Below are 144,179 nucleotides of genomic sequence, written 5' to 3'. Positions count from 1 at the left end.
AGTCATGATGCAACGTAAATGTGTGAAAATTAATCATATGTTGGGTGTCAGGTCTCTCACTGATGAGTATACTTCTTAATAATTGTTAAAGGGTCATATGAGGTCAGTCTGTTCAATTCAATCATGATTCAGCAGAAGTACGCGATTGCTAGCATCAGAGCTAGCTTAGCATGAGCAAAGGGTCAGCAGTTTGGAGCTGTTTCAAAGCCTAATTGTGGTCTAGTAAGTTGATGTGCCTGACAAGCAACAAATCTTTTAGCATCACCTTCACATGTCCCTCGGAGGCTTTAAAATGATGTAACAGTGGCTACTTCCATCTTTTATATACAGTTTATGGTTATTGTTGTTTTTTAGGTAATTATGTGTCAGTACACAAGCTAATAGTACAAAGAAACATAAATGATAACTAATGATTTGTAAAAAAAAATATCGATAATAATATTGATTAGTGATAGTGGTAGTTATAAAGTGTTACTTTTTCTTAATCCATGTGAAACTATTCGGACTGATCCAGAGCAAAATGTTAAAACAACAACAACAAAAGCAAAATGTGAAATGAACATCACTCTTTGCCTGTTACACAGTATTACTGGGAGTGATTTGGTCCTTGCTGTTGGAGCTTCCAAAGCTCACACCACAAAGCACCCCAGGCTACGTATACACCAAGCCGAGCACAGAAAATGGTACAATCTCCACTGAAGCCCTGCATTTCCTTTTAGTGAGCCAAGGAAATAGGAGAGAAGTTTCACAAAGCCATGTCATTGTTCAGTAAAAAAAACAATCTATCGTTTCTGGTCTTAGAAAAAAAAAGTTTATAGAAACAGCATCAGTTTTCTGGACTTTTTTTCTTGGAGGGGGAGGTTACACACGGTGTACAACATACACCGGGAAAGGTATTGGTTTTGAAAGGGAACGCACGCACGAGGAGACTTTAATTTATTTTTCGCTCAGAGCGCGTGATGTGCTTTTGATTGACCATCAGTCTGGACGATTACTGCCAATTCACGATCAGGGTAAATTGATGTCTACTTGCAGGGCAAAATGCTGCGTTTGTTTTGTTTTTGTTGCTGCACAGACAGCCTGGATGTATGTTCATCTCAGAGCAGTGAGGGTGACTTTAACGGCTTACCAGAGGGAGGGAATAAATGAGAAAATGTGATGGAATTAAAAGAGAGGAAAGGCCAGAGATGTGGCAGAGGCCGAGAAATGCAGGGAAGTCTTTGAATAGCAAAAAATAAATAAATAAATAACTGTACGGCAGAGTAAATATATAAAAGCTTTCCTCTGAGGCACTTCATGCAATCGTTCCTGTCATATTCTGCAAAGCTTCCTCGCCTGTCACAAAAACAAGGTTAGCTGTTTTCCAGACTTAGCCCCACACACCCCACCACACCCCACCCTTTTCTGTGACAGATACAGAATGTTTTATTGAAACCTGACTGTTTGGAAAATGTCACGCCTCGCTGCAAAAAAGAGGAACTAAAGATAGATGAAAAAATAACACCGGGGGCTGACAAGCCATGAGTGATGTGACGTTCCAGCAACAGGTTCCCACAGAAATGACCCGCGCTCATGTGACCGATCAGTCACCTCAATATTTTATACGATGAATGCACCGTGCTGAATTTCCCGGCGAGGTCTTGTCGGGTTTAGATCCAATCTGCCTGTGTGTTTATAGAAGAAAGCACCCAAGTTCCACAGAAGTCTAGTAATGATGTCAGGGAGAGCCAGGATCTTATAGCAGATAGGGAGAATGGTAGATGAAAAAGTGCAAAAGTCTCATTTGTCAAACGTCTTGTTTGCAGAGGCTTCTGGATTTGCTTGTTTTTTATAGCAGCAGCTGCTCACACACCAATTCTACAGGAAGTTAATGCTCTCAATATATAAATTAGAATTCTGCGAGCGCTTCGGATTGACCCAGTTAGGCACCAGAGTATGGATTCGACACCTGATGTCCCACTTTTCGAGAGTGCCAGATGTTTGGATGTTTTGCACCCAGGGGCATTTAGAGCAAGATCAAACTGAGAGGCTGTCAATTATTTGTACATAAGTCCTTTTTTCTTTTTCTTTTTTTTTGAGAAAATAATCCATCTGTCAAGAATAAAAGTTTGCTTCTGGAATATAAAATGCATTTATGTAAGAAAATATTTAACATTTCAAAGTATCTGTTTCCCCGAGGCTATAATCCTGTAATAATTGCAATCCAGACCTCCTCTGGGGCCAAGAACTGACACATGCATATGTATGTGAAGGCCTCTTTGGTGCGTACACCCACCAGACCATCCACCGACACACACTGAAGAATCTCTCTAGAGAGAAGCAGCAGAGTGCAGCCGAACGCCCACAGAGTCTGATCTAGCCGAGGCGCTGTCTATTTAGCCAGACGGAGCAGAAAGCTGAGACTTCCTCCAGCAGAGAGTCAACCTTGTTATCCAGTGGCCGAAAAAGTAAGATCCACTGCACGGCAACAGCAGCAGGCGTGTAACATTTAGTTATCCCCGAGAGAAATCTGACGCGCGCGCACACACACATACAAAGGAGGCAGCACACAGGACCTAAGCTTCATCTCATTCACTGGGTCAATATATTGGGGACGAATATAACTCAGGCAGACAGCCCAGGGAAAGCTGAGGACCAAAACGAAAAGCATGTGCCAGAGCTGGCGGTCCTGGTGCGAGGAAAAGTGGCTCAATATCCACAAATTCACACACACACACACACTGCAGCAAAGGCTCACAAGCTGTGTAGAAGAATGACAGGCATGAGAGATAGAGGGAGCATATTATGAAAGCTTTGTGGAGTAATATCAGGAAAGGGCGACCTATTCAATCACAGAGATCCAGAGGCTAAGTCTGTCATGTAATTAGATGCTCTTTCATTCCTGCTTCCCCCGGTCTCATCTTTTTTTACCCTGCTCTTGCATACTCAATGAAACGCGCTCTGTGTGCGAAGCTGCAAATAAAGCGTTGTACATTAATGAGAGTCCCCCTCACCATTTGTACGAGCATTAGGCTCAGACATTAATGGGGCCCCTCTCTTTCCTGGGTTGTGCATCGGAGGGCAGCGCCCCCCTTCTGCGTAACGTGACAGGCGTGACTGCGGAAATGTCACCCAGATCACAGAAGGGACGTGTGCAGACGTGGAGGGATGGGAAGAGATTTAGTGAAATCTGATGAGATGTTAAAGATACAGAGGGGAACGTACGGAAAGGACGGGAAAAGGCTGAGGAAGACGGGGAAAGGGCGTAAAGGGTCAGACAGTTGGATTACAAAGTGAGAGAAGGCGACGTGGAGGGGTGAGGCAGCTTTCTGTCAGGGAAGGCCAAAGGTCTGGAAGTGAGCGGGGTTGATATAATGATATGAGGAGAGGGATGGAAAAATGGCAAAGGGTGGATGCCGAACAGGAAAGGTAACACTTACTAATCCACATGCACAATAATTGCCCACGTAAGTCAATAAATTCACTGACTAATAGAAGCATGTGTCTTTATCTTATTGTGAGAAATGGTGGGGATATCGAAGCTCTGGGTGTAAAAAGGCTGACCTCCACTGGGGTGATAAAAGCTAGAAAACTGATCATTTCCCTCTGGGAAATAGCCAGCATTCTTTTACTGTAAGAGGTGAGAAAGAAACTGTGTGCTTCCCGTCTGCGTTCATGCATGGAGGCATTCACCAGCACTCTATTTCTTTGTGTGTGTGTGTCATAGGCAGCTGAGAGTGTGGCCTCTGCAGTTGTCTGATTTACCATGGCAGTCTTTTTAGGCTTCAGGGGTTGGCTCCTCCATCCTCCCTGTGTGGTCCTCCCCCACAGAAATAGACATCTATTTCCGTGAAGACGCTGAGATGATAACGTCGAGGTTCTAGGGAAATTGCTTTGGGTTATCTTTTTTTCTCATTTGTCTAAGTGCTTTCCAGCAAGAAGGGTTCCTGGAGACTAGTAAGGCTTCTTTGTGTGCCACTCGGTAAACTCAGTGGTCGAGTTTACCCTGTTGCTCAAAGATCTACTGCTACTGGACGTGTGTGAGGGGTTGTACAAGGATCTACTGGCAGTGTTGAGCATGCCTGAAAGCACAGTCAAATACTATCAGGTCTCAATCAATTTACTAAGCAAAAAGTTATTTACTCAAGACGTTACTTATTTGGTCTACTCTAATAATCAATAACTGTATGCCCCACATAGCATGTGACTCTGGCAAGAGCCCACCTGTAAGTTGGTTATCACTTACCATCAACAGCCAGCTTGACCTCAGCCTTATACGATGAGACACAGTAAAAGACTGTATTAAAAAGATGGTTGCTGGAACTATTTTTGGCAACTCATTTAATTAAAGCAGGTAGTTGTACTGCCCTCTAGTGGAAGAGAATGTAATTGTTCTGCCCGTTACTCATGCCGGTCGCTTAGAGTACTTATCAGGTGGAACCAGATAATCTTCCACAGCACACCTGATCATATTTTGGGAAACACTGTTTTAAAGGGTAGAGTGCATACTGAAGGGAGTATTAACAGGATTTAAAACAGCAAAAAAACAACAGAACCAACACAGGCATGATTACGAGTTTCTGAATGTCAGTTTGGATACATTTTTGACAAATTGCCCAGCCCTAGGTGTAACCATAATTTGACAGGAGGGTAGAGCTGGAGAGTTAACAGCTTATCAGGTAGTACTCACTAATTAGCCCATGTGGAAAGGTGCATCCCTAGCATCACTGTGATATAAAAACGTATTAAACCAATGTTAGCCTTTGCAAACAAAAAACTGGGGTAAAACAAAATAAGAATAACCTGAGAAATTAAAGAGCCAATTACTCTGAGTGACAGCTGGATTGTGTTTCATCGTGTCCAGCTTTTGATTGAACAAAAAGACACCAGCGAGAGAGACCGTTTACTGAGATTAGCAGAAAAATGACACCAACACTAAATTACCAAAGCACTTTCTGTGACGTCCACTCAGAGACTTTTTTGCCCATCTTCAGCTATAAAATCAAAATGTTTCCGGTGTGGTAGAAAAAATGTTTTTGGTCATTATAAATAATTCTTCCCTTTAAAAACATTTTTTTCCCCCATTTGGATTTTCTGTGCTTAAAGTCCAAAGGAGACGAGATATTTCTGCTCAGCCTCACATTCACTAATTCAGGTCACTGAAATGGATCTTTCTACTATGTCTGCACTGGTGGAGGCTTTGGAGCAGTTTTAAAGGAAGCTTGTCCTGTACGAGAAGATTGTGTTTCAGTGTTGCTGAGTGGAATTATTGGCCTCCTTACACTGGCTTGCAGTTTATTTCAGAATCCAGTTAAAATGTTTTTTTATATTTTTAAGTCACAATGGTTTGGCTCAAACTTACATAACTGAACTTTAGCAATCCTGCACTGCTATCAGAAAGCTGAGGTCTATGAACCAACTACTCTTGAATAGTCCTAGATCCACACGTAAAAGCAGAGGTAATACAGGGTTTTCAGTGGCGGCTCCTAATTTTTGGAATTACCTATCTCTCCATATAAGAGCCACACAGTCTCTCAATCCTTTTAAAACACTGTTAAAAACCTGCTTATTGTTGCTTCCTTTCAGTTCTACTTGCACAAACACAGTCTTGGGTATTTTTGTTGTTTTTTTTAATGATTTTAGTGTATATTTATTGCTGATTTAGTGAATGTTAGTGTAGTGTACATTTTGTACAATCTGTGCAGTACTCTGGTTAACTGAGCTTGCTTAAAATGTGCTATATGAATAAACATTGACTTGACTAGGGATGGGAATTAATAAGAATTTAGGGATTACGATTACAGTACCGATATCACTTATCGAGTCGATTTACCACTGTTGCTAAGCAGCATAACAAAGACATTACATTCGTGGAAATTAATTGCATACTTTGTGGTCAAATGTTTGTGCATGTTGGAGGTATCTCCCTTCTTTTTTGTGATCAGTGTTGGGTTGCTCAAAAAAAGTAATTATTACACATATTACCCAGAACACTTTTCTAAAGTAATGTGGTTCATTAGTTACTCCCAGGATAAAGTAATTCGTAATACTTCTCATTACATTACTTTCCTGTTTCTCTACAAAATGGCCTGAAACACATTGTCTCTAAATTACCATTTAACAATATAAACCTACAGGCTACAGTCCCACACAACAACACAAATTCTAATGAGGACAAACGCAGTGTTGCCAGCTTAGCAATTTTATCGCTATATTTAGCGAGTTTTCAGACCCCCTTAGCGACTTTTTTCCTAAAAAGCGATTAGCAACAAATCTGGCGACTTTTGCTGGTGTTATTGGAGGAACACCAGCGTGAAAGCACACGTCAAAGCTTACTCTCAACAAGCAGCGGGTGCTGCCGTGGGCACCTCGCTCATGCCAAAGCGCTCACAGGCGGTGGATAGCCCCCACACAGCAGTCGCCCCCAGCTGCTGTGAGGAGTTGTTCACCCCTACGCATCAAAACTGCAACTGAATCGCGCATAATTGAAGCTACTGCTCCCGCCCTGACTTCTTCTTTTACTGTTACTTTTTGTGGATCACAAGGTTTAGAACTACTTAAAAACACAAACACACAAAAAAGTAACTCCACCAGAGTGCCTATTTCAGGTCACTTTTGAAGATCCCAAGCCCGGACAAAGGAGGAGGGTTGGAATTGTGACATTAAAAAGCCGATAATTGCTAAAAGAAAATTAATTTGTAGTTATAAATACATTCTAAATGCATTTAGGGTGGTTTTTTTACTCAATTTATGTCTCTTCCACAATGTTATTTCTCTCTGCTAAAGGGTAGGTTACAATTACATAAGCATGAACAATTATGCAAATTAGGTGATGATGTCTTTTAGCGACTTCTAGCGACTTTTTGGACAGCCAATAGTGATTTTGCTTACTGAGGCGTTGGCAACGTATGATCTTTCTCTTGGAGTTTAGGTATGAACACAAAGTCAGTGGTTCAAAGAAAAGATAAAAACCACCTATTCAAGTTTAGGGTCTGGTTGTTGGGCTAGGGTCAGCATTCACTCAGCTTTAGCAACATTCTTGGTTCTTGGCTAGTTTGGCATTAGCATGCTAGCTGTGTAGGTGCTAATAAAAAGCTAAAGTTGTGTTAGCAGCATAGTGCAGTGGTCCTGGATCCAGTTTGGATTTTGCCATCACACTCTCGTTTTTGTGTACAATAAAATATAAATAAAATGCTCATATCTCCACTGTAGACTGTGCCGCTATTTTTGTCCTCCAGCACACAAACTGAAATTAGCTGATTGTAGCGGAAGTGCAAGTAGCGCCAATAAGCAGAATCGAGAGACAAGCTGGCTAACAATTCCAAGGAATTGGACTACTGGGAACCAGCTCTTGGCAAGAACTGCTGAAATAAGTACAACAACCCAGAGAAGAACCTTACCCAGCCGTCGCCTTAAGTAGTGGCGGGAGCAATCAAGAGCGATGAGCAGCAGGTGAGTAATCACGACAAGGTATGTAGGCCAAGGCAGGAACCCAGAACCGAATACCGCCCAGGCAGGGAGGTGTGAGGATGAGAGAGAACAAACAAAAACAAACAGTGAATCGGAGAGGACTGGAGGGCCATGACAGTGTTATCTGTAATGGATGTATACATGCTCAGCATATATTACATCTCGTTTAAACATCAACCTAATTTTTTCCTGAAAATTACTCCTGCCTGTTACATGTTTTTTTGTGCATGCACAAACAAGAACCGCTGACATGCTGAGCGATTATGTTATTCGTTAACTGCGAAGTAGCACTAGCAATTGCTCTCCATCATTTGGCTGCTAGACTCTGTCTTGCTCAAGCTAACTAGAGGTGAGACCTCTTACCTTTATCCAGGTTACAACTATTGCAGTCTGGGTCTGACAATCTCACTAATACTGCCACAGCACTGCTGGGGGAACCACAGAGGGCAAAGAAGCAGACACGCCTACGGTACATGCACACATACACATAAACAAAAGGCCTCACGGTAAAAAAACTTTATCTCAACTTCCCTTGTTAAGGATTAGTATGATTCTGTCTCTCATCCTTCTTTTCTCTCTTTCCTTTTACTCCACTCTCACAGGGGGGAGCAGCATAGCTCTGAGGCAGCCTCTGCAGATAGTAAATTTAGTTTAAGTCTCTGTGGAGAGAAGTAAGAGAATTTTTCTAATACCTTGCTACCTTTCTCTGTGCTTTAAAACATGCCGAGTCAGCAGTTTTACAAATGTGCTGGGGAAGGCCTTGACGACGCTTGCCTGGAATAAGAACACTCCAGTGTTGAGGGATAGACTCAGACCTTGAGTTTTAAAAGGCAACACTAGTACCAAAATAAAAGAACAGGTTGCCTTGGAGAACGATGATGCTTTTTTGAAAATTTACGATATTAATGGCGATTTTTTTTGCACTAAGTAGCTGATTTAAAATCTGCTCAAGGCAATAAATATTAAATCCCCAACCTGCGACTCCCAGAGAGCACATTACACATATTGAGCTTGGTTAAAAACCCACATAAATGAATTTTGTTAATTAAAATTGTATCATGGCAAGAATCGTAAGAATGTCTACAGAAGACACACCGGCTTGATTTCACTCAAAAATGTCTTTTTAATGATGCTGCAAAGGAAAAGCAGACTTCCATTTGAAAGAATACATGAAATCAATGAAGCATGGAAACAATCAGACAGAAAATAGATGGTGCCAAGTGGGAAAAGCTACTGAAGGAAAAATTGAAGAGGCACACTGAGAACATTCGAGTTCAATTGGTTCAAGAGAACACAGTGAACCACGGGATTTATCCAGTTCAGTTCAATTTGATTGAGGCAGTTTGGGACTTTGTCATTTACTTCTTTTTGTCCAGTTGTGTCTCCACTTTTATAGTTCTTTTTTACTTGTTCTGGTTATCTTTGAGAAACAAGAAAACCAATATCAAACTGTAATAGAAACTACTATTATAGCCACACAAACAAATCTTAGAAAGAAAAAATAACAGAATAAGTGTAACAGCTTTCAGCCTTTGATACTTTCTGCTGTGGAGGATCATCCATCCACCTAGACTGAGTCATACAAATGCATTAAGCTGTCTGTAAGACAGGATGACTGCAACATTAATGGGACACAATGGATAGAGACTAACGGTAAACAAAGTAAACATTGATATTTGTTGTCGTATCCCTAAAGAGAACTCTTTTTGCAGTCCGTTTGTATTAAAGCAGGGGTGGACTATTCAATTTCCCAAAGAGCAACATAAGAAACTGGGACTGTTGTGGAGGGCCGCAGCAGTAAGTTTGAAAAGAGATGTAATTAATACTGAACAGAACTGAGTTCAGCTTATTGGCACGAACCTTCACAACAGTCCCAGTTTCTCAACAACTAATACACTCAGGCATTCCCACTCTCTGGACTTTGGTTTTATTGGCGTTGCTCGAGATATACTCTCAGAAAAATTATGGTTCTTAAATGGTTCTTCAGATGTCTTCATGGTTCTTTAAAGAACCATCATACATCAAAGAAACTTTTTATTTTGTAGATGGTTCTTTAGGTATTGCAAATGGTTCTTTAAAGAATAAAAGGTTCTTCATCCTTAGCTATCTAAGTTTGATGATGTAAAATGGCATAATTATTTATTCACTATAATGAGGGTGTGAATTATACTGTGTGTTTTGTTTGTGTGCATGTGTGTGCAAAGGGGGAGGGCGGGTTACCTGGCAATTACCTTTTAAGAGCAGATGGTAGGAAACTGAATATTCAAATAAAAGTTAGAAATACTTGCTTAAAAATATACTGGTGGCAGGGGTGGGGGCCAAAGCCTAAAGACCCTACCCCCAACACCCCCAACCCCGCAAACCCATTGATCACAAATAATGTGGTAATAGAATATGGAATTTATTATTAAGACGTTTATGAATATGGTGAGTTAACAAACAGTAGACACAATGCACACATCCAAATACTGTACTTTAGTTTTAAATTTTAATAAAGTATTACTATTTTCTGCTTCAAGGCATTACTTTTGAGGTTATTATATATATTAGAAAATATAGCATAATGATAATACTAGTTATTGTAAACTTTACAAACCACCCAGCAGTATGTAAAGTCAAATTATAAAATACAAGTAAATAACAATTGTACAACAGAATGTCAATGTAATGAACACACTTATGTGTAATGAACACACTTATGTGTTCATTACCGACGCACTTACTTAGTTTTGACAAAGCACACTGCTTAGGTAAAGGATCTCAGTACTTGTTTATCACTGATTAATTTGTTGTGTTTTGAGCCAAATAAATGACAGGGAGAGAGAGAGAGTGACGTTAGAACACGTTGTAATATGGCAACCTCCCGAAAGGGGGGGGCAATCGTTGGGATGCGCATGCACAGGCAGATTGCGCGACCAGCGGGCCTTGAACTTTGTAAGGGAAAAAACAATTTCCTACAGTCTTCAGTACCTACTGGTCTTTGAAGCTCTGGATTCTGGGACTGTTGGAAAAGGTAAAACATTTTCATTAAAACCTTTTTACTCTTTTGTTTTTGTTACTCGTCATTGTAGCTTGCTGTTAATGTTGTGCTAAAAATAACGGTTAGCTATGTTAGATACGTTAGCCGTAGACGGTAACGCAATTTAGTATCGGCATACAGAACTGTTTTCCTAACAAAACCACTGTTATAATTAAGTGAAGGTGCTCCCAACTAATTTGAACCATTGGTTTCTAAAATCTGTGGTTCAGTTGCGTGCTGCGTACATAACGTAATGTCAGCTAGACCGATATTAAAATTTATAATATTGTTAAAGTCACTAAAATGGCGCCTGAAGCCTGTTGTGATGTGAGCTGTGTCTGCTCTAGAAACTCAGAAATTCAGTAGAGCTGAGCCGTACATTAAATACTCGCATCAGCCTGTACTTTGAATTCTGTAAGAGCTGTATAAAATACAGCTATGCATAAGTGTTTTGAATGAATAGAAATGTGACACATGAGAAGGTGTGTCTTTGACTGTTCCTGTATAACTTATTTTCGGACTAGTTGACAAGTTATGCTCCGGTCATTGATGTTTCCAAGATAGATGTCCTTTTGTAATATAGTTAAATTTTCTTTGTACATTTCATTTATCCACCATCATACATTAAGCCAAGAAGAGGTCATTATACTAACAAGAGGTATCAACGCTGGGCCAAAGTTCAGCACGTGGTTAAAGTTTGTAATCCAGCCAGGGTGTAAATATCACTCAGCAGCCAGAGCTGAAGCAGGTAGCATCAAAACATAAATCTACTCTTCCTGGCTTAAATCACAAGAGCACCTCTGACCGAAAAGCTGTAGATTTTTCTTGTTTGCACAAATTAATTCAGATTCACACTAATTCTTTTCACAGCTCCAACAAAATGAGGAAGAGGAGGGAGAAACACAATTAGATTGAATTACAATTGGATGGAAGTCGAGGACAAGGAGAAGGAAGCTTAGGATGAGGAGGAAGAAAAACAGCAGGAGCATCTTTAGGGATCTCTATGATGTCCTTGAGGTTTGTTTCATTAATATTGTCCCCTCACAAAGAAAGATGACTTGTTTTAGTTCACCTGTATTAAATAGTGATGCACAAAACGTTGTGGAAAACCACAGAGCAGGCACGTATAGTGCATCTGCAGGTAAATGAACATCAAATCTCTCAGACTAAAATCTGTATTATACTTTTAGTCTTAAGAACATATGTTGTATATTTATCACCCTTATGATAAAACCCATGTCAGCCATTGGTTTATGGACTTTGTATTTTGAAGCCTCAACATTTGCTTTATTGCTATTGCTATGGGGTTTTTTTGTGAGCCTTTTGGGACCATATTAGGATGAGGGATCAGAATCTGTAGCCGTGCACACTACTGTTTCATTTAACGTGTATCCATAAGATTTGTACAGCAGATCCAAGTTGTGCCTTGAAAACAGGAAAGTCTTCTGCATAGAGGAGAACTTTAATAGCAGGCTTGTACAAAGTGAAGCTTTGTGCTCACATTTGCTGCAAACACTCGTTTTAATTCTGTCACCCTGTTTTGATGCAGAATTCAGTTGAAATCAGGCAAGAACTGGACTTGTTTTTTATAATGTGTTCTTGTGAATTAACTGTGTATCGCATACATTTGATTTGACTTTCTGCGAGACAACAGTCGTCCGCTGGCCAAAAAAGTTTTCCAAATACCTCCACGTTATCAAGCCTGGATTTAGAATAGCAAAAAAATCTGCACCTCCTGCTTCACATGCAATTTGTGTTTGTGTGTTCAGAGGCAGCGGCGAGAGGGGAGACCTCGGCTCATCCAGCTGGAGCGCCTGACCAGGAGGAGTCAAACATTAACTCTGCTCTTCCAGGGCACCCTGCAGACTCGGCTGCTGCCGACAGCTAGGGAGTGCGGCCGCCACTGGGATGACGTGAACGCCAAACAGGAGTCCATCACAGGTCGACTGCAGGTATGCGAGTCAGACCTTCTGAGGAGGGTTTCACTTTTCTCTCTTCTTTATAATTGACCATTTTTTTCTCTCTCTCAGCTCCTTGTCTCAGAGTGGGAGGGATTTGAAGCACAAAGGGAGGAGCTTGTCATTTGGTTGGCTGATATGGATGTCCACCTGAGTGAGGTTGACCAGCTGACAGGAAACACCGGTGAAAAACTGAAACAACTGCAGGTGTGGGCTTGTTTTGATATGACATATATTTGATATGATACATATGTCAGAGACATTATCCTAAACTGGACTAACAAAGAACCATGAGTCCAACATTAAACTTACCTTACATAACTTAAGGCTGAAGTTCATTGATCATTTTAATCATAAACTTGTTGTTGAAATATTTTTACTGAACATGCAAACATCTGCTGATGAAAATGTCTTGATTTATTGGTCTGTTATGAAGCTATTGCTTTTTCTAATGTGTTTTTATCACTTTCTGATGTTTTATTAATTAAACAATACATGTATTTATTGTTGTGTTATCTATAGATATAGTATTTATATATATTTATTTATTTATAGTATAGTAAAAATGTTTAATTATTACTGTTTAAATGACTAATATGTGACATGTATTAGTAGTGATGTGGTGCTGAGGGTTAAAATGCCTTTTTGTCTTTTGGTATATTACGAAACGGCAATAAACCATTAATATATGTCTATGCTGTGCTCATATTTATTTTACCCTACTCAAATTCAGTTTATGATACATTTTATTTTGAAAGATTTAAAATGGTTCTTTAAAGAACCACTCAAAAAAGGTTCTTTAAAATGGTTTTTTAAAGAACCATTTGAAGGACTTTTTTAAAAATGGTTTTTCAAAGAACCATTTTAAAAAATGGTTTTAAAAAACTATTTTTTAAAATGGTTCTTCTTTTTTGGTTCTTCTTTTTTGTGGCACCAAAAAAGGTTCTTCTATGGCATCAGTCTAAAGAACCACTTTTGGTTCCAGTTGGCACTTTTATTTTTCTGAGTGTAGTGCAGAATGAATGTGGTTCTATGGGACTTTAGCCCCCAAATTTTATTGGGTATGTTTTCTTTTGTCTGGCAACAGGTTTTTGATTGTAATGAAATACCTTTTTTGTAAATATTAGGGATGTCACAGGACCATGAGCCACTTTAGGGCATCCACCTTAGTAGTCCCTTTTAGTCACCATAACCAGCTGCTTCTTATTCACAGAAGAGAGTTTCTGTTGTGATTTCACTGTATTTCCTACATGTAGTTACAATCTCACTAAACTGCAAATTAAGCTGTGTCCACAGGAAGCATTTTGGAGGGACATGCCGACCAGAGACCAAAGAAATTAATTGACGTTTGACAACTTCAAGTTCAACTATGGGTAAAAAAAAAAAAAAAAAAAACACTGGTACAGCAGGTCTCAAAATAAATCTTTCTCAGCTTCAAGACAAGTGAAGTGACTACCAATGAAAACAGATATGAAAGGGTAGTTAATACATTAGACTATTACCTGGGCAGCCAGTGCCTATCCGGTCTTTAAGTGATGACGTATGAACCCTGCTTCTGGGTTCAAACTACTTTGCGTTTACTAAGGCTTTTGTACTTTTGACATGTTTTAATGCTTTGTATCTTGTTCTATTCAATCTGAACAAGCCCCTAAAAAAAGTCAGCGATCACTGTCGGCCTTTCTCAGTTTTTATTACCACTATTCATTTTAAAGCTTAGTTTTTAAAACTTTAGGATGTCACTGCAGCCCAGCCCATGCAGCAGTATATTAATGACTAACCTCGTATTGTGGATGGATTATCTCAGTTGTTCTCCTGACTGAAGTTTGGTCCGTTTACAGCATCCTGCCATGCGATTGCATTTGTCCCTAACCATTGGGAAACCCTCACGTTAACTTTTATCAAGTGGAAAAAAGTTAGCGCTCATCCTCCAGCTTCACAGTGTTTTTAATATGCTAACCATAGCTGTGTAGCTATGGAACGCCAGGACTGACATAATGAATGAATTAAATACACCATTAAATAATTAATATAATGTGGCAATAGTTAAATAAAATTGGAAATAATTAATTAAATAACTGTTTTTGACACATTTAATTAATTATTGACAGATTTTATAATTTATTTATTTATTTCACATTTTAATTAATTATTGACACATTTAAATAATTATTTAATGACGAGTTCAATTCCACCATCAGGCCGGGGTCTTTCTGTGTGGAGTTTGCATGTTTTCCCCGTGTTTGCGTGGGTTCCCTCCGGGTACTCCGACTTCCTCCCACAGTCCAAAGACATGCAGTTAGTGGGGATAGGTTAATTGATTAATCTAAATTGCCCATAGGTGTGAATCTGTGCGTGTATGTGACTGTGAATTTTTGTCTGTGTCTCTATGTGTTAGCCCTGCGACAGACTGACAACCTGTCCAGGGTGTACCCCGCTTCTCGCCCTATGAAAGCTTGGATAGGCTCCAGCTCCTCCCGCGACCCTGGAAAGGATAAGCGGAAGCGAATGGATGGATGGATGAATGGCACACTTGACTCCTTCAGGTCTCACCATGAAATTATTTTATCTGTCAACCTCACCCATCAAACCCAGGGGGCGGGGTTAAAGCTGATCGAGTCAAAACCATTGCTTTGGCCTGGTGGCCACTGTTTTTAGAAGGCGTTTCTGCACACCAACAACCGGCATGTGGAAACTAACAGAACTGAACTTTGAAAAACCCTGCTTGTGTGTCACCAATGTAGTGGTTTAATCTTCAGATATCTGGTCGGTTTGTCAAGATACAGCCTCTTTGCAAAAGTGCTTCGATGATTTCGGAGATGTCTGCCCAGTCCAGTCTCACGGCAAAGCGTGGGATAGACCGGCTCGCCTTGCAAGCAGTCGAGCTGTTATTGCCGCTGACAAAGCGCAGGCCCCGGTACTCAGCTGCCATAACCCCCGCAGTACACTGACTTCATTTACTGAGGTTGTATTTATCAGGTTTTTATTTCCTGATGTTCGTATGTGTCATACGTGTTTCAGTCGCCAATTCTGAATTATAACTAACATTAAAAACATGTTTAAGGAGGAGAGAGAGCAAATAAATCCGATTAACATCTGATCTTTGGGTTTTTGTTCAATAATCAGCGTGACCTGTGTATATACAAAGTTTATTAAAAGAGATAACGTTGGTGTTTCCGCCATGTGGTAACTGTTAGGTTTAACTGTACAAAGGTTGTTCGACACTATGAAACACATACAGACTTCATGATGTTCGGCTAATATTTTTATTGTGAATATTAATCATGAGGGTAAACGGCCCTGTACACCACGGAGCGAGGTCAGCATATCCACGATATCTTCAGCTCTCTGAGTTAACCCAGAGTTTCCCAGCTGAAAATGTTGGCAGCATCAAACTAATCTTACGGTCATCTACGAATAATTCACGGGTCATATCTATATGATTTTACAGAAAACCATCCTTATTACTGCCAACTGTTCCAGAGACGTGAAAATCTACAGCATAAAGAACACAAAAATATAGCAGTCTAACTCAACACTGTAACAGAGATGAACGCGTCAGTTTGTTGCAGATCAAAGTGGAGTGAATGTGATTGGTTGAACAGGTGTTCGTGATTTGTGTTATCTGCATTTTCATCAGCGTAAGAGACTCAGCAGCAGATTAGAATAACAGTTATACATTTAATAAATCACCAAATTAATAAACTCAAGAAACGATCAAACCTGCTCCGACAGTTTGAGTTTGTATTCCCTCAGCTGCAGACTCGCTGCTGTTTAAATGTTTGAGAGCGAAGATTAGATATAAAGCAAACGTCAAACATAGACTCAGTCTACGTACACATTTGATATGAGGCCAGCACGTACAGTGGTTGTGTCCTGTTTTAAGATCATATATGTAAAATTGTTCTCTGACCTCCTTCAATCCAGCCACTCAGAGTCCGTGGTTACCATGGTTACTGCATAAGCATCTGTAATTTAAACAGCTGGCACTGCGGAAACCTACAGGCGACATGAGTGTTTATGTTTTTCATTGCAAAAGAACTGTCTGAATGGTTAACTGACATTAACTTGGATAAATTATAGTTAAGGAGTATCACAGGTAACGCCCACTGAGCTGTGTGACTGTTCACCACTACACTGAAATAAGTAGGCTATTACTGAAATACACGTGCTATATCATAAACTATGATATAAATGTGGAGGTGCTAATAACATGTTTAGTTTTAAAGGACACCTTCTTGCCTTTAGTCTCATTCATGAGCAGTATTACTTTTCTTCTAACATCCAGAAGTCTGCACGATGTGTTTCATAGTTTCTAACAAGCCTTTGACAGTTAAACATAACATCACCGAAAATCACACAAAAAAGAAATCACACAAGTCATATGTTAACTTTATTTAATTTTAGTTAAGTAAACTCTAAAAATTCTGCTTAGAATACAGTTGAATAACTATTAAAAACAGATGATGTAATATTTCTGTACAGGTTGCAGTCTTCATGATGAACATGCTGCTGCAAACTTTGCTCCTCTCGGTGGAAATGCGCCTTCTCTTTCCTCTTTGTATAAAAACATTTTAAAAGTCAGTTCAATCAAAAGAATTCACTGTTAAAAAATCAAAAACACACCAGATAAAGAAAAGTGAATGGTTCAGTCTAACACATGTGCCAGTGAACCATTAAACTTCAGTAAAACTATGCAGTTATGAAACGTAACTTTAACCTCAACCGATTTGCTCGGTTGTAAATAAAACAGCGAAGTAAACATGACCCGACAGACAAAACTTGAGTGAATTAAGTCCAGTGTTTAACCACTAAAACTCAGGTGAGGTTTCAAAGCTGTGTGCCGGTGATTGGACATCAGCTGCTGATAAAGTGGGTTCGCCTATAAAGTGCTCTGTAGGGAAACAAGCTCGAGCAGGTCTGCGCTCGCAAAACAAACTATATTTACTTATCTTGTGCAGAAAAATGCGCCGACATGCGTTATATCGAACACCGGCTGCCCAGTTAAAATGTGACCATCACCAGGTAACGTGGTCGTGTTTCTTGAATTAGCAGCAGGTGTTAAACAGCTGACAGGTGAGCAGGTATGCAGGTAAACTAAGGGGCCTGTTAAACTGATCGCTGGTGTCGTGAGAAAAATATCAGCTTGTTCTTTATGTTACAGAAGCACAGAGACACAAGACCAGGCGGAAAGAGACGATCGTTCGGTGAAAACGAGAATCTGCGAATGCAACATGTGGAACACGGAGAGTGGAATATGTAAACAAACCGGTTACACTCTGTCAGCTGACTGTTAGCAGAGCTAGTGACATCTCTGAAAACATCTGAGCACTTTTGCAAACATGTTCTATGTTGACAACCTGACCAGACATGTGAAGATTATGCCACTGCATTCGCGGCTAAAACACTATTAAAGGAGTTGGTGGCAGAAAAACGGGGTATTTTAAAACTTTACACCACCACCATTGCTGCCTGGGATTTGAAATGCATTCTGGGATACCTGGCTGCCCCAAGTCTACACAAGCAATCAATTATCTAGGATAGATAATTGACTTACTTGACTTACTTTGCACGGCAACCAATCAAATGTTAGAGAAGCTGCAGTGGCAGCGTTAACCCCGCCCACTTAGTTTGATGGGTGAGGCTGACAGATAAAATGATTTTAAGGTGAGACATGAAGGGGACAATAGTGCCAAAATGAATTAAATAAATACATCATTAAATAATTAATTAAAACTGTCAATAATTATTTAAATGTGTTATTAATTAATTAAATATGTAAATAATTAAATGTGTCAATAATTAATTTATTAAATGTGTTGTAAATATTTATTTAATTCATTATTTCCAATTTTATTTAATTATTGCCACATTTAATTAATTATTTAATGGTGTACTTAATTAATTCATTATGTCAGTCCTGGCGTTCCATATGTAGCTAGCCACCACGTAGCACATCATAATATACCAGCTAGCCCAACTTCAGTAACCCTACAAACGTCAGTGCTGTTTGGTTTTCTGTCTTCATTTTTGTCTGAAGACTGGATAGTGCCTGTGGTGACTAACCGTCATGTTCAAAGAGATGTGCAATTTGCAAATTGCTCACTGTGTTAACTGACTAATTGGCATACATTAATTCAGTTTAGTTTTAGTTTTTTTGTATAACACCAAATCACAACAAGAAACAGTTCAAGGCTTTTTATTTGGTAAGGTAAAGACCCTATAGTAACAGAGAGAAAACCCCAACAAGGCACTTGGTGACAGTGGGAAGAAAAATCTTTCTTTTAACAGAAGGAAGCAGAATTAGGATCAGGGAAGAGCAGCCATCTGCTCCAGCCAGTTTCTATACAAATATGGGTTGATATTTAGTGGACTGGCTCACCTAAAGTACATGGAGTCTGCACAGAATATAGATAAGATGTTACTTTCTTGTCAGTCAGGTCATTTGGATAGTGCATTAGGTTGTTAGTTTAGATTATCATAAGAATGTAAGTAGAAGGACAAATAAGATCAATGCTCAGCCTTTAAAACCAGATTTATTTTGTGGTTCTGGGAGATCTGAAAATTTGTTATTGGAGGAAATAACATATTACACTGGAAATCCTGCATTAGAAATTGGGGCCAAGATGTTTCGAAAACCTGGTCAGAAGTTTTCCAACCTTCAAATGCAATGAAAAAACGCTGAGGTATTCCTGTAAACAAAAGGAGAATAGCTTTAAGAAAAACAGACTTGCTCTTTTAAGAAAATACTTGTGGCAGGAAAAAAAATGTTCACGCAGAATGACAGTAATTGCTATTTGTTATTTTCATCTCTGCTGACAGTGAAACATGTAAACATGTCTTGTCTCTTTCCTGCAATAAGTAAAATATTGTTTTTTGAATTTCCTCTCACCAGCACTTCATAAAAAATAGACCATGTAAAATTGGCGTCTGTTGAGTTACTTCATTGTTCTGACAGTGACAGGTAGACAGGGAGTCATTTTTTTAAAGAAATGTTTGAAAGTGATTTTTTTAAAGAATGCATATTTTAAATATCCATATTCTTCTGTTGTAAATGTGTCTTTTGGCTGTCAGGAATTACTTTCATAGCTCTCTTATTTACGCTGAAATTTTAACTGACAAGCATTTTTTTTTTTCTTTTTGTTCAGCTGTGGATACATCTTGTGAAACAAAGCAGACATTATTCTGGGCATTTTTATGAAATCATATCTCATTTTCTTTCCTTTAACACACTTTGTTTGAAGTCCCTGACACCTGCAGGAGCAAATAAGTCAAAGACGGCCTTACTGATTATGTTACATTGAACTGAGATGGTTTGTGGAGGGTTTCGTTTGTTTTTTTCCTGGGGCAGATATAAAGCTTTTTTCATTTATCCCCAGTCAAGTTCAGGAGGAAAAGGACAATAGATCTTGCATTTTCTTTGTTTTTCCCTGAGTGTCCTGATAACACGCTGCACCAGTACATCCTCTTAGGTGACAGTGTTATCACTGTGTTAGCCGAAGCAATATATAGTAGCAAAGAAGAAGAAGAATAAAAAGAAGAGAAATACTTTCTTTATCCTATTGTTCTAATTAATTAATTAACCTAAAATTCATCCTAATTAATCAACAATTATTTTATTAGTGAATGTTCAGTTATTTTTATAATAGATTCATAGTCTGACTGTTGACTCTCAAATGGACTGATTAATGGTACTTTGTTTATGCACGAACATCCATCCAGCCGTTTTTGTTTTTGTTTTTGTTTTTTCAATTATTAACTTCAGTGTCGCTGGTGGACCAAGACTAACATTTCATGTAGTACCAATTTGTACCACCAGATGGTGAAGAGAGTCAATGTAACCCTCACGGGTTTTTTTTTTTATGCTCGCTGTCGCCCCCTGGTGTTGCATGCTAATTTTGTGGCTTCATTGCTTCACCTCTCAGTTTTTGTAACCTGGTGCATTACGATGCGGCCACTTTTGCTTGAAGACAAGAGTGTTTTTACCGCCATTTTAATCATCATCCACTACAGAAGCTCGGAAATATCTTTGCTTCCAGTTTTGACTTCTTCTAAATCAACGCTTATGTGGCGGTATTGTCTGAGTAGCGACACCTGACATGTGTATTTATTGTGTGAGTGTCGCCTTCTCGTGTTTTTCAGGTTTCATGTATTTAGTTCTGCATAGTTTAGGTTTTATGTTAGCTTTCGTCTTGTTAGTTTTGTTTGTCACAAGCCACACCTCGCTTTCTGTTAAGGTCAGTCCCACCTCTCGTTTGTCTGTATTTGGGTCCGCACAAAAACTATACTTGAAGTAGTAATTACAAAAAGTACCTTAAAGGATGTGGCAGCTCTCTGGTGCAGGGGTTGGCATCTTTTGCCATCTTCTGTGGTACACCCTGGAAAGTAAAGGAGCAGTAGAAAGTACCTTCCTTAAAGTGTGTCCCATCCGTCCATCGCCTTCAGCTCTCAAGTCAGGTCTTGGTGGGAAGTGGGTTAAATTTGCACTATAAAAAACATTAACAAATCCATCAGAAAACCTCTGATTCCTAAATAGAAAGTAAGTTTGTGTAAAAACTTCAAGGTAAAATCTGCCCAAATCCACCCTGTATTTCCTTGAGAAGCATCCTATCCCCAAGCTTCAAACTCTTAGATTCTGGGTCAGTCCTTGATTAATTCAGCTCCTGTGATGTTATTGCTAGTGCATTAAATACAAAGCAATATGAATTTTCTACCACTCACTTACTGAGCCTCATGGACACTGTGGTGTGTTTGAGCTGCCCAGCCAAAATGAAACATGATATTTAAAATCTTTATATAATCTAGACGAGCTTTGTGTTTCTATATAATTTAACTTTGAGGATTGTTGGTAGCATGGAGGTTGTTAGGTTGTCATATTTAGCAACCTAACTCAACTCTGGATTCAGACTCAAGACACTGTTGATGATTTTAAAAGAGTAATTAAAAGGAGCAAGTGTGAGTCTTGAGACTTTGTTGTGACAGCAGCAGCACAACAAGGCGCTTTGGAGGTTTGAGTGACTGAGTCAAGTTTCAGGTAAGTCCTTCTTTACAGGTCGAAATTCCAGAGATGAGCGGTGGAGGAGCAGAACAGAACAGGTTAATGTGGCTTGGACGAGGCTGGCAACTCCATTAGTGGACAGAGTAACAATGATATTCAATGATTAGCAGAAGGATAAGTAGCAAATAAAAAGGGCCTGATTACCACAATCGCAGCAAATACAATCTGGAGGAGATCTGCTACACCACCGAAATTCTCAGGTGTGCAAAGGACAATCCAAGCAGAGCATCTCCGCCCATAGGTGAACCCACAGAGCCCCCTACTCCAACAATAAAAGTCATCAAAGAGACTTTTTCTAAAGTGAGAGAGGAACAGAAAATAAACATAAGCCCTGGAACCTGCAAGGATCATGACATGTAAGATGCTACACTCATAGAAACTAAAGTAATTAAGTAATTAATCTAAATATACAATTAAAATCTTTGGACCCTGGCAGTAAACACACAGAAAAAAAACACTATGTACAGGGAAAACAAAAATTCAAGCTGAGAACATTGCCATGAGGAGATAGTGCTAACGCTGCACGTTTATCTACTCTACTTGAGCACTTAAAGTGCTTTATACAACATGCCTAGCTCACCCATTCACACTCATATTCATAAGAGCACTTTTGTCTATGTTTAAGTGCTTTCTTTCTAACATCCACACTCCAGTGAACACATCTGGAGCAACTCAGCGTTCAGTATCTTGCCCAAGGATACCACAGCCACCCCAAATAGGGAATTAATAAACTACTAATTTGACCATAGCTTTATAAATTATGCACATTCATTTTTTTATGTTCTTTTTTATACCGGCTGAAAATTCTTACCTAATGAAGTTGTATTTGGTCGAACAAAGACTGTGTCCTTATACTGCACCTAAAAATACACCCTAACCCTGCTCCTTGGGGACATATATGTACCTTTGTGGTGCTTGAGAAAGTTATAATGATAATAATTGTTGAGACAGGCTTTTTCTGTACTCTTATTTCAGAGACTGTGGGAATGCAAAGCAAAGAGCTTTGATTGCAGTCGATAACTGTGGTTACGGTTGGGCAGCAAAAGCTCTTAGCACTTTGCATCTAGTGTTTCAAGCCATTACAGTCTTTTTCTGTTATCATATTAAAAAAAACAGAATGCCATAATCACTGCGAGGTGATGTGTGACACTGAGTGGATAGCAAATGAAAAATGTTATATTTTCTCCATATATTAATCAGCTATGCAAGAATTAAATGTCAAAATATGTTGGTGGTACAGCATGTCAGGGTTTGGCAGGGCTATAGAATGAGGCATGAGATCTCTGGTATTTTCTGGCATTTGGTAAGATCCCCGTCCACATCCACTATCCTGCAGAGGTCGATCCGTAACCAGGCCGGCTTCGGCTAATCCCAGTGTCAGAGTGTTCCACCACTCAAACTCTTTATCTACAGGCTTTGATTACACACACTTTCCATAAGCGTGTGATGCAATCTGTGCAGTCTCATCCAGCTATAATAATTGCTGACTCCAAGGTCACAACAGTGTTGACTTCCTCACTGTTTTAATACCACACATTTCCAGCTAATTTTGCAAATAATCTCGAAAGCCACCTCCCTGCCATGTATTTCTTTTCATTATTATTAATTTGTACCATGGGATGTATGCCATTTGAATTAGTTTTGCATGATTTGACCTTGAAGACATCATCAGAGCACATGCATATACACACATGCACACATCATCATCATCTTGATCCAAGCCTCACAATGCCATATGGCTGTGAATGATCAAAGATCCTATATTTGACTTTGAGATTTCTCCAGAGGAAAGCAGCGCTGCATTTGAGAGAAATTCACATTAAAATGTCTCCAGCTGAATCTAATTGCTCCCCAGCTCCCCTCATTTCTTTAAGATGGAGCTCCTGCCATGCTGCTCTTGTGTGGGTATGTGAGTGCGGAAAAAAAAGAAAGAAGAAGATGGGGAAAGAGGAGCCCTGAGGAAAATTGGCCCTATGGTATGGCGGATATTACATCCCTTAATAAAAGGCTGATGCCAAAGGCACACAAGGACTGGGCAGAAGAAATGGAGGGAGAGGAAACAGAAGGAGAAAGAAAAAAATATCCTTCTTTTTTTTTAAGATGACCGTCTGCTATCATCTGGAAGATAGAAAAGTCTAATAAAATAATTAAATATAATCTGGTGCCAGCATCAGACACTGAACTAAAGTCTCTGATGGTGGAATGATTAATTAATTGATTACAGAGCAAACTGCTGCAAAGGAAAGTCAGTGTCTAATGAAAAGGAATGCAGTTATTTATCACACAAGGGGCATCTCAAAGATAATTTTCATCTTCAGAATCATGACAGGGACTGAGAAATGAAGATAATACATTCAGCGATGTTGCAAATTAAATAATGCCTGCACCTACTTACTGCAAACTTTGGACAAGTGGTGGGGTCCTTTATGGTGCCGTAACAAGTTTTACAAACAGGAAAGTCTGAGGCAAAATGTTTTTATGTCGGGATGTTCAATTTTATTTTTAGTTTTAGAGGAGCAAAAAAGCTCTTCGAAGCTGGTGTTACAGAAGTCAGATCAGTTTTTCGAATCAAATGTTTCGCATCTGTGTTTCACTTTAAACAATGAGACAGCGCAGGTTGTTTTATTTGTTTATTTTTTGCAGGGTTAGTTTAGCTGGAAAAGTCACAGGAGTGTTAAAAAGAAGTTGCGGTATACGATCAATGCGTGTTTGATTATCTTCTTACATTCAGTGCTCGGAATTGTCTCTAGAAGGAGTGCACAAGCAAAAACGTCTATGGCTCAATCAGTCATCAAACCGAGCAAGTCGATATTTTTAATGACTCCTGTATTACATTACTATGCAGCTACATTTAGCTCGAGATTTAGATCACTTTATGAGCAGTTTTGTCTTTAACTGAATGCTTTAAGCACTGGTCGACAGATTTTCATGTTTTTCTAGTCAAGACAACTGTAGTATTTAGCACTCTTAATGTTTCCTCTAGCACCATCAGCAGACCTGAAACTAATAATGAAACCAGCATCAGGTGTTGCCTCTTAATTAGCTGATTTGCACATTGTTAGCTCAACCACGTGGTTAATTAAGTTGCGGACTCATGTTAAACATCGCCTGGGCATGTTAGCATGCTGAAGGTAGTATTTATCTCAAAGAACCACTGTTTGCAGTGCTATGTTCACAGAGGCATTGTCAGTGAAAGTCGGTCATGTGAAGCAGTTATAGTTATTTTTTTAACTAATTACAGTGTAATTACATCTTCCATCAAATGGATGCATTGTCATAAACTTAAGAGTTAAAAATTAAAAACACGTAGGAGTGGGCTGGTTTGTGGAAGCCGCCATGTTGCCTGTCATTTTGCATATAGTGGCTGAAATGAACATCACTGCTTCACCTAATCCTGCTTTATCCATGTGGCTAGAGACTGACCACATATTTGCTACGTCAAAGGCGGAGGAGAAGAGATTTGCTGTGCCTGCATCTTTAGACTCAAGATATGAAGGATGATACCCTTGTTTTGTCATCTGAGAAGGGGTCTCCTTCACCAATGAAGTGAAAACGTGAAGGACAGGGACAATTCAACCGCATCTGGATCAAACGTAATGCTCTTCCTCCTCTCTGCAAGCCTCATCTCCTGAACTGAAGCCAGGGCTCTAACACATGAAATCATGCATAGATATAACTATTTATCACAACAACTCACCTCAGCATCTGTATTATCAGACGTAAGCTTCATCAAGTCTTATCAGACTCCATTCACAAAGTTTGACAGCCTCTTCCAGAGTAAATAGGCGTGGGCGCTTCTCACCCGGCTTATTAACAGCTGAGTTAAACAGCGGACTGACAGCGTACCCAGATAGAAAAGTGATTCCAGTCTGGAGTCACTTTGTTATCTGGGTACGCTCAGTAAAGATGAAAACCAGAGTTTTAACATAAAATATTTTATTCATATCCATTTTTTATTTCTTATTTATTGCTCTTTGTTTATATTGTTCAAATGTGTTAAAATATAATGTATACAGTTTCTTCTTTTTTTTTTTTTTAACATTAACAGTACTAAAAAAAATGTTGCCTGGCTGCAACTGCACAGTCAGAATTTAATGTTTTTGATCTCTCTTTGCTGACTAAAGCAGCCACCAAAGCTACGATTATGCACTTGAATTTGGAGGGGTAAGAAAATAGAATTCAGTTAACCACGATCAGCAATTTACTGACATCTAGTGGTGAGATTTTACACACTGTACCTTTAACTAACAGTGCAGTATGCTGGTCATCACTCACATATCTTTACAGATTCATGGAACCATACAATGCTAATAAGCACAAACCCCGTTTCATGTTGGTTTTCTGTTACAAAGCCCAACTGTTAGACAAAAATGTGCTATATGTATATAATTATGTGACAAACAGAAAGTCCAAGAGGTCTGTGTGCCATTGTTGGCAGGTATTGGTGTCTGTGCAGCATTTTTCGACAGCTTTGAAAAGACTATTAAAAAATAAGATGCACAGAGTTTCTAGATCTGAGTGAAACCAGTGCTGTGTTGCTTTAAACATGCATTCTTTTTAATGGCCATCAGGAGTGACTCTGACTACAAAAACAAGTCCAATAGTGGAAAAGTCTGCAGGAAAACAGCACTCGACTCCAGAGACTCAGTACTGGTGTCAATACTGACCTTATTAAGTGAACTGGGTAGTTGCCATGACATGATCTATTGCCATTAAGCTGACAGCTGAGTTCTCACCCAGTGTAATTTGAAATTCAGTGGTTTTGCTCCTATTTACATTCATCAACACTAGCTTGCTATCTCAGAATATACCAATACTAAGTCACAGTAAAATATCACTTTAACCTCAACCCCTGGAGACTGAAAACCTGGCCTACTGTTGTCATTTCTAGAAACTATTTAACAGTTTAAAGAGTGGACATAGTTTCTGGTTCTGAAAGTCTGTGGGGAAATGAGGCTTCCTCCAACTATGACCTCAGTGAGCACTTCCCTCTAAATTTATGCTTTCATCACTATTTTGAAGCCTTGTTTAGCATAACACGATGTTCATTTTCTAAACTTGGCACAAAATGTAATGAAATTTGTGTTTGGTCAATTATTTCTTATTTGTAACAATACTTATTGGCAGTAAATCTTATACAATTGGAAAGCCTGTTTGTTTTCTCCTAAACGGAGCCAAATTTGTAAAGAACATATATTTGTGGGTTGAACAGCAAAGCTGAGCATTCAGGCTGCTCCCATAAAGAACTTTAAAGAGCAAATCTTTGCTACCAATGCTAACGTTTACTAGTGTCTGCTCTACCTATTGAGTCTTGTTTTGGACTTTTGGTGCCATGACCGCTCTTTTGTTCACATAATGAGGCCTATTTATGATCGGTCTACTTTGTGATTGACAGGTCACTAAGGTACGAGGTGCAACGTCCCTTGGTGTTACAGTCAGATCCACACCATGTTTGCATCACCTGGCGCAATAGAATCAACACAGCAACAGCCAAAGTTGAGGCTTCAGAACAGCAGTTCACAAACCAGTGGGTCAGATCATGGTGGCTACACGGCTAACTTTCAGTCAAAATTTGCCACCTTCTTTGCAGCACCTCATTCATTTAAAAACAGCCTCTGTCTAGTTTTGTCTGTGTGCCCTCAAAACACAAGGCTGAGCTTCCTTTTTTCATGCATTCGCCCACAGTGTTTAATCATACTCAGCGATGACCTTTTATACTTTAAATACATTTATTTGTAATAACTTAAAACCCCGGGACAAATGGGACTTGGATGTGTGAAGCGATGAATCTTGTACTTAAGTTCATCTGCATTTCCACAACTCAAAAGTCTCGAAGGAAAAGCCTGCTCACACATTTCTCTGACGTTCTATAATTATTAGGTAATTAGATTTTGACAAACGATTCCAAAGATCTGAAATATGTTACAAGAATGTTTTCCCTCGCTGTAATCAAAACCTATTGTTGGGAATGTAATGAGGCAAAACTGCAGGTAACACACACACACACAGACGTGCCGCGGATAAAAGAAATAGCGCACCGATGAGGATCCTGTGTGTCGAGCCTGCCAAGTGTTCACCCATAATTAGGTGGTGATGTAGTGGCTTTTGTTCTCTCTGATTAATTATCAGCAGCTTTCAGAGTATATGGAAACAGCCAATTAACTCTATCCAGGTTTTTCATTCAATTACTCAGATGCGACATGCGAAAGGTCAGCAAAGGTTGGGTTTGGTTTGGTTGGAGTCAAAAGTAAAGAAGAAGAAAGGAACTTTTCAAGCCTCTGAAAGGGCACGGAGGCAATTTTCTAATCCACTTATCATCACTCTGTGCTGTTTTTCCCATTTTCCACTCAATCTGAGTGTTATATCAATAATAGACCGCTTGAAAAACAAGCCGAGGCAGCGCGCCGTTATGCACAGTACAGGAATACATCTAGTTAAGTGACACGCTGTCAAAGAAAATTCAGCCCTTGTTTTTTGAAGTTAACTTAAAAGCCATTTGTCCGCCTTGAACTAAATTGTATTCTGCGGCCATCAATTCCACACGTCCAGCACTTTTGAAAACAACAATTAATATTGTGGAAGAAAGCGAGAACGCCAGAGTCAAAAGACTTTTAATTTTATTCAGTTAATTTTGTGTCCTGTCAGAAACTGTTATGGCACATAAACCTCTGATTGACTGGAGGAGAGACTCCTGGGCTTCAGCTGCAGAGTTAATTAGATAGATTTACTGCAGGAAGGTGATTGTGGCAGACCGAGATGATCAGACTGCTGTCAGGGTCAGTGGTGGTGTTATTTACGGAGAAATGTGTGTGCGCTCACAAGTCTGGCGGTGTGGCCAAGTAGTGCGCCAGGCCCCCTCATTACCTCCTCTCTCCAATCACGGGGTGGATTTATGGCCGCCGCAGGGAGGCTGTGAATCCCTGTAGATAGGCACTCCGGCACATCCACGGCCATACACATCAACTTTATGGTCAGTCCTTCCCTTCCCTACTTGTAGAGCCGGCCATAGTGGGAGTTGAAATGCTCAATTAAAGCATCCAAGCAAGACTGGAGACTGAATATTTTCAGAACTGGTTGCAGTAACACTTTATAATACGACTCAGGGCGTAATTCCCCCATAATTTAATGAAATTATTTGATTTGAAATTGCAGTGTATTTATATTTACCTACAAATACTTTAAGTAGGCAGACTAGAATAAGAGGTAACAAGTCAGGTTTTTACAGGACACAATAAACAATTATACTGTAAGTAGTACTGCATAATTTCATGTTAATTTTTCAGAGTAACAAATATTTTCCAATCTTAAATTGTAAGTACAATTGAATTAGTGGACTAAGTGGATTAATTTTGCCATTTTACATCTTTATTTAATATTCATTATGTAGATGTAAATGATGGATGTTCTGTTATTCAGTTGTGCTTTTATTTTACCTGACCTGTTACCTTTTCATTCTAGTGTACCCACCTTTATGCATTTGTAGGTAACTATAATTACATTGTAATTTCAAATACAATGTAGTGAAATTCTATTTAGTTACAGCAGAATAATTAGTCCCTTAGTCGCTTTATTATAAAGCTGTTACATTTCCTGTAGAGGGTGTATGACAGGAAGGTACGTTGAAAGAGTTTGCATTTCAGGGATTATAAATTTAAAGTACTGAAAGTGTTGCATTGATGCGGTGGAATTTCCCTGGATAGTCAAAGTGTTTACAGCACCTCGCAGCAGAAGACCTAAAAATAAAGATAAGTCCTCCGATACCAATGGCAAGGTAAATAAAAGCACTTTGACTTAATAGGCCTTATTGAGCCGATTCGATTGGGCTAAAATTGGCTTGTAAGGTTTAAAGAGTAGAAAGGAAGTCCTTCCAAGCCACGTGTTCATCAATTACAGTGAGTGTACAATAATTGTGCCATATTGATCTCGTTGCTTCATCTACTCCGCTGGCATCCCTAAGTTTTGTCCTGATGCAACACTATCTCGGCCCACCCCGCCCCACCACCCGCCTCTGTCTGTGTCTCTCTCACTCACTCTTTGGCATCAAGCTTGTATTACATGCAGCCACCTCAGCCCACGCTGTGACATTGCTGCGCCATTTCACAGGATCATTTATCTCCAATGATGAGCCATCCAGCAACCAAGCGCAACACAGTGACTGGGATGCAAATGAGGAAGGATGCAGTGAGGGATTTTGGGTCCCTGAAGAACATTCGTTGGGGTGCACATTAGGGATGCAAACTAATATTTGACTGGTATTTAAGATCAGTATTAATGTCAGTAAGAACCTTATTAAGTTAACTAGGAAGGTGGAGTTGATGTGACCTATTGCCATTTAGATGAAGTTCTCAGTTCTTAGTCAGTGTCATTTGTCACTTTTTTATCAGTTACCTTCACTGACACTACATCGGTAACTTCAAAAACTGTGTGTAATTTGGAAATTATGCTCTAGTTACGTAGTGACTGCAACATAGACTGTATATTAAAGATGAACGTTGAGTCTCAAAAGTCAAGCCAATGTGGAAGTGCCTTAAACCTGTTTCTTTGTATGTTTTGCAGCCTTTTTTTTTCCCTGAGCCCATCTTCTGTGGAACTAGCTCCTAGTTTGGATTCAAGGTACAGACAATGTCCATACTTTTAGGTTTATGCTTAAAACTTTAATTTTTGACCAGGCTTATAGTTAGAGCTGAATCTGGTGACCCTGAACCCTCCCTTAGTTTCCCTCCAATAGGCAGTTTTTTCTTCACTCACCTCTTTTCACTCTCTATACACCTCTCTGCATTTAATCATTAGTTATTATTCATCTCTGGCTTTGCTCCACAGTGTGTCTCTTGTCCCGTATTCCTCCCCTCATCCCCGACTGCTCGGAGCAGGTTGGTGCCCCAACCTGATCCTGGTTCTGCCAAAGGTTCCTTCCTGTTAAAAGGACATTTTTCCTTCCCACTGTTGCCAAGTGCTTGTTCAAAGGAGGGTGCTGTGATTGTTGAGATTTTCTCTGTATTATTGTAGGGTCTTTACCTTACAATATAAAGCACTTAGAGATGACTGTTGTTGAGATTTGGCGTTACATAAATAAAACTGAATTGACTTGAATTAAACCACCACTGGCATATAATGTCCGTGTCCCTTATTATGCAATCCAGCATACAGAAACCCACAGAAAAACCTCCCCATATGATATGTTGACAGGTCTCATTGGATTGTAGCGTAAAACAATTAGATTACAGCAGCAGGACATCTCAGGTAGTGACTTAGATGCAACGTGATATCCCACCTAATCTATTTCTCTTAAATGAAAAATGCCATTGTTAGCTTCAGATGTGTCTCTGTGACTCTTTTATCCAGCGAGGTAAAAATTATATATCAGTGTTGAAATATTTCACACAAATCTCCCTCTCAGACACACTGGGAGTTATCGAATGATCCACAAGAATATTCAAAAATCATATAGTCAGCACCTTACTTATCGGCCCCGCCACCTGGTAGATGTCAGAAAGTGAGCAGAAGACAGGAGGATGGAGAGAGCGAGGGAGAGGGGCCCTTAGTCGTCAGATTAAAAAAAAGTATGGAATGGACGGCGCTGAATGGATTTTCAACACTATATTATGAAGATATATCTCCTCTTTTCCATTCAGAGCCCACATGCACTGACACACCGCTCTCTCCGCACACTATCCTCCCCACGGCGTTATCTCTCTCAGCCTTTATTACTCTCGCACAAAGCGTTCAGCATCGAGCCTTGCAGATGCTCTCTTCCGCGGGCGGCCCGACCACATTCTCACATTTCAGAAAACTAGCCTTATTATCATATTTGCCATAATTGAATTAAGGAGCGGTTAAATTGGCCGTATTTGCACAATCAAATAAGCACAATCAAAACTAAACTGCTTTTGACGCCTCATAATTGAGTTTTTGCTCTGCCAACATGCTCCTTGATGTTATTAGCCTCTTTGTGTGAGACATATTATTTTTGTCTGGGCGGACTAAATGCACAAAGGGATTTTTTTTTTCTGCGTGTCTCTTGTTGCAGTATCCACCTGCAGAGATCTGAGTCCTGCTTGATGTTTTATCATGGATAGACTGCCAGGAGCATGATGCAGAACAGAGCAGACATTATTTTTTTGCCTATGAAACCTCTCCACTGGATAAAGTACAATCTGCTCGAATATGAAAAGGATTTCTGTCAGCATTCAGCATACAAAGAGGTGAAGATCTGTACACAGAGGTCTTTTAACTGTCACCAAAACAGCCTCTGTAGATGAAATGCAACACAGTACATTCTGCAGCTTCTTTGCAGATACAAACAGGAGAAAAAAAAACATTTTAATTAAATCTACACTTAATCAACATCTCATTGTCATACTCATTGAGCTGTTGCCCACATTCCTAATTTTCCTTGTGCATTTTCTCAATATTGCTGACTCAGTCTGGATAGATAACGACCAATAATGAGGCTTGAAGGACGGGTCCTTCTGTTTGTTCATTTAGATGTCCCCCGCCTCACTTTAATTTAGAACATTTTGAATTTGGATGGGGAAAAAATTGTGTATTGATTACAATGCTTATTATGTCTCCATTAGAAAGTGATAGTGAGTGGGAGACTCCAGCAAAATGTGACCGTTCCCCATGTACCGCCGTTTAAAATCCTTCAGTTATACGCCTTGCTTTGCTCTCATGATTCCATTACAGAAGCTCTCCTTACGCTGTGGCATTGACTAATGGATAGCCTTTGCTTCTGTGTGAAGTGTAGGCTGCTGCATGATGTGCTTCAGCAGGTCTAGAAATGAGAAAGGTAAAGAACTCATAAAAGAGACCCTGTAAAATCAGACTCGATGAGCCCTGGCTACAGCCCCGCGGACTGGATCTGAGAGCATTTCAGTGCTGACTCTGTAGCACAAATTGGTCCTGTGTGTTTGTGTTATTTGATACCAGTTGAGAGCTGCTATCCAGCCGGCAGTTGTTTCATCTCTGCGCCAGCACACCTGCTGAAGGCTGTGAATTCTCAGCCCTTATGGTTCGGCCGAGCGGAGCTCAATCCGGAGCCCATGGATACACTGAGAAAGCATGGAATCTATGAACAATATTTGCTCACAGCTGCTAAGAAATTGTAATCATGGGAAAGTATCTCAGTTGTGCTACAGCTGACTTGACCTCCCCCGCCCTTTCTAATAGGGGAAAAGAGCAAGCCTGGCAGCAGCAATTACTTCTTTATTTGTACAACATTGCCCCCTAAAGTCTTTTTCTGGTGTATCTCCACAGGCCCCCTCAGGGGCCATGTCAGGAGGACACTGCATCACAATATAGTGCAGTAATTTACCACCACTTGCTCCCAGCAAATTGACCGTGGATGAACCTCACCTGTATTACTCTGTCACATTCAATTTAGGGAAAACACTGGGGAAGCACGGCGGGTCAAATAGCATTTCAAAACTAGAGAGGGATATGCAGATCCAAGAGAAATTAATCTACCTGAAACATGCCAGTGGGTATGTAAAATAGATACAGATGTGAGTAACAGCTGGCTGGGAAGTAGGATGCACTGTAACCCTAAATCGTGCCCTTCCCTACCAACCACGGTGGTGCTTTAATGACTGGCAAATCTACGAATAAACAGATGGTTCTCCGTTTTGACGGAGGAAAATTTTAAGAATGAAATTAATCCTGTAGTAAATATTAATTTTTTTAACATTTTGAATATATTTTGCCTATAAGGCATTCGTTACTGAGGATGGGTGAGTGTGACGTGTTTTGTGGGGCTGGGGCGTCCTCTAGTGGCAGGAAGTCGATGTTATATTTTGACGTTTCCGTCTCCGGCAGACATATTGCTTACCGGAGCAAATTCTGGAAAGCTAGAAGTGGGAAAGGATTTAAAATTGAATCACGTCTTCACAACTTAGCACAATAAACCCGCATAGGACACAATGGGTAAGCTCTTTGGCAAGTTCCTACTATAGGCATGTATTCAAAGTGGTTTTAAGATTCACTTTTGTCGTCGGACTTGACGGTTATGAAATCTTCATCCTGTTACTGTTGTTTAGCCAGTACGCTAACTCGTTAGCTAGGTGGCTAGTCGGCGTTGCTACGTAGTAAGGAAAGATGAGTTGCTATTTTACGTTAAGTCATTTGCTATGTCTCCAAATTATAAGGTCTTTGGACAGTGTTTCCCTATTTACAGTATATCATGTTAGACACATTAAGGCAATTTTAACCAGAGATAACAGCTAGTGCCGTTTTTAGCCAACTTGAGGAAACTTGGCTAACAGCTAACCACGTTAGCACCGCGTTGTACTATTTCAGAGAAGACGCACGTATAGCTTAGAGCTTAAGTTAGTATTAGTCATGGCAATATAACGGCTTTATCGAATAAAATACGACTTTAGAGTTGTCAATTTTCTCTATTTGTTTTGTGTTTTGCAACCGCCTGTAGCTTTACAGTTATCACATTACATAGGCGCTTTAAAGCGCTACTGCTGTTTATTTTATATTATGAACGTTTTCTGTCTGGTCGCTGCTGTTTGGCGGATATGGCGACTGTAACTTGGTGAGAGACTTCCAGCGTCGTAAAAAAAAAGTTTTAAATCAAAGCCTCTGGGGTGACACATTTAATAGTGGTGCTCGAGAGGCAGTGATTTGACTTTTTCCAGTAGCTGGCACCTTCATTAGCAAGTGAAGCTGCGTAATTTCACTCTTGCTCTTCAAACTCGGTGAATTATATAAGGTAAAAATATTTATAATAAATTTAATTCCTATGTTTAGTCAGTCGGCAGTGAAGTGGAAATGTGAGCTAACTGATTCCATGCGGCAAGTAGATGACAGACTGCTATCATCACAGCCGACTGTAAGCTCATAAGACAGAGCGCTCATGTGACAACATGTTTTCCAGACTGTTCTTATACAGTCCTGTGATAAATACACTTTGCAGTGACATTACTGGAGTATGTCGTGTTCAAAAAGCTATATCTAAAAGGGGTAAGAAGTACAGTTACTGTGCCTGCGCATATAAACTGTATATTAAAAGGTGAATGTAAGTTCTAGGTTTGAAAAGCAAAACTGGTGGGGAAGTTCCTTAAATCCTGTCCGCAAGACATTCTTTGTCTGTGATCTCAGCAAACACCTTGCTGATGAGCTTATCATTTCATTGAGTTGTTTCAGTGCTTATTGAATTAAACATGTTCATTTTGTAAATTTGGGGTCCTATTAGAGTTAAGCCTGAAAGTGAACGTATTGGAATGACAGGGTGAAGCTGGTGGCTACAGTCTGATTGGAGAAACATTCCTCCTTTTAAGCTCTAATGCCCACAAAATGGCAGCTATCAGGCAAAAGAGTTTCTATAGGGTGATCTTGTAGAACGGTCCAAGCAGCAGCTATTAAGCCTGTCACGTGGGGTGTAAGTAAGTAAAGTTTATTTATATAGCATCTTCACAGACATGTCACAAAGTGCTTTACAAGGTAAAACCACAATACAGTCATAAATACCCTGGTCTAATTAAAAGCTTTTTGAAATAAAAATGTCTTTAGCTGCTTTTTGAAGGTCTCCACCGAGTCCAAACACCGTAGAAATAGGGGAAGTGCATTCCACAGTCTGGGTACAACAGCTTGGAAAGATCGGTCTCCTCGAGTTTTAAAACGAGTGTGGGGGACCACTAAAAGGTTTTGGTTTGATGACCTGAGGTTATGAGTGGAGGTATGTGTATGAATCAAATTGGCAATATGGTGGTGGAGGGGGGGTCCCTGTAATGCTCTAAAAGTTAAAACTAGACTTTTAAAATGGAACCTGAATCTGATTGGTAGCCAGTGCAGCGACTTTAACACAGGGGTCACATGAGCTCCCTTGTTCGAGCCGGTTAGTAGCCTTGCTGCAGAGTTCTGAACAACCTGTAGTAGGCTGCCACAAACGATTATTTTGATAGTCGACTAGTCACCGATTATTTTTGCGATTAGTCGACTAATCAGATCATGCATCCATTGGACGTAAAACGTACAGCTTATTGCACCAGCATGCATCTGCTCTTATATAACTATCACTAGCTTACAGCTTTAAGTGTTTAAGGTATGTGCTAACTAAAAATAAAGACAAGATGATAGTTTATTAAATTTTAATGAAACTTGCTGATTGTTTCGGTGGAGTTTAATAAACTCAGCCGTCTGCTCCTTGCTATCTAAAATATAACAGGACACCGGAGTATATTCTCGAGCATCTCACACTTCTGATAATCAGTTGTCTGCTTGACGTTTATTCAGCTGTGTAAAAACTATAACTTTAATCTCAGCCAAACCGATTTACTCAGGAACAAATAAAATACTGAAAAAAGCCAAACAATAACATTTTTAAGTTATCTAAGTGACTTATTTATCATGTTTAACCTGAGTAGCGAAAGACGGCGGTGGGTTTGAAAACGATTTGCCGGGAGTCCGGTGTTCTCACGGGCTCTAGTGAGCTTTGAACCCCGGCTAGCTATCGAGCTGGTGGGTAACAGATGTCTCCGAAAACGTCGGAGCGCTTTTGAAAATATGTGGTGTCTTGATAAACTGAGCAGATATTTGAAGTTTACACAGTTACATTCTCGCCTGAAAATATGTTAAACGTTTATTTTGTGACCCAGAAAGAATAATAAGAGGAATATTAAAACTAACTAGCTGCCGCCATTGTTGGAAACTGAGCAGGGACGCGCTATGAATTCTGGGATAGGTTGGGCCACGAAGTATACACCCGACCCATCCTTCAAATCTGGTGAAATGAAGGGTGCATTTGTCGGAGTCTTCAAATTTGGACAGTCTTCGTTGTGTCGCTGTAACGTAATCGGCCTACAAATGCGGGCACAGGAGGATCTTCTGTTTCAGTTCGTTATTACACTCTTAAATCCTACTACTTATTCCTGCGTCTTTTGGGATCTTACAAAGCTTCAAACGACGCGTCGACTATTAAATTAGTCGTCAACGATTTTGATAGTCGACATAATCATGACTAGTCGACTAATCGTGGCAGCCCTAACCTGTAGACAAGCTAGCCCTTTCTTGTTTAGACAAGTAAACAGGCTGTTAAAGTAGTCGAGTCTTGTAGAGACAAAAGCATGTATTATCATCTCGAGTTCACTTGTTGACACGATGGATCTAAGTTTTGAAATGTTCCTCAAGTGAAACAAACCTGTTAAATATCAGGTATTGCACTGTCTGGTGCAATAATCAAAGTTTCTGTTTTGGCTGGGTTTAGCTATAAGCAGTTATTGTTCAACCATTGTTTAATGTTGGTTAAACAGTCAATCAGATCGGAGAGCTTATGAGCTTTAGCAGGCTTAAATGAATAATATAGCTGAATATCGTCAGCAAAAAGATAAGATACTTCAGGAAACTGCTGTGTTATCTGGCTTAAAGGAAGAATGTATATTAAAAACAGAATAGGTCCCAGTACAGAGCCCTGAGGAGCTCCACACAACAACTCTGTAGATTCTGACATGATCTGGTTTGCAGACACACTAGATTTTGGAAGTGGGAGATATTGGAAGTTTAATAGAAATCCAACGCAGCAGACTCGTGGGTTTCCGGACGTTCAGCCAACACCTCAGTCGTGCACTGTCAAATGAGACTGGGTGAAAGACCCCGAGAGATCCAGAAACATGGGTAGCTGCAATTGCTGATCCTTCCACAGGTTCACCTACAGAAGCCTTACTCTTACTTCTTCTAGATCAGGCGTCTGCAACCTTCAACATCAAAAGAGCCTTTTTAGCTCCTCCTACCAAATAACAGGAGAAAAAAGAGCAGCACATGTGGGTGATGAGGGGGGCAGACAGACAAGGTGATGGTTGTAATTGGGAGATGATAAATTAATACATATAGTATATGTATTAATAGGGTTACGGTTACCCCTAATTTTAACCCATGACTCACGAACCACAGGTGGGTTGCTGACCTCTGCTATAGATGCGTCTCTCACACCAAAGGCTCACTTTGCGACATCTTTGTTCGAGCTGAACTAAACTGCGTTTGACTTCTGGCACTGTTGTGCCGCAGTTAATCTAACAAACACATTGCAGAAATGAGAGCATCCAGCTGCAACCTGTTCATGTGTGCCATCCATCCCTGTGGCTTTGCCATCTGCACACACGTGCTGAAGCATTTCACAAAGGGGTTTGTGCTAATGCCCTGAAACCATAACATGACCTCAATTTCCGACATTTGTTCCGATATTTAACCTCAGAACCTCCCCACTGTTACAGTGGAGGGCTTTTGGCTCACAAGGTTGGCATCGTTCTGTGGTGTCGACAGGTTTCGGTGCTGTCCCCCACCTCTCTTTCACTCCCCAATAGGCTCACATGTGACTCTGGGGTCTGCCTGGTGTCCCGTTCTGGTGGCATGACTGCACAAATGCTGAGAATGGGCAGTTTGGCCTGTGTGGGCACCGATTTACGCTAACTCTGCGATTTAACTGAATAAATAGGTTTGTTCTAGGCTGGCTGACTGGTACATGAATAGGGTGGCTGTGTGGGGGGTTTTGCGTCCGTGCATGTGTATTTTTAGGCTGTGTTGTCCGGTTTTCATGAGCTTGTTTATGCAGGGTCTTTTTATATTGAGGCATGTGTGACAGCTGTTTCATCATCATCATAGCTTATTATTAGTAGGAATGAACGGATCCAGCACCTTCCAGTTCAGATGCTATGTCAATACACTGCCTTCAGGTATCTGATGATACAAAGTACCGATCCAAGCCAGTATAATTTATAAGCCATCTAAAGACCTGTGAAATCAGTCTGTGTAAGGCAACATCAGGTTTGGCCCAGCTTTGTAAAATAAAATTAAATAAATATTTTCAAGAATGTAATTTATGTCTATTGAAATGGTACTTATGAATAAAATAATACAATTTTAACATCTGACGTTTAACATCTCATTTCACCTCAGTGTGAGATTCTTTACTGCATGCTGTGATCATGAATGGTCACATGGCGCCTTCTTTTCCTGCTCTTAGTGTCATAGACCTTCTCACACACACACAGAGGTCTCATGTGGAGCAGAGCTGGTGTTAGACAGGTGAAATGAAATAATAGTAGTCGTGTTGCTTTTTAAGGGTTCCCAACAAGTGTTACACCGAATGTGACAAGAGTCAGAGCGAGAAGGGAAAGCCTTTCAGCTTTCTTGTTTCTGGTTAAACTAAAACATGTTGTAGACATACAACTAAAAGTTGTTGGTTTCTCAGGGATGGAAAAAAAGAAAGAGCCTCTGTAAGTGCAAACGTTGGTTTTTGATTTAATCGTGATGTGTCTTTGACCCACCAGAGCCGTCAGCCAGTCCGGCCAAGGATAACTACAGGATGAACCGATACAAGAACAAAGCACTGAATGCAGATGAGATGAGGCGCAGGAGAGAGGAGGAGGGCATCCAGCTCAGGAAACAGAAACGAGAACAGCAGGTATGAGACCAAATGTGACAAACTCCCAGTTCATCAGGTTATTTGTCTCCTGGATGAGATTATGTCACTGTGTAGTCTGTGTTCAGCATGTGAGTGTTTAGGTCTCTTAACAGCTTTTTGTAATCCCAGCTTTTCAAACGGAGGAATGTGGACATTCTCAATGAAGAAGAGGTCATGTTAGAGAGCCCACTGGTGGACTCTTACCTCAGCTCTCCAGTAACTGTGAGTAATTGATCATTATTTTTTAACAAGTCTTGCATAGACAAAAAGATGATTACAGACTAGATGCATTTTTACATCACGTTTGTGTAAAGCAGTTTTTAGCCTGTTGTCCAGCTTGTGGATTGTAAACAAGGGAATCTGTGGTGAGTGGGTGAAGTGTTTAAAGTGCTTGTACATGCCCTCTTGCAGGAAGGAGTTATTACCAGGGACATGGTAGAGATGCTTTTCTCAGAGGACCCAGAGCTTCAGCTTGCTACAACACAGAAGTTCAGAAAATTACTTTCCAAAGGTACCCAGTCATTGTAGTGTACTGAGAGTGATTCTACATAAGAGTGAAACCATTCGTGCTATTCCCCATAGACCACAAAAAAGCCTACATGTAGTTTTGCCTCTTTGTTATTCCAGAGCCTAACCCACCAATTGATGAAGTTATAAACACTCCTGGAGTAGTGGAGAGGTTTGTGGAGTTCCTAAAGAAGAGCAGCAACTGCACACTACAGGTCAGTTATTCATTTATTTATTTATTTATTAAATATACAGTGTTAAACCTCCAGAACATGCAGAGACTTCTGAATTGAGTACAAAAAAATGCAAAAAATGTGATTTTTACCATGTCTTTGGTAGCAACCATGCTACTTTGCTTTTTAGGATGCCTTTAACAGAAAATAGTGCTTGTTATACTTGATCTTACTGCAGAGGTAGCCATTGCAGTGTTCTCCTAAATGATAGGTGTCACCACTCAGACAGTATCGCCTCATCAGTGCTGATATAGGAGGAGAAGTCAAAACTTCCTTAGTCTTATCTTTTCAAACTGTGGAAATATTTCCCTGTGTATAATCTGTGAGTCTCTATCATTGAAATGACTGTAAAAACGGACACAATTGTACACTCATGTCTTCAACCCAGCTGCAGCAGTACAACGTACCCGGTTCAAAATTTTCAAACAATATCAAGAGCAGTTCATCAGTCCTACATGACACTGTGTTAGATTATGTTGATGCAGCTAGCCAGCTGTAAGAAAGTAGAAACTTGAAAAGTGTTTTGAATTGCCATCATTCTTGCACATAGTAAGTGCTGTTATCTACAGTTCATGAGAGTCTCACTAAAATGTCTTAAACTGCTGCTTGTTTCTCTGCTATGTCGTGTTGCTGCAGTTTGAAGCCGCCTGGGCGCTGACCAACATTGCGTCAGGAACATCCTTGCAGACAAAGACGGTGATTGAGGCCGGAGCAGTGCCCATCTTCATAGAACTGCTGAACTCTGATTTTGAGGATGTTCAAGAACAAGTAATGCACCGGTTCATAGATTGTTCGCTGTAATAAGTATCTTTCCATACTCTGCGATACCCAAGATTTTTGTCTCACTGTTTCTTCAGGCTGTGTGGGCCCTCGGTAATATTGCAGGGGACAGTGCAGTGTGCAGGGACTATGTACTGAACTGCAACATCCTTCCACCACTATTAATGTAAGTTCTTTTATTTCTGCTTTTGAGTCAAACCTTCCTACAGCTTTTCTCCCTGCGACAAATTTCTAATATGACTTCCTGTATGGGCTTTTGATTTCTTTGGTATTTCAGGCTTCTGACAAAGTCCACTAGACTGACTATGACTAGGAATGCAGTATGGGCTCTGTCTAATCTGTGCAGAGGAAAAAACCCACCTCCTGCTTTTGACAAGGTACCACTCATCGAGTCAACACAAAGGATGCTTTAGGATCAGAAAGTTCTAGGAACCCCTCTGAGTGCCTATAGGGGTGTTCCCAGGAGACTCTCATGGCTTTAGGGTCATTCATGTCAGTATAGTTTCAATTAGCTGCTTTTTCTATGCAGACAAAGCTGAACATTCAAGTACGGATAAAGGCTCTTTGTTATATCAGCCGAGATATATATATATATATATATATATATATATATATATATATATATATATATATATATATATATATATATATATATATTTATTTCTGGCTAAACCATAAAAAAATGTATCTACAAGAAGTTAATTTAATACCAGTTAAATGTATATCAGATTAAATCGAATGTTGAGTGGGAAGAGAATTGTAGTTTTCCATTATGCATTGTCTTCCTATGGTCAGTATATGAAAGATGCATTTAACTTCTAATAAGTTTAAAAGTTTCAGAGATTTGGACTTCAGAAAAGCAACATTTCTGTTGAATATGACAGGAAGTTGCTGCTAATATTTACTTGTGATAAAAGTTAAACACATTCTAAAGTAAACAGAAGTCTGTAAAAGCCAGCCTGTGTGAGGAACACATGGCTGTGTCTCACAACCCATCAGGTTGCCTGTATTTACCAATTCAGATCAACACTAGATGCTGGATTGTCCCAGGTCACAGCTGCAGCATGTGAATGGTTTGGTTTTGCTCTTGAATCCTTCTACAATAACATTTCTCAGGCGGCACCATTGGTTTCTGCAGCTCTGTGTACTAGCTGACATTTTGTGGGAATTTTTCTTGCAGCATTCTTCTAAAACAGTGACTCTATTGTTGTTACATTTCTTGCTTTGTGTGACCATTTCAGCCACCTTAAAGAGTCTGGTGGCTCTGCTTCGCTCAAATACCCTTTGTGTGGAAAGTTTTGACATGTTGTCTCTCAGTGATTTATGTTTGATGCTGAATTCACATTGTTTGTCATGATACATATGCATTATGTTTGTGTTGTCTAGGTGTCACCCTGCCTGCCAGTGTTGTCCAGGCTATTATTTAGCAGTGACCCAGACTTGCTGGCAGATGCCTGCTGGGCTCTGTCCTACCTCTCAGACGGCCCCAATGATAAGATCCAAGCCGTCATTGACTCTGGTGTCTGCAGGCGCCTTGTAGAACTACTCATGTAAGATCAGGCTTTACTGTGCGTCATTTCTGAACCTGTAAATTTGACCTGTACATTTATTAAAATATTTCCCAACCCCATCTTTCTGCAGGCACACTGACTATAAGGTGGCTTCACCCGCCTTGAGAGCTGTAGGGAACATTGTCACAGGAGATGATATCCAAACACAGGTGAGACGATAATAAACTGAAGTTGGTTTGATGACTCCAAAGCTTGTTGCTCAAAAGAGTGCCATAACATATTCAAAATCAGAACTTTTAAAGATTCTTGTTAAATGACATGTTCCCCACTGTAGTTCATTCATGGGACACTTTACATTTCATATAGTATCTGAGAGAGAAGCTTTATGTTGAAGAGGCGTTTGTGTCATCTTAATTTTTCTCTCAGCTTACCAAATGTTTCGAATGCTATTTGCTTTGTTAATAATTGCTGCTACAGCAGCGAAGTGATGCAGTTCAAAGATCTGAGGTATGTTATAAAGAGCGTGTGAAGTTTTACCCTCTGCTTTGCTGTGTTTAGGTGGTGTTGAACTGCTCAGCCCTGCCCTGTCTGCTTCACCTCCTCAGCAGTGCTAAAGAGTCCATTCGCAAAGAGGCATGCTGGACCATCTCAAACATCACAGCAGGAAACAGAGCACAAATACAGGTATCACACTCTGAGTTCATTTCTCAGTTTACCTGAGGAAAGGCTCTATGGAAGCACTTTAGTGTTTGCCAAACTATCTGTGAAGTTTGTATTTTGAAACTTGTTTTTTTTTTTTTTTTTTTAGACACAAACTACAACTATTAATCCAACTATTGTGTATAATTAGCTTTATATGACCCTGAACTATTTTTCACAGATTAAACAACCTGCAAGAGTCAAAACTGAAACTGATTTTTAAAAGAACTTGTTTACTGTCAGTAGTTCAGCTAATATTAGTCTACTTAAATCATATAGGTTGGTGTTGTTAGACTCAGACACTGTGATCATGACTGTCACATTATTCTGGTGCAAATTTAGTTTTCCTGCTGCTTGAATGTTGTAGGATTTAATTGTCAGCATTACACAGTGTTGATTAATTTTATGTAATCACAGCTGTAATACAGTGTCAACTGTGTTTTATATATTTAGTGGTTTCTTCTTTTGTGTGGGGCCAGAAAACAAGTGTCTTGTGTGTCACAGCTTTTCAGCTCCGTTTTAATCTAATGTGTGTCTGGCTGCACTGGGTGGCTATTTAGTGGAGATACTGTGCCTTATTTGTAATTCAAACGTATTTTAACTCAACTTGTACTGACTGCAACCTTAGCCAGTAACTGTATTCAAGGTGCAAAGATTGGATTATGTTGAAGAATTATTTTTATGTTGGTCAGTTTCTGTATTTTGGTCATATTGTAACATTCATATTAAAGATTCCTAAAACTCTAACGCCCTGTCAAATAACATTAGTTTTGTTAGTTTTATCTAGTGTATCAAGTTAATGATTGCAAATCAGTTTTGAATATCTTTTACATTTCCCCTGTACTGATCTCTCATCCTCCTCCACAGACGGTAATCGATGCAAACATCTTTCCAGTACTGATTGACATTCTGCAGAAAGCTGAATTCAGGACCAGGAAAGAGGCAGCCTGGGCCATCACCAATGCCACGTCTGGAGGAACACCAGAGCAGATCAGGTTAGCTTCGCAAGATTCATTTAGTTGACAGTCCCTCCATTGCCATTTAATCACATCAGTAGCAGATCAGATGAGTAGCTTAAGTCACTTGCTGGTTTTTAATAATAAGACTTTTAGAGATGATTTAAAGTAGGATTTCAGTAGTACTGTATTTATTCAAAAAGCATTTTGCAGCAAAATGTTTTCTCAAGGAGCAAAAAAGGTTTCAGCTGGTTGATGAGTCTAATGGGGTTTTCTGTTTGAGGAGAAAATCAATTAACAGCTTGTTAGAAATGAAAATCCCCATGCAGAATTTGGGTGATTAGAAAAATAAGGAGGTATAATAAGTGCATGAAAGTGAGGCGATAATGTGAAAGAGCTGTGAAGAATAACTCAGACTTAATTGTAAAGTAAATAAATGAATCACCTGCATTCATCTGCCTTATCCATGTCTGTTTGCATAAAGATATCTGGTGAACCTGGGCTGTATTAAGCCCCTGTGTGACCTGCTCACTGTGATGGACTCAAAGATTGTTCAGGTTGCTCTCAACGGACTAGAAAACATCCTGAGACTGGGCGAGCAGGAAGCCAAACAGGAGAACAACGGCACCGGAGTTAATCCTTACTGCAGCCTCATCGAAGAAGCCTATGGTACGCTGCAGGAAATGCACACAAACATGCATGCTGAAAAAACATTTGATTTGGATTTGATGCAGTTTACATATAATACAGCATTATTGGAATACTTTCAGTGTCACAGACAGAGATGATCAGTGCTGATAGGCTCGTAGCTTTATCACTTTGGCAGACACTGAGGCCATATTTCCCTAAATGAACCTCATAGGCATAAAAGACATAAAGGCATAAAACTAATGATTGAGGCCATAAAGTTAACAGGAAAGTTTCTTGAGGTCACAAAGTACGGAAGCTACCTGTCTTTTTGACGCCATACTAGTTGCCCTCTGCTGGCCATTTGAAAGAATGCATGTTTAAGGCACCTGAATTAGCTGCAGCCACGGACGCTACATCTGTCTTCTGTATATGATCTGTAGCTGGTAGTAGTACTCATTCTTTTGTTCTGGAGATCGCCTGTGAGCTGGAGGGCAACAAACCACACAACCTGAAATTGGTTCACATGCAAGACCGAATAGTGATTACTGTGGTGAGCTGCAGTCCAGCCCAGAGTTTGAGTTTTTCCACAGGATTAGACTCTCTGGAGAGGCAGCTACTTAAATTCCTCCATTAGGGCAAATAAAATGTCAAGCTTCTGCTGTTTTTCTAAGGTTGTTATACATACTACACCACCAGAGGCAGAACGTAGGACAGCTGAATTTAAGAAAATCAGTTTGGGTTTTTTAGTTTAACAGCCATTCTGATATTCCATTTCTTGTTTTTCCAGGTCTTGACAAAATAGAGTTCCTCCAGAGTCACGACAACCAGGAGATCTACCAGAAGGCCTTTGACCTAATTGAGCACTACTTTGGTGTGGAGGATGAGGACAGCAGTCTTGCCCCTCAGGTGGACCAGGCCAACCAGCAGTTTCTCTTCCCTCAGCAGGAGGCCCCCATGGAAGGTTTTCAGCTATAAGTCAGCCACTCTTTCCTCTTCATACCTCCTCTCATAGATGGCTTCTTTTTACCACCGTGCCATCCTCCCTGAACCTCCACTAAATCACCATGAGGCCACGCCCCCTACCCTTTGGAGGAATGCTAAAATTGTTCCGCTCTCCAGCCTGAAAATGCCTCGCCCCCTTTCATCGTTTCCAACCAGTGTACTGACCTCCTGCAGGGCAGACTCTCATGTTTCCTGGCTGAGGGGAGGGTGCCACACAAACTCCCATTACAGCTAGAAGAGGAAGTAATCACCAGTGTGTGAGTCCTCCCTGGCTTCAAAACGCACACCCAGACATCTTCCTGTCATTTGACAGCGCTTAGATTCTCTCATTGGCGGCAGTGGTGATTTGTTAGTGTCTTTATATACACTTTCATTTCTTTTCCAACCGGAAATCTTTCGTTTTCAGGATTATCCATACAGAGCGTGCAAACTGGGGTGCATGAGCAGAATCTGCCCAACTCTTCATGTCACTATGACTCAGTGCAATTCAAAAAATACTTAACATGATCCCTTTTTTTTTTTTTTTTTTTTTTCTTCTCCTCACCCTTTATTTATCTGCCTCCGCCCCTTTTTATTTTTAAATTGTTTTAATTTTTTTGGTTTTTTTAGTGCTTGTGATATTTTCTTTTGCTTTGCCTGCTCCCAGTCAGTAGGCTTAGGCCTGCTCTCTGCATACCTGCTCAAGGTGAGAAGAAAAAATAATCTTTATGGGGTTTAGAGCCACAGATGTCAACCCCAAAGTTTGTCGCCCTGAGTTGGATGCCCAAGCTAGGAAGCATGATTTGTTTTTGGGGGTTTTTGTTTGTTTTTTTTAAGCGGGTGGCAAGAAGGGTGAAACTTTATCAAACAGAAGGGCTGTGAATGTTTTTTTGTTTTTTTTGTTTTTTCGAAGAGGTTATGTTAAAACGTCTAGAAAAAATATCCAGGTTTTGAGGGTTAAATAGTTAGAGACCCAATGTTCGTAGTGTGCCGTGTTATTAATAACATTTGAATTATGAAGTGATCTAACTAAAAAAGGCATAGTTGGGGATTTAGGAGGAGAAGAGCTGTTGGCAGCAAAAGCAGCAAGAATTAAGAGCCTGGGGACGATGTCTTGAACCCCAGTGTTAACTGGTTGCTGCTGGCCTGCTAGCCCCCTCCACTTCCCCTGGTGTATGTGGTAGGGTTTTTGCATGGTGTTATATTACCCTGCCTACAGCCCTGAGCATCCCTGGCCAAACACTACGAGGAGTCGTTGCTTCTTTGTAAACAGCATTTGGAGTCGAAAGCAGGAACCGGGCCGGATTCGGTGATGTTAACAGTGATTGTGTATTGACGGTGGTGGTGTCGTGTATAGTGGTAGAGTTTATCTATAATATATGGCATTCTATATCACTATATATTTTTGAGGAATGGCAGTGACATAATGATTTTGCATGGGTTCATTGTAATATGTATCGATGTAAATTGCCTGTTCCCTGCCTGGCAGGGACGGTCTGCACCGCTTCCTCGTGTGTCTAATGACAAATGGTGTTTAGCCGGGGATGGAGCTCAGAGAAATAACAAGCCTAACTGCAACAGAAATTCAAGTATAAGTGTATATTTGAATTTTGGTGTATTTGCATTATATAAATATATATATATATAAATATATTTGCGCACACTTCATGCACACTTGCATACACCAGCAGACACACTGTACACACACCTCACACAGATGAGTGGCTAGTAGTAACTAAAATGGTTTCCATAATCTTTGGATTTAAAAAGAACTAAATTTAAAAGAGTTTGTTTTGAAGTTTTGATTCTCCAAAATGTGAACATATTGGATGTTTTTTTGTTTTTTACTTATTATTTTATATTTAAAAAAAATCCTGCTTTCTGGAGCAGATGAAGGATTATTTCCCAAAATCCTAAGGATTGCTTTGAAACTGTTTTAGTTGTTTCTAGCCTCGTGACTTTTGATGGTTAAAGTGAGTCCTGTAAACTCTGACCTGAGGGCAGTTTGACCTCTAACAGAAGCTGGTCTCAGGTCAGCGCTCAGGCTTTGTGGATGGAGCTGAACTGTGGTTGTGTGATGTTTGACTTACGGGGGCACTCTGTGAGGGAGGGATCGATTGACTCAGTGACTAGGTCCCAATCAGAGTCTGGGAGCCCTCTGTTCTGTGGATTACTGAAGCATCTCCAACTTAAGACCATGAACCTCTACATTAAGTCTTTATCACCGAGATTAGGAATGGATCAGTCTGCTTAATAGCAAATATGTTTTGACAAAAGCAATTCTTTCTTATTTGGTAAAAAACAAATTAAATTCACAGGCATATTTTTCCATTTTGACGTGCGCGTTAATCTTCTGTCTCAGTGGATGACACCGTCATGGGAGACTTCTATTGGTTCATAGCTTGGGAGGGGTGTTAGGCACTGTTGGGTGTTGTGAAGTGCAGTGAGAGTTAAAACCTCTCCTCCTATGAGACAGACATTTGCAGTCGGTCGGTATCTGTCATTACTTTTAGAGGAATTAATCCTTGTTGGAAAATTTTTGTTGCAGGCTGACGAGCTGTAATCGACTCCACCTGCGCTGTTATCTCTCTTGCTACTGCGCTACATTTTGTACTCCAGACCTTCGCCCTCACGCACGACTACAGACTGAACTCTGGTGACAGAGAAAATCACGAGAGAGAGTTTTTCAAGGCAAAAAATGCCACACACAAAAAAATTCTTTACGACTTATCATGATTGGATTCTGAACAAATAAAATCTGTTGTTGTGATGCACAACCTTTCACCAGACCAGCACATTTTAACTGGGTGTTGCTGCACAGGCAGATCGGCGATTTCACTTTCAGGATTGTTCCACTCTTACTTCCAGCGTAGGTCGGCAGTAGAGCACGTGATGGTGACAAGATTTTTGTGTTTGCACGTTGGGTTTGCGATGTTGTCCACAGAACGCGTGTCCTCCCAGTAGATGTAAAAAGCTGAATCAAGAGTTATGAGGATCAAGAACTTGCCTCTACACTCCTCATGTGTAGGGGCAGCATTTACGACTGAAGTCTTTGATTTGATGGCCAAGTCTGTGCTTGGCCAGCAGATGATAACAGAATTTGCAGTTTTTAAAAATATTCATAAATAAATCAGTGAATCAACCAGGGGGGGAATAAAGTGTAAAATAAAAATGCACTCCTATTCACAAAAGTGCCAATCCGACCAACAAAGACTAGAGGTTCTTATGTATCTGTCTTTGACTTAAAGATTTGTTTTTCTTTATATCTTTTATTTACTTGAATGTTGCACACGTTTTTTTGTGCAAAAACATTGCTGCTCTATTTTTCTTATCTTTAAAGTAGCACGATTTGCCATGGTTTCTGTGGATAAGTGGCATTCTTTACTGTGGGCGCCTATAAAAAGGGAGAAAAAAAAAGGAATTTAATTAAAGAAAGCCAATTGTCCTGTGTCGGGGGGGGGAGGGGGGATAAAGGACTCAACTAATCAAACTGGTCTTTTCCAGCTGCTGTCCATTGGTGTGATGGTCCCCTCTGTAACAGTCTTCTAATAGTTTTCGCTGTGCATAGATGAGCAGTGGGTTCATATTCATGATGTCACGACCTGCAGCCAGTCGCCCTCTGCAAAAAAAAAAAAAAAAAAGTCTGCACTGATACAAACTTTGTAATGATGTGGCACATAATGCAAATAATGGAAACCCAAGCAGCTGTCAGGGCAGACAGATGCAGGTACTGACCTAACTGTCCACGTTAGTTTACCAAAGTTTTGTCCTCTTGAAGGCTGAAAACTTCCTTGATGTTTAGTTTGTATGACTTTTATGTGATTGGCTTGTGTCGACCCGGTCAGAATGACTGACAGATTCCTTCAGGCCGTTTAAACCTTGCTTCTCTTCATTAGAAGCCGCACTAGATGGCATGCTCTATCTCACTCCTGAGTTTTCTTTTCTCTTAAATTCAGGCGCTGTTTAAGGAGTTGGAAAAATGTGCAGATTAATCCAGAAGACTGCAATAAAACATTGTCCAAAAAAAAGAAAGAAAATCAGCCACCCCAAGAGGCCAAGGCCCACCTACAGGAAGAGCAGCTCTCACAGGTGACACTCCTTCCACTGGGTGGAGCGAACACAGGCTACTACTTGACATTTTTCTAAGATAAAAACAAAAGAAGTTTAAATAAATCTGGGATTCAGAAATAGTACAATGATTTACATTAAAAGTATTATAATTTAAACTATATGTATGTTCTGATACATTGACAGGGATTCAGATGTAATTCTAATCACTTCTAAGAAGTGGAGAAAAAGCCTCATTAGAACATGTCACACGAAAAAAGAAAAAAAAAATAGGTGGTGAGGATACAAGCTTCTCTTTTTTGTTTTTGCTTTTCTTGATCTTTTTCCTGATCAGGATATTCTGGGCTATATTTTTGGATAAATGTGTTTAAAGTTCCTCGTCAGGCTGTGTGATCAGGAATCTTGTAATCTATCGGGGATTGAACAGAAATCACTAAAAATCACAAATCCGACGTGTCTTCCGTCCTAGGAGCTATTGGTGTCTTTATCCAAATCTAAAGTAACATCTACGCTACAAATGTTTACAATGCTACGTGTTTGTAAAAATACTTTTCATATGCCATCACTGACCAGTCGTGACGCATCTTCTGCTCTGGTCCTCTCATTTCTTTTACACGTATTTATTTCTCTATTCTTGTTTATGGTTTTTCATTTGCTCCAAACGACCCATCTTTAAACTGTGACTCGACTTGACTTTTACCGACGGTATGAATGAGCGACGAAAAACTAGTACACTTCAAAACTGAACATGACACACAAACATGAACATGAAGAAAAAGATGCATACAGGAAACGGCAACAATATAAAAAATGTAAAGAAAGCATATTGAGATTTAAAAACTGTTCAGTGGAAATATTGTACAAATCAAATAAAGTTATGTTGCAACCCTTTAATGAGTTTTTCTTCCTCAATGTTTTTTCATGTTGGGGTGTTGATGGTGATATTTAATGTGAAAGAAGACAACAAACAGTACTGTGTAAAAGTCTTGAGCCAACATCATTTGTTTAGAGTTATAAAGATTTATTGAAATGTGGAAACATTAACATAAATATGCTGTAGAAGGCAAAAACAGTTGGTATAATTCTTACAAGCCTGATATTCAGTATTTGGTATGACCAGTTTTATTAAACACAGTCTGAACTCTCGTAGGCAAACTTTCTTTTAATGTCTCTAAGGAAATTTTTTTTTTTATCGGGAGTGTTTCTCCAGACTTACTGACGGACATTCAAAGCTATTGTTCTATTACCTGTCAAGCTGATCACACAATGACAGGCCAGTCATGACTGATCGTGTTCAACATGTTTTGACTCTTTTTCTTTTTTTTTTCTCTGCTATGTTTTTACCTCATTGGTAGTGTGTTTGGGATTATTCTCATGCTGAGAAATAAAGCTGTTGCCAGTCAGACACTTTCCAGATGAGACTGCACGGTGGATCAAAATCATATTTTCGGCATTTAGAATTTCACCAGTTTTTCCTCCTCAACCATGTTTTACAAATGGCTGTAGGCACTTACTGTTGTGCTCTGCTCATATGAAATAAATTAAAATTTGGATTAATCGCTCCAGCACACCTGCCACTGACTTTACAGTCCAGTTCTTGTGTAATTTGGCATATCTCAGCCTTCTTAAGACTGGCTTTTTGGAAGCCATTCTTCCACTCAGACCATTTCTGATGAGGCTTCAGTGAACAGCAGATAGATCCCTCAGGTCCTGTGTAAGGTATACATGACTTTCAGACACTCTTCACCTATTTTAGGTGGTTTTTTTAGGCCTTAAGATGCTACAACCCATGGGTTGACAGTTTGTCAAATAGTAAATATTTGAAGTCTTCAGGAAAGACTCACTCCGAGGCTGTTCTTTATTAACATTCGGTCCATTTTCATCATCTTTTTCCTGCCGTTGCATTTGTCTGCCCATCAGGGACTCTCAACCATTAAATGTGCTGTGTTTATATTGCTCTGTTAACCATGGCAGTGGGACTAGAGCTCTGTAGTAGCCACCAGGTAGTCCAGCTTTCATTCAAACATTGCAGCTGTTTAGTTTTTCATCTAAAGTGAAAGCAGAGCTGTATGTTTTAGGTTTTTAGAAATCCTAAAGTCAGAGCATGGTACAACATCTTTAGATGGAAAGTAGCGAGCTAACTTCAAATTCAGTTGAACTTGGTTTGGACACAAAAGTGGCTAACAAGATCATACTAACAATCCAAATATGGATTTATTTTTATATATGCAGTCTGTCTTTCTTTTTATTTGAATAAAAAAATATTTGGAATCATGTAGATCCCAACAACTCGTGAAGTAGGAATTTCAGGAAGAAGCTACTGTATCAACACCACACATGCTGATGGAGGAAGGAGAAAAGAGAATGAAAATGAACAAGATTGGTAGGGCAGTGTGACAGAAAGAAATGGAAACCGATCAGAAACAGATCAAACGCATCATTAGCATTAAAAGGATTTGAACACACAGCACAGGCATGAACATATTTTTACCGCAGTTATATTTATACAAATGATTCAGAGCGTGGTCAGTAAAAAATCCAGAATTTCTCATTGGAGGATTATCGCTTCATACAGGAGAAATGGTGCAATATGACGGGGCTTTCAGTCATTTATGTATACCAGTCCATTATGATATAAAAAGGAAAAAAATGTCAGACAAGGTTTTCAAACAGAGAAACAAAAAGCATTTTAATTGATTAAGCAATTAGCTGCAGCGGGAGACAGAAACAAGGAGCAAAAACTGAAGGAAAGGCTGTAAAATCAGCAGGAGGAAAAGATGACAATACAGAACTCAAAGCAAGGTGAGATAAATAAATGTAGCAGGATGGAACCAGTTGTGCCAAAAAGTGATTTGTGGTAAAATAAATAAATAAATCCATATTTAAACTGTTCTAAATGAGTTGTTTTTTTTTTTAAAGAAAAAAGAAAAATAATTTAATTCAGTTGTATTTATATAGCAACAAATCACAACAACAGTAATCTCAAAGTGAGAGAAAACCCAAACAGTCACACAACGTGGTGACAGTGGGAAGTAAAAACTCCCTTTTAACAGGAAGAAACCTTCAGCAGATCCAAGCTCAGGGAGGGGAAGCCAGTTTTTTGGTGACCGGCTGGGGTTTTATTATAAAAAATGGGTGGAAAATGATTGAACAAATCTATTAATATATGGTGAATTTTGATCTAAGTTCAGTCTGTCTGTTACTCCCAAAAAGTGCACAGTGGTGTTTGATCCCTACGCAACTTTCAATAAAGTTGGTTTACAATGATATGCTGGCTTATGACATCAAGTCATTTTGAGCCCGAGAGGACATTCCTGTCACAAGGTAGAAGCTGCAATTAGTTTTTGGCAAAGTGGCTTTGTTTGGTAAAGCATCTGACTGACATTAAAATGTATTTTCCAAAGAGAGTAGCAAACACTGGGACCAAAAAAGGCTGGATTGGTTATAATGAATTTAAAGATACTTTTAAAACAGTTCATTTCTTTATTTTATATATAACCCCTTCATGAATCATGTTGACACCTCTATTTAAAGTTATAAGCAAAGATACTACATACAGAAAACTCATAAAAACATCTGAAATGGCTTTTTGGCACATCTGTAAAGGGCATTTACACGCTGAACTAAACCATACACCAGGAATGTCAAACTCATTTTATTTTCATCTTAAGTGGGACAAACCAGTGAAAATCCCCCTTCTGTACACAAATTGAACTACTATTTAGTGTGTAATGTTTACTACTTAGTTTTTCTGCAATAAAGAGATGCTACTGTAACCAATCTTTCAGTATGACTCTTTGGGCTTAAATTATAAGAGGTGAATGTATAAAATTACAAAATCAGTTGTAGCTCAGATGGTCCAGAAAGTTTCTGGTAATTCACAGAATATTTGTAAAAAAAAAAAAAAAAAATTCTATAGTCAATAGTGAGAACAACAACGAACTTTTCTGTTATGTAATTGTTTACCTGTTATTTAACTAATTTGCTGTAGTTGGAATAGCCATGGGGAAGATCTTTATCAATAAGAAAAGCTGCGAAACATATTAATTTATATTTATAAGACCAAAAATTCATGTCTTTCATCACATTTTCCAAATGCACCCAGTGGGTCTTTGTCTGGCTAATCCTGCACCTTATGTTTGACACCCCTGACGTGCACTGTTTAAAATAGAGAAACATAAAACAGGCAAGAGTTACAACAGTGGATAGGAGAAAACAATAGAACACATGCTATGCTTTAAGAAATATAGGAAGAAATAACTCAATTTATTGAAAAGCTCAAAAAGATACAATTAAAAAGTTATCAGTAAATGTTTTATCACGCCATTTTTAAGCATTAATTTCAGTATTAGTTAATTTGACTGAGGGGCTGCTTTGTAACGTTGTAATTCACCCTCCTGATCAGCGTGTGGCGGTAAAGCACCAACCAGTTGTTTGCCAAGCGCCAATAAACCTCAAAGAAGAAGAAGACCCCAAAGTTATTACCGGAAGTGAGGTTTTTTTTTTTCTGTCTCACGCTGTTAAGGAAACCTACAGACACATTAGCAATTTCCTCCTTGACTCTAAAGGTAAACAGTTGTATATTACCTACAAACAACATGTATCATTTATAAGCAAGTAGCCGTGTAGTGTGTCTTTTTGTTTTAGTAGTTTGTGCCCGATATATACGAGCTCACAGCGGCTACCTGGCAGTTGTGTAAGCTAGTTTAGCTGCTTCTGGCGGCTTGTGCTAGCTAACGCAAAGTGAAAGCTAATGGGGACAGGGCACGGTAGAAAAGAAAACAGCTAGAAAAAGTTACTCTTTAATGTTTGGAGGATATAAATGTATATGAATTTCCAGGCTAAAGTTCAGGTTTCACCAAACCAATCGTGCGGAGCCTGTTTTAAAACAAAAACTTAAAAACAAGTCCATCAGGAGACGTTACTGCACTGCGAAGGAGCACAGCTAGCAGGAGTAACTATAGGTTTATTAGTGGTTCAGCTGCTGCCACTTTGTTTGTGTCCCCATACAGCCGAGGCTTTATTAGGCTAGGAAAGAGAAACTTTATTACGTTTAATGTTCTATGACTCATTTGCGCTGACGGTTAAGTGTTGCTCAATAAATAAGTCTACTTGCTGCCATTATTTCCATCCCTCTGAGCTAACCATGGCAGGTTTTTTCTCCTTGTAACAGGTAACGAGAGATGAAAAAACAAGATACCGAAGAGTCCACCACTCAGGCTGCTGAGAATGCTCCACCCACAGCAGCAGCAACAGGGACAGAGTCACCTGCAGCTGCAAAGGACAGCTTGGAAAGCAACAGCCCCAAAGAGTCTGAACCACAGACACCACAGACGGATACACCTCCACAGGGCGAGGAGGGGGCGGGGGGAGGTAAACTGTGAATTCATGTCAATCCCAGCTGGACTAGATTATATAGTAGGCTAAAACCTTCCTATCATCAGTCTTTGTGACTCAAGTTTATCATCTTGTTTCCCAGTTGTGCATGCATATGTCTACCAAGCAACCAAGATGTAGGAGTAGAGCTTTTTTCTCTATTTCATTGATTAACCTGCCTACCCGAAGGGTGCATGTACCTGTTTATTCCCTGTGAAAGGAGGAGGCAAGAGGACACATTTTTTTCAGTTGTCCGGTATAGTTTAGAAATTCCTGCACTAAAATCTTTCTCTTTTTGCAAATTACTCATCTGCTGTCTACCTAATTGGCCTGGCAGTTGGTCGTGATGGTTCTTATTCTGATTTGAAGCAAGGAAGCTTGCTAATAGCAACATGTGATCCAGTGCTTTAGTTAGTGTGTCCTTCCCACTACAAGCTGTGGGGGGGTTGCACTCTACGGCCTGCTTTAGACTTCTATGGGGAATCTTTGTAGAGCCTAAGATGTAACCTATGTAAGTGCATTTATGCTGGTGCTGATGCATTATTTGTTAATTAACATAGGGCCTTGTCCCAGTGTTTCACATGCAGTGCCTCCTGGGTCCTCGCTTGTTGCTGTGGTCAATTCTTTTTCAGGGAAGTTTTCCCACTTCTTTGTACATTCCTTCATGTCCATTCCGATAGTTTCAGCAGTCTTATATTGTCCTTATATTGATGCTAGGATAATTATTTTTTTATACTGAGAGAAAGTTATCCCCTCACTGATAAATTAAAATACTGCTGCGAAAAACAACAGTCTCCTCAAGGTACTTTATATTGTAAAGTACCCTACAATAGACCCTCTGCAGACAAACAGCATTCAGCATTTAGCAGCAGTATGATAAAGTATACAATCAAAAAGCTCAGTGCCTCTTTCATTTTCTGCATCTCAGTTGTCAAACTCCAGCTATGAAGTGCTTCTGCATCAGTTTCAGTGCCATGCAAGCATCATAAGCAGTGTTAGCAGAATTTACTAATAGCAGGTTCCAGCTCCATATTATAATGCTGGCACCACTAATGTTTGACTCTACACTGCTTAGAATAGTTTGCTCTCTGTTGTTGTTTCATTTTTCGTATTCTTAAGCCTTTAAGTTGCTAAGTGAGATCCAGCATGGCCAAAGTGACAGTTAGGAAGTAGAAACGCTGACCATGTGATCATCTGTGGTGATGATAACGCCAGTCACAGGCCTTCAGATGTGCGTCATGGTTGAGGACGGTGCCTAAAAGCATCTCAAAATCACAAATCAATTAAAGATTCTCATTTATTTTCAAGATATTGTAAATAAAACTTCTAAACTGTTGCTGAGCTGATAATCTGGGTGGTTTTTTTTTTGGTTTTTTTAAAGGAGTATCATTTCCAACACGGTCTTGTAGGGAGTGAGCTTCATATTTCTCTCGCTGTAACTGTTGAATTCTACATTGTCTTATTTATTTATTTATTTAATTATTATGAACTGAAAACCCAAAATGCAACATATTTGACTTTAGAAGAAGAAAAGCAGCTAGAGTCATTTTTTTCCCTCCATTCTGTGTAATTGCAGAGGCTCCGTTGTCTCAGTGTGACATGGCAGAGGAGCTGAGCCGGCAGCTGGAGGACATCCTTAGCACCTACTGTCGGGAAAGCATTTCAGACGATGCCAGCGCCTTAGCTAACGGCCAGTCACACAGCCCAGAGCTCAATGGCCTGACCAATGAGAGGGAAGATGACAAGCCAGAGGAAAGCAAAGTCAACGGTGGTGACAGCGGTGTGGGAAAGCAGCAGAAGAAAACTCAGGAGAAGAAAAAAGTGAAGGGTCTAGGTAAGAGGGGGAAGTGTGTTCAGTGTTTTGGCCAGGTTTATAGGTATAAGTGGGAGAAATTAGTGTGAGCGCACTGCACAAGTGGAAAGATTGTGAGTAATCTACTAAAAATGCAAATTTATGACTGCACACAAAACCATTTTGTTTCGGTAATCACCAGCAAAGTCCAGAAATGCAAATCAGGCGATATAAAACGAGTAGATTTTGTGTATCTTTTCAATAACAGCATAGCATTTCAGGTCAAAGAGAAGCAGACTCAACATGATCTGAAATACGGGCCCTTGATCAGAAATCAGTGAGGACTGTGTTGGATGTTACAGGCTGAGGCAGCTGTTCTCTGAGAGCGCTAATGGAGTGCAGCAGTATTCATCCAGAGAAGGGCTGCTGTTGTCTGCTCGACAAACCTGAAGTTTGTATATAGCAGCTCATCTGTGATATGTTTAGAAGGAGGACACAAAACATTAGATACCATATTGTTAATGTCTTGTAATGTAATGTTTGTGTAAACTTGTGCACGACTCTTGTTTGTTTTTCCTGCATTTGTGTCTGCAGGTGTTTATTAAAGGTAATATAAAATAATGTGACTCTCAGACAGCTGCGAGTAACAGAATCTCGAGTTACACTTAGTGGCACCTGAACGACATAACGTGAGATTCAGACATTCTTGTTTGTCACGTTTGCGTCAGGTCTGTCTGAGTCACATTAAAAGATTAATTTTTAAAGATGCTTCAGTGTGTTAAGTGAAAGATTTTATATCTAAGGAAAGTTAGAAAAATAAGTGGATTTGTGGCACAGGGCTCTGTGTGTGTTCACTGCTGAGCTTGTGCTCTCTGCAGTTTTTTGAAATGTGACTAAAACCATGAAACACTGCAAACTGCTCGGCTCACTGTAAAAGTGCTGCCTGTAATACATCTGTGGCCTTTTATTCATTATTATTTCCCATCTACTCTTTTAAAATAGCAGTGCTGCAGACCAAACGTATGCAGGATTTGCTGCTGCTTCTTCATTCATGCACATGTGCATCCCGCCTCACTACTGCTACCTCTACAAATAAGTATCTTACACTGCCTTCTGTAAATTGGCCTATCTCTTAAAAATGTCCATCCAAAATCCATCAGTTTGTAGTAATTTAAAAAGCTGCTAACGTTTGTGTGAGGTGGGCGAGGTTCCATCCTGATGTTTTTATTTGCCTTTGTTGTGAGCAGGGAAGGAGATCACACTTCTCATGCAGACTCTAAACACACTGAGCACCCCCGAGGAGAAGCTCGCAGGCCTCTGTAAGAAGTATGCTGAACTGGTGAGTAGTTCTTCTGAAGTTTGTAGCTTTGGCTGTAAACGTCTTTGTGATCGTTAACATAATAACAAATACTTCAAAACATATTAACAGCAACATTTTAACTGCTGTAAAATTTCCAGTCTGCCTCTAAGGACAAAAACAGCAACCCAAGCATCATATTGTTTGCGTGCACTATTCTTACATTTGAAAGTGTGTAAGGCAAGTTTGTCCTGTCGTGTCTTATAGGAAAGCAAGGCAGCGTCCTGCATAAAAAGATATAAATGTTAGTTTGGCGGTGTCACACCTGAAAGAGTGTGTGTGTGTGTGTGTGTGTGTGTGTGTTTTACAGTTGGAAGAGCACCGAAACACCCAGAAGCAGATGAGGGCGCTGCAGAAGAAGCAGAACCAGCTGGTCCAGGAGAAAGACAACCTGAGGAACGAACACAGCAAGGCCATCCTGGCTCGCAGCAAGCTGGAGAGTCTGTGCAGGGAGCTGCAGAGACACAACCGCACACTCAAGGTACAAAAACAGACCCTGTCCTCCATCTGTTACATGTATACACAACGCACATGCACAGAGACTCCTTAACTTTAGTCTTATTTTACTGATGAAGCGAAAACAGTTTGGAGGGTAAAGCTGACGATCACATAAAAAAAGCACTCGTCGTCATTATCATCATCGTGTCTCCGCAGGACGAAGGAATGCAAAGAACCCGGCTGGAGGAGGAGAAAAGGAAGGAGGTGACTTCTCATTTCCAGGTGACGCTGAACGACATCCAGGCTCAGATGCAGCAGCACGACGAGAGGAACGCCAGCCTTCGACAGGAGAACGCAGAGCTCGCCGAGAAGCTGAAGAAACTGTATGAACAGTACAAACTCCGCGAAGAAGTGAGTAGGCAGTGTTTTCCTTCACCCGCTTGGTTAAAGCGCCACCAGTGAGTCCTCAATTATTTGAAACTCACGCCTCTCTGACCTTGTAATCCCACCAGCACATAGAGAAAGTGGTGAAGCACAAAGACCTGCAGCAGCAGCTGGTGGATGCAAAACTGCACCAGGCCCAGGAGCTGCTCAAGGAGTCTGAGGACCGCCACGAAAGAGAGAAAGACTTTGTAATTATCCTTTTCTTTTTAAAATACATACACACAGTCCAAGCACAAGACTGAATTTACACACGCAACAATCAATCTCTAACGGCTTTGTTTTCTCCCTCCACAGCTGTTAAAAGAAGCAGTAGAATCCCAGAGGATGTGTGAGCTCATGAAGCAGCAGGAAGTTCACCTCAAGCAGCAGGTTTCCCATCAGCCTTTCAGATTTTCAGCTGAACTCGGGAATGACTTCAACAACATTATTTAAATGTTATTGTTTTCCCTCACTAGTTATCACTGTACACGGAGAAGTTTGAAGAGTTTCAGACCACCTTGTCCAAGAGCAATGAGGTCTTCACCACTTTCAAGCAGGAGATGGAGAAGGTGAGGCGACTCCACTAACGTGAAGGTGTAAGAATGAAACGTCTCCGTGGTTATCGGCTGCGGTGACAGTCTTGTTCGCTTTGTGCTTACAGATGACTAAAAAGATCAAAAAGCTCGAGAAGGAGACGGCCATGTATCGCTCCAGGTGGGAGAGCAGCAACAAGGCCTTGCTGGAGATGGCCGAGGAGGTAAAGCTGGTTTGTGCTTATTGTGTCCACGTCTGCTGTTCACAAGCTGTAAACCAGTGTTTGAATAGTGGAGCTATTTAAAAATCTGTATATCTTTTCAGCTGTCTTAGAGAACAGCCCCACCTGCAGCTAGTATACAAGTGGACAACATCCTTGCTTTTATTTTGAAGGGTCAGTCGCTGCTAACTGTCTAGCAAGATGAAGGGCAATCCCCAAATTAACCTGCAACTAGTTTATTTTAGGATGCCACATAAATAGTGGAGTATGTGCCACTATTTTGAGCTGCAGAGCAGAACGAGGATTATTGGCCCTTCTATGCTCAACCTGTTTACCCTTGTGAACAGAGGCGTGTGCTAAAAGTGATGCTACAATAGCTGAGCTGAGCTTTGTTGTCGTTTCACCTCCTTTATTTGTATTCTAGTGTTGTTTTTTTTTATACTTTATGATAAGACTGCAGTGAAATTGGCATGAAGCTGCAGTATAAATGGTTACAGGCTGCGATGACATCACATTTGCTTCACAGACGATCACATTTGTGACCTAACCTTAAAATTTCAAGCCACGGTTCTAGACAGTGGAAACTACGTAGACAGTTTATTATGGCTGCAGTGTTTATTTTCATTTGTGATTCTATTAAATCTTTTAAGCAAGTGTAGGTGTAGGAAGTGCATGCATCAAATCTCCAGTCAAACCAAAAGTTTGGTGACTTTGCACATGAACAGTAGAATAACCTGCAAATCTTGTTTTGCAGCAAAGTTACGACATCACAGCTTTCATAGGTGGCTCAGTCCAGAGTCCTAACGATGTCACCGCCTTTGGGTCTCCCTTAGGGTGTTAAACAGATCCATGCTTACTCGTGTTATGGATACAATAAGCCGAAAACCTCACTAATGGGAATCTTTTCTGTGACAACATGACGATGTTTCAGCTTCCTTACAGCTGAAACTGGAATCTTCTGTTTTTCAATGCACAGATGGGTAAAAAGCTGACAGCACAGTTGCTGTAATTTTGTGTGTGTGTGTGTGTGTGTGTGTGTGTGTGTGTGTGTGTGTGTGTGTGTGTGTGTGTGTGTGTGTGTGTGTGTGTGTGTGTGTGTGTGTGTGTGTGTGTGTGTGTGTGTGTGTGTGTTCACAGAAAGCTGTTCGGGATCGTGAGTTTGAGGCACTTCAGGGAAAAGTCCAGCGGCTGGAGAAGCTCCGGCGGGCGCTCAAAGTCGAACGGAATGAGCTGAACAAGAAGGTCCAGAACCTCAGCGGCGGCACAGAGGGAGCCCCCACCTCCAACCCAGGGACTGACTCTCCCTCTCCACCACCTACAGACTCTCTGCTGGAGCCTGGCACCTGCCCTGCCCCTGACACCACCACCGCCTCCACCTCTTCTTGCTCCCACTCCTGCCACTGTGAGCCACAGCTGGACACAGACACCCTGCTGGAAGAGGCAAACACTCAGCCTGTCCAGGCACAGGAATGAAGCAGCACTGCTCACACGTTCTTCAAACCACCCACAGATAAGCCACCAGCCTGCAAGCCACTACTCCTCTGCTGGATGGAGCCCATGTTAAACACTGGGATGGAAGCAAACTGCAAAGTCACACCTTTATGTACGAGGCCAGAATACCAGATCAACGTTTGACAGAAGGGTTTAGTTGTAATCTCCCAGAATCTTCTGCAAAACAGTCTGCTGGTGTAATTACATGCACACTATCACACAGTTACTGTGAATGTATAATGCAATTTTCTGCAATAATTTGGTTTTCATGGTTTTTATTAGCATCTATCGAGTGTGATCATCTACAGGAAGCGACTAATCAGCCACGCAAGTTAATACTATTACAATACTTTCAGAAATAACTGATCATATTTACAAGTTATTATCTGCATATTAATGTCAACATGTGTAAAAATGATCAATGAACAGAAACCCAGGATGACATAAAGGACCACCATAACAACATAAACTATGCCATGTAGTCATATTAACACATCTAAATTTGTATATACAAATTATCAAAGCATTTTTAGCAAATTAAAAGTATCTATAAAGCTCATATGAATAAATTTACATTAACTACATCACTTTGTTCATTCTATTTCCTAAGATCCAGAGCCAGTTTTTATTATTCTGACTCTTCATTTCTAACTCTCGAGTTTGTTCCCCTTGTTTTGAAGTTTGCCATATTCTTCCTTTCTGTTTCTGAACTCACACATGTACTCCTGTACTCAGTACTCTCAGTAAGTTTATTTCCTGCTTTAAATCACACCATGAGAGTTCCAGAAACATCTCTTTTAAAAGCATTATCCATATTTAACATATTGATTATAATAACGTATTTGAAATAACCTCCAGAGCCTTAATATTGCCCTTAGACTGTATGTAAACGGTGGCCACAGTGGCATCACCCTTTGGTTTCTAAGTCACATTTAAAAGCCTCAAATTTAGTGTTTTGGCCACGACTGTGTTGGATTTTCAAAGTCAGAAGTGACCTTTCATCTTTGTACAAGCAGGTGGAAATATTAAATTAACAGCTAATGCTAATTAGCTTGGTTAGCGAGATACATTCATAAATTGTAGGGGTGCGAAGCAAAGGCACACATGCCTGCAACAGAATAAAATAGTAGAATTTCAAACTAGATTACAAACTAATTTCATTTAATAAAATCTTCCAGAAGGTCCCAGCAGCACAGACATGGTGGAGCTGTCCAGCTCAGTGACTTGAATTAGCTGACCTAGCAAACAGCAATTAACTACAGCTCCCTGTGTCGGTCAGAGCAGGCATTGATTCACATGGATAACAGGTTATCATGGTGGTGTTATGAAGGGATTTGGTGTCCCGGGCTAGAAACGTTTTTATTAAAGTTGAAGACTTTGGGGATCGGCTTCTAGTGGCCGCTGGAGAAATTGCAGTTTCTGGCACTCTGTGTGTTTACATTTTTCAGGCCCAGAGGTTTTTGTCGCATCTTCAGATCTCATCATGTTTTTTTGACAATTAATAAATATTATTTTATTAGCTGACAACCCCAAAATATATGTCCGTATTAACCTCATTACCAGTGTGCATGTAATTCCACCGACCGCCTCTGTGTTGTGCTGTTTTCGTACACCTCCTGTCCAATCGGCCCGGCAACAACAGCAACACTGCTGTGTGAGATGAAGCCAACCTGCTTTATGGTGTAAAGAGTCAGAGGCTGTGTGTGTGTGTGTGTGTGTCTGTCCAGTTAGTCTGCTTCAGTTTGCACGCTGATTGTCAGTGTTTATCCTAAAGCCCACATTATGTGTTTCTTTCAAGTGAAGTCTTAACAGCAGCATCAGGCACAATATTTTTAGCAGGTTCAATTCATAAAAACAGAAAATCAGTCATTTTTAGGCCTGTCCTGAAATTTGAGTCCCACTTATTAAAGCGTCGTACTGATGTTTAAAATGACAATTTTATGGCACTTAAGCATGTTATTTTTGAAAATTAAGGCAGCACATTACTGATGTGACATCAGATAAATATCAGCCACTGATCGACCAATCATTTTACTTGTCAATATTCCGATATCTTGCATTCCTGAGCTTTTGGTCCATCTGCATTGTTGGAAGATGAATCTCTGTCATTGAAATGTGGAAATCTGGCAGAGCACACTATACTCGCCATTAATTTAGAGCATTTCTAAAGAGTTTTAGTTTTATGACTTCAGTTGCTTTTTGCTAATTTTGTTCGGGTTTGTCACTCTGCAGTAATGACCTCTTTAAACTCCATGGTTGTCTGGTGTGTGTGTATGGTGAGTGTGTGTGATAGAAGTACTTTCAGTTTTTCCCAGTTGAATGTTCAAAGACCTCTATGCAACGCTCGTGTCTTGGTTTTATTTTATGGCAGTCTGATCTGACAAGCACTCAGCTGAGAATGTATTTTTATTATAGCCACTGTCCTGCATGGATGTGCAGTACCACACATGACATCTCACAGAGGAACACACACACATATATATTTGTTTTTCCTTTTGGCCCACACTTGAGCTACACCGGATTGTTTCGACGTTGAGTGTAATGTTGTGAATCTCTTGAAAGATGCACCGACTGAGCCGATGTGAATACAGATGGAAAAGTTAGACCACCTCTTAATGGACCATTGAACACGTGTCTTCTGACATTCTTGTGTACTACATAATATGTAGCACTGGGAACAGAGTGACGACTCATTTTCATCTGATATCGCAATGACAAACCTAATCTCTTCCATTGTCCCGTAGGACAGATTCATTCCTGTCCCACAGTGGACTGGGAGGTTCATTGACCATGAGAAGGAACCAAAGATGTTTCTGTTTTTGTTGTTTTTTTGGTCTTTTGCAGTACTTTTCTCTGGCTCTGTATATTTTGTTTCTTGTTAAATAAAAGAACTGACTTAGCTTTGACCTTCTAGACTCAAGCTTTTATCTGATGCTTCTATAAATATTTGGTCAGTGATGCTTGTGTTTTGAGTATGTGTGTAATTTTGCCTCAGTTACAGCACCACGGTGGATTTTAAGTCGAGGTGGTTTTCCAAAAATGCCACATTAACTGTTCAGGAATTCCAGACATTTTTCGACACTGTGCCGAATTTTCAGAGTGTTAAAAGTCCCTGGACTTTCAGACCTTTAAGATCACGGATGTCAAAGACGTTTTACATCATTGACCACGTATGGCCCAATTTGAGCTTTAAGGGGCCGGCCCAGTAAAGCTCCCCATACTATAAGTGGGAAAAGAAGTTGAATTAAATGTTTAATCCCAGAGTTATCTAATTATAAGGAAGTGATGTGCAATTTAAATAGTACCTCTCAGGTTTTCCTGCATGATAGAGAAATGTCAACAAAACTCTTTGGGTTTAAACTTTAAGAATTTCTATAGTAGATACTACTACTACAAAAAAAAGAACTTTTCTGTCATTTAATTGTTTATCGGTTACTTTATTATGTTGATGTAGTATGACTTGCAATAGGGGACATCTTTATCAATAGGAAAAGCTCTAAAGTTTATTTTTTTTAAAAGTAGTTAAAAGTCCAAAATTCATGCTCTCCTTTGCTCTCCTGAAATGAAGTCTAGACTGGGCCGTTTCTGGCCCCGGGGCCTTATTTTTGACACGCGTTATAGGCACTAAACTGACCAGTGCGTTTGTGCTTTCATTCAAATTGTTCATTTAACCACACCTACACTTTTTTGCTAAGTCTCTGATAGGTTTATTCATTTATTTATTTATGTATTATTTTTCACCTAATGATCATTTCCCCCGCCTGCATCTACAAATTATTGGACTTGGTATTGAATTATTATTCAAGATTCAAGATTCTTTATTTGTCACATGCATGGTTGTACAGGTATAACACGCAGTGAAATGTGAGATATATATATATATATATATATGATACTGGTTTTATGTGTTTTTATGTTCAACATGGAAATGGATCAAAATGAAATGAAAATTGAGGAAAAGGCAAAGGAAAAATTATACATGTGAAAATAAGTTAAAATGATATACTGTTATAAATTACTGCTATCTGTAGCATTATATACGCTGTTTATAGTATGGGTGAAAACTAATTTAATCAGACTGGAGCCTCAACAAATATGTTGAAATAATTGGATTTAAGAAAGATAAACAGACTAGAGATTTTGGGGGATTTTCTTTTTAACTGTTATTTTTAACTATTAAGCGTTACTCTACTCTCCTGATCAGAAGGTGGCGGTAATGCGCTCGAATGCGATTTCCCCATCCGCCAAGAGAAGAAGAACATTTCCTCTTCCGCCGCGGCTCCGGCGCCTGAAACACGAGTGTTCATCATTTCTCTTTCCACGGGAGGAACGGCGACAATACTGGACTTGCTGCCGACACTTAGCTGACAAAAATGGTTAGTGTGCTTCTTGGTAAATGGTTCCTGATGCTAATATTTGTTTTCGAATGAAGCGGTTTGTTGATACCAGGATCGCCTCCCGCTTAGCTAGCGTAACTGCTGGTGCTACCGTTAGCTTAGCTCGAAAATTAGCCAGCGACAGCTTATATTTGAGCTAGTGTTCGCTGGGTGTAGCTAAAAGAGGTTTCGCCGGCCTGTGTTGGTTGCTACAAGTGGAAAGCTGTTTTCCCTTTTTATTCTTTGCCCTTTTCTCTCGTTCGCTGTTTTGCCAAGCATTTCAACGTTAATAGTTGTTTCGTCGTCGTAGAGCCCTGAGCATTGTTTCCCCTTTGAAAACAGGGCGACCTGCTGATTTAAAGTCAATGCTGGTGTTGTTCACAGAAACCGATCCTGCTCCAGGGCCACGAGAGGTCCATCACTCAGATCAAGTATAACAGAGAAGGAGACTTGCTGTTCTCTGTAGCTAAAGACACGGTGGGTTCATAACAGCCAAGTTCACTCATCCATTGTTTGTTAGTTTGTTTGCAGCTGGCTAACTCGTTGATCATCTCTCTCTACAGGTAGCTAACGTATGGTACTCGGTCAATGGCGAGAGGCTCGGTACCTACAACGGACACACAGGAGCTGTGTGGTGTGTGGACTGTGACTGTATCCTTATTTTTCTGGAAAAAAAATGCCTGGAAATGTTGTTTTATAGCAAACTGATGTAGTTTGAGATTGTAATGTATCGATTGTGTATGCTCAATCATCCAGGTAAGGAAATTCAACTAAAGTAATTCTGTTCATCGTAAAAACACGAGCTGAGGTGGTCTTAGATATGTGACATCGAGATGAACAGAGCAAGCTTTCTGGGATGAGTTTGTAATCCTGTGATAGTGTCTGTGCTGAGGATATGCATGTTTGGATCCTTAACTTGTCTTCTCTCAGGGGACACTAAAAATGTGCTAACAGGATCAGCAGATAACAGCTGTCGGTTGTGGGACTGTGAGACCGGTAGGTTGAAAACAAGTTAATTATTTTTCTTTCAATAGCTTTGCATGATTTCTAACTAATCCTCATGTGTGGTATACTGGGCTTTGCTCTGCCCCCTCAGTTGATCTTCTGTCTCAGACTGACTGTTTTAGCTCCTTTCATGTTAAGTGTAACTATATTCTGATTGGCTGCTTCTTGTAAACAAAGGATTTGAACAAGGGGTGGGTGGGGCTTCTGTGCTCACAGCCTAAGATGGCCATATTAAAAATTTCTGTTTTCAATGACATATAGAGCCATGGGTAGAAAAAACTGAGGATTTTGTGGGGATTACTTGTCATTTTAAATTTTGTCTGAGTTTAATAAAAGCATATGTATAAGAGAATAAGGAAAAACTTAATGTATCCACTTTAATGCCATTTTTGCAGCATCGTCTGAACCACTCAGGTATGAGACCTCTCTAACCGGAAGTAGTTTGTCCTACAGTGTCATAAAGCCCACAGTGTGTCGTCCACAGGTAAACAGCTGGCTCTCCTCAACACCAACTCCGCTGTCCGAACGTGCGGCTTCGACTTCAGCGGCAACATCATCATGTTCTCCACAGACAAGCAGATGGGTTACCAGTGTTTCCTGAACTTCTTTGACCTGCGGGATCCACAGCAGATAGGTGCATATACGCAGTGTTAGCAGTCATGTTGATCTTTAAAGAAAAAGGGCTACGAGACTAAAGAGTCACACATCAGAAGAGGTGCTTTGAAGCCACCATTGGGCACATTTTCCTCCATAGACCAGTGTGAAGTAACTCATCTTTGTCTCAGTTTTATATGTATTTAGAGAGAGTTTTACTGTATCGGTGGAATTATTGTCGTACATGCAAATTATGGCTCATGTCAGTGGTATAAAGTTGTAATTTCTCTCTCTCTTCTCTCTGCAGAGGACAACCAGCCCTACCTGACCGTACCTTGCAGTGACCACAAGATCACCAGTGCTGTGTGGGGACCTCTGGGAGAATTTGTCATCGCCGGCCATGAGAACGGAGAGATCAACCAGTTTAGTGCCAAGGTTTGTGTCACACACTGGGAACATGTGGGAATGTATTAAACAGGCAGCATAGAAAGCAAAGTGCTAACTACACACAGCTCACAGTGCTACGAAAATGGGGCCTCTTCACCTTTCCCTTGATTTCTGTATATGCTGTTACCATGGTGATTGCTCATATTAAACATGACCAGAATTTCATATGACGCCAGAGTATGTACAAGGAGTCATTGTAAGCCAGACTGCTCCAAACAGTTTCACACCATCTTTTTTTCCTACCCTGGCCCTGTGTGATGTCAGAGAGGGCGTCCTTGTATGGTTATCTCAGACATGCAAGAGGCAGCTTATCAGGACAGAAATGGCTTAAAGGGAGCGGAGCCAAAATGGCTTGTTTCAGACAGGATGAACTGATGAGGTCCACTGTAACATGAAATGAACTAGGCTTATTTTGAATTGTTGAGTGCATGAATAAAAATGCGGAGCTTGAAACAAGAAAAAAATGAATCCCGCTTCAAAGCATCATGTTGAAACGTGCTTCATGTTTTGGACAGTCTGGAGAGATCCTGAAGAAGGCCAAGGAGCACACCAAGCAGATCAACGACATCCAGACATCTGTGGATCTGACGATGTTCATCTCTGCCTCCAAGGACAACACTGCTAAGGTAAGTCTTTAAGCATAACCAGGTCACTGATGTACGTTCGCTTTAATGTCACATGGAGATGTCTGTGATGCTGTTACTGAGTGTTGGTCATGTTCCTCCTGTTCTTGTAGTTGTTGGACTCAACTTCTCTGGATCACATCAAGACATTTAAGACAGAGAGACCTGTTAACTCCGCTGCCATCTCCCCGATAATGGACCATGTAAGAGAAGCCCCTCACACGTGCTGCATGTCCTTTGCACAGAGGATCAGTCTGACATTTAATATTTACTCATGCTGTGTCACTCAGGTGGTGATGGGAGGTGGACAGGAGGCCATGGAGGTCACTACGACCTCCACCAGGATCGGGAAGTTTGAGGCCAGGTAAGCTAATGTGACAGATGTGGATTCCCCTTTTAATGCTTGATTTTAGTCCTTTCAGGAACCTGACATAGTGTTGTGGTGGTAACCACCTTCTTTGCTATACTCAGGTTCTTCCATGCTGCCTATGAAGAGGAGTTTGGCAGGGTCAAAGGTCACTTCGGCCCAATCAACTGTGTGGCATTCCACCCTGACGGCAAGAGGTAAAAGACGTCTTCCTGACCATCATCTTCAAATATACAGACAGCGTGGTTGAAGCAGTTGTTAACACTTTTCTCCTCCTGTTGTTGTTTTGTGCAGTTACAGCAGTGGAGGAGAAGACGGATACGTAAGGATTCATTACTTTGACCCACAGTACTTTGACTTTGAATTGGAGGTGTAAACTGCCAGCCCGCCTGACCCCACAGCTTCAGCTAACATCAGACTCAGTCCAGTCAGGAAAGAGGAATAACGGACAGTCGGCACTTTGTCTCCTCCCCTTAATCTGAACTGATCTGGAGTCAGGGTACAACAAAGGTCTACGCTGTACACTTCTCCCAGATTACTTCACAGTAAAGGAATAGAGCCGACGAGAGTGTGGTGTTTATTGTAAAGCTTTTTATCTAACATCACTTTTGACACTCCTGTGGCATCAGGGGCGTCTGGATCTCTACATATTTTGTGACTGGACTTTAACCCATTCTCCTGAAGTGTTTTTAATTTGACAAGAATTTGACTTATCAATCATTTTTCTGTTGTGAAGCCATTCTGCCAAAAATCGCTATAAAATACCTTAAAAAGTTGTCCCAGTTTGTGATCTCTCATTTTGATAACACTTGATAGTAAAAATAAGCCTAAACAGTGTGGAGTGATACAACTTTATAGTGGTGATTGTGTTTCTTATACTCTCATGTGGGACATACCTCTTCCATTCTCTGTACTAAGCTCAATGATCTGCTAACGAATCGGTCGCTCTTTATAAAACCTTCAACAGTTTTTACCAAGTCAGACACGGTTTGCAGCTCTGACACCTGATCCAAGGAGCAGAGCGAGAACAGTGATGAGAAAACGTTTACACATCGAAATACAGTTTACTCAGTGTTTTTGCATTAATGCTTGATTCACATATTGGATGAGGAAAAATGGGAACTTTTATTAGTAAGTTGCAGTTTTTAGTTTGAGAGATTTAATTCATCTTTGTACTACTGCACAATATCCACGAAACCTTCAGGTGGTTACAAGCAGTTGACCAATACTGTAGGACGGGGATGTCAAACTTTGATCTTAAGTGGGCTGGACCAGAAAAAGTTGATAGTTCACAGACCGTCCTGTGATTATACAATAGAAAACCTCACCTCAAGTTCTGCAAGAAGCTGGCTGACACCAAACAACTCCCTACTCTGAGCCCTTAATCTCCACAGGCACCAAGACTGTCTGGGTGTGGTAAGGAAAATGTCTCTAATAATTTCATCAGAACTAATGTACTTGTAGCCATTTTCTTCTCTGAGCATTCAAAGCCACGTGCACGGACAATTTGGGGTTCAGTAGACTGCATGTGGAAGTGTGATCGAGCAAACTTGGGGAGCTGGGTTTTCTTAAAACACTCTTGATGACAAGTCAGGTGGCACCTCACTGTAAACTCGGGCTTGCCTTTGTATCTTTAATTTACAGTGTCAGTACGAATAACAGGTCAGGACAATATAAGGTTCCGTTTTATCTTTTATTTATTTTTTTATAACAAAGTTCTGATAATGCACATTTCACAAGGATAGAACTCCAAACAAGCACATGTAGAGGCTCACTCCACCTTCATGTATAATGGTACAAAATATCTAAAATAAGTCACTCATACCCCAACACTAACCCCAGAAGAGGTTCACACTCATCCTTACATAAACATACAATGGAGGAATAAAATAAAAAAACAGAGCAGATATTCATAGGAAGATGGGCTGAGGGGACTGTACTTGTGATTTTAAATAAGTTACTGAGCAGAGATCAGGGACTGTTTGGGCAAAGGCAGTAATAAGTACATGCTAAAGGCAAGACCAATCTAAACATGCATTCACTAGTGAAGCAACACAGAGAGGCAAACAGTGCCTCATGCTGGTTATTCAGTATCACAGTATCATAAATAGATGTCTGAAAACTAACAAAGCCTTTTTGCATGTGAGCACTTGGAAATCATCTACATCTCTGCAGGGACTTCAGAGTGAAATACCAGGATAGGAACAGTAACACTCTGGGTGGCTCTCGAATATTATTAGAGCAAACCTGGTTTACACACCAGCTCACAGGGATTCATTTTATTCTACATGGAGCACCAGGCGGGTGGGGTTTATACCGGCGCATCACTGGGCTTGTAAACAGGTGACAGTGTAAATCAGGCTTGCCTCTAAGAGCACATAATAAAAACAGGAATAGAAAAAGGTCCTATCACTGGAGTGGGAGAATACAGGAATCAAGAGGGGCTTGAGGATAACAATAAAACCATCCATTCCTCTGTGTGCCGGTCTTCAGGTCGTCTTCACCTCTTCTTTTGGTCTGAAACGGGTTAGAAGTTGCTACAGTTACTACACTGAGTTTACTCAGAAAACATCATCTAAACAGCTAACACAAAGACAAAGAGGGTTCCCTTTCTTTTAGCAGTTTCAGTAACTCATCTTCTGTTACAGGCCCTTTTCTCAAACACTAACTATGAACGTCATGTAGTGAAACACCATATTACACCCACACTATACATCTCTTTATCAAAACAACTGTCCAATCAGATTAAGCTTTGGTCATATCACTGATTAACTGATTGGCCAGCAGTGTGCCAGGACACACCAATAAGCTCGTGCTTTACAACAACTGAACCATAGCAAGTTACCAACAACACTGAATAATTATTAGTACTTTCATATAGCAACATTACCAGCTGCAGAACAGATTAGGGAGGTGATGGATGATGATCATTTGCTTGTTCATGCCTCTCACCTCTTTCTATAAATGAATGTGTGTGGTACGCAGCTCCTCTGATTGGAGCTTAATACACCTGTCTGTATGCATGAAGCCATTTTTTTTTTTAAACACTTAAAAACCAACTGAACGACTTCAACTACAAGTCTAAAGAACAACTAAAAAGTAGGTCAAATCATGCATTGTTACATCTGAATGAGCCTCTCTGATATAACATTGTTTCTCTTTATGCTGGAATAGGGTAAATCCACTATATGCCTCTTGTTGTCTCATTAGCTGCTTTGTTGTCGTGTGTGAGCCACACAGTATGCAGAGGGGTAGACAGCATTGCCTTACTACACACACGGCCTTAACTGATAACCCTAAATGATAAATGTAAGACACCACTACACCAACCAGTTACAAAACACAATGTCGTGAATCTGAAATTGCTTCAAGCTGGGAACCTGGTGTCAAAATTCCCTACTCCATATCCAGTGTGGTGAACAACCGAGACAAGTAAAAGTGAACCACTCTGTCCCAGTCTGAATGTGTCTTACCCTGATGTGTCCATTTTCTCCTCCTCCTTCTCTTCCTCTTTGACTTCTAGGAAGCAAAGACACATGGGTAAATAATGTTCCTGTTATCTTTAATCATGCTCTACGATATCTTTGTCTCACTAGCCTCACCTTTCTTTTCCTCTCCTTCCTTCTCGTCCTCCTTCTTCACTCGTTTAGCCTTCTTGTGGTTAGCTGCGTTCCGGCGCCCCCCACCTTGCCCCTCCGCCTCATCTTCAGAATCAGAAAACTCCTCCTCGCAGGCTATCCTCTTGTCGTGGGCTCGGACTGAAAAACAGAACACACAAGAAAAGCCATCAGTACAAATCCTCATGCTACTGTTTCCTTTAATCCTAAAAAAAAATAAATTCCTCCTGAAGTCTCTTACTAGAGATGCGTTTGTCTGGGTCTTCCTCCTCCTCGTCTCCGCTATCTGGGTGAGGGGCATCCTCTGGGATCGCTTGCATCTGGACACCGGGGGCATGAGGCAGCATACGCAGGTTCTCAAACAGGCGTTGTTTGATCTTCTCCAGGTACTCGTTGGTGTTCTGGTTGGTCATGTTGGAGGGGCTGATGTGCAGCTTGAAATCAGGGCCAAAATACTCAAAGTAATCATTGTACGGTAGCTCATTGGGGATCGAGCAGTCCAAGGCGACGGCGGTTTCGTAGGTCCAGCAACGGGCCACATTGCGGATGGTGTAGCCTCCGCCGCCCAGCATCAGCAGAGGAAGGTTGAAAGTTTTGATGTACTCGACACACTTGGCGTGACCTGCAGGAGTCAGCACATATTTGCGTGAAATTCCTGATGCTACAAAGGCAGATCTGAGCATTATCTTTTGGACTGTGTGGTTATACCTTTGATGGTGAGGTTAAAGCAGCCCAGTCTGTCTCCAGACAGAGAATCAGCTCCACACTGCAGCACCACAGCACTAGGCTGGTACATCTCCATGACTTTAGCCATGATCTAACACACACAGTAATAATAAAGTCAGAACATGAACAGTGAACATGCTCTCTGCTGGCTACAGAAACATTATCAAAGAAAACTTACAGGCTTGAAGATGGCTTCATAGGACTCATCATCAATACCGTCTCTGAGAGGGTAGTTCACTGCATAGTACTTGCCCTTTCCTGCTCCAATGTCCTGCACACATTGGGAATATTGTTGAATTCATGGTCACACATGTTCAAGTTGCACTGGTCACGTGTCAGAGGTAAGAGTAAGAAAACTAACCCTCAGGTCTCCAGTGCCAGGAAAGTATTCCCCATACTTGTGGAAAGACACGGTCATGACCCTGTCTGTGGTGTAGAAGGCCTCCTCTACTCCATCACCGTGGTGGATGTCAATGTCAATGTATAACACCCTCTGATGGTATCTGGAACACGGCATAGAACTCAGTTAATAAACATATACAGTTCTGCTACTGTATAATAACATAAACAAAAACAAAACAAAAAAACACTCCAACAGTGGTCAAAAGTGCACCCAGCGTGTGTGTCTACTTAAAAGCAAACAAATGCTGATGCAAATCAACCACTCAGAAAGACACAGGACAAAGGCAGCGAGTCTAACAGAGCATTTCTGGATGCTTTCATAAATGCGCTCTGCTGACAGAGGACAAGGATATACAGTCATGTAAAAACAGAGCACAGCTGTGCTGCTTACTTAAGCAGCTCCAGGATCGCCAGCACGATGTCATTGACATAGCAGAAACCAGAGGCCTCTGACTTCTTGGCGTGATGGAGCCCGCCGGCCCAGTTGATGGCGATGTCTGTCTGCTGCTTGTTCAGCTTCACTGCTCCAGCTACAGGAATGAAAAAGAATAATCAACATTAAACAATCTGATGGAGCTTTTAAGGGAAGCTTTAACTGTATTTTGATTCTTGTAGGTTTGCATTTGAACAGTTAAAATATTCCTCATGTATGTTATTCTGGGCCTCTCAGTTCACCCTGTCTGAAACAAGTCATTTTAGCATCCACCCTCCTTTTTAGATTTCTTCTGATTAGCTGCTCTTTGTAAACAAAAGGACTGAGAGTATGTGAAGTGTGTTTGGAAAACGTACCCACAGAGCCACCTGTTGAGAGCTGACAAAATTCGAAGAGACCATCAAAGACTGGACAGTCCTCTCCAACATTGACTGTAAGAAAGAGAAAAACAGTTTTTATACGCCTGAACAGAAGGAAAAGCCGAGGATTAATGAGAAGAAAACAGCACACTCACATCTCTGCATTTGTTTGCTGTACTCAGACATGTTGTCCGGTCGGATGGACCTCAGGAACTTAATGTAATCATCACTGTGGTACTTTGTCATCTCTTCACCACTGGCTTTGTGTGGTCTCTGAAATAACACACATTGTCATTAATTGTTAGTTGTAACTAACGTTTTGTGCAGTTTGGTACAGGTGTGAATACAGACAGGGCTAACCCATCATTCAAGCCCTATTTACCTGTCTTATATATCCTATATAACGCAGTTTGAGTTAAATTTCAAAATTCATTTTTATTTAATTTTCTGAGATAAAACATATGGAAGGAAACCTTGCACAGTCAAACTATCGATTTATCTATCAATCTTCTATCACTTATTGAGGTCAAAGTCATATGACCAGTCTAGAAGGGATATTGAGGGATTCGGCACCAGAGAGCCACGAACTTTCCAGCATGTTCTGAGTCTCCTCTGGGTTCAACATGCCTCAAATATGTCATCTAAGTTGCACCCAAGAGGCATCCCAGTAAGACACCTGTACCACCTCAACTGGCTCGTTTTGATGCTGAGGAGTAGCAGCTCTGCTCTGAGCCCTACTAAATGTATCCGAGACCATATTCTTTACATAATTTCCTTAGGGATTATTAAAGGATTCTGGTCACTACTCCAAGTTTCTGGCCTTAAATCAGATTAGGAACAAAAACAAACCACCTTACAACTTCACGCTCACAAACAAGAACCTGATGAATCTGAACTTCCAGCTAAAACCCATCCTGCCTCTGACAGCCCAGTTGCCCTAGTTTGTGCCAGACACTATCGCTCAATTAAAACCAGTAGGGGTGGGGGGCAGAAAAAAAGAAAAAGAGATTCAGCATAGTGTCATGATATTTTGGGTGGCGATATACAGGGACACCAAATACTCTGGGAATACTGCGAACAAGAAGGTTCGTCTCACCTGATAGGTGTTTCCCTCTGGACCACATCATTGGCAAAAAGCAAAGATGTGAAGCTGAGCTCACCAAACCTAGAGCTCTTCACCTGCTGCCTACAAATTCTGTCCATAAAAGTTAGAAAGGGACTCAGTAACAAAGGGGATCCCTGGCTGAGTCCAATGCCAATTTGGAATGGGTTTAACTTACTGCTGGAGACCAAACCCTCACTGTGGCTGCACAGGAACAAGTCACAGACTCACAAACCACAATTACAGCTGCATGAAGCTCTATAAATGTTACTCAACATGGACAAGCTGTTTATAACACAGTTAAAACAGCAACTGGTGACCATTATTTATTTATTTATTTTTTATAAAACCTCATTGCAATTCTGCAGTAAACAGCAAATAACTACCCATTTTTATGTGTGTAAAAACTGTTGCAAGGCACAGTTGCATTAACAGTTTGGCTCTGAGAACTGTCAGTCCTGGCAGAAACCCTGTGTGTGCATCTCTGTCTGATGTGTCTGGTGGTATGACTCACATAGATCTCCATTTTTCTGTACAGTCCATAGTTGAGGAGGAGGTTGTGCGTCATACGGATCCTGTGCGGTTTCATGGGATGGCCCTGGCCATAGTAGTAATTCCCCACATCACCTGTGGGCAAAAACATCATCCAGACAAGTTTATTTTAGATATTTGAAAAAAAAAAAAAAGCCACATTGCCTTAGGCAATCTTCTAAAAATGCCAACTTCAAGCTCAGCTCCACCCAAAACCTGCTCATCTGCATTTCAAATATACCTTTAAGTTAAAAAGTCTACGAGGCTTCGTGTAAGGGTGACTTTTTATTGAACTTGGCCAACTCTAAACCTCTTTTTTAAATTAAAACTTGTAACACATTCACTAAACGACTACTGCAGAATACACTGTGGACGTCTTGGGCTGACTTGTAGGAGTTTTTATCGGAATTATTTTGCCAGACAAACATTTTAAAAAGCACACAAGAAGGCTTGAGAGAAGGACCACGCTCAATACACCGGTTAATGTAGCCAAATCATTCGGCTGGGAATTTATACGCTCAGTGTTATAGAAGTTTCTTATGTATGCGGTTATGCACATTAATTTTAAAAAAATGGAGTCAAACGCATTCTAACTTCTATGAAACCGATGGGCTAGATAGCGCCAATCACAGAGGAAGCCGGTGCAGCGTTCACACTTCTCGGAAGTTGTTAGCAATTCCCCAGTAACACTGATGTGATTAGCGTCGGATAGCTTCACGACTCCTTCACGCTGCAGGGAAGACCTTATTAGCCACACGCATCTAAAACCCAATACAATGCTTTAACAATTTCACGAAACTGGTCCTTTTACTAATGCACTTGAAAGTCCGACGAAGATCCCCCAGTGTGCTGCGTGCAGGCTTAAGCTAACAGCTAACTATGCTTTCCGTGTGGCTAAAGCAGGCTAGTTAGTCAAGCTAACATTAGCTCACCACACCGGCTAGCTAGCCTGGTGGTATAACACCCTTTTTCGATTCTTTATGAAATACATGTAATATTTCCTACTCTTCCAATGCCACTTCGATATCAAGGCAAACCAAGGTGCATACGTTCGATATTTACCGTCATAGTAATAGCAAACTTTCTTCTTTGTTCCTTGAGACAGCGCCATTTTACCCCCCTGTTCCGTGCTCACCGGTTCCTCTGTGGCTCCAGGGAGCACTCGTTGAGGTCCTGTCAACCAATCACAGAGGCTGAACCGCCCTACAGGGAGGCGCCGGTATTACAAACCGAAGAGCGCCCTAAGATCCATCCTCCACCGGGCAGATTAGTGCGCTCTGTAGGCCGTTTGCCTTCAGGGCTTTCTATGGCAAAGATTTCTTGTCGTTTTCAGTTGCACTTGGTATTTGAGTTCAAGCTGCAAGAAGCAATGAAGGCAAGTTTCTGCACGTACAGTAGCCCGTGTCAGTTCTACAATGTGAGGTTGGTCACTGTAATCTCCAGCAACAACCAGTCTGTGAGCTGATAAAATAAGAATGAGCTTTTCGTCTTCCCCTGTGTCGAGAATCCTTTTACTTCAGGGTTTTGCCCAAGGAAAAACAGCTTTACTGTAGATTCGAGACGGGATTGAAATGACCCCCGCTCCCCGATATTTAAAATCCACGGACTCCCCCCAAATCCCCCTAGCCCACTCCACCTGCCAAAAGGAGGTCACCAGAACAAACGGGAAAAAATATACTGAAGGCAGATGAGTAAACATGTAAGAGTGTTGATACACAGGGAACAATATTAAATGATTTCAGTTGAGAATAATTATTTGAAAAGCCAAATACGGAAAATGCCAAATGCATTTGTGTACTTTTCTATGCATAAATAATTGCATATCGACTATAAATTGACAGAGAAAGCTACAAATAGTTACATAAAAATCTACGTGAAGGCAGGAAATGAGGTGATGCCTAAAATTTCCTAGGAGATGATGGCTCTCCTCTGATATTCACGGAAGAAATACCTGAATATGTATATATATACACTTTCACAGTATGTTCCACCCTTTAACATAAACACACCAGTTACACCAACATTTTATTGATCTCTTTAAAATTCTTTTATCTTATTGCAAGGTTGTTGCAAGGTTTTGTTTAGTACCTTTTGTATTACATTAAATGCGTTGTCTAGGGACTCTCAGAGGTCCATGACCATAAACTAAGGTGTCTTCAAAATAATTGGCAATAATCATAAAATTGGCCTGCGTCATTTTCCTTTCCTTCCCCTTTTGCTAAAGCATATAGTTAGGGCTGGATCAGGTGACCCTGAATCCTCTCTTAGTTATGCTGCGATAGGTGTAGGCTGCTGGGGCGCCCCCTTGATGCATTGAGTGTTTCTTCTTCTTCTAAACTCCAATCAGAGAAAAGACACTAAAATATTAGAAAAAAACACCTACAATCAGACAAACCCTGTCACCGACCACTTGGCGACAGTGGGAAGGAAAAACCCCAGTTTAAAAGGAAGAAACCTCTGGTACAACCAGGATCAGAGCAGGGCATCCAGTTGCCACAAATGGTTGTGAGTCAGGGGAAAGAAAAGAAAGACAGAAGACAAACTCAACAACATCAATTTGTCATCACCCACTTCTTTCAGTGTGAAACCATAGACTGTATAAAATGAAGTACATGGACACCATTGCTTTTTGAAGTCCAATCTTGAAGCCTTGAGCTGAATGTTTTGGCCATTGCCATCTTGGTGTTGTGAAACCAGATCTGACAAGTGAGGCGTGGAAAGCTGAGAAACAATAGCTAGGTAGGCCAACAATAAAAACAACTCTCCTTTTCCATCCTTTTTGGCTCTAATGGGGGACTGTAGTCAAACTGAACACAATGTTGGAATCAATATGACTTGAAACCAGAAAAAATGGAAAATACATCAATAAAGTCATCAAGAATGTGTTTACTGAGGTCATAGGTGAAGGAAGCAGTGGGATCATTTTCCCATTTACTTCTAAACCCCTGGACTCCTTTTAACATTTATATGGCGCCAATCCACAACTGTTGCCTCAAGGTGCTTTATATTGTATGGTCAGGACCCTCCAATAATACAGAGAATATACTCAATTTGAGAGAGATTATAGATGTATGTCTATTCTTTATGCAGTAACAAACCATTCCTGCTACTGCATCAATTGGCTTATAACAATTCTTATTCCCAAGGGATCACATGAGAAACTGGGAGTGTTGTGGACGACCATACTTATAAACGGCTCTCCATAACATTCCCACTTTCTCACATCTTTACGAAATGCTGATATCAGCTTCAAAATTTAGACACAGGTTAGTTGTATGTAAGGTTGGTTCTTGATTGTTGTCTCAACTTGAAATTTGAGTTCGGCCATTGAAAGAACCTGGTGGTCGGTTTGATTTGTTTGTTCTCATTGAAAAATAAAAGCGTTTCAATGGGCCAGAGGTAAATGTTATCCCGTTCTTTTACTAGATATACTTTAACAAATGCACGTAAAGTGAAGTACATAAAGAACCCATTTTCCTTTTAATAACAAACTCAATGACGAAACCTGAAACAGATTAGGATTTGAGACTGGCCACCAGATGGCGGTGTGCGCTCATTTGTGTTTGGCTTGAACTTCCCAAATCTCTGCAGAGCCTGTCAGTGCTGAATGAAAAATGCAGCAGCTCTGAAGTGATCAGTCACAGTATCTCACCTACATCACGCAGTACAAACAGAACAACGATGTACAGAATAAACCAAACAATGGAGAGGTGAACTCCGTGCGGAGCAGCCATCAATAATTTGTAGCTCACTGTATCTTCCGTGCCCATGCACAGTGTAGGCAGATGTGGATGGTTTACACAATTAAGTGCGCTTCTTCTGCCATTATTTTATGCACAATTCGGTCTGTTAGTAAGAAAATGTCTGCTGTTGAAGTTTAATAAGTGAAATCTACAAGACGCATGGCGCCTCGTCAGCTCGGAGTTTCGGCTTTGTTTCAATAATTCAGAATTGTTTGAAGGCTGGAACCAAATGTAGCTCAGATCTCAACTCATCAAATCAGCATGTGAACTAGGTCAGATCACCCAGAGCAGGGCTGATGTGTTCAGCTCGCCATGTTCAGGAGGGTGGTTGCCTTGTTGCCTTCCTTCTAATGGAAGGAACACTGTGAATGTGAAGGGGACGGGGGGTGGATGTAGCTGTAGTGATCTCAGGGCCACGGGACTAATTGAGGAGCCAGGGGTCAGCGGACTCACACTAAAATGTCAAGAGTGCTCAATTATCTTAGAACCTTGTGCCACGTGGGATTTCCTTATCAATGAGAATAGAAATAGTGGGCTTTGGTTTTTTAATGAGCTGTGGCCCATCAATACTATGATGAGACAAATGTGTTTTGGTTTTTTTTCTTTGTTCTTTTAACCCACTGAGATGTCTCCAGTCGTTTTCCATTAGTGGAAAAGCACAAAATCAATACAGCCTTGGGCTGCAAGTTATATGTAACCAGACATTGTTAAAATGTATATTACATTTGACCTTTTTAGCTATTTATAAATAATTTGACATGACAGTTGGATGTATTAAGCCAAATATAATGCAAGTAAACCAGTCCTGTTTTATATGGGTTTTTTTTGTTTTTTTTAAATATTACGGGTGTCCTATAATAGTTCATACTTGTGTATTAATTCAATTTAATTCAGTTTTATTCATACAACACCAAATCACAACAATAGTTGCCTTAAGGTGCTTTATATTGTAAGGTAATATTTCTCTCTACAATATCTGATAGAAAACCCCAACAATCAGATGACCCTCTATGAGCAACCACTTGGCGACAGTGGGAAGGAAAAACTCCCTTTTGATCATTATTACTTACTTATGTATTAGTAGAATAAAACTTTGCCTGTTCAGATTTACTGGGTTGTATCTGATTACAAGTATACATCTAGAAAAAAAATAATTCCCAATGGAATGGAATAACAACAGCAAAGTTCACCCTGGAAAGCCATCTTGTAATGCCTCCTAGCACTTTTGAAACGTTAACCTTTGTTCAGATGGTTGCCATGATATAAACAGGGGTGCACATAAGTGGTCCGCAGGTACGCATTCACTGTCAAAATAAAAGACGCGCACCAGATAAGAAGTTGGAACGCGCGTTTGCGTACATAAGATGTTCTGGAGGAGGACAGACATTTGTTCAGAACTCTTAAAGATGTCGAAGAAGCAAGCTCCGTAAGCAATTACTTTGGTGAAGCGCATATTCCCGGAGGAATATAAACACAATGCACACACAGTGTCAGCGTATAAATGTTATTATAAAAATTAACAGAAAAAATTACCTGAAAAGTTTGCAGACTTTACCCTGTAAGAAAGCTTTTAAAGGCTTAGTTTCACCTTTTTAACATCTTCAATTTTGTGAAATTTCTTGGAAATCTGGAATTCTGCAAAAGCAAGAGTTCTTCCATAGATTTAGATGAGAAGGCTAAATCTATAAATAGCATGAAGTCCTTCATGTGGTCAGAGTAGTAAAGTAGTAGTAAATTAAATCTGTCACTAGAGCCACCTGACGTTAACCCATTAACTACTTTGTATTTATACAAACACACAAAACAAGTATAAATTGCTGACTAAAGCTTGATTCAGACTTCTGCAGGAAATCTACATCCTTACTTACAACATGACTGGAAACCCCTCTTAACCCTGCCATGCCACTGACGTCGTTGCGGGCTGCATCGACGTGATCTTTAGTTACATTTCTTAGGAGGTGCACGTTAGGTTATGTCAAAGGTTACAGTGTAGCGTTAAAAGCTGTTTCCAGTTACAAAGTAAGTCCCATTCAAGCATAATTCAGGCATAAGAGATAATGTTACAGTGGTGACTAATGAAAGTGGTTACACCAAACCACAGACCGTGTAGTAACACCGCTCTACGTGTGGAAGAGTGGGTACATTTTTTCTAGCTTCTAAAACTTGAGATACTATCACTTTAATAAATTTTGAGGTCAAACCTGTAGGGGACAGCACAGCGGCTGCATTTATTTATTCTTGGTGCTTTCGTAGAGAAATTTGGTACTCGAAGAACTCTGAACGAAATCTTTGCAACAAAGTTACAGTTTTCTATACATTACTGACCAAAGAACTAAAGATTTGTAATAACTTCCTTCGGGATTAATAAAGTATTCTGATTCTGATTAACTGCCCAGAGATTAGAGAGTGGAAAGGTTTGCTTCTTTAAGGACTTATTTGTCTAATGGCATTTATGTGTGTTGCTCAAATTCCTGTTGCTTGACTACTGCGAGTGGACGCCTGTTTACTCGATAAAAATGTGATAATATGATAGACAAGCTCAAGAGATTCTAAGTCAACTGTACCGTGGCAAGAGCAGTGCCATGCATGATGGAAATAAGCATGAAGACACGTAAACAGGCAGGTAACCAACATTTATTTACCATTATCAACTTTACAATAAAACCAGTAACATCTGTCAACATTAGCAAAATAAAGAACAGAAATCAATCCAATTTATTTACAGAGACAAAGCAGATTCAGGCTCACACACGACAGATAAACAACTCTGCTTCATATCAAACCGCAACAGTGAACATAGCAAGCTTAAGTGTTCTTTTTTTTTCATAATAAGGTAAAAATCAAAGTCGTCTATCTTTTTTTTTTCTTTGAACAAACAAGACATATCTTCTCTGAATCTTTAAGATGGTTCTCTATAATACACCACAAAATACTTCAAATTTGGGTTAAAATATAGGAATGTAAAAAGTTGGCAAGTCTCTTTAATTTTCTGATTTCTTTTTCTTTTTCTTCTATTTAACAGTCATTTCAAGTGGTTGTGGTGTCCTAGTATCTTATCTAGCGTCGTTCCTTCGGCAGGAGGCATCTTGAGCTGTAGATTTTTAAGGGAAAAGATGCTTCGACCTCCATTCGTCATCCATCGTTACTTCATGGTGTCATTCGCCGGCCAGCTAGCCATTAAAAATCCCCCCCCCAACCCCCCTCCCCACGCACAGCGACCAAACCCGCAGCCTAAAACTCAGTCCAGGTTCAGATGTCGAGCAGTAACCAGGAAAGTGATCTAGTGAATCTAGTCTGTCGTCTTGTTATCATGACGAAAAAAGTGGCACGTCGAAGGAGTCTCTCACATACATGTGTATATATTTACATATACATATATCCATATACATATGTATACATATACACATATATATAAATATATATATATATATATACTCTTAATTTTCTCTCTCTCTCTTGAAAAACAGTTCACCCAGTTCATTGTGAGCTAAACGTACAATCACTCTTTCTTTTCAGACGGAGCGGGGGTCGAGCTGCTCTCCTCTGTCGGTTTCGTGGCCTCGGGGGCAGGAGCAGCTGCCTCTTTGGCCTCCTCCTTGGGGGCCTCCTCCTTAGCTGGCCCCTCCTCCACCTTCGGATCCTCAGCGGCAGAGGCAGCGGCGGCGGCGTCACCGGCCTCCTCCTTCACCTCCTCCTTCTTCTCCTCGGCAGGAGCAGCGGCTCCATTCTCAGCAGGCTTCTCCTCAGAGGGGGCAGCGGCAGCCGCTTCCTCTTTCACAGCCTCGCTCTTCTTGCTCTTCTTGATGTTCAGTTTGAAGTTGAAGGACTTCTTCAGGGAGAACTTCTTCTTCTTCTTCTCTTTGGTGCTTTCTTTGGCCGCAGCCTCGCCCTCCGGTTTCGCAGCCTCTCCATCTGCAGCAGGCGCCGGTTCGATAGTGTCACCTCCCGCACCGGCTTCAGGCTCCTTGGCGGCCTCCGCGGAGCCGTTGGTAGCTGCAGCATCCCCATCGGGCTTTGTAGAGACATCGCCATTGGTCTTCACGTGACCGTTCTCCTGTAGAAAGGGTTACAAAAAAAAAGAAGAAAAAAAAAGACACAAAATAAGTCAGGTTTCTATCAAGTCTTGTGTTTTTTAATTAAAAAACAAACATAAAATACAAACAACAACAACTGCGGTTGGGGAGGTCTCGTATCTTTGCCGAGCATCGTTGCGCTCATCAATTAACCACCATGTCGTCTGGCTCAAGAGGCGACGCCTTGCAGTACCCTAATCAGGCGATAGGCGGCGGCAGCGCCTCACAGACCGCCCGGGTTGCCAGACAGACGGGCTCAACAAAGACGAGGCTGAAGCTCATCGATGGACGAATGAAAACACCTTCATTTGTTATTTTTTGTTTACCCAAGAAAAATTTGATAATTTTCCAGGGGAAAAATATTTAAAACTCCAAAGAAAAATATTTATTTATGAAATTACCCCCCCCCCCCCCCCCCAAGATTATTTGATAAGAGTGACGGAAAATCCTTTAATGATGATCTAATCGTTTTGAATATTAGTGACATTTGACATCTCATTAATGACTAATTTTACTTACATTACGTTTTGGAAAGTACCAATTTGCAAGATTTGCGGTGAGACGGCAACAGGGCTCTTTTCAGGGAGGAGTAGTAGACTGCCTACGTGCGAGCAAGCCGCCCCCTCCCCCTTTTGTGACTGGCACTGTCAAAAAGCGTTCTCGGTTCGACCTCAGTGACAAATAAACACATACTTACTTGAAACTGGGAAAACCGTGACAAATAACAGCTCCCCTCCCCGCGGACTGATATGTTTTTTGGGGGAGCTCTGTGAACACCAGTCTGAGCACGAGACAAGATGCTACAAAGCCCCACCTGACTTGCCCCAAAATGTCCTCACATTCAAGTTTAATCGATTCATCGTTAGCCAAATCCGCTATATGCGAGGTTTTCGTGTGAGAAACTCAACTTTTATCAATTTATTATGCCATCCTTCTGTGATAAAGTAGTCATACGGAGCCACTAGACGGTATATTTACCTGTCCGTTGGTTTTGGCAGCCGCAGCATCAGCGGCAGCAGCGTTTGCCTCCGCGGCCACCTCTCCCTTGGATGCCTGGGATCCCATTGTCTTCGGTGAGTAGCGGTCTTCTAAAGCAAATTAAAAAGAAAAACTAAAAAAGGTGGGTTTTAAGTTAATCCAACTCCAGAGCGAGTTACGTATCCAGCGGTGAAACCGTGAAAAGTGTGTGTTTTTTAAATTTCTTTTCTTCAAACAGCAGCTACTCCCCTTCGGTTGTTCCCGTTGTCTGACTTGTCACCCCGATAGAGAGAGACCCTCTAAACTCGAAGCTCGCTGAACGCAACGCTTCAACATACAGCAGGTTCAGGGCACCACCCGTGGGCGGGTCCTGTTCATGAACGGCCAATCATCGTCTGCTCCAACCCGGCTTTGTCCAATCACCCCTGACTCCCTAATTGTCCCCGCCCCTCTAGTGGACCCCCAGCAATGAAATCAATTCAGCCTTACTAAATTCAGTGTTTTATAGGCATGAAACTAAAAAAACAATGCTGACATAGCATAAAGATAAGAGAAAAGTCTCCCACACAAAAGTAGTTTCCTTCCTTGTAGTGAGTATTACTGTATGAGTGTGTTTGCTTACCTCAATTCACATGATGGCTGATGATTCAGAGGGAAGATATGGAGCACATAGCTTCATAGAACATCTAGGTGATTACCAGATGAGAGTGAGGTATATTTATAGTAAACATTAAACCACTTGTTTGGGTGTGTGTGCAGGCTTTAATAGCATTGCACCTGATACACTCAGTCATAGCATAAATATAACTTAAAGTTGCTTTGATCAAGAAATCAGCAGTGAGAAATAATAAACACGGTATAACAACTCTATTCACTGTAGCAGTTTATTTACACAGGATGCACAAGCACCCTTAGGGCTGCAACTAGTTCTTTTGAGTTATTAGTTGACTGCTAGATCCTTTCCTCAAAGTGCCAAAAAAAAGTGAAAACTGTTCTAAAAAGTAGAAAGACAACCCTTTTTACCTAGATTTATTTTCCTTTCACCTCCAATTCCCACTGTTTTATTTCATGGCATTTAGTAATGCACTGCACCATTATTGTTTCACTTTTGCTTCCTGGCGTAAATGGGGGAATTCTGACTGGACATCTTTTGGTTTCAGTCTCAGTACAGATGGTAGACGAAAACATATCTCAAATTACAGTCTGATTCAGCAATTAGTCAGACTGTCAGTAAAATCCAACACGTTTCCAGAAGTCATCTTATGGTATGAAAAAGCCTCCATATAGAGTAAATCACAGGCACAGTCTCCCCTGGGCAGTCAAATTACTCAAGAAAATAGTAGTTCCATCAGGTAGATGTATTATGCTTTACTAGCACAACACAGCTCATGAAATACAATTTAAGACGAGAAGAAGTAATTCTTGCAACACTACAGCCATCTTAAAATTCCTCTATTTTTGAAGCACGGCTAAATTAGCCTTAATTTCAGAGGTCACTTGACTATTGATTTTGCATGTATGGAAGAACAAGTCAAACCATATAAATGACTATGCCCTAAAATAAGCCTTTAAACAGCTTTTCTTTTTGCTCTAAAAAGTTATACTTCTACCACAATCTTTACTGTTGTGGAAATCTAGTAATGTTGGATTGTCATGGGTTTGATTCACTGCATCCCACTAATTGGCAGAGCAGTTATCTGAAATAGGTACACTGGAAGAGCAATTAGATCAAAATCTTGGTTACACAGAAATAAACGCAACCTAAATGGGCATTCAGGGAGCGCATCCTCCGCCAAGGCCAGCGTGCTCTTTTGCAGTTTAAAAAAACAGTAACCCACTCGTTTCCCCATGGATCACCTCTCCGCTGTCTTGGAGTTCAGCACTTTCTTGCTTTTACCGTATGTCCATTAAGTCCCTCACTGTGATGGAAGAAATCTTATGACAGTTTTCATTTATACAGAGGACTTAACTGTGACAAAATCAACAGGTGGAAACTAAAACAGAAAAAGACTGGGAATGGGAATGTTTTTACCTCCAGGTACACTATTTCCCATCTAGACCTGTTCCCACCAGGAGGAGCAGCTGAATGGTAAAGTGGATTCACTTCTGTCATTCAATAGAAATGAACGAAAACAACTGAATGAGAGTTTACTCTATTGTTCGATGTAGATTTAGAGGACACATTTCTGGCCATCAGATTGGAGAACAGGATTCTTGTTGAGGCTAGTAGCATGTCACGCTGTCTCCTCATGTCTACGTGACTAGAATTGTTGTTCACTTCCGCTTGTCAACAACATACCAGTGCTTAAATATGCCAACGGGATAATCATGCACATTCCACCTGATCGTTCGCCTCCACAAACATTCTTCACAACAGCTGCTAATGTTAAAAACCTCAGTTACGCGAGCCAAAGACTCCAGTGTTCAGTGGCGCAAATTGATCTTTACTGCAACCAATCTGTCTAATTGGTTTTGCGAGACTCGGGACCAGTGAAATGTGTGTCCGATTAGAAACCCACCCGCTCATCTCTTTGCAGGTACAGATCAGCGATGAACAGAAATGAGTTTGAGATACTGGCTGAACTGTGTAATCATGAATGCACTTACAATGGGCTCAAAACACAGTCTTGCATTGTCCACGCAAACATTTCATCAATGTGGTTAATACAAAGTTATTCATGTGACTGTATCAGCTGAAGACTTTCACTGTAGAATGCAGAGTGCTCCTTACTGATGTTGCTCACATGAACAGGCCAGTATAGCTGTGGCTATACATTATGTTTCTATAAATGCCAAAAATATTCACTCACTCGTCCAAATCATTGAATTCAGGTCTGCCAGTCACTTCCATGACCATGGGTGTATGAAATCAAGTACTTAGACATGCAGACTGCATGCAGACCTCAACAAAAAGTGCAGTTGTGAAATTTTCTCACTCCTAAATTGTCCACAGTCAGCTGTTAGTGGCATTGTAACAATGTGTGTGTCATTGTGGGGGAATTGCTGTCATTCCAGCGAATGCTGAAGCACGGAGTGCGCAGAGTCAATTGATACATACTCTCAAATTTCATGTGGCCGTCAGATTAGCTCAAGAACATTGTGCAGAGAGCTTCAAGGAATGGGTTTCCATGGCTGAGCAGCTGCATCCAAGCCTTACATCACCAAACACAATGCAAAGAGTCGGATGTAGTGGTGTAAAGGACGCCGCCATTGGAGTCTAGAGCAGTGGAGATGTGCTGGAGCGTCGTCTGGAGCGTTCACCCGTCTTCATCTTGCAATCCGATCAACGTGTCTGGGTTTTGCTGTATAAAGTTTGTTGGAGGTGTAGGTTGCATTTTAAGAGTTGGGCTAAGCCCCTCAGTTGCCCTCAGTTCCAGTGAAAGGAACTTTTAATGTTTCAGCATACCAAGACATTTTGGACAATTTAACTTTGTGGGAACAGTTTGGGGATAGCCCCTTCCTCTTCCAGCGTGACTGCGCACCGGTGCATTAAGCAAGGTCCATAAAGACATGGATGAGCAGGTTTGGTGTGGAAGAACTTGACTGGCCTGACCTCAACCTGACAGACGACCTTTGGGATAAATTAAAGCAAAGACTGCGAGCCAGTCCAACATCAGTGTCTGACCTCACAAATGTGGGTCTGGAAGAATGGTCATAAATTCCCAAACCATGTGGAAAGCCTTACACAAAAAGTTGAAGCCGTTATAGCTGCAAAAAATGGGCTGACTTCATATTAAACCTTGTGGATTACGAAGAATGGGATGCTACTCACATTCGTATGTGTGAAGGCAGGCAAGCAAATATTTCTGACGATATAGTGTAAGTAATTGCTAATATAATGACATTAAATAAGTAATCTTTAGTTAATTAAATTCTTGCTAAGAGATAAAGGAGAACCAAGACTAATAGTTGTTCACAGCTGGGATCTACTGAGTTGATCTTATAGCATGAGGGCTTGAAGGAGGATGGAAACACTATACATTGTTGCTCGTATGTTCATCAGTTAGTTTTATCGACACTTTTCACACACATGAGAGCAACTTGTTACTCCATGAGTTTTGTTTTTGTTTTTTTAGAAGAAAGTAACCAAAGCACACAAGAATTACAAAAAAATCTCACTTTATTTTGCAACACATTAATTAATAAGTAGCAACAGGCTGCACAGTGCATCAAAGTAGACATTACGTGAGATAACACTCTCTTTAATAGATAGTAAACAAAGAGAGCCGTCACCTAGTTCTTGCAGTTAAAATATGGTCAAATTAAAGTATATTTAGTGGCCATATAGTGCCATAAGATCCAAGCTAGATTATACTTAGAGCGTAATGTTGCTCACATATTATGCACATCTTAGTCTTTATAATAGATAGAAAAAACACTGAGCTCACAGGGCAAAACATTTGATCAGCCTTTGCTTAATGTACTTTATTACAGGCTCACTAGAAGAAGAAGAAGGGCCTCTTAGCCTGAGTGTTGTTTAGGCTCCTGTGGAGTTTGCAGGCCTTACTTCCTCAACAATCTGCTTCCCGCAAAGGTTAAGAGTCTAAGTTGTGTCGCTGTCTGACCTCAGTAGCCTAGCATAACAAAACCATGTGAAATAAAGGTTACATTTATTGGGAGATATTAACTATAAAAAAACAGTGTTATCATTCTTATGTGATCAGGGAAGAAGACTATAATGCATGACCAAATTACCATGGTGGTCAGAAAAGATGGATCATTTAATTAGTAATGAAGCCAAGAAATTATTACCAGCATGAATATTGATTTAATATAGATGCATCAAATAAAAGTAGACAGAACAGATTCAAAGAAACAGAAAAGGCAAATGAGATCAGTAGGAGGTAATAGGACAAGAAAAACATGAACAAAATCAAAATGATGCTTGCTGATTAGCATTGTGGTTTTATGGTGTTATTGTGTGGTATTTCCTGGACAGGTGCAGTGACCTCCATGTGCTGGTTGCCTGGCAAACTCACTAAGGACAAGACTCCAGGAAGTCACTGCCTAGTGCTTTTAGGAAAATATATTTACCTTTTCATGCAAGCTCTTCCTGCTTGCATGTGCAGGTCTTTCTGCTAAGTTAAGCTAACTCTCTACTGTTTGTATCCTCATCAAGCGTCAACCTCCTGAGCGAAAGAAAATTCCTGTAATGGCCATTGAGGCTGTCTCCAAGAGTCAGCCACCATAGAGTCCCATGTTAAAATAGTCAGCTTTACAGGATTAAAAAACATGTTTACAGCTAAAAAAAAAAAAAATATGTGTTTAACAACTACTGATAGCTTCCTTATGGTGGATGAATTGTATTTATCAGTCATCTATCTAGATAGTATCAAAGGGCATGGGCTTCTTTGATAGAACAGAGTGAAATTCTAGTATATTACAAGCTTGTTGCTTAGCAATGATGAGTAGATGTCTTATAAATTTAGCTTGCTAACCAGGCTTGCAAGCAATAACTGAAAACGTAACTCTCGAACCTCTCATTTAAATATAATCACATTACACACATAACCTCCCAACACTGGTGGTCACTGATTTCAATATAATTACATCCATCTTTCATATATACATATATCTTCTTCTTCTTATAGTGACAGTCTACACTTCTGACAACTCAGTCCACAACAAACTTAACAAAAGACATTTGTCTTAGTCTCATTTACGGACTCGAGGCATGAACGCATTGTCCTGTTAAAACAGGAAAAGGCCTTCTCCAAAATGTTGCCACAAAGTTGGAAGCACATTATTCTCTGAAATAGCATTGTATGATGAAGCAACGAGACTTCCCCCCTGAATTGGAACAAATGGCTCCAGCCCAAACCAAAGAAAACAGCCCCAAACCAGAGGAATGCGAGAGAATCCCGAATGGGGTTTACTTTTGGCCATGTTGTTGTTACCTTTGTCTCATTTCCGTAATTGTCTTCGTATTCTCAATGTCAATATCAAAGCAAAGAAGCATCTTTATGGGTGGCTGTTTGGAAAACAGAAAATGTTATAGTGGCAGGACAAAAAAACAAGTTATTCAAAAAGTCTATGAGTCTACCTTTGCTGAAGGTTTGAACACGAAAGCAGGGGAAATAATGAGGATTTGTAAATGGTTTCATTCGCCCTAATCGCAGAACAGATTTAAATATGCATCCAAAGGTTCAAAAGAATGTGCTTGAACTTGGTTCTCTTTACTCTGACGTTAGTTTGTGGTTTTGGCTCGACTTTCTGGCAGTTATGTTGAGAGGACAACCTTTTCTCACTCTCATATCACGTTGTATCTCTCTTGCTGCCCTTGTAAATGTCATAATAATGTGTCCACTGTGTACTGTGGAATGCCTGGCACGCAGGCCCTCCCGTCTTCTCAAGCCATCTTCTCCTGTGAATGGGCTTCTTCACCCCTCCTGAGGTAACTCACGCCTGGAGGAGATGAGGGGGGGCTTGAGGGGGGGCGAGCGCCATCGTGGTTGACTTCTGCAGCCTGAACTACATAAACTGCTCCATTCTTCTTTCCCCCTGAAATCTTAGACACTGTGTGATGCCAACGACGGCTGTGAGAGCAGTGACGAAGAACAGACTCATCGTCTCCTCACCTCCGCAGCGCCACTCTTAACACTTTTTGCTCTGTGTAATGCACGTCTGCGTGTTTGCACATGTGCCCCTGTGTTTCATGTGCATATAAGGGAAGCATTGTCATGGGACCAAGCTAGCGTCAGGGGGAGAAAGGCACAAAGGAGCGCTCCTTCACTCGTAGATGCACATTATACACACACAAAGCATTGGTACGTCAGCTGTGACAGGGTTCACAGATGTGCTGAGGGCTGGAATGCAGACAGGATGGGGAAAAAGAGGAGGAAAGGGGGTTCTAATCAGTACGTCAGAGCAGGGACCTCAGATATAAAGAAAGCGGTGGCTGGGGGAGAAAGAAGATAGCTGGAGGTAGAGGCAGTCAACGCATTGTTTGGACATTGCATGCACTGGAATGATGTGCTGATAGCTTTGGTGATAACATGAGGTGCAGGCAAAGAAGTGATAAGAGGTCATCAAACAGCTGTTAACCCCTCCCCAATTCCAATGCATTTACAAAGGCAGGACAGGGACGGGATGGAGACAAGAAGACTCAAGATAATGGTGCCAAGTGAAGCAAAGTGGGCGTGAATGAGTCACATTTAACGACAGAGTTTTGAAAATTCAATTCAATTCAATTCAATTCGAATTGAAAAAGACGATAGACAGAAAATATATCGAAAAACCTTGGAAATTTAAACCTCATTTAGGATTACAGGTATTGTTTGGCTGTGATCTAGCCACATCCCAACAAGCACAATGTTAAACCTAGAATTTATTTTTCAGATTAGAGTATATAGGCATTCTACCTCCTCAATTTGGTAAAAATTCAATAATGTGCGTTTTGTGTTATTTGGAAATGCTGATCTTCCTGAGAATCATAAGCCTACATAGCTTAATTACTGCTAAATATTATTCTGAGCAGTGTTTAAAATAGGGGTGGGTTTTTATAATCGATTTATCGATTAAAATCGATTCTGGCTTGGATAACGTGAAATCGATTCATTAAAATCCTGAATCGATTTTTTAATATAAATTTATTTTGCCCGAAATGCCAGAATCTCAGGTGAAACCTCAAAACATTTCAACAACCACCAATCAGCTAAGACAGTAAATGAGAGCAGGAACACGGATTCTGCACAAAGACGTAAACACACAGCGCGGACCGCGGATCAGAATCAGTGAGATGTCGCCTTTCTCACCTGACGGCACGGACACGGTCGGGGCTGAAAGCCGACAGCTCGCTGATTCTGATCTGTCGGCGGGTCCGCGCTTTGTGTTCACGCCCTTTTTGCGCTGATTCTAAAGCTGTTAGTTTGATCTCTCTCCAAACAATATTGACCGAACCAGCAGCAAAAGAAGATCCAAACTACGCTTCACATAAACATCGTCATGAATTCCCTCTGACTTTTACTGTTTTGCTTCCACCACGATAAAATCACACTTCATGCACAGCTCTCTCTCTCTCTCTCTCTCTGTACTTCAAGAACAGTTTCCCATCTAAAAATCTGTTTTCTGCATTATTCGCTTGCTTGTTACGCACAAGTCTACCGTTGTTTACAGCGCTGTCGGCTGCTGTTTTTTTTTTTTTTTCGTTTTACATACTTTAAAATTATGCAAAATGCAAAACGCTTAGCTGTGTCTCTAATAAAACCACTGTAACGTCAGAGGTAACGTTCATATGTTGATTAATGGTATTCTTTCATTTTTGATGTACTGCAGAATATTTTTATATTATCCCAGGCCAGGAAAATCACCTTCATGTTTTTCTGTGTTTTATCTTCAGCTACTTTGACACAAAGGCATCTGCTGTGACGCTTACACCTTTGATAAAGTCTTGCGTGTGTCAGCTTCCTTTTTATAGATACAAAAATATGTAAATGTACTGATCTGAATTATAATATTTCTGACTGTCAAAATTTCCCAGATTCAAATCTAATTGAATCGAATCGAATCGAATCGAATTGAATCGAATCTAATCGAATCGAATTGAATCGAATCGTGGATCGAATCGATTCTGGACCTTGTGAATCGGAAACGAATCGATTCTAGAAATCAGTGACGATACCCAGCCCTAGTTTAAAACTACATGTTAACACAGCCACTAAACGAGGAAAGGGCATGGCTTTTGCTACAGTTTTGCTACACTTGGACACTTTAATCTTCACATTAATATCAGTAATATGGAGCTTTAAATTGTAAACATGAAGATGGAAATAACTGAAAAGACAAAGCAATACTTCACCTCAAAGGAATGAATACCCGCAGTTCACAGCAACTTCTTGCAGCCTATTTTAATGGTTCTGGACATTTGCTACATCCAAAGAAAGATGTAGCAAATGTCCAGAAGCATTTCCGTCTCTCTGCCAGCTGTTGTGACTGTCTGTCACCATCAGGTAATGGTGCATAATGATAAAGATGCACCAGATAGAAAAGGAGAACTTCCCAGTTAAAACTTAAACCACCATCGTGGCTGTTAAGATGTATGTGTAACATGTGAAAACATTACATTCGTTTTAAGTGGGTGAAAAAATTACGAGTCTTGGTGCCCAAAGCTAAGTCGGATCAAGACAGAACATCTAGGAGGAGATCAGGAACAAACTAGTTCAATTTAATTCAATTATATTTATATAGCGCCAAATTACAACAACAGTCACCTCAAGGCGCTTTATATTGTACGGTAGACCCTACAATAGTACATACAGAGAAAAACCTAACAATCATATGACCCCCTATGAACAAGCACTTTGGCGACAGTGGGAAAGAAAAACTCCCTTTTAACAGGAAAAAACGGCCGGCAGAACCAGGCTCAGGGAGTACCTTCTCAGGACGGCTCGATTCGGTTTTTAGGGTTTTCTACTAGTTGGTACTACCTGGTACAAGGTACCTTTTTAGTACCTACTCAGCTGGGGTTCCAAGCAATCCGAAAATGTGACATCAGTAGACTCCATGCCACAGCATCATGAAGGATCATCTCCTTCATGAAAATAAAACCCATAAATTTTAAAACCTGGCAATAAAGGAAATGACTACACAAAAAAACAACACTGTGGTCCCTGAGTCTGACAAAAAGCCATACACTGAGCAGCGGGGATACCATCACATCAACGTCCTCCATTGTTGTGGCGTTCATGTCGCATATAAATGATGTCACTGGACATTCGGCCGCATTGCTATACCGATCAAATGCACATAGGTGGTACTCGATTGTAATGGAAAACAACAGAAACCGATTTGAGTCAAGCTGAGTAGGCACTACTGGAAAGGGCTATTAGATAAGTAAAGGGAAGTGTCAAAGCTGCCAACAGCGTGGACTCACGTGTAGCAGATGTTTTAGGGAAATATTTTGGTATGTGTGGGGGGAGGGCATTCAACCTTCTTCAGAGGAAGTCACCTAACTTTTTCAGTTTTACTGTGTCAGGATGGAGCAGTGTGAGAAAGGTACTTTCCAATCAGGTAACAGTACTGCCGTGACTAAGCGCGTGTGGGAAATGAAAGTATGATGTCATAACCACAAAGGCAAACACGCACGAGTGGGAAAACAGTTCATTCAGTAATCTTTTGTTTTTACTGGTTCGGCACAAGCAGTGAATGTGAATGGCAAGTTTCCATATATGCTTCAAAAATAAACAACTTGCCAAAAGCACCACTGAACTTTAATGTGTAGCTGTCATCAAGCTCCTCAGCTTGAATGAGCCAATCACCTCCTCCAACTGTCAGAAAAGGATTATTAGGCACATCACTAAAGACAGAGCCCAATCATACCCTTTAACTTTCTCCTTGCTGTCACCTTATCAAACCAAGCTAAACAGCTGAGCCTCGGGGAATTCTCAGTTTTTCCTGCCCTTTGACCTGCCCTACTCCCACCCTTTGATTGCATGACTTGAGGTCATTGCCTGAGGCTCTTGAAACAGCTTTGGTATGCTGACTACATCTCCCAGTTACTGTTACCTGCCTTGTGTCTTTAATCCTACGGTAGCTGTAATTTATGTTAACGTCAGCGACTTCTTTTATCTTACATGTGACGGAAAATGCCACCCCCTCACTGTCCTTTTGTTTTCTCGCAGTCAATGAAGCTCTGTAGCCCTGGATGTTCAGATGATCTCCTAAAGCCTCCATTGTTTCACTCTATGTATGAGCATCACAATTCTGGCTGGAGGGTTAGAGAAGAGCTGAATGAAGACAGTGAGGGACGGAGACAGAAAGGCTGAGGGACAGAGGCTTATGGTCTTACATCAGAAGAGTGTGAGAGTGCTCTGAAAGTTCATCAACGCCTCCTTCCTTTGTATTATTTTTTGAACATCAATTTTTGAAACTGTTTATAGGTGACCACGCCAATTTTTTTTTTTGAAAATGGATGCAACGCTTGCCCTGGATTATAATCAAAGCCAGCCAGTCAATATCTAGGGCTCGCACAATCACATAAGCAGTGACTTTGCAGCAATAGACAGCATATGGCCTAGCATTTGAGCTGACAGATGTCCAAGATGGACAAATAGAGAGCAGAGCAAAAAAATAACCTTTGAGCTGCCTTAGTAGCTAGGGTCAAAAGCCTCGGAGCCTGGGGGGCAAACAACAACGAGCAAGGAAATGGGGTGGTGGAGTGTTGTGTGGTACACAAGTCCAGCTAAGTAGGTTCCATTAATATGTTGTCTGGAGCGGACACTTTGACACATTCACACAACAAGAATAAACTCCAATGTCAGGGACTTTCCATTTACAATCCAAATACTACCACTGAGGCATCAAGTACGGCGAGCGCCCACGTGACATTTTACTTTTACTTTTGCTTTTTATGTCCAATTACAAACAAATTTATTATCAGAGGGGGAATCCCTGTGGGGATTTCCCTCAAGTTATGTGTCACAATGTAAATAACAATGTCAAATACTGAGCAGGAGAAAAAGGATGTGTTGGCTGAGGACTTTCTGAATGGCATAAAGGGTATTTTTTAAAGAACTGTAAGGTTTTATTTTGAAATAGGGCTGGATTTTTGGGGGAAATAATGTAGGGTTTGTGTTAAATGTGGAAATTCAACCTTGCTGTTGGGGAAATTACACCCCCCCCCCCCCCCCACCCCCACACACACACTCAAAATGCCAGTCTGTCTTTGTCTAACATACTGTATACATAAACACAGGCATGTACACACACACATGCACGCACACACGCACGCACACACGGCTGGCACATGCAGCAGCGAAAATGGTGTCAGCCCATTATAAATCCCTTTTGACATATGAGCATGCCAGCGACCTTATTACCATGACAACAGCTTCTACACACTATAATGCTGTGGCAATGCTGGCACAATATGACACAACAACGTGGACACTTATTGTGCGATGTGTTGCTGAGAGGCGAACCACTTGCCTTTTATTTTCCTTTCATGCTCTCTGGCTCTCACCTCTTGTCCTGTTGGGGTTTTTTCTCTTTATTTGTCCTGCTTCTCCTGGCTGTGTGTGTGTGTGTGTGTGTGTGTGTGTGTGTGTGTGTGTGTGTGTGTGTGTGTGTAGAGGGGATGTGTAATGCATTTGAAGTATTCAGGTATAAGGAAGAGTCTGGGAGCTGGAGAGAAAAGCATCCTTCCAGCAGCTTTCAAAACAAGATTGATATAAAGGTAGGTCAGGCCTATCTCTGCGTTTGCGAGCTCTCACTTCTCCAGTGTGTGTGTGTGTGTGTGTGTGTGTGTGTGTGTGTGTGTGTGTGTTTCAAATCTGTGTACACCCACGCAAGAGTCCTAAAATAAATGCTTCTTCTTTCATACATGTGAGCACATTCAGCAGAACTGCACAACACATCCACCCCCTCCTTTTTCCTCTTCTGCCTCCTCCTCTCTACTTTACCATCCATCCAGCCAGAGATGGAGGGAATGCCAAAGTAAAGCAGGGAAATGGGAACACACTGAAAGAAGGGAAATCAGGCTTGCGCATGCTATTTGGACCAAAAAATTTGAGAATCTTAGGCTGGTATGCCTTTCTGTGTTTATCTCTTGTACGCATGCAAGGCATTCAGCTTCGAGGAAAGCAAGAATTTAACAGAAATCAAAACAGAAAGTGTATTTGTGGAATGATTTTAGAGATAAGACAAGTTAGTGCTGGAATATGACATCTGTGATAGGAAAACCTATCAAACCATTAATATCTGATACCTGAAAAAATGAACTTCTGATACTGGTGCCCAATAGCGTATCAAGACAGGTTGATGTTTGGGGATTTAGCCTACAGCATAACATAAATGCCTTGTATGTAGTCATCCAAAAAGCCAACGCTATGTAGCCCAATAATGTATTTGTGCACTTCCTGATTCCTTAGTTTTTTGCAGATTTGTCATACTTAAATGTTTCATCAAAAAAAGCTGAGTTCAATTCTCTAGCCAAACCCAGGCCTGGTTACTGCCAGATCTGTTGAATTAAGAAATCACTTATAGAGAGCCTGTCTGACAAATTGAAGTGGGCTGAAAGATCTCAAAAAGAAACACATCAGCTAAGATGTCATTGATATATCTCAATCTGGAAAGGGTTGTGAAGCCATTTCTAAGGTTTTGGGACTCCAGCGAACCACAGCGAGAGCCAAATAGAAAAAAACAAACAAAAACAAAACAGAACAGCATTAAAGAACTGAAGGCATCACTTGCCTCAGTTAAGGTCAGAGTTCATGATTCAACAATAAGAAAGAGACTTGGTAAAAACAACATCCATGGAAGAGTCCTGTTACATTTGGTGTAAAACTAACACACCACTTCATAAGACCATCATAGCAAGAGTCAAACAGGTTGGTGGTAGTACTATGGACTGCTTTACTGTTTCAGGACCTGGACGACTTGAAACAGTGAATTCTGCTCTCTACCAGAAAATCCTGAAGGAGAACATCTGACTATTAGTGCTTCTTCTGAAGCTCAAACTCACTTGGGATATGCAGTAGAAAGGTTATCCAAAACACACCAGCATGACTACATCTAATTGGCTCGAAAAGGTTTTGGAGTGGCCTTGTCAGAGTCCCGACTTAAATCAGACTGAGATGCTTTGGCATGACCTAAAACAGGCCGTTCATGCTGGAAAGTCCTCCAATGTAGCTGCATTTAAACATCTCTGAGTGGACCAAAATTCATCCACAGCAGTGTGAAAGACTCATTGCCAGCTATCACAAACACTTAGGGAGCAATTACTTTTTCACACATGTTCAGATAGGTTTGGATAACTTTTTTTCTTTAATAAATAAAATCATAATTTTAAAACTGTAATTTGTATTTACTTGGGTTATCTATGTCTAATAATAAAAATGTGTTATACGATCTGAAACATTTAAGTGTGATAAATAAGAAAGAAAGAATAAGATATCAGGAAGGGGAAAAATAATTTTTCACAGTACTGCAGTTACAATGTTGAGTGGTTCTCCTGAACATGAAAGGGAATGAGACAGTGCTAACCACAAAGAGGAAGTAGTTTGAAAACAACATAAAAAAAATCAAAATGCACATACAAGAAGCAAGCCAATCACTATAATTGAAAGTTTCCATTGTTTTTAACACTCAGTTTGACTTTACTACAAAGAGGTATATTATGACTCCTATCTTTTGTGTAGCAGAGACGAAGCTAAAGGAGTAAAAACAGCACAACATGAACGAGAGTGGCCCACATTATCGGGAGTTCCCTGTATTTTTTTAACAGAATTCCAATGCACAAATGATTTATATGATTCTACGATATAATAAATACAATCAGAAGGTTTTTGGAAATTTCAAAAACTTTTACTGGCAAATAAATACAAATTTTGGTGATGACGATATAAATTCTTAAGAACCATGAATTCCTCTGTAAAATATAATTTCACCCACCAGCTGTTGAAATCAACTAGCCAACCAACTATTTCAATTCAAGTTCAATTCAAAAAAAAGCCACAAGACAGTTATTTGCCATTAAGGAGACGGGTTGCAGTAGGGATAAAAGAAGCCTGGAGTCTTTTGGTCTTCCTCACAGGTACTCTAAAACGGTGGCCAGAGGGCAACAAGTCAAACTTACTGTGAAGTGGATGGTTCAGACAATTAACAATAGAATGAGCCTTCCTCAGCACATGTTTGTTATAAATGGCCGAAAGTCTGTCTAGCCAGCACCCTGAAATTTTGTTAGCAGTTTTTACCAGAAGTCCCAAGCGATTCTTATTGTTCACCGTCAGGTTACCAAACCAGGCAGTGGTACAAAAAGACATAATGGATTCAATAAAACTTCTGTAAAACAAAGACAACATCTCAGATGAGACATTAAAGGATCTAATTTTCCTTAAAAAGAAGAGTCTTTGCTGAACTCTTTTAGTAGTGGCATCAGCATGAGCTTCAAAACACAAGTTATGGTAAAGCACCACCTAACCACCACCACACCTAAATACTTATAACTCTCCACAATCCCAGTATCAGCAGTTTTAATAATAGTAGGTGATGAGCTATAAGAGGACTTCCTAAAATCAATAATTGTGTCTTTAGCTTTTGACACATTCAGTTAAAGGAAGGCCTCATCACACCAAGCCACAAAATCTTCTACAACCTGCCCATGGCCTGACTCGTCCCCCACAAGGAGACTGATGATCACTGTGTCACCAACTAGTCTCTGAGGTCACTATAGGCATGACTGTGAACACTTTTAACTACCTATTTTTTATTTGGCTGAACTACTGAGAATATTTCCAACACATGGCCACAACTCAAAAAAGACCTGTCTTTAGTTTTATCTTAGTTTTTGCCACAGATCTCGAGAATCTCAGCTTTTCTTGACTGTCTAATTTTCTATCCGTCAAATACTTGCTGCATTTATAAAATGCACCTTATTAGCAAAGTTCCTTTACACCCTTCGTTTGGAATTGTCAGTCTAAAGGAATTCATTCATGAGCTTTAAAACACTCTGCATATGCACTCTTCACAAACTTAAGCGAGAGGCAGAGGGAGTGAGCGGTAGGTAGCGAGGGAATGACGGACTGATGGTGAGTCAGAGGGGAGATGGAGGCAGAGGGAAGAGAGGAAGAAGTGCTGATGAATGGGTTGATGGCACACTGACCCACTAATGTTTCAGCTGTATTGCCAGTGGCTCTAACTGGCCTGATGAAACACAGAAACTCACACTGATACGTGCAATTTACTAAGCCCTTTTTACCGAACTTAACACTCCCTTATGTTGCAACAAGGGCTTTTTTGAATGACTTATGCATCATGTGCATTTCCATTGTTATACTCCTGGGTATATGCTTGGTTTAAGTGAGGAAATCTCACATGAGCACACTTCTGCTACGTCATTGCCTTTCTGTAGTTAAAGGTCATGAAATGGAGGAAGTAATGCTCTGCCAGCACAGGAAACATAAACCAGGTTTCACAAGCTTTGCCCACACTTGCTTTCTAAATCTGTCAGATGTATTTTTGGCTTTCAAAATCTAATGAGTTTCAGAACCTTGTGTCATGACAGTATGGGCAAGAGGCACTTCAGTTCAAGCATAAAGTATGGCAAATCTATTGACAATGAGCCCCATAATTTGTCAAAAAAAAAATAAAGTTCTTAATGCCAAAAGTTCATGTGTAAAACGTCATAATGGAGTTCAGTGTAGGCCTGACCTTTACAAAACAGCCAATGTAGTTTTGATATTTTGTAACATAATTCTAACATGTAGAATCTAAATTAATCTTAAATATTAGCTGTAAAATGAGATTCAATGTAACCAACTTCTGTGAGGGATCAATCGAATGAAACTATATTTCACTCTCATCTCTTTTGTGGTCTTATAGTAAGAGTGAATCACATGGATGGATATTTCCTTTTCAAGTTTCATTTGATCCAGCAGTGTAAAGGTGGAGAGCCTCACTGTCAGGTGCAGAATGCAGCACTACCAGAGATGTTAAGATGTCAAAGCTAAATGGAAGTGTTTCAACTTTTTTGAAACTGTTCTTAAAGGGATCACTAGAAAACACAGTCATTCGTTTTCAAGAGACAAGTGATACTATTCTTGTGTCTTGATCAGTATGGCAGACTTGGGGAGGCTAATATACTGGTAAGCTGTTTGACAAAGGTAATGAAATATGTTTGTTAGTACGTGCAAAGCCCCCAATTAATCCCCTCCATGAATCACCACCTTATTGTGGTGGAGGGTGTTTTGTGTCCCAGTGATCCAGACGCAATGATGTTGGGCCGTTTGCCTCTGGTAGGGTCTTCCAAGGAAAATTCGGTGAGGGGCCCTGCGACAGACTGGCGTCCTGTCCAGGGTGTACCCCGCCTCTCGCCCTATGACAGATGGGATAGGCTCCAGCGCCCCCCGCGACCCTGAAAAAGGATAAGCGGAAGCGAATGGATGGATGGATGAATTCGGTGAGGGGCTAGACAAAGAAAGAGTTGCTTGATATGAAAAAGTACAAATCAAAAGACCAGTTTGCCCAGGGAGGGAACTGGAGGGAGCACAAGGGAGAGCGCCGGGTGAACAGCTGACATGGCCCTGCCTAACTATGGGCTCACCATCCACAGGAGGCCTCATAGGGATTGGCTGCATTTTGTGTTTGGTGGCAGTCTAGGGTGGTCCCATCTCCAGCTTCCCATGTGTGCAATGGCAGTGAGACTTGAAGGGGCGACATGGAATGGCCTGCCTGATCTGAACCCGAGTTCTGGCAGGGGCCCCTTACGTTGGTATCCTCAATTCCTACCTCCAGCAGAACTCCATAAAGCATTCCTGGGGGCCTGGGGACATGGAGTCTAAACCTCATGCATCTCCATTATTGAGGCGGTTGGACAGAGTTATGGCTGTAAAGTAGTTGGTACCTGTCGTGATGGTAATTCCAAACTAGACAGTGGACACTGAAGTTGAAAGAAGCCATCAAGGTTAAGAAGGAATTCTGAGACACCCGGAGGACAAGCTAAAGGCTAAAAGCAGTTCATCTAGTGTAATGTGGAATACCTCAACCATGTCCACTTATTTCCCTTCCTTACGAATGGCTTCTTCACAGCCTCCCTTCAACTGAGAATATTTCTGATGTGGCAAACAGTAGATGGTTCATCCAAAGGGCTCGATGCATCTCTCAGGTTCTTTGTTAGGTCTTTACTTGACTTTTCCCTCTTTCTAAGGACACCACTTTCAGATACTGTTTATCTGCTGTAGGAAGTTTCCTACGTTTGCCGCGTCTTCCTTTATACTCCACTTGTACAGTTTCCTCATATCTTGTAAGGACACTCTGCACAGCATGCCAAGATACGCCATGTTTTTATCTAACGGCTTTTCAGCAACCACCTTGTTATAATTGTTGTTGTTACTAGTTACTAGTAACAAAGTACCTAAGGATAAAAGAATGTAAAATTGGTTATTTGCTAAGTTGTCTGTTAAGTGTAGACATAAGATTAGTTCTTGAATGATTTGTAGAGCAGTTTGAAGTGGCTTAACAGACAAAAAAGGATTTCTCTGATGACATGATGACTCCTAGGATTCGAGTCATCATTGTTGCTGACAGTTCTTCCTCTTTCATACTGTCTCACAATTCTTTGGTGGTTCCTGTCTTTCTGCTTGGTAGCCAAGATGGAGAACTTTCACTATGAGAAAAGTACAACGTTTGTTCCACATTTAACTTTTTGACGGTTTTTACTACACAATCCATGTGCTCGTAGACTACTTTTGCAGCCTTACTTGATAGCATGAACACACTGAGATATGCAAAGTAGCAAGTAAATAAGTATGGTAGAGAACTGGAGAAACATTATTTCAATTAAAGAGATATGGATCTAATTAAATGCACAACACTTTCCAAGGATAGTCTGATAGATGTGTCTCTGGAATAATGTTTTATGCACAAACACACTCCAAGAGTCACGATGACACATATCACTAGGGAGAGGAGTCTCACAAATATACACAGTGTGGAGAATTAGGATGTGATTTGACTGAGAGTTTGTGATAGGTCGGTGCGAGGAGGTTGGCTTGATGTGCACTCTTTTAGGGTGGCTTGACACTGGCCCCTTAATATTCCCATTAGAGACCTTACACGCTGAAAACACACACCAGTGGGATGCCATCTCCCATGAAAAGTAGGCCAGACGGAGCATTTAATGCGGTGAATGCAGTGTCTTTGTTTGTATTTGTGACTGTAAGCAGCATAAAACATCTTATCATTCCATTGGTGTGAATAAACAGACGAGGAAGGTGAGACAGGTTCTCTGGCAGCCATATGGGGGTTTTAGCCTACAGTGCTGCTTACACAAGATAAGACAGTCAGCTGGTTAGGGGGGAATAAAGGCCCACTATGTAAATCCAAGACATTAAAACACACAACACATCCCAGCAGGGCTCCACAGACAGGTCACATCGTTTCCAAAGAATGTGGAGAATCTGCATCAGCCTCAGTATGAGATGAATTTGTGTAGCATGTGCTCTGCATGACAGTGAGGCAATGAGGTCAAGCATGGGTGATGGAAGAAGGCAGCATTGGAGGGAAAATGTAGACGTATAAGAAAAGGGCAGCAGCACTGACATACTGGCAGCAAAGCTTGAAAAGCTACAGTAGCAAGGCTGCCCTTCACATCAACACACACTCACACACATGCACGCTGGTTACACACACACACACACACTGGTTATGCCCTCCCAGCACACCCTCTAGGCTGGCACATGGAGTGGTGGGGGGAGGGAGGCTGCATGCCCAAGGATGAGACTGAAAAGAGAGTGCGATTCGGGGATGGCAAGATGGCTGCACAGCTCAGTCTGCCTCTCGCACTCCTGTTAAATTAAAGGCTGTATATGAGCCAGACTGTTAAACTAGGCGCACTGTGCCGAATAATTCATCTGCAAAGATCAGAACATCTGCAGCTTTGCCATCAGCAATCACAGACCGAGCTTTTGAAAATTCCATATCAAAGAAATACACATCACACGTTAAGCAAATCCAGAAATGATTCCTGGTGGATCATTTTTTGCTGGAGACCCTTTCAAATCTCAACGTAGGTTGTGCACCTTTGAAACCCTTGGGGAAAAAAATTTGATATTTGCAATAGGCACCGTATGGCAACTTTTGGATTGGGAGTTATTGCTCTACAACCTGCTGATTATATAAATTACGGTAAAGAGAGCTGATAACCAGGAAGAAAGATGAGGCAAATGAGTTGGTAATCAGCAAAGACAGAGCGAGAAAGAAGGAGGGGTGTTGTGTGAATTGACCTAATTCTGTGCGATGGCTGCTCGTGTAGTAGACAGAATTATCAGCGCCACATATTTAGACTTGATGCTTCTCTGTGTTCAGCTTTCACACACGTGTGTAATATGTACATGTGTGAATATGATGCAGTGTTTTCTGACACCCTGCTTAAAAATGCATGGCTGTAGCTGATGGGGGAGAGAGCTGGTGCTGCAAAGTGTGTGAGTGTGTGCATTTTCTAAAACAAATCAAGGAATTTATTCAGGGTTGGTGGTTAAATTTTTTAGAATATCTGACTTTTGAGAAATTTAGACAAGGTTGTAGAAAGCAAAGACGTCAGGGAAAATTGGCTAATTTGCATAAATATGCCAATTTATACACACACACACACCCACACATATATAATTTTCCACACCAAGCCACTTTTGCATTAACAAACCACAGAGGAATTAAATTTAAGGTCGCAGTGGAAGACAAAATGGAAATTTTCACTGAAGCCCAGTTACACCGGGGGCCTTGAAGTAAATTTCTGTCTGTATTTCTTTTTGTCTTTCACCGTCTCTTGTTACCTGCTGTCCAAGCTGACAGAATCATATGTGGCACCAATTACCTCGGTCTCAGCCTGTCAAGTGGAGGCAAGCAAAGCCAGAGGAAGTCAAAATGACAGTGAAACGCTTCTTCATCCACCACTGGGGGGTTAGAAGCACTCACTGAGGCTGGGATACACATCTCTGATCTGTTGCTTTGTGTGTGTCAGGATGTTGCTGACTTTTTACTGACAATGTGGTGTCTGGGAAAATGTGACATGCTCTGCCACTTGAGTACAGGCTAAAATGTCTCAAAAGCTGCCAATTTTTGGAAAGACATTCATGGTCCTGACAGGAATAAACGAAAGTAAAATATTTTAACCATTGTGGTTTTATGACTCAGCCACACTAGAGTAAAAATAGTATGGTAACCTCTGTGCAACTAGAAAAAAATCTGAGGTTATCCAGTAATTGCATTTATTTCTGGTTGCACGTAGTAGTGGTTTACACAACCACTTTCGATTGCAAAGCGGATGCACAGATTGGATTGTTGGACATAGTCTGTCTCCAAACAGTTGGGACCTGAATCAAGTTGACTGCAATCACTCTCAGACTGATTGGCAAAGTGCAATAAATAATTTATTGTAAATAATAACAATTTGCAAATAATTTCCATCAAAAAAGACAAATTGGCAACGTCCTGCAATCTGTCTGAGTCAGTCTACACAAATTAGATTAAAGTTAAATGCATCATATCTCTTGTAATAGTAGACTTGACTCAGCTGGTTGCCATTTGGTTGTATAATAGTTATATTGCATTATCCTGCAGGACCTAAATAACTTTTTATGGAGGAATCAGAAACATGACATTCTGATTGAACCCTTAAGGTAACAAGTTGAATGTGAATTACTGTTTATGCAGACTTTTGCTCATTTCTGACAGCTCTTTGCTGAAATATTACAAACAGATTGCATGTAATTGATCCCATTCATTCACAAACTGAAAGCTGACTGATAGCAGACTTATTGTTGTTTTGTCACTGGCTTGATCAGACAAAGTCAGTATGAAGATGACAACTGACTGCGAGTGGACACATTGCTAGTCATGTCTACAAAGTAGCCATTTAAAAGGCAACAAGAGTGGAAGTTCATTGCACACAGTTGCAATAAGTTTGGGCGTGCCAAGATCTACAAAAGCTGTTTCCTTAGTTTGGGTGCAGCATTAATGAGATATCATAAAGATATGATATGGAAGGTTTGCCATAAATTTGCTGCAGTGGTTCTTTTTCTATATTTAATTTTAACAGCAATAAAGAGTCAAAAGCGTTTTTGGCACATTGACCTCAGTCAGTTTCAGAAGAATCAGGTGGGGTCATTTTTTCAGAGATGTTTTTAGCTTTGATGTTTTTTCTTGTAGCACACAGTGGGGAGTATTATACCTCAGACTGTCCTGACTACTGGATATTGTCATGGTTTTCTGTGTGGCAGGCAGGATGTAGGACCCAAATGCAGGACTCATAAGCAGAGGAATAAAGTCAAAATGGCAGCTTAAATGCTAGAAAACGTCACATTCAAATACAAAGCAAAACTAGAAATTAGAAACAAGAAACTCAAACTAAAACACTGGAAAATAAACCAGGAACTCAAAACTAGGAGTTGACTTGCAACACGGAGGGAAGAAACACACAGGATGGAGCGACGCGACAACAAGCAGGGGAAGACTGAGGACTAAAACACACAAGCAGGATAACGAGAGGATGGAGAACAGGAGGAAACACAGCTGGGACTAATCAGAAATAATGAGACGAGGGGAAGCAAAACTAGATACACTGACGTTGGACAATAAGATATCAAAATAAAACAGGAAGCAAGAGACAAAAACAGACTAGACACAGAGACGTGGAACATGACAGGCTTTAAACTAAGCACACAACACACGGAGACTAAATGAGGAGAATAAGAAAACAGAACTAAACCGTCACTAGAGAACCAAAGAAACTCAAAAAACATAAACAACAATAATCATGGAACATCATCACAATGACTGAAACACCAATGACAGATATACTCATACAGAGTATTTAGGAAGCAGCACCCATGATGATGCTAGTCCGAATCATACTAATGACCAACTTCAGTCCATATTATTTCCAAAATCTTATAAGTTAAAATCCTTAGCTTTAAATAGACAAACAACCTAGCATACATTTTGACGTTAAATAATCCTGACTGCGATAAAGGCTATTAGCCAAAACAAACTGATCAAGTTTTTCTTCATATGCAGCTTCAACCTCTTTAGACACTGGCTAACTGTCATCTGGTGGTCTTTTCTCTGCATCTAGTCAAGTTTGAGAAATACTTTGAAAATGAAAATGGTGCTAGTTAATAATAATAAATAAAATTAAATAGAAATGCCTCATGCTACTAAACTTACTGACACTGAACTATTCACATCAAAGGTTTATAATGATTACATCAGGGAGCAGGGAAGCGTAGACTGGTTGTTTGACATGTGAAGTTCACCACAAAAGAAAAGAGAAATTTACTTGTAGATAAATTTAAATTACTTAAAAGACTTGCTTGTACTTTAATGGAATTGGGAAACACTACAAATGTTAAATATTAGCATGCTACTTTGACCTTTTTTGGTTAGCTCTGTAAGCATTTCAAAACAGCTGTAAAGTATCTGCGTTTTAACTCTACATTACAGTTATACAGATGTTCAGCATATTTATTAGAGTTTTATTTATATTTTTTAACCTAAGCTGAATTGAGCCCAGTACCAGTGTTTTAACTGGTTTCACAATACTAAGCATGTATTTTACCACTACTATTAAGCAAGTGTAATTAGCTAAATGCTGCTACAGGAAGCAACAGAAACGTGTAAACTGTGATTGAAGTCACTGGCAGATCCAATTTAACATTATTTGTTAAACAAAACATTTTCTAACATGCATATTTGTACGTCTGATCCTGCTAGATTTTCACCACAATATCTTTATGTTCTGTAAAGAGTAAAGCGCCAAAGTGAAACCAAACAAATGCTTTTCAGATGAGTGTCTATTTTTGAAGCCCATCCACCAGAAGTGGGGAATGGCCTTGATCTGCTGTCAGCCATCGACAGATGGCTGATTAGCATTTCCAAATCTGTAGTCAAACTCTAGACTGATTTGGGAATGATTGGAATTCAGCTCAAGACTTCATCTACTAACTCGCCATTGAACTGTGTCTTTCTCTTACTGTTCCTCCTTTTGATTAGCAAGTAAAACATTATTCCGATGGCTCATTGATCGCCTGGGGTTTTACACAGATAGGCAGTATTTATGGCACGGTGCCTGTGGAAAAAGACACATGAGAGCAGCACAATTTACTTCTCCTTTCACACTGCTACCTCCTCATATACAACACACACACAGACCATCTTTTGCTGGTGCTTTTCTAGTCTTCTCCTATCCTCTTTTCATCTGGCTTGCTCTCTTCTATATCACTTTCCAATCAGCTAAATTCCTCTGGCTGAATAATACGTCACTGTGGCAAGCATCTGTGCACACGCACATGCATATATGCATGCTTACATCCACACAAACACAGTCGCTGGTCCTCCCCTATAATGTCATTATGGCGCCGACTGAGTCAAATTACACTGAATCAATAAATCCTGTTTATCTGTTGGGGAAACCCTGCTCTTGTTTACAGCCCAGGGGAATGTGTACATGGATGGAAGACGAGGGAACCTGCATGTGTGGTCTCTTTCAAGATGGTCCTGGTGTTATCAGTGGCTGACGTGCCGCTACGTGACTTTGTGTAAAGGAACTGTTCGGAGTCAATGTGGACAGGCCCTTTGCTTGTGTATGACAACAACAACATCAAGGTAGATATTGCCATTTGCCAGATAAGCTAATTGACTCCTGGACTGTCTCAATGAAAAGCCTATTGAGATGCAACGCAGCGCCTGAGAAGTGGCACACAACAATGACGAGAATGTTAATGAGCTGCTTTTTTTTTTGACTACAAGGTAAACACAACAGCAGCTCAAATGCCTCTCAGCGTTTAATCTTAAATTATCACAGGACACACAATGCAATAGCTGCAGGATTCACAGGCAAACATTCCCAAAATTACAGATAAAACACAGTCAACACCGTGATGGTGCTGATAGGGAAGGATCATTTAAATTGACGCAAGGGATGGACATGAAAAGCCAGTTGTTTTCAGCAATCTACCTTTTGCTACAGCTCATTTTGACATAAGACTTAGCAACCTTATTAAAATTGGACATTTATTCACATTCAATTTATTACCTTCATAATATAACCTGCGATTTAGGATTAATGTTGACAAAATACATCTTATCATTCTTTGAATTTAGGGTGTAATTTTCATCTGAAATATTTCACAGGTAAACACAGTAAAACAAGGTAGTGAGTCTCAGTCGATAAAGAAAAAAATGATCAAATTATATCATTTAGTATTTCTAAAGTAATGAGCACCTTTAAAGTATTTTAGTAATAAACAGATTGAGGAGCTTTAACATCAAATATTTTGTTGTGCGGGATGTAATATGGTTAATTTAATCTGTGTGCTTGAAGGTGTATGCTTCAGACCAGAAAAGAGTCATGACTGGAGCTAAAGACCAAAAAGAAAAGAAAGTTAAAAAATAAAATAAAAAACACTCTTCTGAAGATGCATTATAGCCTTGATATTTTTTTCAGTTTTTCCTTTTTTTTTTGGTGTGGCGTGACGTATTTAAATATTCCATGTATTTTTAAAAAGTTTTTGTCACGGTTTATTTGCACAAACACCAAGTGAAATATATACAATGTGCAAGGGTCAGGGTTTCCAGGGATCAATGGAAAGGAGGGGGGAAAAGGTCCACATGCCACACTCCTCTTCAATAACTCCACGTTCCTCTTCAAACATTCATGCTCTTGCTCCTCTCGCACCGTGCCACTCTTCCATACTCAGGAAATCCAGGGAAGGTAAATGGGAACAGGTCCAGGGTTTCTATGTACAGAAATACACGATCAGAGGCAAGCTAAAAATTCACACGGAGCTCAAGATTTGCCAGGGGTCCACTAACGACCAGAGAAGCACTAAGCCACCACCTTAAGTAGTGGCCAGGTAATCAGGTAGACCAGCAGCAGGTGGACAATCAGGCCACGTGCATGGGCCAAGGGCGGGAGCCCACGATGAGCCCCGCCCAGGCAGACAGAGGACGGGAGAGAGAGAGAGCAACAACAACAAAAACATATGGCCAGATGCTGAGCCAGCCAGGGAGACACGGAGACCACGACAGTTTTGAACTAAGAAGTTTAACATAAAAATCAAAACATTATTATCGCTTTAGCATTTATCAGTGACATGGAAACATCAACATTTTAAAAGACACGGTCACATTAAAAGATAAATGAATAAAGAATAAGACGTATTGCTGCCTGAATCCCAAAATAGTGTGTAATTACAAAGTAAGAATTGGAGGATAGGATACTTCAAGATATGACGTGCGCCACTAACAACACTGTGTAATTATTCACAGCCAGTGTGTGAAAATTATTACACATGACTCACTATAAGCTGAGTGGGAGCATCTGTCTTATTGCTTAATATGGTAGTATACTTCAGATTAGAGTTTTGCCACCACGTTTGGGGAACAGAGTTCGTGTTTATGTCAAATTCTGAAAATAATTCCTTGTAGAAGATTCTAGAGGAAAAAACAGAAGAAGAAAGAAATGTCCAGGATGTTTGTGAGCTGCAAAGAGAAACTCTAACTCTAACTGAATGACAAAAAAAACATCCTCAGTCCTCTCACTGTAAACCCTTATAAATCCTGCTTCTGGGGAATGTATTTTATATTTGTTATATTCATGAGTCACTCATTCTCCGTGGTACCTTTCAACACTGTCTCTCAACATTAAAGGTTAGCATATTGTATAGTTGCATTAAGATAAATTACCTCCAAAATTCCAAAAGTTACTTTTACTACACGATTAAAGTTGTTCGTTCCTGAAAGTGGATAAAGTGATGTCCACATGGAGCTGGAAACGAGCGTAACAAGTCCACTTTAATAGCTTTTTGTTGGACTAAGTAACATTAGCCTCATTTTAGAAAGAAGGCTAACATCCCTTTGTGTATCTGACATTCAAGCCTTGCTGCACGTGCTAAATGTTTTACAATATAACACATATTTGCATCTTGTTCAGGTTCAATCAATTTATTTTAGATTCTCACTGCTTATAGAAGCATTCTTGGTTGGCTGTAGTTATTGACTGCCCACTCTATAAACTCCTCCCATGGCACTGGTCGACCCTTGTATGGACACTTTCGCAGACAAGCAATTAGCATACTGAATACAGTCCAGACAGCCAATTAGAGCATCACTGTTAAGCCCCCCTCATATGTAAATAAGGCTAAGAATTTGCAGGAAAGCATTCAAGTGCTGCCAGCAATGGCAAAAGTCTCGGGCGCAGAATTGAAAAATGAATGCGGATGCAATTAGGAAGCTGGAGAGAGTAGGACAAGATGAGGAATATACGTGTGTTTAAAAGAGAGGAATCTAAATTATGAGTGTGAGAAGAAAGTGTGTGTGTGGTGGGGTGGGGGGTTGGGAAAGAAGAAGAAGAAGCAGCAAGGCGAGGGTGAGGGGGTGGAAACAGAGAGGAATACTGGGATGAGACTAAATACAAGCCTACATCAGTGTTTCAGTAATTTGATGAAATAGGCTTCCAGTCACTGTGCATAGTAACACAGCTGGTTGTGCATTTATAGGACATAGACTGTGAATGTGGGGCTGCGTACAGGTGCACACATTAGGCATTCTGTTTGATCATATATAGAGTGGATTTTGTGCACGTGTGTGGGAGCACGAGTGTCAGAGGACGCGTTCAGCTGCAGGGAGACATCGTGCCAGGCAGGGAATTTTGTATGTGATCACGCTACTGCATATGGCACCGTTTAGCACATGCAACTCTTCTAAGACCTCAAAGATATGCACACTCACAACATCTATCTAGTCTGTGTATGCTTAAAACACTCCCGAATCAATATTCTGGGCTCTGGTTTGTCTTATGGTTTTGTGCAGTCATTCCCATTCGTGGATGGCCAGTGACGCCCGTCATGTCGTTAGTTCACGCGTTTAGCCCCTCATCACATCTACTCTTGTTCAGTAATCGCAGCATGTCACACTCAGCTGCTCGACTGGAGCCGTGGCTTAGCAGACGTTGAGTATGTGTGGAAATGGGATTGAGCTCATGATGGTAAATCCAGTGACATCAATGATATTTGCCTCTTCTCTTTTATCAGCCTACGCCTTCCTGTTTGATTATAGTCACTGGCAAAGCGGTCTTTCGATAAAAGAAAGGAAAATCTGAATTTCCCTGTCAAATTACAGCAAAATAAATGCCTAGATTGTAAACCGGTAATCTAGACAGCAATTTTGGTACATTTAAATATCAGGAAACATGCTTAGTATAAAGTGACAAGTTAGAACACCTTTGTATTTAAACAGTCCACATGAAGCTGCTTGGAGATTGCTAGCTTAACTTAAGCATTCGAATGTAAGCAACAATTTTCAACAATTTTGTGACTTTCAAGATCTATTTTATTGACTTGCTTTCTCTCAGCAATCCCCTGTTTGTGTCCGGGCCCCTCTCCCCACAGCCTCGCATCTGTCCTGCCATCCTTCTTCCATTCTGTGTATTGGCTGAATATATAGACTATTTACTGAGAGAGTAAACACTAGAATGAAGGAGCAGGTCAAAGTCAGGGTCACTTTCTCTGTATCTTTCCCTCTTCTCCAACCATCCAGCTCCCTCTGGCCCTATTGCCCTGTCCTTTCCCTGCTCTCTTATAATGTGCTGGTAATGAGAGGTCTAGACAAGCTTGATCAGGATTAAGGCCCAGGAAGGCAGGCAGTCAGGCACAGTGAGGTCAGGCAGAGAGAGGCAGCTTTAGCTTGGACACGTACACTCCTGAGGGCCTAGGATGCGCACCAAAAGGCCAGGCCAGAGGTTTTTGAGGAACATCATGGATCATGGATTGAGAGAGGATTCAGGAGATAAATAAATTTAGCCGCCACAGAAATCCTACTTTCTGCAGGCTCACTATCTACCAACGTTATTGACTGAGGAAAAAAGATGCTGCTCATGAAGTGAAAATATTCAGCAGAAAATACTGCTCAACATTAATGTAGTTTTCACACAAACTGATCTTTTAGCATAGCATTAATTCCAAAATATAATGGCATTCTTTATAATTGATTCTAGATCCACAATATCAGCTGCACCTGCAAAATGGGCTTCTATCATGGATAATTTAAATAGTACCAGTTTCAGTTGATATCACTGTACAAACAACTTGGTATCACTGCACTGCTCATTTAAAAGCTGGGGGATTTAGTTAGATGGGTGCATAGAGTGGCAACATTTTTGAAGTTGTTTTATTCCTCTTTAAGAACACCTTTCAGTTTTTAAATACCAGGACAATAAATGTCTGTAACCAAATATGATGCAAAACTTACAACATTTACATACAAAACTTACAGAAGATAAAAGTAAAAGTTCTCTTCCATGCAAATATTATATACAAATAATTGAAGATTGGACACATGACACATGAAATAATTATTGATTTGTTAGGCAATACAAATATGGGTATACGAGTACTGCTTTCGTGCAGCCTAACAAATAATTTAACAGCACGTAACCCGATTTGGACAATGAATCTCGTAAGTTGAATGCTGAATAGTTCTAAATCAGGCCTAAATAGGTGAGAAAGCAGCAGGGAAGTTCATGACGAAGGTAAGAACCATGAAATAAATCACTGAAGCTCAAGAAACAGACATGAGACACACAGACAAAGACTGCAGAGGACAGTTTATATTGCATCCAACTCTCTGTTTGACTTCATTACCAAGAATTATAGCTTGATTTAGACTTCTGCAGAAATCTAGGCCCTAACACCAGAAACTCTACACCACAACCATCCACACTATTCAAACCATTGTTGGCCCAGAGTGTAGTTACATTTCTTCATACCTGCATGTTACGTGGAGGGATTTGTTAAGAGGGGTTTCCAGTTACGTTGTAGATCACAACATAGATTTCCCACTCAAGCATAATTCATACATAAGTGCATTATGGCTTCAACCTTCACCAAAAGCACCATACGCAGCATAAAAGATGGGCGTAGCTATCACCTGTTGGTTCCTAGAATTCCCCCTCCAGTAAAAATCCCCCCAAAACACATGAATGAATGTGACGTGTAGGAGCAGTTTTTAGCCGTATGATAGATAATCCTGCAATTTCAAACACGGTATGTCCGAAATTTGCACGAAATACTTTTTATTCAGAAGGACCCAAAATTAGTGACTGAGCCCATAAAGGATGCAGGAACGTTCTTAAGGTGTTTACAGAGGTCAAGAAACAAAGTTGTTTGACAAGCATCTAAAGTCTTTTTGCAACCGCAGCTATCGCCACCTGGTGGCCTTCAGATAGAAATGCAGGATTTTAGGAATTTCTTTGACTTCGTTTTTCCAGCACAGAAGCCATTTCCATGTTTTGGAGTGTCTGTGGAAACAAGAGTAGCCCACGGACTGATTGTTCCACATATTTCTATCATTGCCTCTTGGTGACTTTAACAGAAACGCTTTCTAAGATATGATAAGTGTGCTGGGTTTGCTCTCTGTGCAATCTGTTGCTCTTACCTGAGATAAAGAGCTCTTCTACCAAGAAACCCTGAAGGCACACCTGTACACCAACACAAGTGTTGGCTAGTTGGCAAGTAGACCCTTCTTTAAATGCATAAATAAAGTTCCTTTCAGCTGCTACCTTGTTCATAAGGGGTCGGCAAAGCTGATGGATACGCATGCAACCCTCCCAGTGATTTGTGTCTCCTCCTCATCTCAAACCAAGAATCTTTTGTGTTCTAGGCAAATGTGTTAACCACTACACTAAATAATCACCAGTTTTTCTTCTGTCTGAGTGACTTTTGCTGCTGGTTAACCTGATTAAAGATTTTCTCTTAAAGTCATCTGTTCTTTTTTTGCAGAATATTTGAAGAAGTCCTTTAATGCATTAACCGTTCCATCTTTATGTTTATTGACTCTTCTCCTTTCACACATGTGAGTGTTTGAGGCACAGGATACCAGCTGTTGACATAGATGGCTCTCAGTCCTGTGGGAATCCAGATCCATGAGAGACCCGTAGCTAGCAACAAATTCCCATCCTTCAAGTTCCCAGATGGATCTGATTTGTGCTCATTCCTAAACATCAGGATAGGCCAAGGACCCTGACACTGGAAATGATCAGGCTGTGGCAGGATCTTTCTAAAGAAAATACGCAGACTGCCTGAAAAAACACATACAGCAAAAAGTGCATTCAGAATATAATACAATCACCTTGTTTTGGGCAGCAGGATGGTCCAGAGAGGGATAAAACTGGAAAGGGCAAACAGTGTATGCTTCTAAGTGACCTTGAACAAAGCACACAGGTTCCAATTAGAGTGGGCCTCTAAGCCACAATCAACAGAATAAAATGTGAATAATTTAAGGGCTTTTTCATGTTCATTTTTAATATAATAATAAGCTTCCACCGAGCCTTATTTTAACCAGCTATTAGTAATATTTTTACAGCATTCAGACAGGTCCCATTGATATTTCACAGTGACAACAAGTATGTGGATGTGGGGGGTAGGAAACACACCAGAATGACTAAGAATTTCATGAGAAGAGAAACAGAAGGAGCTGCTTTTGTGCAAATATAATGAATGAAAAATGTTTAACATCTCATGAAGTAAGCTCTGTGTTAGCTTGGAGTACAAAATAAGCTGTTTGCTTGCAGTCTGGTGAGAACACTGGATTGAAATGAAAATAAAAAGCAGTAAAATACTGCTCGGTTGTGGTGAGAGAGCTCCCTCTGCTACTGCTTATGGCAGCTGAATGAAAAATGCTGCTTTCTTAGGCTGTATATTGAAGTGTTTTAGTAAAGCATCAACTTCTCTGGCTGAAAAAGAAACCAGCTGAAATACAAACGTGTCAAAAGTTGCAGTTCCTTTAATGGCCACTTGAGGCTGGCTGAAAAAGGGAGTCAATCCCCAAAGACTAACATGTTAAAGTAGTAAAAAGCCTTGTGGAAAAAAGGGGGGTCATTTAGACTCCAGAGCTAATTTTCTCTGCAAAACACAACTTCAGCGGGTGACTTTTTCTTGAACTCACCCGACTTTGTTAAGTTTTATGCTGCGTCCACAGGGGGTGATTGCTTGTCCTGTTGCAGATTGCTAGCAGACTTTCCAGGATTTGGTTGCCTGGCAAACCCTCTAACATATTTACAAGCTGGACCGATCAATCCAAAGCTGCTATAGGCAGAAAACTGTTAAAATCCCAAAACAAAGAAAAAAACAGAAGTTTTTTTTATTCCTTCTCTTTTCCTCGCACTCTTAAAATTCCCAACATGAAATTACGAAGCAGTTTGAGGGGTTCAAAATGGCTCTTACATCCATGTGACGTTTGTATAGCTCCTACGTCGTTAACTTCTAAACGCTTGAAAACAAAAAGCGCCAAAAAACACTTCCCCACTATGATTCGGTTAAAAAAAGAAAATCTCTCCCACTCCAACATTGTCATAATGACAAAAAGCTTATGTCAACCGTCCACATAATGGTGTAATTAGCAAGTACTTTTTGCTGTTGAAAATCTTGGCTGATGTGTAAATGGATGTGTTGGCTTACACATGCGTATCTCAGTGACAGACTGTGAGAGACTGAAATTGTTGAAAAAGCCATATTCACGCCTCATCCCCATTCACAGCTCTTTCTCTTCTCTCTCACTTTCTCTCTCTCGCACACACACACACACACACACACACACACACACACACACACACACACACACACACACACACACACACACACACACGCATACATATAGTTTGCACAGGGACTACGGGCCTCTGAGGGAATGATAACACAGACATGTTAATGTGTGCTAATGATGCCGTTATCTCCTGATGAGTGCAAATGGAGCGAGAGATTAACACCCATGCAACAGAGAATGAGGTGTGGATTCACCGGCACATGTGTGAGTGAAATGTCTTGGAGTGGGTCGTTCTGTCTTCTGCGAGGAAGATCGAGTGCAAGCGCGCACCCTGACTTCCCCTTGAACTTTGACCTCCTCCCACGCCTACTGAGCATCTAACAGGAAGAAACACCAATTCCCCCAGAGGGCAAATGAGTCTATGTGTGGATATTTGCATTCTAAACACACTGAGTACATTTTTAAAAAAATTTTCTTGGTCTTGTGCGCGCCAACTGAATCTCAGCTGTCCCGTTCATGCCACAAGCTCACTTCCATCCATTCGAATCCATGGTGTGTGAGTTAAATGCCACCACGGCTGAAGGGTCTGCTGGCTTTTATCATTTAGCTCATGCTTTCACGGGCTTGCATCATGAACACCCACACATGTAGGCCTACACACTCCTCTTCAAATGAAATATCTCGCTTGCCAAAGCTGAGCATCTTAAAGGAACACAGCAAGATTTTAGGAAATCAGTCCAGGAAAGGTTTTGGAAATGGATCTGCATACGTTTTATATAATAAGTTTCATGGTATCAAACTCATATATAAGTCCTAAGCAAAGTATACGTGATGATATTCACCACTGAATTAGTGATATGTCTGTATTTTAATCCCACTTTCCAAGCATATCACCACAGGAGTATGGTATGCTTTATAACAATTATAATCATTCCATTAAGTGAGTTCTAGGGTCTTTTTTATGGGTTACTGCCAAATAAAGGTCACTGCAGTTCACAAGTGGGTGTTCCACAGCCATCATGCGTGGTAGGGTTTCAGATGGTTCTAGAATTCCCACTTGTTGCAAAATATCTACTTGTGCTCTGAAGCAAGCACATATCTTAAAAGAAAATTTAATGGGACTGAGCTACTGCTAATGTGATTTCCTCCACTTGTAGTTTTCCTTCTATGACAAGTCGGAATGTTTGCTGTGAAACAGGTGGATGTGACTGTACTTTGTTTCAAAGTAGCTGCCCGATTTAGACAGTGACAAGTCCAACTAAGAGCCAGATTTACTAAACAGGACAAAACCACGTGTGAGCAGAATCCCCAAATAGCTCTCATAGTCACTCAATGTCAGTTGATTTAATGTCAAACGCACAAAAAAGTTTCACATGTCGCAAATAGTATTAAATAAAATTTACGATTTAAATATGCTCCTCCCTCCCTTGTGCTTTGAGAATGGAACTTCCAGAAATACATATGCTGCAGTCTTGTCACTGCAAGGTAAACACCGTACAATAATTCATGTAGGAAAACCCAAGGAACCAATGTGATATAATGCAAGGATTCCTAAAATGACAATGACAGGAGTTTTTACAATTCTCCTGCTGATCCGAGTGTTCGGTGGGGTTGAGGTCAGGACTGCAGACAGGGCACGTGATTCTATACACTCCCAAATTCTGGAGTAGTGTCTGATAAACCCTGAGTCCACACTTACAGGGAGCTAGAGTAGAGGCATATCAAACTGCCTACACTGAGGCTGGAGTGACCATTTTTTAAATTGTTACTATATGTGACTGTTTGGTTAAGTTTAGCCACCAAAAGTAAACTTATTAATTTTGTGTTTGGTTGATTATGTCTTTGTTGTTGCAATGTTTCTTGGCAATAAATCTTATGCCGTTCTAAAGCATGTTTGTTTCTCCTAGAATGGTGCCACATTTGTAAGAAAATGCATTTGTGGGTTTAGCAGAGTTGTCGGTTACGCCCATGAAAAACTTGCCAAATCATCTCTGGCAGTGCCAAACTGCTTATTCTGCTATTGACTCTTGTTTTGAGCTTCTGGTACCCAGGTGCTGACAATCAGGTGCCTGACTAGCAGCACCTGTGAGGGTGGACCCTGCTACAACGCCCAGTTGGCGTCTGCTCCAAGCATGCCACATTTGACTGATCTGGATAAGGCCCAGGCAATATATCAACTTCAAGCTTGTGGTCTGCAACACCAAGTTGCAGCATTATTTGGAGTGAATCCTATTAACATCTCCAAATTGAAGGCCAAGTTCCATCAAAGGTCCCGTCCCAGGAAGACGACACCACAGGGCCATTTTCTTACCCTATCAACACTTAAGAACTGAAGGCACTGTTCTGCAGATTTGGCTGATATGACATGGCCGAACTCTACCCAAACAACCCGGAACACATTGTCTGGGTAGAGTTCAAATGCACATAGTCAATCTCCGGTCTCATAGGACTGCCAGGAGGCCAGCCCCAACTCCCATGTTTGCACTTGTGTCGGCAACACATGCAGTGAAACCTGATACTATGGAGGAACATTATCTTCAGCAATGAGTCCAGATTGTACTTACAGCAGTTGGATCGTAGGGTAAAAGTGTGCAAAAGAAGTGAAAAGCAGTGGTGATAGTGTAACAGCTTTTGGTGGAGGCATGGTGATGGTCTGGAGCAGTATCTCACTCGACAAACATGGCTTGTCATACTAGAGGTAATCTCTATCCAGAGAAATATCTAGATGAGATTCCATAGAGCAGGGTTTTTCAGAGACTACCTCCAGAACTTGGAACTGCATAGAATCACATGGCCTGTCTGCAGTCCTGACCTCAAATTCACTGAACACGTCGGATCAGCTTGCTGTTCATGTCAGAGTGACCAACATAACCACACTGGCTGACTTACAAGTGCTGGTTCAAGAATGGGATGCATGCCTACAGCAGGGTGTGACCAAGCTGGTGACCAGCATGAGGAGGAGGTGCTAGGCTGTTGTGGCTGTGTATGGTTCTTCCACATGCTACTGAGGCCCCTGTTTATTAAATGAATTTTAAAATCACCAATACGACTTGGTTCATCAGACTTGAACGATCCAATCCAATAAATGACACTAAACAAGAGCAGAACAAGCTGTTTGGGATTTAATTGGTCTCCTTTTTTGGCCTTTCAGATACAGTTTCATGTCAGAAAGGCAGAAAGAAAATTTTGGAATGTTTTTGAGAAGCACTTAGTTCAAGGCATACTGATGCCTTATAACGTGTGTATGCCAAGTCAACCAATTTTCACTAAGAATCAGCATTTAATTAGCTGATTTAGGTGAGTAATGTCCCCTTTTACAAAGAAACATCCTAGCCAGTGCAAACAGAGTCACTTTAAGATCGCACTGTGCCACATAATTTAAAGGAAGTGAGAGGCAGGCCCATTTAGCACACAGGCTATTTTGCTATGGAGCTGTGCTGTTAGAATGTGGTTTGAAATACTAAAATAAGCAAGATCTTCTTTGAAAAAAAGACTTTACTCAGTTTGCAAACGACAGCACTTCATGGTGCTCCAAATCTTGTCTATCAAACTGTAATATATTTAGCATTAATGGTGCCTTCACCATAGTTCACCCGTGGACTGTGCACTAATATTCTTAACCCTGTCAGACCTGGGCCATCATCGGTAACCGTATTCTGCACTTAAAAAAATAGTTTTTCAGGTCTTGGTAGTCAGTCAGACCACTGATAGCAGAGAAGGAACTACTTTAATCTGCAGGAGATGAGTATTTTTATGGGATCAGCTAAATCATGAAACACTGGATGAACACACGGTCGCTCACCTGAAAGAGCTCTAAAAATAAACTCTCACTGCATCAGCCGACCAACAAGATAACACCACCACCTTCCTAAACAAAGAGGGTGTATTGTATTGTACACGCACCCCCCTCTACTGCTCCCCTCGAGCTGTCAGAGCTGTCACTCTACCCTGACGTCTATATTCTCCCTCATGTCCTCTCTCCCCCTCTTTTCTCATTCTGCCTGATGAATTTCCAGTCTGTCAGATCCTCAATTCTTTCTCCCCTCCCTCATTCCTTGCCTTTCTCTATCATTGATGGCCTGTTCCAGCACTGCTATCCAAGCCTTGGCTGAGAGTTGGTTGGTTGGTCATGGATGGTTGTGTGTGTGTGTGGGGGGGGGGCAGCGGTTGCTTTGCACGTTTTGAATCAAACTGAAATATTCATGTATGTGTGCCTGTGTCTCTGTGTGAGCGTGACTTCACGTGTACCCTTTCTTGGTCCGTGTTTACATATGTGAGTCTTTAGGATGAAGTGGAACTGTGCGTAAAGAGGTCTGTATGTTGGGATGCATACTTCTGCGTGCAGCTATGCATGTGGAGCATTTTGTTTTGTTTTTATCTCTCTCTTTTTTTTGCCAGGTGATGCACACAGCCCTGTCATTTGACTCGGCTCCCAAAATAAAACTCAGCACATCAATTACCCATGAAACGCTCTGCACGCGCTCACACGACCGACCGACCCACCGAGGAGGAGGAATTAGCGGAACATGCTTCCCTCTTCTCCTCTCTAATGATATGCAGTGCACTCTGCCTCTTACAGATATCCCTTTTTTTGGCCTCATATTCACTTTGAAAATCAAAATGCAAAAGCAGCAGTTGAATCATCTTGATACACGTGCGAGTATGTTGGAAGATTTCGATTTAGCCATGTTTTCGTAGAGACGCACCATTTTGACGATAGATTAAATGTCTTTGCGGTGAAACATTCAATCAGTGGTTTTTCCCATTTCAACACAATCACATTTATTCAGTCTTTCAGACACTATTGTTACAGTGAAACAGTAAGTGCTGTTTTTTTTTAGGTGTCTGTCTCTTCATATAAGCCTCGTGGCTTTTCAGAGAGCTGTCAAGCATAAGTTCACTCCTCTCTTCAGTCTTTTCCCCATCTCTCTGAGGTTTACAGACCAGCTGATCCCCCTTTCTTCTTCTGTCTGTCTTGTTTTTTTTTGCTTCGCCTCTTCCTTTCCAACAAAAAAACACACACATAAACAGACACACACACGTACTAAAAAAAAGCACAAATTGACATGCACACCCCCCAATTTCCCACCCTTCTCTTCTCTGTGTCCCCCAACCTCCCACCCCTCTGCTGCCCTTGCATCCCCCCCCATTCCCCTACCTCCCCCACCCCATCGTTGAGTCGACCGGAGGCAGCAGCCAGTACATGTATAGCTGGTTGCTATGTGGGCACCATGACAACCGTCATGAATTCGACATGGCGCTCACGTATCCAGGCGGATGTGAGCTTGTGTGGTTGCAGCGCTTCAAATGGCGCTCACGTATCTAGGGACTGAAACTATCAGGGAGGGGGTTTGGTATAGATATAGACTTTCCCTCATTTAATACACTGTGTGTGTGTGTGTGTGTGTGTGTGTGTGTGTGTGTGTGTGTGTGTGTGTTTGAAGGAATGTCTCCATTCAAACATCACAACATTGTTTTCAGCCGTGGAGGATCTTTATATTTGCACATGGTGAGACTTGTATTAATAGTGTATTGTTTTAAACGTTGCTTGAAATTGACGACCTTTTATAAAAACCCATGAAAAATCACATTAATGAGAAAAAGGATCAGATTTAAAAACTTACATTTCTTAAAATGTAAATGAACAAGCTTACTCACTTCCCATTTCAAATTGTGCTCAAGAATATTTGAGGATTCGTACAAAGTTATTTGAGACATCTGATAGTGTTTTAAAGTGATTTTTCAGCATCTGAGATGATATATGTTTTGTAATTTGTCTTAAAACAACAAAAGCAAAAATAAGACTCCACCATCTGCAGCTTCCCAAATCCTTCTTTGCTACACTGCGTATGCAACAGCTTACTGTAAATTTGCAGGGAATATCTGTGTGATCATCTTCATTATGCACATTTGTTAGCCTCTGCGAAATGTGGGAGTCTCCATCACTTATACTCCTACATTGCACTTGTTAAAAGTGAACTCCAAGAAGCTCTGCTATCTTATCCGCTCATTTTGACGTTATTGTCGTTGAGTTTTCTTTCAGATTTTGCAGCTGCTTTGTAGTGAGAAGTCTCACACTTCACCAGGCAGTAACTGTTATTTAAAAACACACACACACAACTGGTGCCTTTTTTTAATGAAGGTTGCCGAGTTTGGCTCATTCACCGAACGGGCCGCCTGGTGGAACAGTGACTAAAATGGAAGTGGCGTTTTCTGTGCCTCGTTTCTGTTTTTCAGTTTCAGTTGAGAATTTTTAGACCAGGTTCAATAACATCGGTCTTCACTGACTCATTCGTTTGGCTGTTGTTTACCCTTTCATTTACACTTCTGATTAGGTGGAAGGAAAACTGTAGTTTTCTTTAATTAAACTGGAGATAAGGCTAAAGAGGCTTTCGCATTTAAAGATAAGTGTCACTTATTTGTTGAACCCAGGCTTGTTTACTTCATAATGGCTCAGTCCAACTACTTTATTAATTTTTAATTTTAGATCAGAGACTGATTGGATGTAATTGTGGTGACCAACTGGTCAACTCCCCCAACCTCATTGTTGCTTACGGTACCAAGGCAATTGCACTGATCATCTGGTGGGAGGCAACCTATCACGATCCAGCTTGGTTTGCAAATAACTACCATCTAATTCATAAAGGAGATTGCCAGCACATTGCACTCAATCTTACTCAGTCTTTTTAGAAGAGGGAACGCATCCTGATTATATTCCTAAATAAAAGCAAGGTTGCCGACTCATTTTGAATTTTTCTGAATTTTTGTTTCATACCAATGAGTTTCTGGCTGCACTCTTCATTTAAATAGTTAATTTAAATTAGATCTCATGTTTAATGTAATTTCTGTGTACATAGACAGGAAAATATCGCAGTGTTTGCCGATTTCTCATAGTCAATCGTCACGTTATGACAAATAGATTGCATGTAATTGCCCACTTGATCCTATTCACTTGCAAACAGACTGACTCTGTCTTCTTTCCACTGTCTCGATGGACCAAAGGTGCTTTGATGACTGACTGCAAGTGGTCACAGACTTGTAATCTTTGAAGCAACCATAGTGTGACTGTAGCGTTATCCATAACGATCATAACACAACAGGTTTTGACAAGAAAGAAAAACTATTTTGAACCTTTTTGGTTCCTGGAAGTCGGAGTTCAGCATTATAACATTGTGGGTAAACAACTTTAATTCCATCTTGATTGTCTAAGTTTACACATAAAATTTAATTAAAGTTTTGTCTCTTTTATTTTACAACTCATGAAGCTGGTATTTAGCTATATAAATATATTAATCACATTTCTGGCTTTTATTTGAGCTGTTTTCAGGGCGTTATAGTTTATACGTTTGCTTGCATCCAACAGTTTCGGCATCACATGTTGAGCAAGGGGTTCTGTGCTGATGGCCGTAGTTTTGACTGTGACTAAAGAGACTTTACAGTATAGTACACCAATTACACCAGTCACTCTTTATGTGAACTGAAGGCTCAAGCTGAGTGTTTTTGCCATCACAAGGTTGGTATGGATCTGACTTCTAGGGTCACATCACGCTTATTGGTTAATTAATGGTCATTAACAACACATTAGTCAGGCTACCAGCTAACCTGAAAAGGCATCAGGGAAGTGTTTTATACTATGTCATAAATAGGGGTGTGTGCGGCTAGTCGACCAGCTGAAAAATTGTTGCTATTTTCACTATTCGATACAGACTTACTAGTTATTTAATCTAGTTATTAAATTTTTAATTAGTGCCCAATACTGCTAAATTATTGACTCCTAAATATTATGGAGCCATCTGCCACCAGACGGCGCATCATCGTTGAGAAATGCAATAAAGCTCCTAATCTAGGCCTCATCTTTCCACGGACACAAGTGGAAATAAGCTTTCTCCGAAAGGTGGATGCCTTAGCAATAGGCTGAGAGGTTCAGTCATTCACAAGGGGTTTAAATTAGAGCTCCATATTGAACAATAACAACTAAGGCTTTTGCCTCCTGGGTAAGGTGGGCGGGCTTGTCCTACTGGGAGGAGGCCCGGGCATAGAACCTGGACATGCTGGAGAGTTTAGATCTATCCGACGGCCTGGGAAAGGCTCAGTGTTTCCCCAGATAAGCTGGAGGATGTGGCGAGAGGGAGGTCTGGGCTTCTCTGCTGCTGCCCCTGGATAATTTATTTTTTTGCTGTTTTAGATTTTAACTTTTATTGAAGTGGCTGTCATGCGTTTTCGAACAGCATGCATCATTCATAGTGCACGGAAAAACGCGCCACATTCCTCGGTCGCAGTTTTAGTTTTTCGGATGTTAATTTGTCATATTTTAGTAATACGTGAAAATCTTTTTTAGAGTCATGGTTTCATATCGTATTTAACATCGGTTTGTCTGGAGTATAAGGTGTAATCTCCATAATGCACGATTCGCGGTGCTGCACAGTTAAGAGACATGATTCATTAGTGAAGAATTTGATAAATGGTTTAAAATATCTTTGTTATTAGTTTCTGACATTTTACATTAAACAGTTTTCAAATTTGCTTTCTTAGTTTCTATTACTCAGCCTGACTAAGTTTTCTAAGTTTTCTAAAAACTTAGTCACCAGGAACATCCCTAGTTATAAACTTAAGTCTTTTTGCAACCAGAGGAGTCCCCTACTGCTGACCTTGGAAGAAAATGCAGGATTACGACAATTACAACTTTGTCTTCTCTTTTCAGATTCATACGCTGAAAGGTGACACATGCATCATTTATATACAGTCTGTGTGTGTGTGTGGTGGGGGTGGGAAATTTTTGATTCACTATCCAAGGAGACTCTAATATTTATCCTTATAACATCTTTCAAAGAGTTGATGTAGTTCTTGCCTGTCTGTGATCACCTCTTAAACACACCTCACATAGAAAAAAAGATAGACATTTAAATTTTTGCATCAACCCAAAACCAGAACCAAATTTGAGCAGCTAATAGCAGAGCCAGAAAAAAAAGCCAGACCAGCCCAAACCTGTACAAACAAGCCAGTGCCCATAAGCAGCAGCGGCCATATTCAGAGCAGCTCAGGCCATGTGGCAACTGTTCTGCTTTACTGTAATCTGTCTTTATGCCAGTCCTGCCAACCAAGGTCCCCTCCGTCCACATGCCCCTCTTACCAGAAGGGCCAGCAAATAGGACTGGCAAGGATTAACATAATAAGACCCACCCACCCCCACACACACACACCCACACACACACGCGCACAGACACTCATGCACTTAATAATGCTTGCACCAATACACCAGGAATTCATACATGGCTGTTTTCACAGGCTCACTCATGATCAAACACAAACAGCCGCCCACACAATCTCACACACTGTTTTGCAACATCGGGCACCCAAGGAATTAGAGGATACAGTTTGAAGGTTGGAGGCCTTCTGCTCTAAATATAAACACCTCTCTCCTCAGCATTGTTATGTAAGTTATCAGGACGCAGTGGAACGACACGCTCCGGATAAACGCGCGAAAAATGCAATAAAGCCATAAAAAGATGTTTTCTTTGTAAATTCTTTGGTTTTCTACTTTTACAAGTAGCAGACCTGCCTCGTGGATGTCAAATCCTCTGCATGCTAAAAACACATGATTGTAATAACACCTACTTCTTACAAGCTTGGAAATGCAGATTTATTATGTGCAGAAACTAAAGACCCTCAACACACATTTTTGAACTGATTCCCAGTTCAAAAATAATCCTTATTTACCTTCCACTGTCTGAAACGAGCTTGAGTTCAGCTTCTTTTACTGTTTATTCAGGTCAGCATTCTTCTGATTGGCTCTCCTTCAAAATCAAAAGGTTTGAGCAGCAGTTGGGTGGAGCTTCTGTGCTCACAACCATAGAAGGGGCTCTGAGATGACCAAATTAGGGAAATCTAGGGTCAAAAGAATACGGAAGTTAAAAAAACACACACACACACACACACAGTGGGAATAGTCATTGCAAAAGTAAACAGGAAAAAAAAATTAAATTAATTAAAACACACAGGACCTGCATCTTTTTCTGCCTCACAACAGTGAAGAATTCTTGTGTTTTATCCAACTTCCATTGTAATGTGTGTGCTTTTGGAGCGATTTTTTAAAGTTGCACAGCATTTGACCTTAGAGGGCCACCGTAGAAATCCACTGTCTTTGACATCATAGAGTGAGAAGTAGAAAACTGTCTTCAAAGGAGCATCTGGAGAGGTCAAAGGATGACCTTTTGGCTACTTGACAACACTCTGACCTAAATGTTTGAAACTTGGCCATGTATAATGAGTATCCATCATTATGATAACATAAAAATATATATATCATATAATACTGCTTAATATGTTTTTCTCCACATACATGAAAACAGGAGCAGTCTGCAGGATTTCGTCATGTCTTTAAACCTCAAACAAATCGATGGGCTCACAAGGATGCCGCCAGTCCCTCACCTCTCCTGCTTCCTTCTCACACACGCTCACATACACACACTTAGCGGTGAAATGCCCTTGGGTTTGCTTTGTCATTATCAAGTGACAAATGACCTTGTGAGCGACGGCTGCATTAAAATGGAATGTGTTTTTCAAAGCTGGAGGGAACAGACCTTGTAAGTATCAGTCAAAGCTGTGGAAGTCTAGGGGGAAAGTGAAGCACGCTCGGCACTACTGGCATTTAAGTTAGTATTTTTGTAGTGCAGTAGGTCAGATCAGTTGTTTGTTTCTTATTTTTTCAAAGACTAATTCATTCCTCCAGAAAAAAAAAAGTTATCATTTGAAGCACTTGAAGCATTTAAAACATTAATGCAACAGCTATTTTCTCCGGTCTCGTCTACATCGGTTGTGTCTAAATTAATGCACTCATTTCCGTCACCCTACTCCCTATAAGTGGATTTCTATGTACAGGAGTCTATAGGGAGCTCATCTGCAACACTTTCAGAAACTATCATTTCCTCATTGCTGTTATTTAGGTCACTGCTGTCACACAATAAAAAAAAAAAACAGCGTCAGTATGGTTTCAGCTTTTTTTGCTGTGTAAGTTAACACAGGACCAAGATCACAATGAAATGTGTTTGCTGAGATGTAAGGCAACTCACTCAGCATCTGAAAAATCAAATCAAATCAGATCAGATCAGATCAATAACTGCTGATTAAAAACACAGAGATGTGCATTTTTAAAGGACAAAGGATCCAAGCTACTAAAGGCAGGCAACTTAAGCTGCACTGTTTCACCCTCCTCATGTCGCATACCAAACACATCCTTCTAATTTGGCAGTATATTTAAGCTTCAACCCCCCAAGTCCCTCTGGCTTCAGTCACACAGACTTAGAGATTGGTTGGTGACCCCTGGAAGCCTCCAGTTGCTGGGGGAAAACCAGTATTCCCTGAGTAGTTGATGAGTGGTGGAGGTCCCTCGCTCTCACTGTTGAGAGACGGTTGCAACAAAACACTAGAAGACTGATGAGGTCATCCATAGTTTGCATGGAAGAGGTTGATTTGTCTGCAAACTCTGCAAACAATGACCAAAAGGATAGCTTCAGTCTTTCTATGTTGTATTTTATATCTTTCATATATTTTTATTGTGTATGACAACTTTCTCATGATGCTAGAATGGAAAAATTAAGCTAGGAGCATCGCCTTGCTTTAGCAACGGATGCTTTGACCAACAGGTGTCTGGACACAGGGAACTGTAGCCATTAGACATCTATTAGACCTAACCACTGTTCATTTGACTGACTAAATTTGACCTATCCACAGTCTTTGAAGTGCATTTAGAACCATTTTAAGGATTTTTTTCCTGCCAATAATGCAGCCTGAACAAGAAATTTATGCTTCAGTTTTGGTAAGTGAAAAACTTTGAGGCAAACTCCCCATATATTTTTCCCATAGCTGTGTGGGAATCTTAGAAAGCATTATCTACTCCTTAGTGCATCTGCATGTCCTCGGACAAACTGCATAACTGCAGTGCACCCACCATAAACGGTATAAAACATGGACATAGCTTCTGGGTAGGAAAAATTAAACTAATGTGGACGTATTTTAAAAGCTCAGCCTATCTTGTTGTGGAAAGTCTTCCAGTTCTTTGGAAGTCTATGGGAGACTGGAAAGCTGCTAGCCAATGTGCAGGCAGTTTCACTGTCCAAGATGGTGACAGTGAAAATGGTCATCTTAAGGAACCAGTGGATGACGTCACAGTAGCTGCATCCATCTTTTAGACTGTTGATGTTCACGCTTAGACACATTTAAACGCCACAATGGGTAACTCTCATCCTAGTGCCAACAAACCGGGCACAGAAAACCACAGAAGAAGAAGTGACTACTCTATAGATTGATATCATGAGTGCATTTTGTCTTGGATCAAATGTAATCCATATTATTTTCTTAGGGATTATTAAAGTATTCTGATTACTTATTGCCAGCAGAGCACAACGATTTCAGTGAATGAATAACAGACCAAATCCACGGAGAACAACCAGATATCAACCTAAATTTAAAGCCACATTTTGTTGACAGTGACAGTGTTTCTACAGAGCTGCTTTTCCTCATACAGAATACAACATATAATACCACTCAGTGTTTCAGAAACATTTGCTTTTAGGGGAGAAAATTGCCTTTTTTGTCTGGAGGGAGTGCTAAAACACAGAGAACAAGATGCTTTTACAAATGTACCCACCTTGTTTTGTGTTGGCGCTGGGTAAGCGGTCTCTATCTGCTATGTGTGAAATGGCCAAAAGCTCAGAATTAAGAAAACTAAAACTTGAATTGAGACTGTTTTGCCCCGCTGTCTCAAAGATCAGCAATAACCTGTTAGCCTCAGAACACAAGATAGTATCTGTGCTTTGCAGCACAACGACACACTTTAACAGAGAGCTACAAGAATCCCATAAAAAAACAAGAAAAGCAAAGCTATATTTTTTTAAATTTATATACAAAAAGGGTTAAAAAAAGAAAGAAATGTGACAGAGTTTTTTGCATTTTCAGTACACATCCCATCATCTTTCCTTCCTCCCCCTCCTGTGGAATGTCCAGTCTGTACATCCCCCTGGCAGGACACAACAAACCTCACTGGGAAACGGGACGGAATTTATGGAATTTATACAACAGAAAGGGAAAAAGAGAAGATGAAGAAAAAGGAAAGAAAATCCCACACAGGAGGAATGGCAGGGGAGAAAAGAAAGCAAAGAATGCCAAATGAAAAACTTCAAAATAGACTTTAGAAGAAAAAGTAAATTACAACACGTAAGCAAATGAAAGCAAGTCATAGAGCTGATTGAGATGATTAAATTAACTTTAAAAGAAAGCACAAGGGTCGCGTTTGGGAATGCGGTAAAGCGGATTTAGGAATTTGTACATAATTTGTAGGATGCAGACTCGCCCGTATGAGCTCGCCTGCATGTGCACACACACACACACACACACACACACACACACACACACACACACACACACACACACACACACACACACACACACACACACACACACACACAGAAACGATAGATGAGTGCAGTGCCATATCTTACTGTTCACGATCCCCTTTACTTGTTTGTGTCCCCGTCTGCCAAGTTAGCGCTACTGTGTACAAAAAGCTTCCATTGTTTTTCATGTCCATTCAGCTGATCTTAAGAGAGCCTGGTGAGAGTCAGAACAGGGATCAGGGATCAGGGCACCGGAGGATTGGCACTTCTAAGGGTGCCAAAACCTGGATAAACACTCCTAAGATTTCGAGGAGATTTCTCAAGAGTTGCCATCCCAGCTAAATTTTCTGGGTCATATACTAGGAGGGTAAGAATCAACACTCTAACCGACAGCTATGATACTGGACCTGCCAGCTGATCGCACGAGTAGTTGCTGATCCCTTCCCACCTGTTTTCCTCTGTTTCTATTTTTCACCCTTCAAGTCTCTACTTAAAGCTTTCATTTCTCATGCATTCATCTCAAATTGCTTTATAATGTAACTGAAAAAACTCTGATAGCACTCATAAACAACAGTGGGGAGGAAGAACTCCATTTTAACAGACCTCTAAGCAGAACCAGGCTCAGGGAGGGGCAGACATCTGCTTCCAGGTGTAGATGCAGGTGTAGGTCAAGTTAAATCTATGTTGTCGCAACATGATTAGCAGGATTAAAAAAGACCTTTTTTTTTTGGACTGGTAATTCCTTAATTGCATGATTTGTTAAACGATTTAATGATTAAATTATTCAAGTAGGCTTGATGTGATGTTGATTCCTTTACTTTAAACAAATGAGCATTCAAAGCTTAATAGGTGGGATTAGAAATGGGGACGTCAGCTCCTGACAAAGCTCGATCCTTTGCCACTTTCATGCCATAGATAACCACAAAGTAATCTAACTCTTCTAATCATAAGAATGTTTAAAAGTGTTTGAATTTGAAAGTCAGCTGGAAAATGTGACTTTTTGACCTTGTAGCATTCTGCTGTTCTGTGATCCAATCAACTCGGTGTTTCAAGTCTTAAAGAGTAAGTCAACCTGACATTATTTCCATTTTTTCCTCAGTCCCATTTGATTAAAAATAGGATGGTAACCACCATGGGAGGAGGTCAGCGCCCTGACCCACTGGTGTCAAGACAACCATCTCACCCTCAACGTCACAAAGACAAAGGAGTTGATAGTGGACTTCCGGAGGTGCAGAGAAGTACACACCCCCATCACCATCAACGGCGCTGCTGTGGAGAGAGTGAGCAGCTTCCGCTTCCTTGGTGTACATCTGGCTGAGGATCTTACGTGGTCAGTACACATAAAAAAAACAGTGAAGAAGGCGCAGCAGCGCCTCTTCTTTCTCAGGAGACTTAAAAGATTCGGCATGAGCCCCCGCATCCTCAGGACCTTCTATCGCTGCGCCATTGAGAGCATCCTCACTGGATGCATCACCACCTGGTACGGCAACAGCACCGCTCACAACCGCAAAGCTCTCCAGAGAGTAGTGCGGTGTGCTGAACGGATAATTGGAGGTGAGCTTCCCTCCCTCCAAGACATCTACAGGAAGTGGTGCCTGAGGAAAGCGGGGAGGATCATCAAGGACTCCAGTCACCCCAGCCATAAACTGTTCAGACTACTACCATCAGGAAGGAGGTTCTGCAGCATCCGGTCCCGAACCAGCAGACTGAGAGACAGCTTTTTCCACCAGGCCATCAGACTGCTGAACACGTCATAGACACCTCACCCTCACTACTGGAACTTCAACATTATGCACTCCATACTGTATATAAATACCACTGTTTTGCACATACCAACCTCTGTATATTTTATATATCTTATTTTATTGTTTACTTTATTTCATTTGTAAAATATGTATATACATACTATATACACACTCACACACACACACACACACACACACACACACACACACACACACACACACACACGTAGAGAAACATATTTAGTATACACATCCAGTAATGCATATACTCTTATATATTGTACATATATTTATTACTTTCAGATTTAGCCATTCTTATATTTTGCTTTTTTTACGTTATTGTATTTTTGCACAACTCTGTTGCTTGTGAAGCTCGCACACAAGAATTTCACTCTCATATACTGTACCAGTGTACCTGCGCATGTGACGTGACAATAAAAGTGATTTGATTTGATTTTTGATTTGATGTGACTGGCAAAAAAATCAGTGTTTGTTCAGTGACCACATTGAATATTTTCAGCTTTTAGTGATCAGTTGCAAGTAGTTGCAATGACCTGGCTGGTCACCCAGAGGCTAAGTGTGCCACACCCACAACCTCTGTGTGACCACTTTTGATCACAAGACAGTTGCGCAGTTTGTCTCCAAACACTTGCAGTGTGACTCGGAGAGACCGATTTGGAGTTTTGCTGTGCTGCCACAAACAGATTGCATGGAATTACCAACTTAATTCAGTTCAATAGCAAAGTGAAGGCAGACTTATAATTTATATCAGGGTTATATTATGTAAAATATATATTATTGGAGATTATGTATCGGAATTTCAGGAGCGGGACCACGCCTCCAAACACACTCCTTCCGGTTGTCATCTATATAGGTTCCCTCAGTTCTGCAAGCTGATCATTCTCGTTTACGTGTCCCACCCTCCCTCCTTGTTCTCAGTTCTTTTACTTCTTCACTTCTATTTAGTACATGGGGATCTGCCAGGCCCGGGAGCCGTCGCCAGTCCCCTTCGAGGTCTTCCCCAAACCGCAGCTCAATTCATGTCCAAGCCATTCACCTTTACCTACTAAAATGCTGTCAAACCTAAAATGGGCCCAGCGAGTGAATATAAGACTGTGTGATTGCCATTTTATCACTGTCTTGGTGCACCAAAGTTGCTTTGAAGATGAGAACTCACTGGGACAGGTTGCAGGTGTGGTCCAGATTTTGGAAGCAACTATTTCGACGTCAGCGGTTTATTAATCGCAATAACTTTGGTCATGCTGTGGTCTCAACCACTGTCTTCCCTAATGTAACTATAGCATTAATGTGGACATCTTTGCACTCTCTACTTCTGATGTAAGAAAAACACAAGTAACATTGAATCATTCAGACATATTTAAGATATGACAAAGATATACATTTTTTTTAAGAGAGCACATCTCTTCAACTCTGTCCAGAAGGCTCCAAGTGTGTCACTAATTTAAAAGTAACCAAACACAACTGGACCAGTTTCTCTACTGGTTTCAGCTGTGCAGTCAAGCACACAAAGTGGTGGCACACTGCAAAGTATTACAAGACTGGTAGAGAAATTTGTGCGCAAGGACTATACAGGAATATATAGAGTTCGCGCCTGTGATATAAATTCACATCAACAGAACTTCACAAATTGACGTGTTTAGTCTTTTATTTTGAACATTTTCTAGATTCTTTATCATCTAGAACCTTTTTGCTCACACATTGAGATATAAGCTCATAAAAACCATGATATTACATTTTATTGTGCAGAGAAGATGTCATTCTCGTCTTTTTTTGTTTAACATTTCATTCATTCTCTATAAGATCAAACAGAATCTGAGTGTTTTTGCTTTCTGTTACCAAAATTAACAGCTCTTTCGATTTTATAGGACTAATCTGTATGCTGTAATGCTAGGACAAGAATACATACATAATTCATGTGTGAATCATGAGTCATTTATTAAGTAATGGTGACCACTTGTGTTCTAAAACAGAGGATAAGAAGAATGTGGAGGAAGAAGGCTGAGGAAAAATGGAAGGCCCCTTCAGCAAATGATAGCCTCAAGTCCTACACACCATCTGTGAGAGGAAAGATGCCTCAGGATTGAGTGTGTCTGTGCATTTTCTTGCATTTCTTTGAGTTTTTTTGTACCTTTGTCCTTCTCAGATTCACATGGCAGCGAACCCTTCCACGTGATGCTGAAAAACACAAAAAAGATAGATGAGCATTTAGTTCATAGGATAGGAGATGGCCCTGGGATATCATGAGTTTTAGTGTTAACAGTGTCATGCTGCTACAACTGAGAGATACGAGGAGCATTAAAGGACAGTGATGATTATGTGTAAATGTCACCGCTATCAGAAACACAGTGCAATTACATCTGTAATAGCATTTCAGCATAGTTGACAGGCAGCGCCGAGCAGCAGCTGAGTGTCCTCATTCAGTATTTGACTGTGATCCCATTTTCATGCGGGTCACAGTTGTAAAAAAACAAAAAGCATGTCTTTTCTACTACAAATACATTTGATTTTCAATGAGCTAGGATCTCAATTATGTTGTTTTTTCTTTCTCCACCTACTACTTTCCTTCAAGAGAAGGCCACACACACAAACTGCAAGGGCTCTGCAGGAAAACAAACAAAAACAGTGTCTGTGCAGTGGTTTCTGCTGCCAAACCTACAGCCACAGAGCTCCTGCTGCAGCGCAGCCTGTGGTCTGTGTTTTTGTGTGTGTGTGTGAAGAAGGTTAGAGAAGTGACAGACGAGACAGATTCTGGTAACTCTACATTTTTGCAGCAACCACTGGCCGCTGTTAGTGAAGCTGACTGGGAGAAAAATGTCAAGAATTCTCCTCAAATACCAAAAGAAAAGAGTGATCACGTTGACATCTCAGGTCTAAGATGTACCTTCAGCTGATAGTTAGTGATGATTAGAATAATCAGTTGTAGCAGAGAAATCCAGAGAAAGTTGTGCAAGTTGAGAGGATATCACTCTAAATAAGAACAGCAAACATAAAGCTGTAGCAAGCAGCTAGGCTAGTCAGCTTTGGATAATTAGCACATGTTAAAAAAAACAAAGGGAAGCTAGCATGGCTAATGTTACCTTTTGAAGCTCTTGAATTACCACATTTTGTTTTTTCTTCTTCTTTTGATTTTTTATGTTGTACATACAGGACTTGTAACAAGTTACATATTTTGTGTGGTATTTTCCTGGCTGTGTGCAATAACTTTCCAAAGTAGTGTTGGTCTTCTGGTAACTTCATGATCATGGCCTGACTCTGGGGATGTTCACAACCACAACTCTGCAGTAAAGTTGCTAATTAAGTTTTTACCTATTTGTTTTTTAAACTGTTAAAGAATAATGTTCAGCAGCTGATAGAGGGATGTTATTGCCTTTGGACAAAGCCAGGCTAATTATTGAACTGAATAGTATAGTAACTGTTTTCAACGGGTTATAAGCTTAGGCAAAAAGCAGATGATCTAGGGGGGCCCTTCTGGTTCACTGTGACCCCGGTAAATCCTTCCCTAATGACTTTAGGGGCTCAAGAGCCAGAAAGAAAGATTATTGGCTATCAGCCTGTGGTTACGTAGTCATTAGCCAATGAGGATGTGGTGTCCTTTGATCTCAGTCACATTCACCTCTCACTTGTTACATTTGTTTTTGTTTTTTTTAATAATTATGGTGAGAGCGAAAATGCTTAGCTTGAGGCTCCATAATGTTTCCATAAATTCTTTTTAATACCTTTACTAACCAATGACTTGACAAGAGTTCATGTGTTAACATAAATGTCTGATGCAGTCAGATCAGACATTAGCCAGTTGTTGATGTGCCAGCTAGTATAAAGTCCTTGTTAGAATGGATTTGTGTTGATGTGCGAGCAGTGAAGCTAATAGTCTGGTGCAGCGGTCCCCAACCTTTTTGCACCACGGACCGACAATATGTCTGACAATATTTTCACGGACCGGCCTTTAAGGTGTCACGGATAAATGCAACAAAATAAAACCAGTACTGGTACCAAAAAAAAAGAAGATTTATTCATAACACACGGGAAAAGACCCAGGGAATCTGAGTTAATGATATAAACGATAAAAAATAACGATAAAAAGCGATAAAAACCATAAGTTTCACACCTGAGCCTCAACTCTCGCGGCCCGGTACCAAACGACTCACAGACCAGTACCGGTCCGTGGCCTGGAGGTTGGGGACCGCTGGTCTGGTGCATTCACTGTAACTGTAACTATCAGGCATCTCGCAACCAGAGCCACACAGAATATTTCTAAGAGTGCGAACATGTCTGATGAACTGTTTCTTCAGCATATGAAAAATGACAAATGTGTAAGAACACCACAACCTGATTTTTGCAAATGTCTCCTAATTTGAGGTGTGAAAAGGACCTATGTTATCTGAACTTTTCTAAACTGAAATGCCCTTCGTTGGTCTTTCATTGAACTTGGGACTACATTCCTCCAGTAATACACCCGGTCAAAATGTGACTGTAGAAAGAGCTGTAACACAAACACATACAGAGATTCCTTCATTTAAAAGAGAGTTTATCTTTTTCATCTGTTGGCTATCTCTCAGCTTTCCACTCTATGAAACAATGCAATTTTGTCCACACTGTGCATCTTCTCTGAAGTATTATCCAAGAGTTTCCTGGTACAACCTTGAATCTCAAATCGGAGTTCAAATAAAGTTCAACAATGCAAAAAGCAGTCCTAGATGTTTGGTTCTGAAGAAAGGGAAGTCATGGGTGGAAACCCTGGAGCATGCTTTGCAGCAGTTTTGTTGCTTTTGGTCTTCACAAACATTCAAATGTCAGGGCAATAACATTCAAAGAAGGGGAAAAAAGAGACCAAAACAAGCTAGCAGCATAATTATCTATGCCAGTCAGATGATCTTTGAAAGTAACAAATATCCAGGGGGGGAACTGGTGGTGAAGCATGCCTTTCAATGGTGAACTTGACACGCATTTTGGCGATGAACAACTTCTCTTAGACATGTCTCAGCTTCCTAATTTGCCCCAGTGTTGAACAAATTTCTTAACCGACACACCTTAAGCCTAACAAACTGATCCAACAGGACATCAGACGGATTTAGATGTTTGTCACATATAGAGATGTTGGATGAGTAAAGAATTTGCTTCCATAAGGTGTGACTGGTGCTGTTTATATTTTTGTATCAGCTCTGAGAAGCATGTGGAAGTAAGTCAGCAATCTGCTTGTTTGTAACACTGATAAAAACCACAGGGCCAAAGCTATTTCTGTCTGCAAGTTCAAGGACCAGAGACAGAAAAATTATACAAAACAGCCAAAGTGCTATAATTGTTAACACTGTGAATTTGTGGCAAAGAAAGCAGAAATCTTCAAAACTGACAAGGACATAAAGTACAAACTAAAAAGTAAAAGTTTCAATATCTTAAGCAAAATTAACCGAGGATTAGTCCCAATAATCAAGAAGTCCTGCAACGGATTTATGGCTCCCTGAGAATTGTGATCATCATGAAATCAGTCTGCCTCTATGTTTCTAGTAAAAAGCTAAATTGTGATCACGTGACTGTGGAGGGTTTTTGGAATGAATTTTAGCAGATGCCACTAGCTAAATCCCTGCTCATATATGAGCAGGGGTGAGCAGTATTGGTCAAAAGTACTGCAAGTGGACTACAAAGGAAAACAGGAAACATTCTGTCCTTTGCCTACAGATTCTGTGGATTCACATGCAAAGCAAGAGAGTGTATATCCAGAGAAGAACTATGATGAGCTTTGCAAGCTAGCTGGAAGCTCAGTAGTTAGCTCAGCACAAGAGGTCCTGAATGTTCTCCCCATGATCGTGGGAGCATATCAAATCTTGCACTGCTAAACGCCTTCTGATCATTGGGCTTACTGACTTGGTAATATTTAGACTCAGCTGCAGTCTGATTGGACACTTGAAAAACAGCATTAAAACAAAACTACAATCTTTAAACAGAGCGATTTGATGCCTAAGCCAAATGGGCAAATGGGTCTGAAGATGCAAGCCCCAATCCCAGGGCATTTACAGAATTTTTTCAATAATCCTGATTACAGAGATAAATAAATATGTAAAAGCAGTGTAGAAAATTAACATAGAAAATATGATCTTCAGGCTCAGCCCTCTGCCTCGATACAAATGCATTACTTGTGGCACTGGATCATTAAATTGCTTCCTATTGAATAACCCTTTAAGAAGTTTTACATTTATATCTAAAAATAGAATAGAAGATGGAACGATTATTAAAGTTTATTCACAGTAAATTTGTCACAGCAATGGTTTTATTGTAAATGTTAGTGAGATTTAAAAAGAAAAAGTTTTAGCTCTTTTCACACCTTTACAGATTTACCTTGACTTGTTTTCAGCAAAGTACTTTTAGTTTTTGATTCCTAGTGTATGCCTCCACCACCAACAGCTCTTAATTCATCTTCCTGTTCCATTTCCGTGGAAAAAGCACAAATGCACTCAACCGAATGCTTCCTTTGCACAGCGCCGACTCAAGGCCTGCGACACTCATAGCTTCTATTCAAATCGTACATCAATCAGCAGGATTCAGTGGCTAGGTAAAAGGCAGAGGAGTGGAGACCTGAGAGCTCTTATAGGACTTCAATGCCACAATGGTAAAACTGGGTCACTGGGAAAGAGTGCACAGCTATGGAAACCCCACTGTCTCCGTGGCAACCACAGTGTTGACACAGCTATTACCTCCTCATCTCAGCAAATACACCATTACAGGAAAGCGGCATGTTGCACTGTATGCAGGATGGATCATAAAATAATCTCATAGCATGGCTAATTCACCATTACCTTCACCCCTCAGTATTTAGTCTTTCTCCCTGCTACCGGTATCGGTGAGGAACCGTGAATCAGTTTAACATGCAGCAGGAATTTATATTTAATACAGTTCTGTGAAGTGAATTGTGAAGCAAACTTTGATGTGAGAAGTCACATACAGGTCCGTACTTCTGTTCCCAACATTGTAAATTTAATCTTCAAAGCAGCAGATTTGTGGCCAGATGCTGTTTCCAAAATTGCTGTTGAAGTGACTCTGAATGAGATCCTTTTATTGAGTGATTAAGAAGTCAGACAACTAGATCTGAAAACAATCTGAAGGTTATTCTGGAGGAGGTTTGTCCATCCATCTTTCGAGCTGTTCATCTATTTTCTTTTGCTTATCTGAAGTCATGTGTTTTTGTCAGCAGGCTATGCAGAATATTCCAGATTTCCAGTATTGTTTTGGAAATCTGACATGAGGTTAGAATAGATCAGGTCTCTCAGATCTCTTCTGGATCTAACATTTGGTCTCTTCCCAGTAGAGTGCACCTAAAAAGGTCTCTCCACATGTCCATGCGCTTTATCCCATCTCTCAGGCTGAATCCATCCTTCATGAATGAAACAATCTTCAGCTGCTTTTTTCAGTCACTAACAAGACCTGCTGACTATATAGGTGAGGTTTGGGACATAGACTAATGTATTGCACCTACATTTCTGTGGATAGTGTCCCAATTCAGGAGACTTCAGTGGAATTCCTCAATTTGTAAAGAAAATAGCCAAAAACAAGATATTTTAGGGTTGCTTTCATACTTGAACTCTCTGCTGTACTCAACTCTAAATCTCTTTAATGTGAACGTTCAGTACAATATGCTTGGGTCTGTTTGGAATAGTGTATAAAAAGATAATAAAAGTCAGCTAACTTGAGTCCAGTATCCCTTCACGTCTGCTTCTTTAGATTGTCATCCCAAAAATCTGTGGGTGCACATGGATGTTGGCATTCACATAGACCTCCTCAAGCCATTCTCATTAATGGGGATGAAAGCTGCTGGTGTGTCTCAGTTATACACAATTTGCCTTTTGGCAGTGATGAACACAAAAACCAATGTTGAACACTGTCGGGGGCATGGCTGATTAACAGGTAGTGATCTAACGCTGAGTGTATAGATATGCTGGCCCATCAGAACCATACAAACAATAACACACAGTAGCTCACACACAGCACACAAACTGACATGAAAAACAGAGATTTGAGTGGACACTTTTGACGCTGCCAGACAAAATCTTCGTTTTGTTAAAATCTTTATCTTGGATGGAGGTTTTCAGCAAATACCTGATGGCCTTTATGTGTGGAAGAAAGGCGCCAAAGCACATAGAAAAAAATCTTTTTACCATAATACCTGTGCATGTGTGGACAGGGCCTCAATGCAAAAGGTGCATTTCAGCCTAAAGTATAATCTTTTCCTTGCTATAAGATTTTTAGGGCTCAAGCCTTATCGAATAGTTTCATTGTTGTTGGGGTATCTCCAGCATTGTACACATTAATCGTATCTAATAGAAAGTACCGAAAAATTCAGAATATATGAACCTCTTTTGCATCAAAAATGCCCATTCTTATTATTAGGGTTTAGTCTGGCTGATAATAAAACAAATCTAAATATATAAAAGCTTCGTATGGTTTGTGAAGCTTCAAGAAGACTTTGTTTTACTGTATCTGCAGTATCTTTCACTGTTTGTGATATACATCGCTCAGACTGCAGGAACGATTCACATATAGTGTGTCTATCATTTGACTGATCTCCATCAGGCTCTGGCTCTGGTTCCCACATAAACACATCCTTGTATGCAACCATGCACACAAGTATAGGCACACGTACACACTCAGGATTAAAATCTAATTTTTCCCTTCATTAGTGGGAGAAGGGTGTGTGACATGGACAACTTTGTCACACTGTGATGTTCACCTCCTGATCTCTGACTAAGCAACAGAGCGTGCATGCACGCGCTTGTGTGTGTGTGTGTAATATGCAGGTCACTGGCTACAGAAGAGGGTGAATTTGGCTGGACTTGATTGAAACTGGCGGTTAATTCCAGGGCTTCCCACTGAGATTAGAAGAGAGATAGTGACAGAGAGACAAAGACAGCGCAAGAGAGGAAGGAGGGGGTAGAGGTTAGAGCAGACGAGAGGGGAGGAAATGAATTGGCAATAGCTTGTCTGTCTCTATGCCTCTAAGTGTACAGTGTGTGAGTGTGCAATGATGTATGAATGAGGGAGACGAAAAGGGAAGAACACAAAAACGAACAAGAAATAAAATCTCACATCGTATGCCAGCCAGTTAGTTTTAAAAACTGAAAACTGTATTTGTATAATTTATACTCAATAACAGATGACGTTTGCTTCGCAGTGAGGACACTGTTCCAGGGGAAAGTTGTTTAAGGTTTCCACATCTCAAACCTGGAGCTTTTTTCTACTCTACAAAGTCCTGGATAGAGAGAGAAGTAGAATAATGGCCTGACAATCGAATGAATAAATCCATTCAGTTCAGTTTTATTTATGTAAACAACAACAGTCACTTTGAGCTGCTTTATATTGGAAGGTAAACCCCAAGAATAATACAGAGAAAACCCCAATAATTACACGACACCCTATAAGTAAGCACTTGGCAACAGTGAGAAGGAAACATTGCCTTTTAACAGGAAGAAACCTCTGGGTCAGCCAGGCTCAGGGAGGGGCAGCCAGCTACCATGACTGGTTGGGAGTGAAGGGAAGAAGAATTATGAAGGACCAGATGAACCTCTAATGTCAGAAAGACAGTACATAGAGCTGAAATATCCTGAATACTGTGCAATACACAGAAATGGCAGCTTCTCAAAAAGCCACTTGAGGTCGACTCCAAAAGCAAGATGAGCTGTGATATCACCTTTGTAGATTAAACTGTCACCATCTTCCCAGAATTGACTGTTTTTGATCAAGAAGTTGGCATCCTGAGTTATCTCCTAACGCTGTTTAGCTGTTGAGGTCGACACAGGTGACACAGATGCCTTGGGAGTTGTGTCAGGAACGACACCCTGCTTGGAAAAAAAAATCACCCATATGTGAAGCTGCCTGCTTTTGTGGCACCTTGCGAAGAAGTGAGCAGCAGAATGAAGCCATACATTAAAACAAACAACAAAAAACAAGAGTTTGTTGTGAGTTCATAAACCAATGGCGCTGTGATCATGTTCATCTTTCACCTACAGCCTAAGCATAGATAGGCTGTAAAAAGAAACATAGCTCTGTTTCTTTTTATTTAAAGGCCACACAAAACATTCAGTTGGCTGGTTTGTCTCAGGGTAACAAACACTGATGAAATATGGCGGTACCTATAATTGCAGGTAACTATGGCAACAATAAACAGCAAACCTTTATTTAACTTTCACCTTTTTCTATATGATCTCACCAGATACTGATGAGTTATCTTGTGCATGATGTCACTGCACGGAGGATGACGGGAGAAAAAGATAAAGGTGAACAGGAAATACCAATGTGCCATATTCACATGTTCCCAGTGTGTTACTTTCTTTAAATCTGTGTCTTTATGGCAGCTCAGTATCCCAGCTCTGGCCTCCTTACAGCTGTTACCGGCTCCTGGTGGTACAAAGGGTTTTGGGGGGAAGTGAGGGGACGTAAAAAGGAAACTAAATAAAGTAAGTTGACTGGAAAGAGGAGGAGAGGTGTCAGGAAGAACGAAGATCCTGCGTCGCCCTGCCAAAATCCATGTGCGTGTGCAATTGTACACGCGTGTGCAATTGTACGTGCATTGTCCATTTATTCTCAACTAACATCCCCAGTGCAGACTCGATCAATATGGCCTATTATCTCCCTGAGGACAATGCATCGAGTGTATGGGTGCCATCGCTCTGTGTGTGTGTGTGTGTGTGTGAGTGAGAGAGAGAGAGAGAGAGAGAGAGAGAGAGAGAGAGGGCATGTAATACTGTGTATATATAGACATGAGTTGCATATTTTAAAGTAAACAAATGCAAATAATCCTCCTATGGTAGCATCACTGCAGTGATGGGAGTTCCCTTATTTTCAGCAGAATCGGGATTAGCTTCACATGTTTGGGAAATGTTGGAGAAATATCGCAGCAGCTGCAGTGTAAAGTGTAGAGGTGGGGGCAGTCGTTGGCAAAGAAACGCCAAACATTAAGGCTTTTTAGAGTAAGCATTAATTCTGAATGATATCAGTAAGGGCATATCACACAAAACCATAAAAGCAAATTAATTACACAATCAGATTACGCCATCTTTTTGCATGCCCCATGTCATGTCTGCATGGGTTGGCTTGCGTTTGCTGAGACTTCCCGTCATCCTCCCCGATCCACGATGTGAAAAATTCATGCATCTTCCAAGCAAAGAGCTGGGAATGATTAAACATTCAGATTCCCAGCTCTGAAAATGGAAGCTGAAGTGGTCTCTGTTACCGTGAGTATGTGCAGGCTCGGTCCTAAGAGGTCAAACTCAATGCTAAACTACCTCTTTCTCCTTTCACATGTGACAGGGACTCGTGTATTTTATTTTCCACACTCAAATGATGCTCACTGCGAAAGAGCATGTGTGTATGCAGAATGAAGAAACAGAAAGACAGTGCGGGAAAATAGGTTGATGGAAAAAAGGGAAGACAGGGAGCTGGAAGGATGGGGAGCGAGTTAAAAAGAGAGAGGAGGGAGCTGATTTGAATTTTCCAAGTCTCGCTGATAAAGAATGAAGTGGACAGGGAGAAGGAAAAATGGCTCTCAGTTCATACTTCAAAATATCTTCTTTGCAGCTGATGCATAGATGAGACAGGCATGACATTTATAGCGTAACATCTCTCCCGTTTTGTGTTCCACATTATTCCGTTGAATGGAAGGAACACAAAACTTATTTTTGGACTATAATTTGTCAAGTTAAACAAGTTGAAACACATATACTTGTAACTTTATTTGAACTTTATTTAAGTTGAGCAAAATGATACAGATTTGGGTTAGATTCACATTATGAGAGCATATAGGTGGTTTGGCATGTTCTAGTTTTTAATATTTTTAATTCCAAGATCACTTTAGAGGTGTTTGGCAGGAAATGTGACCACAGAAAAAAAAAGCACAAATTACATGCTTCTGTCTTTCTAATTCTAGTTTAGCTTAGCATTTCATGATGATGTTTTAACCACAAGTTCTGTTTTTGTAGTGTCATGATAGCACAATGCAGATCCATCAGGGATCGTTTTCCCTGTTTCCTTTGCCTCCGCCACACAGACCTCGAAACTGGTCAGTGGGCCATTGGCAGCCCAAAAACATTTGTATTCATATTGCTGGCAATGAGAGTTGCAAAAAGTGTGCTGCAACAAAAACATTTCTGTGATTGCTTTGGTTGCTTGCAGATTTCTGTGGTTTCCCCGTAGTTTCCATGAAAGATGTCTGGAAAACAGATGATCTCTTCTGACAGACGTCTGCAAACACTGGCCAATTAACCACCAAGTCTGAATACATGAAAACCATAAACAGACAAAAAAAACCTTGCGCCTTGGGTTTCAAACGGTGCAAATTTTACTTTGAAAGTTAATGTTGGCTGTTTTCATTCTGTGTCGGGCGGTTTAACAAGTAGTTTGGGGGTGTTTGCAGACTAGTAAGCATCTTCTATGAAAATTATGGGTGACCACGATAGCCAGCTAGCAACAAAAGTAATCCGGTCTTTAAGTCTGACGTCATTAGCCGTGCCTGGGCCCTAAGTCACACGATCACTGCGGCATCACTGAGAGTTAAAAACTGTCTAAATCCTTTCATCTGTAATAAAATGATCAGCATTGCTGCTCTACCAGGTGTAACAATGAAGTTTACCACCCAGGCATCCATGAAAACAGGATTTATGAAATTTAACGGAGTTAGAAGCTAGCAGGGAGTTAGGTCGCTAGTTTCCATCTAAATATAATATATAATGTTCTGACTGAGAGATTTATGAAACAAATTA

At 40.6% G+C, this 144,179-nt stretch overlaps 5 protein-coding genes across 5 annotated transcripts; 3 read left to right on the top strand and 2 right to left on the bottom strand.

The window, feature by feature from the left end:
• Nucleotides 1-33,293: 33,293 nt before the first annotated feature.
• Nucleotides 33,294-49,147, top strand: kpna6 (karyopherin alpha 6 (importin alpha 7)). Its single transcript, XM_065471257.1, has 14 exons — nt 33,294-33,403; nt 38,749-38,882; nt 39,012-39,104; nt 39,294-39,393; nt 39,510-39,604; nt 40,259-40,390; nt 40,480-40,568; nt 40,680-40,779; nt 41,789-41,952; nt 42,044-42,122; nt 42,472-42,597; nt 43,480-43,607; nt 44,053-44,237; nt 44,986-49,147. Exons 1-14 carry the CDS (start codon nt 33,400-33,402, stop codon nt 45,171-45,173), a joined length of 1,617 nt encoding a protein of 538 aa, XP_065327329.1. The 5' UTR covers nt 33,294-33,399; the 3' UTR covers nt 45,174-49,147.
• A 4,573-nt stretch (nt 49,148-53,720) lies between these two features.
• txlna (taxilin alpha) lies at nt 53,721-63,784 on the top strand. Its single transcript, XM_065471256.1, has 11 exons — nt 53,721-53,815; nt 54,421-54,620; nt 56,200-56,457; nt 57,663-57,754; nt 58,083-58,253; nt 58,427-58,621; nt 58,723-58,842; nt 58,949-59,023; nt 59,110-59,202; nt 59,295-59,390; nt 60,525-63,784. Exons 2-11 carry the CDS (start codon nt 54,431-54,433, stop codon nt 60,858-60,860), a joined length of 1,626 nt encoding a protein of 541 aa, XP_065327328.1. The 5' UTR covers nt 53,721-53,815; nt 54,421-54,430; the 3' UTR covers nt 60,861-63,784.
• Nucleotides 63,785-65,137: 1,353 nt separating this feature from the next.
• Nucleotides 65,138-69,066, top strand: eif3i (eukaryotic translation initiation factor 3, subunit I). Its single transcript, XM_065469911.1, has 11 exons — nt 65,138-65,254; nt 65,639-65,731; nt 65,818-65,905; nt 66,185-66,250; nt 66,744-66,893; nt 67,161-67,288; nt 67,816-67,926; nt 68,037-68,126; nt 68,214-68,287; nt 68,395-68,487; nt 68,585-69,066. Exons 1-11 carry the CDS (start codon nt 65,252-65,254, stop codon nt 68,664-68,666), a joined length of 978 nt encoding a protein of 325 aa, XP_065325983.1. The 5' UTR covers nt 65,138-65,251; the 3' UTR covers nt 68,667-69,066.
• A 909-nt stretch (nt 69,067-69,975) lies between these two features.
• On the bottom strand, nt 69,976-76,651 carry hdac1 (histone deacetylase 1). Its single transcript, XM_065471255.1, has 12 exons — nt 76,523-76,651; nt 75,444-75,556; nt 73,983-74,100; nt 73,825-73,899; nt 73,427-73,565; nt 72,995-73,136; nt 72,812-72,904; nt 72,616-72,724; nt 72,149-72,529; nt 71,893-72,048; nt 71,764-71,809; nt 69,976-70,807 (listed from the first exon to the last, which is right to left on the bottom strand). Exons 1-12 carry the CDS (start codon nt 76,569-76,571, stop codon nt 70,780-70,782), a joined length of 1,449 nt encoding a protein of 482 aa, XP_065327327.1. The 5' UTR covers nt 76,572-76,651; the 3' UTR covers nt 69,976-70,779.
• A 5,166-nt stretch (nt 76,652-81,817) lies between these two features.
• On the bottom strand, nt 81,818-84,574 carry marcksl1b (MARCKS-like 1b). The gene is made up of 2 exons (XM_065471254.1): nt 84,255-84,574; nt 81,818-83,257 (listed from the first exon to the last, which is right to left on the bottom strand). The coding sequence occupies exons 1-2, from the start codon at nt 84,339-84,341 to the stop codon at nt 82,703-82,705; spliced, it is 642 nt and encodes a 213-aa protein (XP_065327326.1). The 5' UTR covers nt 84,342-84,574; the 3' UTR covers nt 81,818-82,702.
• Between the last annotated feature and the right edge of the window lie 59,605 nt (nt 84,575-144,179).

This window comes from Pelmatolapia mariae, linkage group LG22 (genome assembly GCF_036321145.2).
Source record: "Pelmatolapia mariae isolate MD_Pm_ZW linkage group LG22, Pm_UMD_F_2, whole genome shotgun sequence".
Taxonomy (NCBI): Eukaryota; Metazoa; Chordata; class Actinopteri; order Cichliformes; family Cichlidae; genus Pelmatolapia; species Pelmatolapia mariae.
The sequence above is the reverse complement of the archived record's forward strand: the minus strand, read 5'-3'. Positions and strand labels throughout refer to the sequence as shown.

Coding starts and splice junctions, on each gene's coding strand:
- marcksl1b (XM_065471254.1), bottom strand. CDS start 84,341: ATGGGATCCCAGGCATCCAAGGGAGAGGTGGCCGCGGAGGCAAACGCT. Junction 83,258..84,254: donor CTGCCAAAACCAACGGACAG/GTAAATATACCG, acceptor CCCTTTCTACAG/GAGAACGGTCACGTGAAGAC.
- hdac1 (XM_065471255.1), bottom strand. CDS start 76,571: ATGGCGCTGTCTCAAGGAACAAAGAAGAAAGTTTGCTATTACTATGAC. Junction 72,905..72,994: donor CTGGCACTGGAGACCTGAGG/GTTAGTTTTCTT, acceptor CAATGTGTGCAG/GACATTGGAGCAGGAAAGGG. Junction 72,049..72,148: donor CCCAGACAAACGCATCTCTA/GTAAGAGACTTC, acceptor TCTGTTTTTCAG/TCCGAGCCCACGACAAGAGG.
- txlna (XM_065471256.1), top strand. CDS start 54,431: ATGAAAAAACAAGATACCGAAGAGTCCACCACTCAGGCTGCTGAGAAT. Junction 58,254..58,426: donor GACACAACCGCACACTCAAG/GTACAAAAACAG, acceptor GTGTCTCCGCAG/GACGAAGGAATGCAAAGAAC. Junction 59,203..59,294: donor TCAAGCAGGAGATGGAGAAG/GTGAGGCGACTC, acceptor TTGTGCTTACAG/ATGACTAAAAAGATCAAAAA.
- eif3i (XM_065469911.1), top strand. Junction 66,251..66,743: donor GTTGTGGGACTGTGAGACCG/GTAGGTTGAAAA, acceptor TGTCGTCCACAG/GTAAACAGCTGGCTCTCCTC. Junction 67,927..68,036: donor CCAAGGACAACACTGCTAAG/GTAAGTCTTTAA, acceptor CTGTTCTTGTAG/TTGTTGGACTCAACTTCTCT.
- kpna6 (XM_065471257.1), top strand. Junction 38,883..39,011: donor AACAGAAACGAGAACAGCAG/GTATGAGACCAA, acceptor TTGTAATCCCAG/CTTTTCAAACGGAGGAATGT. Junction 44,238..44,985: donor CCTCATCGAAGAAGCCTATG/GTACGCTGCAGG, acceptor TTGTTTTTCCAG/GTCTTGACAAAATAGAGTTC.